Source organism: Taudactylus pleione, unplaced genomic scaffold (assembly GCF_031769625.1).
Source record: "Taudactylus pleione unplaced genomic scaffold, aTauple2 ptg000290l, whole genome shotgun sequence".
NCBI lineage: Eukaryota > Metazoa > Chordata > Amphibia > Anura > Myobatrachidae > Taudactylus > Taudactylus pleione.
The window spans coordinates 7,670,979-7,815,157 of record NW_028284692.1 but is presented as its reverse complement, the minus strand read 5'-3'; the positions used below and the strand labels follow the sequence as shown (position 1 = coordinate 7,815,157).

Genomic DNA, 144,179 nt, shown 5'->3' with positions numbered 1-144,179 from the left:
AGGCAGGGACCGTTTGTGGGCGTCAACAGGGCAGTGGCGACCCAAACGCAGGTGAGTCACAACCGTTTTAGTGGCATGTCTCTGCCTAGGACTGGAATCCTGTACACAGTAAAAATTACTCCGGCGTCTGAGTTCCCGCAGCCATTCTATGTGACCATAGGGTTACTCAGAAGGTCAATTATCATTGACTGATCTGTGACCGATGTTGCGTCTTTGTATGCAGTCACTTGGATTTGCAGAGTCTCTGGTGGGCGTCTCAATACAAATCCAGATGGCTGTGACATTTACATATTTTCGCACAGCCGCTGCATACAAATTGGCAGCTGTAGTGGCATTAGGGTACATCTCTGAATCAGGCACTATGATTGAAGCTAACCAGCTGGTGAAACGTACGTCATCGCACTTCCGGGTCTCCATCTCAGCGTTTACAGACCCACAGACAGAGCTCACCGCCGCTCACTCCTCACTGTGACTGCTGTTTGCCGACTTCCCTCCACTATACAAAAGTGAAGGTACTCTCACGCTCTCTCATTCCCCCTAGCCACAGTTTCCTCTGCCCTGTTTTAGAACATCGGAGGCACTGTATGGTGTTGGTAGGGGAAAAGTGGAAGTGTGCCTTTTCTTCTTTCTCCCTATCCCGGGCTAGCAACACTCTCATCCAGGAGTTTACTGTCCATACAGAGACACCCACCTGTAAAGTAGATGATGTTCAACCATCAGGACAAGGGATCTATTCTACATATCTCTGGTTCTAATTAGAAATATGGTTATATGTTAATGTGAGAAAAATTCCTGTTGCCAGGGTTTGATGGAAGAAACAAACATTGCAAATGCCATTGTGTGCTTCCCTCTGGAGACTTTGGGCAAAATTTACTAAGCGGCGGTTTGACTGTGGTTTCTATTCTATTCTAAACCCCGGCGGTTTGGTGGTGGTTTCTATTCTATTCTAAACCCTGGGATTGGTGGTAGTTTTACAGTGGTTTCTAAATGACAGCCCTGTTCTATTCTATTCTAAAATGTGTTTTGATGGCAGTTTTGCAGCGGTTTTGGCCTTAGTAAATCTGGAGAAAGCAAAACCGCCGCCAAACCACAGTCAAAACACATTTTAGAATAGAACAGGGCTGTCATTTAGAAACCGCTGCAAAACCGCCGCCAAACCCCTGGGCTTTAGAATAGAATAGAAACGGCCACCAAAATGCTGTCAAACCACCGCTTAGTAAATTTTGCCCTTTATGTTTAGTCTTACCCTAATGAGGGAATAATGAACATGTGACTATACCCTATAAGGTTGTTAATATATCTTTAGGACAAGGGAATTATCTGGCTTTGATTGCAAATATTGCTTTATTTGGTTGTGCTGAAATCTTTGCTGCTATTGTTTTATGAAAAGTGTCTAATGAATGTCCAGAGATTGTGACATCAATATTACACATACGTGCCTACTCTCCTGGGACAGCTGGGAGCCTCCCGAAAATCAGGTGCTGCTCCTGGCCCCCTACAAGAGTAGGCAAGTCTCCCAGAATGCCCGCCACTCCCCTGCACCTGGTAGCACCCATTTAGCAAGTGAAAGTGGGAGGTTCAGAGGGGCCGACGTCGCGATTGACACTGAATCACGTTATCACAGCCCAGCCCCTTGCTTTACAATGCTGGTAGTATCGACATTGTAAACGGGGGGCGGGGCGGCAATGACACGATTGCGCCGACACACCCAGCACTGCCCACACTAGCCGCCCCGTCCCGGAGGGGCTGCCAGAAGGTCGGTAAGCATATTACATATAAGTTGGTATATTAATTACCCCTTACCAATTGATAGAGATACTTGTGCAGGATCAATTATTCCTACTTTGCACAAGAAAACATACCTCCCAACTGTCTTTCATTGATGATTGGAATTATTCAAAAAAGTAGGAGTGACCTTGTGGCAAGAGGCATGGCTTCACTGGGAAATGCCTTGCTACGAGCTACGCCCACTGTTTTCATCACACTGGGCGCAGTCCCAGCGCTCCAGCAGTTGCTGGGCATGCTCCCAGTCCTTTGAATAGATGCCATGTGTCTGCTAAGCAGAGCAGCGGGTGAGAGGGGCCTCACAATCTTCCCCCCACGCGGGACACTGCCTGAAAAGTCAGATTGTCTCACCAAAATTGGGGTGTATGGAGAAAGGGAAGGACCAGTATTTCCTTCAGCATTACCTGCCAGATCTAGCAGCAAGATGAATAGAAATGTAGAGATTGTTTGTGCCTTGTAAGAGAAGCACGGTTACCACAGCTGCTGCACATATGGATAGATGACAGACTTGTTTTAACTAAACCAGGATGAATAACAGCAGAAAATGTGGACATGAGGGAAATGAAGTATTGCACTGATATATAGTGGTTAGAGAAATGGAGTTAATATAAAACAAAAATTCAGCTGGTAGCATTTTCATATATGCAGTTTAAGCAAGATAATGCGTGAGATTACTGTCCAGAGGTTTGGCACATAAGTGGAAGGTGAAGTATGTATAGGCATGATCGCTTCATTAGGAAACATATGTAAAGAAGAGATCTCAGGTACAGAAATGAATAAACCTCATATTAATGTGCAATGTGCCCAGGTGTCACATTCTCTTCACTTCCTGAATAATTTCTACTAATATATAAATGACTATCTGAGGAAAAACGTCACATTGCAAACAACTCTGCCCTAAAAGGCTCGGCCCTTGCTATGGGAATCTTATCATAGACACCTCCCTTAATAACCTCAGATTACACACTGCTGCCATAAAATTCTTAAACTAACCACAAGCATATGGATCAGCAGACCAGATGTATGAGAAAGATGCAGGTTACGTCAGTTATTTAGACCTGAGTACAGATATTTACCTGTGATTGAAAGTGGATAGAGGATGTGCAGGTTAGTCCATTACTCCAATCTGCCTAATATAGCAATAACTAGATTAGTTCTCCTGAACAGGGATGTGTGACCGATGCCGCTGCACAAATCGCAAGGACAAAAAGACGGCACCTCTACTCTGTTGCCCTGATGGCACCAGTCTCCGGCTTTTGTGGTGCCTGGAAGAGCCCCCTGCTGCATGGAGAGGTGCCCAGCACATCCTGTCCAATTTCCTGCCCTTGGCCGCCTATTCTGTGATGTCATGACATTACATAACATTACATGTGCGGGGTGGAAGCAGGAAAGGGCATGGATTGCCCTTCTATGGCACTGCTCCTGAATAACTACAATTCTATTAATGACTATATTTATGCATAGAATAGCCCAACACATTATACCAAACCTTCTTCAAAATATTATATTAGGTACAACAGTACCCACTTATTGTTTTCCCCTAAAAACCCCTCCATGGTTTGTCTGGATTTCCACCTGATAAAGCAGTGACTTCCATAACAGCACTCCTTTCTATATAGAACACTAGATGTTCTTTATGAAGTGTATCCAACGTACGCTGCAAGACACTTTGTTTTGCATCAAGGAACTAGGATGGTCCACCCAATAAAAATGTGCAGAGAGTTGGAAAAAGCATTATAAGGTGCACTGCGAAAGAGCGTGAAGTGTGAAAGTCACCTCAAAGTCCAACTTCCTATTTAATCTTATTGAACTCGCCACCTGCAATGAAATAGTCCCTTTGTACATTGTGCTCAACATAAAATAAGTAATTTAACAACAGGTAGTGTGCCGCTCACCAAATCCTCAACCAGTGCCAGGGCAGGTGCTTGTATGAGAGGGATCTCACAGCAATAAAATCATGCCCCCATATAGGTACTATTTCTGTGCTGACAAGTCAAGCTAGTTTTCACTATAGCAGGAGGATCCTAAGCTGTGTCTCCCTGCTATGGATGAAGCCAGCCCAGGTTGGTGGATGTTTTGGAGTGGTGTGAAAAGCTTACCAGTTTTGATTAAATAAAACATGTACACAGTTCACTGTACATGGGAACTGTCTTGCCTAATTGAAAGTATAAGAAAAGACCCGATATCCGCCAACCAGGTCCTTCCATAGGGATGACAAGGGGGATAATGTGGAGGTGGGCTCCTCTGATCCCTTAGACACCTGCTCTGTCTCCCGCCTTTCTGATCAGCATTTATATAAAAGGCATTCCTTGAGACCCCACTTAGCATCATACAGTTGTAAGTGGAGAAAGTGGCTCAGTGGTACCGGTATTGATGTTTTCTTTGTGTGTGAGCTGTGGACTGGTATGGTAACTGTGATCACAGTCACTGACAAATTATGCTAATGTTACAGCCAATGGGCTTTCTACTTACAGTCGATGGGCTTTCTACTGAGGCGCCTACTGGCTCCTATCTGCCAATGGTCACTTAGAATAACGGTGCATGGCCACCGATAGCAGTGGAACGGAGTCTTTCAATGAAGTCCTCAACACGCCCGCCGACGAAAGCCACTCCCCAGGAATGCCTACAGGAATTGCATGGATCCCCATGCAATGGCTCTCCATGCAACTGCAATCTGCGTCCCCTGGCAGTAAACATCGGGACACATGCGCAAAGCATCTCAGATGCATGTGCAGGAGCAAAACATGGGGCGATTGAATCAGACCGAATGTTACTGGTCTGATTTTGTCTGTACTTTTTGCTCTTGTATTTTCCCCTTTCTTTTTCCCCCTTCCAATTGCAGTAGAGTTCCCTCTTGTGGGCATTCTCGTATCTATCCCAGAGCTAGATCATCATTTGGGAAACCTAGGTTATATATACATAAAAACCTCAATTCCAAGTAACATTATATTTCGTAACCCACAGTCCATTATATATAATCCTTTGTTATTAGGAAACAGTTTTTGATCCATAATAAATGGAACCAAAGTTTAGAACATCAAGAAATACCTCTAATACATCTGACATGATCGACAGATGTGTATCATATCTAGTTATAATAGACATAGAAAGCAAAATCAACAATTATGTCGAGTATTAATTGGTCATAAAGAATGAATAAGATCCTATCACATACAGTGGAGGTATAACAATATATAATTATGAGTTCATTCCATCATGACAATTGATGGTTGTTTCAATTGTTGGGAACATCCAGAACACCTCTTGCCGGCAGAGAGTTTTAAACCTGTCTCCACCTCTTGAAGTAATTTGTATATGCTCAAGTCCTATAATGTTTAAGGATTGTGGACCACTGTTAGACAAACTGTGAGTGGTAACTTTATTAATAATATTACGACTGTGTTCCATGAATCGTCTCTTCAAAGGTCTTGTGGTGCGGCCTACATAATGCAGGCCGCACCCACAAGTAATCAAATAGATTACATATATAGAACACACGCGCACACAGGGGGGGTTTCTGAGTACCTAGAAACCCCCCTGCCAGCTGTTCCATCGCTGCGCAGCTGAACTATTTTATTTTTTTTTGTAAAGAGAGGCTCAGGCTCCTGCCGAAGCTCAGGCAACTGTGCCTGCTGTTATACTGTGCTGGCTGTAGGGGGACCTGCAATGGCAGCATGCAGCCCCTCCTAGGCAGTTCACATGGGAGCACCAGCATTGTGAGAGGCTGAGAGCTGCTACCGGGTGACAGAGATCGTACTGCCGGCAGTCTCTCCTGGAGCCGCACCCCAGGTCTGTGTATCACATCTGGGGTGCAGTATGTTGGCGAGGTGGACGGGGAAGGGGGTGCTGGTGAGGCGAGTGGGCAGAGGTGCTGGCAGGGTGGGGGTTGATACTTAATAAATGATTCCAGAGCTGTATTTATTTGTGTTCTTAAGTGAGAGGTGTGTATCAGTGTGTGCGTGTCTGTGTCAGTGTGTGTCTGTGTAGTCTTTGTCAGTGTGTGTGTCTGTGCCAGTGTGTGTATCCGTCAGTGTCTGTGTAGTCTGTGCCAGTGTGTGTGTCTGTCAGTGTGTCTGTGTAGTCGTTATCAGTGTGTGTGTCTGTGCCAGTGTGTGTGTCATTGTGTCTGTGTAGTCTTTGTCAGTGTGTGTGTCTGTGCCAGTGTGTGTGTGTGTCTGTTTCCAATGGAGGACTCAATGCCGCCTTTTTTTTCTTGGAGGGGCTGAAAAGCTCCACATGGTATTTTCCCTATAATTGAACTACGAGAGGGCACCCCGAAACGTATACAATTCATACATTTTTTTTTCTTTTGTTAAGGCATGGATGAAAGATGTAATAAATGGATTAGCAATCTTGGATTATTGAGTACCTGAGGAGTGCTGCCTGTATGTGTTTAGATTTTTTTGTCATTGGTTGTGTAACCTAGTATTTGGAAACCCCCCTTTGAAAATCCTGCGTTTGCCACTGTAGAATCACAATTCATAAAATTAGTGATTGTATATAGATCTTTAGCACCATTGAAGGTTATAGTAGTGGTCTTCTTATATGTATGAAGGCACATTGTGCATTTAGTTTTTCCACAACGGTGAAAACACGGGGGCCTATAACGTAACCACTGTTCAGAATTTTTAGTTATATTATCAATCTTTGAATTTGAATCATTACATGGTCTAAGATGACTTGGTGCCAAAATAGATTTTAGTGGCTTGTTTTTCCTATAGATTATAATAGGTTTTGGGGGTAAGATATCTCTCAAGATGTTATCTTGTCGAAGAATTCGGAAATTTCTATGGATGATATTCCTAATTTCCTAATGACAGGAGTTGTATTTACAAATAAATGAGATATCTATATTTTTAGTGGCTTCTTGATGTTTTATATCTTTCTTTTTTATCACACTTAGATTGGACCTATCCATAAGTAAAACTTCTTGAAAGGCTTTTTGTAGAATATCTTCAGTCTATTCCACGACGAAATGCGTTGGTCATCCCGTGGGCAATGACTACAGCACCAGTTGAGCCTCTTTTGGACCCCTTTCCGGACCAGCACCATCTTTCTTCTCCAGCCTTATATTCTTCATTCTCAACACGCCATTGCAGCAATTTCTGCATGTACATCGGGTCGCGATCAACCAATCTAAGTCTGGTAATTACTAACAAGCTGGATAACATCCTGGATTCACTCAATGAGGCTAGTGATTGCTATACCAATAATGTTGTTTGCCACTTGAACTGAGGGCCTGATTCAGACCCGCTCGCAAGCGGGTCGATGGTGGCCCAGTGCGCACACGCGGCATGTGCACTGCGCGTGCGCGAGCCCCGAAGCGAGCGCAAAATGCACTCGCTCCGGGACTCACTACAAAAGGAGCGGCTGTCGATGTTGATCGACAGCTCGCCCCATTTTGTAGGCGTGGCCGGGGGGTGGCTTCACAAACGGAGGCGTTCCCATGCGAATGCCTGCCGTTTGTGGGCGGCCCCACTGACATCACCAGTGATGTCAGTGGGAGAGCTTCCAGCTCTATTTAAGCCAAAAGCTCTCTGGGGCTTGCGGCCACGAGACCCTACCACAAGGGTCTCGTCGCAAGCCCGATGGTCGCGATGGTCTTGACCATCGCGACCATCATCATGGCCGCTCGCTATAGCTGTGGGTGGTCACCCACAGCTACGTGAGCGGCCGGGAGGCCTCTCCTAAAAAAACCAGCGCCCACCCTGATTCAGAGCGAGCGCTCGCTTTTTGCAAGCGCCTCTGAATCAGGCCCTGAGACTTTTAACAGACTCTTACTTTTCCAGTTATTAGCTTATTTTTTTCATCCTGCAATCATCTAATTTTTTATGCATACACCTGTTTTTTATATATTTGGATTTATAGCGACAACATATGCAATTGTGTTATATGTCCTATATATATTTTTATATATGAAATTACAGTAATAAATTGATTTGTAACCAAGCCGTATAGAGTCTCACATTATATGCTCATGTGTTTTCTTATTTTGCTAGTAATTTATATTTTATGATGTGTCTATTCAATTGCTATACAAATTTGAAATAATTAATTTATTGGTTGATTTATTTATGGTATAATTATCTAGGTCTATTACCGCTGTTCTACTTCTTGTTTTTTCACTGTTATGTATGAGTTTGCTACAATATCATGGATGTGAATGACTCATCCACATTACATTAAGTAAGTCTGTGCACATCACCCTATGAGCTGCTGTCTTACACGTTGACAAGTAGAATTTATACCTGGTAAGCTCTGCCACCAAGAGGTTTTGGGAAAAACCACATCCATATTAAGCACATATCCATATTTTTTAAAGTGTGCTCTCTTTTTATGTTATTTTTTTCTCTATAGGCTGATCCATTACTGAATGGGGATCATATTAAAAGGAGCAGGAACAACACTGAATAGAACTTTTAGGGACTGTCTCACGTGTTGATCACAGGCCTCTAATTAAATAGCTCCTGGCACTTTAACCGGGTGCAGAGACAAATATATAAAGAATTAGTCTGGCGTAAATGGACAAATACCCCAGATACTTATCATGTCAGTGTCAATATCATAAGCATGACAGCTTGCTACTTTTGGCCGTATTCAATTAGCGTTGAAAAGCCGTTTTTGGGGAAAAAGTTTAGTCGATGACGTCATTTCGCCTGCGGAAGCTTATACCCGTATTCAATTGTGGCGAATTTTCGCAGGTGCGAAAACGCAATGCAATGTCCCTGGCGGAAAAGTTTCGCCTATGATAAGCTATCAGAAAAAAGTGCAGAATTGAAATTTTGAGGGGCAAGGTGGGGAAACCACCCTACACCCTTAGAACAGGTCCGCAAAGGTAAACTGCGTCAAAAAAATCCTAAAAAATAAATAAAGAACACCCCAAAAATTTACTTTGAAAAAGGGCGGCGAAAAAGTACAAAGTTGGGGTACAAACTTAAAAACTAGTGAAATAGACTTTAGGGGGGGTCTGAAAGTATGGGGGAGGTGCGTTTTTCACGTTTTTTATACCTCACTTTTGTGATTTTTTAACCATGCTGGCACCCATTTTCATGTACCCCAAATTTGCTGGAACTAGTTATTTTATTGGGGGGGGTCCCCTCTGGCCTGGGCTGACTAGCGGTCAGGGGTAATGCTTTGGCTGGGGAAACCGGTGAAAGGTTTTCCCTGGCTGTGGCATTACCCCCTGCTAGAAAGAGCTTGGTGCTGGTTTTGGAATTTTCAGGGGACCCCTACTCGTTTTGTCCCCCGATTTTCCAAAACCAGGACCGGCTCTGCAAAGCCCTGTGCTGGTTCTTAATATAGAGGTGACCCCTAGGCATTTTGGCCCCTGTATTTTTAGAACCAGGACAGTCTTTAGAAAGCCCAGGGCTGGTAAGGCTTTGGGAGGGGGCTGCATGTCATTTTTTTATAAAAAAAAGAAAGAAAAGCTTTTACATAAGTACACACAGAAACATATATGTATCTTATGGATATGTGCATGTTTCTGTGTTAATCTGACCTGCTCAGGATATATTCGCTATCCTGAAGCAGGTCTATTATTTGGGGACTTTTGGTTATCCTTTTTTTGCGAGGCTAAAACAGACACCCCATTACATTGGGCGAGTTGATTATTTTCAATGTGAAAACATCTGGATGTGAGTTTGAAAATGGGTATTTTTAGTAACTCTGAAAAATACGAGTTTTAGTGAACTGACACCCTATTACATTGGAGAGTTGTGAAAAATTGGGAGTTTAGCACAAAACTTGCAATTTACCAAAACATATACCTATCACATTTGGCCCATAGGGTGGTATGTACTAAGGGTAGTAATGTGGTAAAACCCTCGAAAATGCAGTTTTTGTGGGTTTTACCACATTTCTTTTTTGTACTAACTACTGTAATGCAATGCATTCAGGTGGGTAACACAATTTTTAGATGACGTTACCCAATAGAAGTCTATGGGCTTCTTTTGAGGATGCCCCCTGAGATCCCTCCCAGCTCCCCCATGGTGCGTGCGTCCTTCTGTGGATGCACAGAAGGACGCCAGAGGCAGGGCCATAGCTAGGGTAGTGTGGCCGGTGCCATCGCACAGGGCACCACAGGTCAGGGGGCGCTGTTTGGGCCTGACAATTTTCTGTTTATTATCATTCTTGCTTGTAGCTTCCTCTTATTTCATCCCCAGCATCTCCTGGCCTCTCCTATCTCTTCCCTGGCCCTTTCCCAGAAACCATGGCCCTTTTTTGGGTGCATGTCCCTTTGAAAAATGAGGGGGGTGCCAATGCTCTTTCTGGCACAGGGCACCAAAAAGTCTAGTTTCGGCTCTGACCAGAGGTACTTCTGAGTCAAATCCAGAAGTCCCTCTAAGGGCAGCTCTCACTAGGAGAGCTGCCTTTTGCGATTTTCTAGGTACATACCAGCGACATTATCGCCAGTATGTACCCGATAATGGGTGGTATGTACGGCATCGTGGAAGCGATGCTTAGTACATCCAGGATATAGGGGCTGACTCAGAGGTGGAAGGAGACATGGCTGCATCAATTGGTGACTTAATGCAAATCCCACTATATAGCCCATCCGTAGGTGCTGAAATACAGAGTGGTGCGTCTTTAGATGCCACCATCGATTACACCATCAAAACTTGCACGAGTCCCATGGAAGGTGCAATTTCTCTGTCTGTGTATAGCCTCCTATGTGAGTCGTTGAGCATCTGTGTACATAACCTCTTTCACCGTCACGCCCATACAGAGCTGGATTATCCAAACAGCTGTGCAGGTGGCCGCCTAGAGCCTGTGGCTCTTAGGGGTCCCATCTGACACCCACCACCGGCATTACAATTAAATTTTTTTCAGTTTTTGTTTTTCATATTAAAGGGCCCACGGCATACTTTTTTCATCCCCTTTCTGGGAGAAACCAGGAAAAGGGATGCAGCTGGCTACTTCAGGGGCAGGGCCAGGGTCTCACGTCATATGGCCCTGCCCCTGTCTCGGCAAATTGCCATGATGGTTAACACGACTAATGACCAATTTCAGAAGCATTGCTACATATAAACCCAGCTTTTATTTTTATAGTGTTTGCAGCTGTGCATTATACAAGCATTACTTGTACTTCCCTGCAATCCGAGTTCTGTCCCTACAGCCTTATTGTCACCCTCCCAAACAGTATTGGGATCCTGTTAAGAGAAGATAGATTATATTACACAATTTTGAGATACAAACTATTATATAATTGTTTTATTTCACACCAGCCCTAACTGTGCCATATATAGTCAGTGTAAAATAGAAACAAAGGGGTAAATCTAATAGCCTGCACAATGCAGTCATTGGCAAGCTCCCGGCGAGTCTGCCCAATGTTTTAAAGGCAATCATTTAAAAGACAAAAGCAACCTTTAAAAGTGACATCACTATGGGTGATGACACCCTGTGTGGCTCACATGAAAAGGGATGTGACCTCATGCCCAGCGAGTCCACGACCCGAATGTGTGACATTTTGGGGGCCTGGTCAGCTGAACAGAACGTAGTGTACCTGTTTGGAGCATCCACAGGACACTGCACAAGCAATGGTGGTGTCACCTGGTACGGCCCACACCCTCCTAGTGACGCCACTGCCTTTAAAACAGGGCAAACTCAAGTATTATAGTGTCATTTTCTAGTCTCCTCATCTCTCCCAAATCCCTAGCCAGGGGGCCGCGACCTGCTCACTCGGTGCGGCGAAACCCACATACCAATTGGAGGGGGTCACTGGTGAAGACCACTGAGTGGGTTAGACTCTGCATCTCTAGCTAGGTCTAGCCAACACCTGGGTTTGACCTTTATTGAGGGAACTAGGACTGTCACTTCCCTAGCTGCCTTCTAGCCATCCGAACTCCCTGGCTCTCTGTCCTCCACAGAGGAACTCTTTGTAGCGGATCATGACACATGGCCATAAAGGAGACATGTTATAAAGTTTACACTAGATGGTAATTAGCAAGATCTAAATGCCATGCGATATTCGATCCTATGCCAAATTCCTGCTGGAGATTCTGTAGTGAGGAGGGAATGTTCTACCATACATGGTGGTCCTGTCCAGTTATTATCTCTTACTGGGACCAAGTTTGGGACCTGATATCCCAGATTATGGGTCTGTCCATAACTCGAAGTTTCTCTATAGTGCTCCTTTCTGCACCAGCTCAGCTTACTAGCAAATTCCAAGATAAGATAATAGTCCATATATGTAACACTGCAAAATCTTTGATAGCTAAAACTTGGAAATCTTCAGTAGTGCCCTCCTTAACAGTTCTTCCCACCCAGGTTCAATTTGTAGCTTCTATGGAGTATATTTCAAGTTTACAAAATGATACTGTGGCCACCTTTATGGTCTGATTGGTAACAGTTCCAATCCTCACCTCTTCCTGGTCTCTGCACACCTCCTTTTTTCTCTTACTTTTGTCCTTTCCCTTATTATTTTACATGAATTTTTTTGTTATATTGTCGAAGCTGGATAATTGGCTGAGACAAGATCAGTTTAAAATTAAATCGCGGCGATGCCATCTTGCGACTGGCCGCAAGACGCCTTCTTGGAAATGAGATCGCAAGACGCCATTTTGCGAATGGCCGCCCAAGCGCCATTTTAGATAAACTCACAATTAAGTACATATGGCGATATTACTATTAGCACCATGCGATTGCATCTTTCATCATTTCTCATATACACATTAATACGCACAATTGCGCTGTTAACTAGTCGCATATTAGCGAATGCATAAGACCCTATATGAAAACGCTGTTTAGTAGCTAAATGCGCACGCATCTGTCCCCAGTTAACTAGCGTTGTTATATCAAACCCAGCATACTCACACATTACATATCCACGTACAAGGTTCCATAAGTTTTAAGGTATAAGATTTAAGTTCGTTCAATTAGTATAAATGCTGTGAAATAAAGATTATTTGGTAACTAAGGTTTTATACATGCTAAGTAAGCCGTGTTTGGTTTTGTACTGATGCGTACTCTTTCCACAGTATTCCGGTATCGTCGGTGTGGAGATCGCATCATGCATTCTCAACTTATGGACCGCAGAGACTTCAAGCAACAAAATGTATATAATATGAACAACTGTTAGGATGTTGCATGTGGCGGGAATCCAGAGACCCCCAGTTGTTAGAGGCTAGGTTGGGTCTATTTGAATCAGCCTGTTAAACGCTCTGTAACAGATGAATCCCCCTTGGGAACCAATGGCATCAGCAACAAACGTCTCTATTGTTTTGTCTATTCCTGGGGGGTATAAATATGTGTGCTCCAGTGCTGGGTTTTTAGTCTTCGTGCTGAATGTTGATAGACGAGGGGTTTCTTGCTGATGCCTAACATCTGGTCCGGAAGCGCTGCGTATGTATACTGTACTTGGGTCTGTATAATTCCTTTGTGCCGAATTGTGTCTGGATCAATAGCGTGTAACTGACTGTACTTTTACTTGAATAATACTTTGTGCTTTGGAACCACATGTTCTAAGTCTGGAGTCTCTATTTACTGTATGACTGCGTACGCAAATTAGCGTCATCATTAGAGGTTTATAGGTAGGATATTAGAAGGTATAGGCAGGGGTATATAGAGGTTCTAATCCAGTATCGTTAGTTGGGGGCTCGTAGTGAAGTCACTTACCTACTCACATGGTACATACAACTATCGATATCTCAGCAAAGGGTGGAGTGGCCACATGCAGGGTTTACCTGCAACCACTTTGTAATGAAAGATCGCTATCCATTTTCGTGTGAGCCAAGGAAGCTGACTAGAATCCAGGGACAAGAGAGGAAAAAAGTATATTTTACTTTGTTGATAGAACATAACGTTTAAAGGGGTGCCGCAGTATTGAGTACGCGGCTGAGTTGCAGTTTTGCGCACAGCAAAGACGCACTTTTGCATACGCAGCTAAAAGAGGTTGTCATACAGTTGTGTGGTAGTCGCATTATTGTGTATGCGACTGGTCGCACAATAGCATATACGTACTTCCGGTTGTGCTGCCACGTGTTTAAATAAAGCCATTGAGGTTTACATTTTTCATTTGTTATCAATATCTGGGTTAACGTGTATTTTTTCTGCGCAGGAAAAAGTGGGTAACAGTGAGTATTTGTTGGTAGGGGTAACTTGTTCCCTACAGTTAAGGGTATTGTATGATCCTTAAGGGCTAGGTGCAAGGGTTAGTGTAGCCGCTCGGTAAGCAGCTTACCGTTCTATACACAGTAGCAGGTGTACATGTTGTCTTTGTTGTAGAGAGGTGCGTGGAAGCAGCTGACATACAAACTTCCGTAGGTGTGGAAGTTGCCTTACTAAATCTTATCCGGGTGTGGAAGTTGCCTTTTTCAAATCTTATCCAGGTGTGTGGGCGCCGCTGACTTAAATCGTCCACAGGTAAGTGAAAGTATCTTGATTGACTTTCACCAGTTTCAATCCTTATTGAAAGCGTAGGATTTTGTCTCAGAATGGGAGCCGCGCAAACAGTAGAGATGTTAGACAATGATGTGCTGCTAATGGAGACGCCGATCGGATCGGCTCGTCGTATTATGCATACTAAGTACGGTACTTATGCAATAAGGTATTGTGATGTATGGTTTAAAATGACGATGAAGAGTGTTAGACCGTTTCCCAGAATTGGTAGTTTTGATAAAGATGTTTTAGATAATGTCCGGGATCACATCAGTCTGATGCGCTCCCGAGAGAAAAAGGTTAAATATTATGAATGTTTAAAATTGTGGCAGCATGAAGGGGATGCGTGGCTTAAAAATGTGCAAGCGACGCAAACTAGCTTCGCGAGCCCATTGCCAGAGAATACATCCGCGACGCAAAATTGCAAAACGGGGCGAGCCGCAAAATGGCGTGCACGTGTGGAAAGGTAGCGTTGTGGAGAGTATTGCCAGCAGTTCACGCGCAGCTCCCCCACCTTATGTGGATGGAGGTGCAAGTACAGTTACCAAAAATACCCATAAAAATGTAACAAGCAATTTGTACCCTCTCTTAAGCAACCATAAAGAAAATGTTTATGATGTGGATGATGAGCCTATTGTAATGTCTGCCATTTCCCATGCTGTGCAAATGATAGATGCTGCATCACCACAATCACGGGTGGTGCCGCCATCTCCATCGGTAACAGCAAGGGAAGTGCTAACACCCTCTGCACCCGTAGAGGAAGTTGTTCATACCATACGTAGCAGCAGCAGATTAAACCCCCAGCCAGGTAACAAGGTCAAAGGTAGCAGCGCTGCCGGTCTGCATCCCATTCGGACAATAACCGTTCCGAATGGAAATGCAGATGCGAACGGTATAGTGCTTACGAGGGAAGTGGTAATGCATTGTCCTTGGACAAGAGCAGAACTAAATTCCATCATAAATGATTTCCCCGATCCCAAAAAGGAACTAGCCAAATGTTAAAGATTTTTGAGAAATTTGGGTAGTTCACATGAGCCCACTAATAAAGATTGGCATGTGCTGTTAAGGGCCTGTCTGCCACGCAATACCGACATGACAAAATGTATCACGGATTGTGTATTGGATGGTGACGTTCCCTTAACAGACCAAGTAAACCAAGGTAACATTTCCCGCATTGTAACTCAATTGGGTATATATTTTCCAGTAGTAGTTAACTGGAATAAAATTTTCACCATTAAGCAAAAAGAGAGTGAAACTGCAGAAGATTATTGCGATCAGGCTCTGCAGGCTATCACCCAGTACATAGAAGTTATTAAAGATAGCACTCACCACCGGGGAATGATAGTCACGGTACTAATGGACGGTCTGAAAGAGAATTTAAAGGCTCGGGTTTAGACCTCACAGCCTGGCTGGAGGGGACTCACAATAGATACCCTCATAGAATCTGCCATAGAACATGATAAAAACATCTCAAAAAAGAGAGAGACCCAGAGCGAAAAACTAATGGCTGTCAGTATCCAAGCTCTGGAGGGAATGACGGTAACATCACAGCCAACAGACACACTTGCATCTGCACACACACTTACACCTGAACAGTTATATGCCCTCACTAACCCCACGCAACAACAAACACAGTTCTATTCCACTAACCCAACACAACCACTGGTCCCATACTCATATCCCCCACAATATCATTACCCTCCCTATCCTTACCCATATCCACCACCTTTACCCTCTGCTCAAACCTCACAACAACACATATTACCTGATTCACGGACATGTTTTAATTGTAAGCAAACAGGACACTTAAGCAGAAACTGTACAGTAAAAAGAGTAGGAACCCCAAATCAGGGAAGACCTGGATATCCCCATAAGGGATATGCACAGAGACCAGCAAATGCTCAGCAGGCACCAGCTCCAATTGTGGCCGTAAATGCTTTATTGGAGAATGGTAGCCAACACTAGGGGTCAGGTCATACCTGTAGTCTACAGATAGTCAGGTTAACGGGAAGTACTAGGGAAGAACCGTTCATGATGGTTGATGTAGCTGGTACTGAATATCCTTTTCTTGTAGACACAGGGGCGACCAGGTCAGTGATGAAATCTCCCGTTAATTTACAGGTGACCAATGAGACAGTACCAACAATGGGTGTAACAGGTAAAGTGGAACATTATCCTTTAATAAAGTCCATGGAGGTTACTATTGGGCCATTGCATACCAGGCATTCTTTCCTTCTGGTTGCTGCGGCTCCTACTAACCTGCTGGGTAGAGACTTGTTATGCAAGATGGGATGTGTTATATATTGCAGCCCTGATGGTGTATTTTTAGATATCCCAGAGAAAGTTGCACACGAGGTGCGGGATATATTGGACACTCCCCAAAGGATAATGTATCACTCTACAAGTTTAAATGAAAATCCATCTCAGGTAGATGAAATGTTGTCCCAAATTCCAGATTCCCTTTGGACTAAGGATGGACAGGACACTGGATTAATGGCAAACGTAAGCCCTGTAATGGTAAATTTAAAAAGCGGTAGGCAAGCTCCAAAAATTCCCCACCACCCACTAAAACAGGAGGTAGAACTAGGGGTTTTTCCAATAATTGAGCGATTATTGCAACAGGGAATTTTAGTTCGTACAGCTAGTGCAGCCAACAGTCCCATCTTTCCAGTGAAGAAGAGTGGTGGGAGGGGTTATAGGCTGGTACAAGATCTTAGAGGTGTTAATAAGGTAGTAGAGAGCCAATTCCATGTAGTGCCAAATCCAGCTGTCATCCTGATTCAGATCCCACCAAATGCAACCCATTTCACTGTCATTGACCTCTGTTCTGCTTTCTTCTCTGTGCCTCTTCACCCTGACTGTCAGTATCTATTCGCATTTACATACAGAGGTGTACAATACACATGGACACGGTTACCCCAAGGTTTCATAGACAACCCCAGTATCTTCTCCCAGGCATTGCACGACTGTTTACAATCTTTCCAACCTGCCAATGGATCTGTTCTAATTCAATATGTGGACGATTTATTGCTATGTTCTGACTCGTTTATGTCATGTTTGAATGATACTAAACTTTTGTTACTTCATCTCTCGCATTCAGGAAACAAGGTGGCTAAGGACAAACTACAGCCATGCCAATCCAGAGTAAAATATTTGGGACACTGCCTAACCCAGGGGTTACGACATCTAACAAATGATAGAATCCAGGCCATACAAGACATGACACTGCCGCAGAATCAACAGCAAATTCGTACCTTCTTGGGAATGTGTGAATATTGTAGAATGTGGAACCCAGGTTTTTCTATTTTGGCCTTGCCTTTACAGGAATTAGTCTCTTCCTCAAAGCCCGATCATGTCATACACACAGAGGAAACAGAGCAGGCTTTTCTTAATCTTAAGGATAGTCTGACAAAAGCTCCTGCATTGGGAATACCTGATTATGAAAAACCTTTTGATTTGTATTGTACGGAAGCCGATGGTTGTGCTGCAGGTGTCCTTACACAAAAACATGGTGATGCCAGTAGGCCCGTAGCATACTACAGTGCCCAATTGGACACTGTAGCAAGATCACTCCCCACTTGTTTGAGAAGTGTAGCAGCTACCGCTCTATTGGTGAGTAAAAGTGAGGACGTAGTACTGGGTCATGATATGATTGTCTACACTCCCCATGCTGTATCTGCTCTGTTGAACTCAGCTCAAACCAGACACGTCTCTTCAGCTAGGTTTACCAAATGGGAACTAGCTCTAATCGCACCCACAAACATCACTGTTCAACGTTGCAGCACGCTGAATCCAGCAACATATTTACCATATGTACAACATGATGTACAAAGGGTGGAAGGAGATGAGTTGCTGGAGGGAGGTGAGTTCAGCGGACATAATGATATGCACGATTGTATGACATATCTGAATCAGACCTTTACTGCTAGACCTGACATACACGACACACCTTTAGACAATGTGGATGTGACTTTTTATACGGATGGGAGTTATAGACAAACAGACACAGGTGAATTATGTACAGGTTATGCTGTTGTAGATGACACAGACATCATAGAAGCTGAACCTCTTGGTCCTCCTCACTCAGCCCAGGTGGCAGAGTTAGTAGCACTAACTAGAGCATGTGAACTGGCAGCAGGCAAATCTGCTAACATTTACACTGACTTGAGGTACATGTTCAGGGTGGTGCACGATTTCGGGGCTCTATGGCGTCTGAGAAATTTTATGACAGCAGCAGGCACACCAGTTGCACATTCCCGACACATAAAACATCTTTTAGAAGCAATCCAACTGCCCAAAGCGGTCTCAGTAATTAAATGTAAAGCCCATACATGTGGAGATGATCCGGTGTCACTGGGCAACAACAGAGCCGATGAAGCTGCAAAATGGGCAGCAGGGTTAAAAATGTTTTCTCCAACTGAAAAAATTATGTCTTTCCAAACAATTGATATGCTGAAATTAATTGAGATGCAAAATTTGTGTTCAATTCAAGAAAAATCCATTTGGAAGTCCAAGGGATGTGGGCAAGAGTCCTCCGGGCTCTGGAGGGACAGACAAGGTAAGCCAGTAGCCCCCAAGGCATATTACCCCAGCCAGGCTGAGGCAGCACACGGTCTGACTCATCTAGGAAGACAAGGTATGTGCAAGTTGGTGAGAGCATACTGGTGTGCACCAGGTTTCTCTTCACAAGCAGAAAAGATAGCAATGTCTTGTCTGACCTGCTTGAGGAAGAACATAGGGAAAGCGATCCCTACCGAACCGTCCCACATTCCACCGACTGATGGACCTTTCCAGGTGATACAAATTGATTTAATCCAATTACCACCCTGCAGGAACCTTAAGTATGTATTAGTGTGCACAGATGTATTTTCTAATTGGGTTGAGGCCTACCCAGCGGCCACTAATACTGCTGCGTTTACTGCCAAGAAAATAGTTCAGGAATTTGTATGCAGGTACGGTATCCCTAAAATCATCGAGAGTGACAGGGCTACTCATTTCACAGGTGATGTTTTTCAAAATATGTGTAAGCTGATGGGTATTAATAGCCGACTTCACACCCCCTACCGACCACAAGCCAGTGCCAAGGTAGAGAGGATGAACGGGACTATTAAAAATAAGTTAAGCAAAATCATGGCAGAGACTGGACTAGGATGGCCAGAAGCGTTACCTTTGGTCCTACATAGCATAAGGACCACTCCTAGACCGCCTCTAAATCTGTCCCCATTTGAAATACTGTTCGGTAGACAACCTCATTTGATTATAAGTCAACAGGAAGACCTGAAGGGTAACAACGAGGTAACTGTAAAGTATCTTATATCAATGAGTAAGCAGTTAAAACAACAGCAGCAGAAACTGAAATTGTTGTCCCATGATATGCCTGAAACTAACTGTCATGATGTTGAACCAGGAGAATATGTTATGATCAGAAATTTCTTGCGTTCAGGTTGTTTGACTGATCGGTGGGAAGGTCCGTACCAGGTGCTGCTGACAAGTACTACATCTTTGAAGGTGGCCGAGAGAGATACCTGGGTCCATTCCACTCACTGCAAAAAGGTCAATCAACCGGTGGAGAAACAAGTCGGAGACAAGGCTGATAGCGTGGACCTGTCGCTCGCGAGTTTGTTCCGGGAGGATTGAAAAGGTCGTAGTGAGATACCTGAACTGAGAGAAATTTGCAGGTCTTGTTGTGACAATGGACGGGCCTGCTGTGTTCATTTTCTTATTCTCTTTAGAGTGTTCACCACCCTGGCCGGTTCGGGATTATCCAGTTTCTGTGATGGGAGACCGATTGAGGAAATGGGAGCTGATGGCAGTGCTGATGGAGTGGAGTCAGGAGGAGTGCAATGCCAATCAGGGGAGTGTCTGACCAATCTTAGTACTGTTATTATTAAGAGAGCTGTCATTCCGGATACTCACGGACGGTGTGGAGGTTTATCGTCTGAAGATTCCTGTATTTGTGAGCTATGTGGGTCCCTAGTTAATGAGAATTGTATCCAACGGTGCCAACCTAAATATAACCCGTACTGGGGTGGGTATCCTTTAGAGGATTAACATAGCATGGTAGGCAAAGTGTTAAACCAGACTGATTGCTGGGTGTGTTCACACGTGCCACAGGGACAACATAACGTAGGGTTAGTGCCATTTCCGCTGAATATCACGGAAATTTTAGAATTACAGAGAGGGAAAACATTGGATGGAAAGTTCCTCTCATCCAAACCACCTCATTTGAAACTCTATCAATTCCAAGTAGATAGATCACTTTTGTGTTTAAACATAACCAACCCCAATAAACCCGGGAGTTGGGAAGTGACGGGGAATAATCAGATGATGACCTTCTCACAAAGAGCTGATAATGAGTCCATAAATCATGATCTGTTACGCTCAATTAAATCTGGTGGGAAACATTTTAGGTACCGGTATACATTGAGTTCCACCAAAGAAATTATTGGTAAGGTGCCAGATGGTTATTGTGCTAAAATAATACAGCCAGAGACTTGCATGAACCAGATGGAAAACCCAGAAATAGGATTGTTTGCAAGAGAACTGTGCTTAATGATAATGATGCATACTATCCCTTATGTTCTCCCTGATAATGTATATTTTATATGTGGAAGAAAAGCGTATAAGTGGCTCTCCCCAAGTTCCGAAGGTTTGTGTTACTTGGGAAGAGTAGTCCCAGAAGTTATGACCCTCACACATGTTGAAATGATTGGTATACATAAAAACACACCGTCACCATATCTTCACACACAATATGAACACAGAGGCAAAAGAAATATGATACCTGGTGACATGCATAAAGCCACTCAGTTAATTAGTGAGACAACTGGCTTTCAAGTTTTAGTCGCACTGGATCCCACCAGGATTGCTCGGGGTACATTAAATTTTAGGTATATTCAGGAACTTGCTAAATTGATAGATAATATCACCGAGATGTACGATGACACATTCAGGTATACAGGGAGAGAATTGCAAGCGTACAAGAAGGAACTGGTGCAACACAGGCTAATGTTGAATTATTTAACTGCTGTTACTGGAGGGTATTGCGTAACGTTAGCCACCCAGTTTGGAGTAAAATGTTGCACCTACGTCACTAATGATACTAGCGACTCCAAGGAGGTGATAGCCCGAAAGATGGATGAAATTCTGCAGCTAAAATGGGAGTTTCGTAAGAACCATAACGCTTCAGTGGTTGAAGTAGGAGAAGAGATAGAAGGATGGGTTTCATGGCTGAACCCAGTAAAATGGTTCTCAGGTCTAGGGGAATGGGTCCAGGAAGTGATCGCTAGCATAGGCAAATTCTTGATCCTTATACTAATTGTCATCATAATGATTGGCATATGTGTCCGGTGTGTTCCTATTGTGTTGAATTGTGGAAAATGTAAAAATAGAGTAAAATGAAAGAACGAAACTATGATGGTGGTCAGAAATGACAATATGAATGCCGAGGTAAGTATAGAACTGCATTACAACCCTGAAGTAGGAAATACCATCATTTAATGTACCATATTTAGAAATACATAGAATGTATTATTGAAATGTTATTTTTAAAACACCTTAGATAATGTAAAGTCTCAATTCCCCTTCAAGACTGCCTTTATAAGACTGGTGCATCCCCACACCTTTCACATGATCTTCCAAGATCCGCGGTGTGCGTATAATAGTAGTTTTATGTCCCCACCCAGAGACACATTATTGATGGATTAAGAACCACCTTGTGCCATCCCATAATAACACTACATAATATGTAAATGTAAGCCTAAATTAAATGTTAAAATCAGATTGTGATAGCATGTTGTTCGCTATCAAAGGGTGGACTGTCGAAGCTGGATAATTGGCTGAGACAAGATCAGTTTAAAATGAAATTGCGCGATGCCATCTTGCTACTGGCTGCAAGACGCTATCTTGGAAATGAGATCGCAAGATGCCATTTTGCGAATGGCCGCCCAAGCGCCATTTTAGATAAACTCACAATTAAGTACATATGGCGATATTACTATTAGCACCATGTGATTGCATCTTTCATCATTTCTCATATACACATTAATACGCACAATTGCGCTGTTAACTAGTCGCATATTAGCGAATGCATAAGACCCTATATGAAAACGTTGTTTAGTAGCTAAATGCGCACGCATCTGTCCCCAGTTAACTAGCGTTGTTATATCAAACCCAGCATACTCACACATTACATATCCACGTACAAGGTTCCATAAGCTTTAAGGTATAAGATTTAAGTTTGTTCATTTGGGTCCGGAAGCGCTGCGTATGTATACTGTCTGTATAATTCCTTTGCGTCAAATTGTGTCTGGATCAATAGCGTGTAACTGACTGTACTTTTACTTGAATAATACTTTGTGCTTTGGAACCACATGTTCTAAGACTGGAGTCTCTATTTACTGTATGACTGCGTACACAAATTAGCGTCATCATTAGAGGTTTATATGTAGGATATTAGAAGGTATAGGCAGGGGTATATAGAGGTTCTAATCCAGTATCGTTAATATTTTACCCCCTATTTTGATTATTTGATAACTTTTGTTGTTATGTATTATTCGGCTTATTTAGTTGAATTGGTAATTGCTGGGCCCTCAGTTTCGCCCCTCCGTAGCCAGTTTTTGCTGCATGAGTTCTACTGATCTAAATTTGTTATAATTATATTTACTAAATTGCCTGGATTAAGTTGTCTATTACTGTGAAGCTTTATTATACAGCTACTATGTTTACCCATTCTACTGTTTATTTGCTTTGTGAAAATAAAAATAAAAACCTTTTTAAAAAAAAAAAAAAAAAAAAAAAAGGAGAGTGAATTCAAAATGGAAAGTTCAGTACTTGGTACAATATATAAAGAGACCCTGGGCCTTATTTAGAGATGTACGTAAACCTGTTGGTTTACATACACCTCCGATGTTTTTAAATCTGCACATGTGCAGGATCTGAACTGTGCCTGTGTAAATCTGTGTCAACAAGGGCGGTCACAGTGCCCCCTAAACTGCAGCATGATTGACATGCTATGGCCATTTGGGGGTGGGGAAGGGACGGCAATGGCCAGCGTTACAGAAAACAGGGGTATGTCGGCCCCGTTTTCTGGGTGTGCTGAAGCCAGTGGCTGCATCCATTGGCCCCGGCAGTGTGAATTCGCCATACACTCAGATGTCCGATGGTTACGCAGTTGATCCGATGCTGCGCCTTTGGATGCAGCATTGGAACACAGAAGCCTGCAGTTGGTGTCTTTTTACACAAGACGCCTCCTGCCGCTTTTACTTATTTTAGTACAGCCACTAGGTACTAAGATGCAGTAGCTGTGCAGAAGTGTCCATCTCTGAAACAGCTCAGGTTGTAGAGATATCCATGGTTGAGCACAGGTGGTTACATCAAATTGACTGAGGTAATTAAGTCACCTGTTGTCAACATGGATATCGTTAAAAACCTAGACTGTCAGGGTGCCTAGGGGATGGAGTTGGGGTGCCTCTGGTCTAATCAACAAAATGGGCTTTTCCTGTGCTTCAGTTGGTTCGCGAGAGATAATATAACATAGGGCACTATCAATGTAATAGAATGATTTGTAAGTTAAGTCAAGCTGGCAGTATCCTTATACTCTCTCCAGGACCAGATTCCTCTATAGCTCACAGATCTCCTGCATAGTGCACTTTGTTATATGCTCTCTCCTGTACCAGCTTCCTCTGTAGCTCACACCTGTACCACATAGTACATAGATACAGCACTTTATCATGTTTTTTTCACAGATGATTGGGAACAAAGGGTAGCCTGATATTTATTGTTATTATATTGTCTACAAGGCACAATGGGCCTGATTCAGACCCACTCGCGAGCGGCTGTCCGCTCGCAAGTGGGTCGATGGTGTGCACTGAGCATGCGCACGACGGAGGGAGCTCCGTCGTGCGCATGCGCGAGACGCGACGAGCGAAGGACTTTCCTTCGCTCGTTGTGTCTGATCAAAGGGGGCGTGCTGTCGATGTTGATTGACAGCACGCCCCCTTTGGTGGGCGTGCCGGGGGCGTGCCTCCCAGACGGGGGCGTTCCCAAGGGAACGCCTACCGTCAGAATCTGGCCCACTTACATCACTAGTGATGTCAGTGGGAGTGATTTTGGCTCCGGCTCGCAGTGGCGATGGTCGCGATGGTCAAGACCATCGCGACCATCAACCTGCACGCTCGTATAGGCTGTGGGTGGTGACCCACAGCTATACGAGCGTCCAGGAGGACGCTCCATAATTATGGAGGTGGGCCCTGATTCAGAGCGAGCGCTCTGGTCAGAGCGTCCGGCTCTGAATCAGGGCCAATGTTATAAGCAAATGGAAAGCCAGTCTCATACATGATGTCACATAAAATGATGTTACAGAGTAGTACACAGGCTGGAATAGGACAAAGAGGAGTGCAGTGTGGCAAATAGCTTAAGTGCTGTTACTTTTGCATGCATGGACAATACAGGGTGCTTCGTATGTAGTGTACAAATACTGGGAGTTTTTATACTGAATTTTAAACTGAGCTAGGACACTTCCCAATTTTCTCAGAGATCACTTATCCACCTATAGTATGATGTCTTATTCCACATTCAGCAGTAGCTAAATGCACCATTCCTGGCCTTTATAATAGCGCTTTTCTAGCACGTGAGATGGCACTAAGCTATTATAGTCACAGCGGTTATACGTATGTCTCCCTGCAGTTTAAGTGGCTCTCGTAATAGTGATCCGATGATCACTTGGAGAAAGACTATGGGCCTGATTCAGACACGTTTGCTATATGCGTGCACTCGCAAGTGGCCCGATGTTCTGTGTACGCGCATGCGCATGCTTCATTCTGAGCATGTGCGTACTACTCACTGCGATCGCATACCGCTCACTCGCCCTGCAAAGACAGCCCAGTGTAATGAGTGACAGGAGAGGCCGTTTGTGGGTGGTAAGGGGCAGTCCAGTAAAAACGGGGGTTGGCGATGCAAACGCAGGCCAACGCCATTTCAGAGGCATGCATAATCAACAGCCAGCATCATAGTACACATCACTTGGCTTTTTTTTTTACACTGAAATTCTCGCAGAGCTTGCGGTAGGGTCAGGGCCGGTTCTACCATTATGCATGGTACGCAGCTGAGTAGGGCGCCACATAGCGGAGAGCGCCTCAACTGCGTACCATGTGGGCCGCAGGCAGACTGTGTCTCTGTGACACAGCTGCACCGCGTGTGTAGCGCTGACCGGACGGAGTTCGGTCAGCACTACATAGTGCCAAACACACAGCCGCCGGCGCCGGCAGCTGTGTGTTTGTTTTGATTAGCAGCCAATGAGAGTCTGTCAGACTCTCATCGGCTGCTGCGCCCACTGCCGGAGCCATCTTCCTGCTCCCGCAGTGGGTAATGGGAGAGACGTCATGACGTCTCTCCCATAATGCAAAGCGGCCCGGGAGAACGGACGGAGGAGCTGACAGCGGCGGTGGGAGCAGGAGCAGGAGCGGGGTTTCAGGTAAGTGTTTTTTTTTTTTTTTTTATTACGTGTGTCTCTACTGGGGGGGGACTACTACTGGGGGCACTACGAGGGGGGGCTACTACTGGGGCACTATAAGGGGGGACTACTACTGGGGGTACTACAAGGGGGGACTACTACTGGGAGCACTACAAGGGGGGCTACTACTGGGGGCACTACAAGGGGGGCTACTACTGGGAGCACTACAAGGGGGGCTACTACTGGGGGCACTGCATAGGGGGGGATCCTCCACTGGGGGCACAACAATAGGGGGACTACAACAAGGGGGGACTACTACTAGGGGCACTACAAGAGGGAGGACTACTACTAGGGACACTACAAGGGGGGGACCACTACTGGGGCACTATATAAAGGCCAATACTGGGGGTACTGCATAGGGGGGGACTACAACTGGGGCCACTGTTTAAAGGGCACTGCATAAGGGGTACCACTAGTGGGGGCACTGCATGGGGGGGACTACTACTGGGGGCACTATAGAAGGGGCTTACTATTGGGGGCACAAGGGGCACTGCACAGGGGGGACCACTACCAGGGGCACTGTAAAAGGGGCACTGCATAGGGGGGCGCCAAAAAATATACTCGCTTGCCAAAAATTTGGGCTAGGGACGGCCCTGGGTAAGGCTACCACAAGCACTGCATTTGTATCCGATGGTCCTCGATGTACCAATGTTTTTTTATACACTTCCTGGAGATGACGTGTGCCAGTGGGCGTCTCTACATATGCTAAGGGGCGTCTCTACATACGCTAAGGGGTGTCTGCATACGCAGAGCGATCGCTCGCACAGCCAAAGTGGGTGTGCTTATGCCTTGGCGAGCGATCGCATCCACTGACGTCACTTTGGAAAATTTGCATACGCTCAGTGCGAGCGTACGCATGTAGCGACCGGGTCTCAATCAGGCCCTATGTCTATGTAGTCAGGGCCGTAACTATGGGGGTCTGACATGTGAAGCTGCTCAGGGCCCAAGGCCGAAGGGTGAGACCAGCAGTGTCTCTACGACTCCTGTTGCAAGATTCTTGAGTACCTGGCCACTGAGAGTAGGGACTGGCATGTCCTGAGGAACCACCCAATGCCCAGCTCTTGCTCGTGTCCTCTTTTCTGTTATATAATAATGTCACATGTGCAAGGGCATCATGAGCCAGCATAGAGAGCACCCTGCCTCGGCTTTACAAACTCGCTATATGGACCCCAAATATGAATTGTGCTGCTAAACTCCCAAGAGTACAAGTCAAAAGGCATGTACACCTGAAGGAATGTATGATATATTAGTACAGATGATAACCCTGCATTGTGTCATACATCAAACCAACATTACATACAAAGCACAATGCATCTCAGACAGGGCTAAATGATTTGTATGAGGTATGCAAGGGTAATATATACATGGCAATGTAGGGAAAGTAGAGCATAGAAATCAGCTTCATTTAACACCCAACATTTAAATATATTAATTAATTATTGAGTTTTACATAGTGATAAAATACAAGCCCCTATTTAACAATGAAGCATAACCCCTTTAATGCTCACTAAAGGGGTTAAGACACCCTTTCTGGATTTAACAAACAGCTGTAATCTAAGATTACCGATGTTTGTCAAGCATCGCTCTCACCATCTTTTAGATGGCGAGAGCGATGCGCTCCCCATTCCCAGCAATGGAGACCCGGCGGTTCCTTTCTGGCTTCAGCAAAGCTTTCCAGGCACTGCTGGGTCCCCGTGTCATGCCGGGTCCCCGTGTCGCACATGCGCATTACTCCGAGCCCCTTCGCTGGCAGCGTTAGGCTGCCAGCAGCCCAGTGGAGGACCTCACCGAAGACTTCGCAGGACATCACCGGAGGGGTAAGTATTGGTGAATACCAATTAATATTTTGTAAATATCACAGTGATACTGAACAAAAAATTCCGCCGGTATTTGCCTTCGTTGTTAAATGGGGGCCTAAAAGACATCCTAAAGGATTACAGAAAGTATCATAGAATGGTAACAAAGGCAGGCATAGGGTATCATCATAATATAATACACCAAGGTTGACAAGATACCTTGAGAAAAATAATTATACACAGCCAAGTATGCCCATAAGTAAGAAACCAAAAGGAAATGTCATCAGTATAATAATAATCACAGGGTACCAATTTAAAAGTTGTCAATATAAATGATTACTAAATAAGATTACTGATTGCATGTACAGTATACATAGTAAGTAGTTAATTTAAGAGGAAGGAGGATTGGAGGCAGATGTTTTTTTATGGTTCCAGGTTGTTTTACCCTGATACATGCATTAGCTCTCACTGGGCATCATCTAGAAAACTGCCACCTCCCAACAAAAAAAATTCTAATTTGAACTGCAGGGGGAGGGGCTAGGGAATAATATTGGAAGCACACAAATGTTTTTCTTTACCTTACACACCGTATTATCATTGGCATGATGTTTCTCCATCAGACTCTGATCTTTCACTGGAGCCTTGTCTGCATACTGTACCTCCTCCACCTTAGCCTGGTGGCTTGTACATATTCCAGTCCTCTTCTAGAATTTCCACCTTATCATCTTCAATATTGAAATGTTTGAGTATGACATGAAATAGGGTGTGCAGAGCCCTGCAATTAACCACCCCGATGTCTGGATTCTGAATGGCCAAATTCAAAAGGGTGGTAACTTACCCTTGCCATACTTGTATCCCCAATATATATCTTTATCAGGTGTTGTACAATTGTTTATTATTAGTCATATTATGACTTCTATGTAAAAGTAACAAACTTTATAGAAAATTAGAGCTTGTCCAAGAAATACCTCCTAGTACTCTCCTTGCTCAAACAGCTCTGGAACACAGGTCCCATTGGCTCAAAACCAGCCTCTAACCTCTACTTGTGACATCACAAACAGTTGTACAGTGGGGGAGTGGCCGTGCAGTTGCCAGGCAGCAGCGTGGTACACTAATAAAGAGACATTTACAGAATTTACTTAAAATTGTCCCTCGTTACAGTATAGAAAACATAATTTGTATTCTCTTTTAATGGGTTACACATTAAATGTTTCTGTTGTTACAATGCAAAAACAAATATTAATCGGTTTGTATTTGGTGGCTGCCATCTCCATCTTATAGTAAAATTAACTTTCCTTGTGAAAAGTAATAAAACTAAAGTAATATTGCCTAAAGGAGCTCTAAACTTAAAATGAATTGTAGACTATGAAATTAATTTTATTATTTCATAATTCATTTTAATATTTAATATTGATTATTAAATATTAAAATTAATTCCATGGTCTTCTCCCTTATTTCCCCCTCAAAGAAATTTTCATCTGAATTTCAAGACTCCACATTGTTAAGAACCCTTTGGGACGAACATTGGAATTCCTGATTTATTAGATACACTGTATATATTGTATATATTGCTTCAATGCAATGTATTCCTGATTTATACATGGCTTTTTTCTGTGTGACTTTAGCTCCCAAAAGAACCATTTACCAAGAGAATACTGAATAATATATTAATTAGATTTGATAAGATTAGATCTCTCCAGTATATGTTTATATTCTTTAATACTCCTTTGAAACAAAAATATTGATTTACAAGTTAAGATGTATAAAAATCTTGGTCAACACCATCTGAGACATTGTGAATAAGTTGCCTAAAGTATGAAAAACAATGGGAGAGATGTATCAAGCCATGGAGACAGATAAAGTGGAGAGAGATAAAGGGAGAGATTTATCAATGCTTGGAGAGAGATAAAGTCAGTACCAAACAATGAGATTCTGTCTTTTTTCAAACACAGCCTGTAAAATGACAGTTAAGCTCGGAACATACCATATAACTGTGTGACCCAGTCACAGGGCGACTGATGTACTGATACATGGCACGCCATACACGAAGCCCAATTCAGAATACGATGGCACAATGTATCATAACATGCTACATGTAACATCACCGCGTGGTTCATTGCATCATCCCACCTGGCTTGCAGGACAGCAGATGGGACCATTCAATGAACGATAGCCGGGAACACCGGATCGGGCATACACACTATGTGGGAGATGTATCAAGAATTTGGGGTCTATTTACTAAGGCTTGGGTGGAGATAAAGTGAACGGAGATAAAGTACCAGCCAATCAGCTCCTAACTGTCATGTCGCAGGCTGTGTTTAAAAAAATGACAGGAGCTGGTTGACTGGTACTGTATCTCCATTCAACGGTTAGTAAATAGACCCCTTGGAGAGAGATAAAGTGGAGAGAGTACCAACCAACCAGCTCCTGTTATTTTACAGTTTGAAAACTTACAGTTAAGAGCTGATTGGTTTGTACTTTATCTCTCTCCACTTTCTCTCTCCATGGTTTGATACATCTCCCCCTATATATTGTACAGTACATCGTATAGTGTGTACCCAACTTTAGGAGCTGATTGGTTGGTACTTTATCTCTCTCCAAGGCTTGATACATATCCCAATAAACTTTATTCATTTAAGTTTGAAGTCCTAATGAGAGAGTCTGAGAATACTAAATTACAATTCTACATTACAGTTCTATACTTCAAGATAATATCAGCTTACAATCTTGCTATCAGGGCCTGATTCAGCAAGGATTGCAATATAGCATACACATGCAGTTTTACTACGAATATATGCAAATCCATAGCGATCGCAATGCCGCCGCACCACACATAAGGATGTCCACTTCACCTACACACACATCCGTAATGTTTAGCAAGACTGCGAAAACATCAGTACAATCGAGTACCATCGAAGCCTCACGCACAGTTAAGGCTGGTCAGACCTTACTCAGGAATTGCTTACTTCAGCGCACGCTATGAGGCCTCAGGCTGCGTATGCCATTGCAGTGGGTAATTTATGCACGCCCCTGCAACTATGTATGAACGCAGTGGCACGCCTGCGTTCGGCCGACCACCCACAAATGGTGCTTCCTGTCAATCACTCTGCAAGGGTTCTGCATAGCCTCTGTGAGCGTAGTGCCGATCGCAATAGCTAGTTCGCATACACACATTGCATACGCATGAGCAACAATCGGATGATTGTGTGCGTATTAGTAACTGCGATCCTTGCTGAATCAGGCCCTAAGAGTCAGTTCCAATGTCTGTACAGCGGCATTCATGTCATGCCTTCTAAGCTCATGGTTAGATTCTCCACTTTAGATTTTTGAGAGATAGTGTTCGAATCCCAGCAACATTTATGGCTACATCTGAGTCTTTACGATTTCATATCTACTCCCCATTTTACTGTATAATCATTTAATATTTTGTTTACAAAGTGTGAAAAATAGTTATGATTTGCTTGTTTGATTTTATCATTTGTGTAATCTATCTGTAAGTAGGTTAATAATAATATTTATATCTTCGACTATATTGAAATATCAGGGCAAAATTAAGAAAAAGCTAAAAATTTATCCTATGAATATGATTTTGCTATGTGCCTAAATCAGAGGTTCCTGAACTCGGTCCCCAGAGCACCCTACCGGTCCAGATTTTGAGGATTACAATGCTTGGGCACAGGTGACTTAATTAGTACCTCAGTCTTTTGATTTAATCATCTGTGCTCAACCATTGATATCCTTAAAACCTGTACTGTCAGGGTGCCTTGAGGACCGAGCTTGGGAACCTCTGGCCTAAATAGTTATTTGGTCAAACAGAAAATGAATAAGATTAACTCATTTCTATACCAATTTTGCACCAAGCTTTGCTCACAAGGGGCCGATGCTTCGCTTTTTGGAGTTTAGTACATAAGGGTCAGATCGTAGTCCCCATTGATAATAAAGGGGACTGCTATCTGCAGTGCTAATTAGTACTTTGCCGAAGATTTCTGTGAAATCTCCTGCATTGTGCTATTAGTATAAAGGAACAATATATAAAATTATGCAGAAACTGCAGTTTCTGTGTCATTTTATGTAAAAAAAACCCCCCAGCTTGATACATAGGCCTCCCTAGTAACTATTGTGGAGTGTAGCCTATAGGTTACAACATACTTACCGACTTTTGATCTGTGAAGCCCGGGGAGAGGCAGTAATCGGGCAGTGATGGGGGTGGGGCCGGACAATTAGAGTCATCCGGGAGTGTAGACAAGTATGGGATACAATGGTTAATGCCCTCCAAAGACGGTGTTAGCTATCGGGGCCAAGCTGTAGAATGCTTTGCCTTCCGGACCTTGGTAAAATCAGCAATTAAATAGCCACCAAGAAACTTGTGTTTGCACTTGAAAACGGGGGAATTACATCCAGTTAATATGTGCAGAAATCCCCAGAAAATGTTTTCTATCTTGAGGATATCAGTTGATAAATAGGGCCCTATATTTATTAATCATACTACATATGATTACATTGTAATGGGTACAGATGGTTGGGTACAGGATGCCGGTGGTCAGAATACCAACAGTGGCATCCCAACAGTCAAAATCCTGGCACCCAAAGATAAGTACCCCTACACTAACCCTTAACCCTCCCTCCCCGCAGCCTAACCCTAAGTCTCCCCCTGGTGCTAAACCTAACCCTTATATTTACTGCTGGTGCCGGCATACTCACCCGTCGGTATTCCGGCTCTGGGATGCTGAGCGCCAGTGTTCTGTGCGCCGGGATCCCAACTACATACTGGTACAGATATATACATTTGTAAGTTGTTCTATTTGATGTCCCTAACTTTTGGTTAACAAGTCAGATCCGTTATTGCTCTTTTATTTTGAAGTGTTATTTTAACTTATTTTCACCTTTCTCTAATGAGATTTATTGTAAGACTATTATTATTCTATTTACCTCAATATCACATGGTTCTTAATCAATTTGTTAATGTTAGATATGCATTTCTCAGCACTCATTAATACTGGTAAAAGAGAAGTTGTTTAAAGACATAATCAGTATCTAATCCATACACTTGGAGCACCTACTCATTGATTGCCTAAAGTACAGTAAGTGTTTCACACTCTGGGCCTGATTCAGAGCCGGACGCTATTTGAGCTCGCTTATTCAGAAAAAGGGGCCGGATATTTAAATAGAGCGCTCGCTCTTTGCGGTCTGTTGACGCCTCTATGTCTGAACGAGCGAACAAAACATGCGCTCGCTATTTTGTAAAAAACGCCCCCTGGCCGCTCGCATCCTACGTCATCTCCGCTATTTATTAGATTAATCGAGTACATCGAAAGGCATATGAACTGCTCGCAGTGCTTGTGGTAGGATTTTCCTATCGCAATCATGCGAGCAGTTCAGGCTAAAAGAGAGCCAAGTGACATGGCCGATGACGCTGCTTTGTTAATTATGCACACCCTTAAAACGCCCGTTTTGACCGTTTGGCACGCCTGCGTTCGGATCACCACTCCCCATTTTCAAGCACCTTCCCCTGTTACCACCCACAAACGCCTCATTCTGTCACTCAAATTAGCAGGCATTTGCTATTTTGCGAGCACACAATTTCCGACCGCAATGACTGGTTCGCGCATGCATATTACAACCCATACGCATGCGCAGTTGTGCGAACATTGCTCGGAGCGAACGAGCGGCCGCTTACGAGCGGCTCTGAATCAGGCCCTCTGTCCATATACCAGATCAATACCGCTTTTATACATAATTCCGGGTCTGACCCAGAGGTTATAACAGGGTTCCAAACCGGATGAGACCCGGAATTTAGCTGGCGTCGACCCAGGAAATTCCCGAGTCGGCGCCATTCACACCGAAGCCGGGTCTGCAGTGACCGGGTCTGGCGTGGATGTTGATCAACAGCTCGCCCCGTTTTGTAGGCGTGGTGGGGGGGTGGTTTCACATACGGACAGCCGCCTGCCGTTTTGTGGGCGGCCGCACTGACATCAGCGGTGATGTCAATGGGGAGCTTCCTGCTCAATCAGAGCAGGAAGCTCCCTGGGGCTTGCGGTTGCCTAGACCCAACCTTAGGGTCTTGTTGCAAGCCCTGATGGTTGAGATGGTCTTGACCATCGCGACCATCAACCTGGTTGGTCACTAAAGCTGTGGGTGGTAACCCACAGCTTAGCTAGCGACCAGGAGGCCGCACTTCAAAATGCAAGCGGCCGCCCACATTCAGAACGAGCGCTCGCATTTTGCGAGCGCCTCTGAATGAGGGCCAGTGTCTGTCCCAGTTATCTCAGGATGTGGAATTAAGATCCAACAAAGGGGACCCTCTGTTTCTCTGAATACAAATAGGGACATATCCATAAACCCCGCGGCTAATTGTCGCGCTGGTGGGGATTCAATTAGCAGGGATTCCACGCGCGGGTGTCCCCAAGACCAAGCGCGCGAGTCCTTGCTGTTGGACTTTACCTCGCACCTCATATAGGTGCAAGGTAAAATCTGCGTGAGGCCGCCCTATTCGGCCTCGCGCAAACGGGTAAAACACACTGATTGCACAGTTCTCGCGGAATCAGTGTGTCTCGCACAGGAGTCCCGTTCTAATGACGTGGGGAAATAGTTATTTAATTGAATAACTAATCCCTGCGTCACGGGACTTTTGCCTGACAATTAGCCGCGGATGAAATCCCGCTAATTCACGCTGCTGTGTGCTGGGCTGTACTGGGAGACTGCTCATGGCTGCTAAGTAACAGCCACAGCAGTCTCCGGTATACGGTTAGCATGCCGCTAGTTTTAATACCGCTGGACAATTCCGACATTGGACCTGGAGCCCTGGTGATTGGGTCTCCAGGCTGTGGCATTACACCCTGGTCGGTTGGGTCTGCTGCTGGTCTTAAATATAGGGGGAACCCCACGTCTTTTTTTCCCCCTATATTTACAAACCAGGAGTGGTCCCTGCAGCCTGGTGTTAGTTTCTAAATTACGGTGGAACCCTACACATTTTGTTCCCCGTAATTTTAGAAACCAGGACAGGCTGGCAAGTCCGGGGCTGGTTAAGCTTTAGGGGGGGGGGGGGGGGCTATGTCATTTAAAAAAATAACTTTTTAACTTTTAACACAAGCCGCTTACACAAAGTATCGGGCGCGTGCCCGATTCATCCCCATATTCAATTAGAAATCAACGAAAAACGGGAATTTTTGGGAAATATTCCAGGGACCCCCTTAAAGATGTCTAGACATGGGGGATCACTATGGGTACCCCCATTTTAATCTCCTGTAGGAAGTCGGGGTTTCTAATAGCCGCATATTAGCGGCTATGAAGAAGTGATGAAGAATAGCACTTAATTTTTTTTTTTTAAATACCTATTCCTATCAAATTTGGGGTACATGAAAATGGGGGTAAGCATAATTTTAAGTCCCTAAAATTATATTTTAAAATTCTGCTAAAATGATAGTCGGCATTATAAGTTTGTCGGTATTACATGCAGCGGGATAATAAATAGCTTATTATCCCAAATTTTGTTTTGTCAGTATTGTACATAGTCGGCATTATAAGTTTGTCGGTATTGTACATAGTCAGCATTATAAGTTTGTCGGTATTGTATACAGTAGGCATATCAAACATCTGTATTTAACGAAAATCGGTATTTTATACTTACAGTTTTTTAAAGATTAAAGTATTATCATATGGAGGGATAACAGCCGTTTCGGGAATTTAACGTGTCGGTATAATATATTTCGGATTTTTACTATTATCGGGTTTTACATATGTTCGATAAATGAAATGTCTGTATACAGTGTGAAGGGATTTCATACACTTCGGGATTTCATACTTCAGCTTTTTCAGTAGACCGGTATTATACTGTCGGTATAACAATTGTAGGTCTGTAGTTTGTCGGTAAATCATACCGCACCCGCAGTCTCCTATGCCTGTGGGTGGAGCGATCAAGCTGATCGCGACCACCACTGGTTATGCTCTCAGCGCCCCCATTGCCAGCGCTCAGCAAAACTTTTTCTTTTAACCCAAGGGGGTGTGACCACGCCACCCACAATTAGGCCGCACACCCTTTTAGCCGGCGCGGCTCTTGGCGGGCCTGATTATGACACACAATACACTTTGTATGACACATATTAAAGCTGGATAAGTGCTAATATGCCCTCTTCATGGACTGGCCACACTCACTCTAAAATCAAGCATTTGGAACCCCCCTATAGAAATTATGCGTTTGCCACTATTCTGTTACCCATCAGTCTTTCTCCCTCAGTGTAAAGGTGTCCCTGTGTTCTAGACATCCTTTTATATCTGAGATTACTGACTTCCTGAACTCTGTTATTGCCTTTGGTATATTTGCAGGGGCAAATGCAGGATTTCTAGTGGGGGATTTCCATATGCTTAATTATAGAGTGTGGCCAACCCATGGAGGGGACATAAGTAGCACTTAAAAAAGATATAATCCGGTCTAGTGCACTAATGAAGTGGTCAGTTCCACAAAATTCCTTATAATGCATGCTGTGGCTGCAGCTCTACTACAATAATAATATATAACTGTTGTTCATTGCTCATGATTTTATCCACTGTCCTGAGGGAGGGGGTTGCGGGGGGAGGATGAGGTCCTACCAGATGGTAACCACCCAGCTCTTGCTTATGATTTGAATGTTTTTTTCATATCAAATCATTTCAGTTCTTGCAGTGTCTCCTAATGGTGCATGTGCTGCGTAATAACCGCTGGGGAAAGTGGACAAGTCTCTCGCATCCCATTGCTTTCTGGGTAAAGTGGGTGGAACAAGGGGCCTGCTGAGGCAATTTGCTATTCAGAGCCAATCTAGACTTCTTAAGAATGAGAGAGAATAAAGTTTCATGAAAATGCTCTAGATCGTACATCCGCAGTCTGTTTCCTTTGCACATCATTAAGACTTTCCAGATTAAATTAAGAAATAAGGGGGACACATTTTTCATTGCTATTTTGCGGGAAATACCCTGAAGAGTAAGACCACAGCAAATATCTTTGATAGAGATCAGTGCTTCTAAATGGTATGAGTGTACCAGATCTGACTACTAATGGGTCCTGTATGAGGTATTCGGAAACCTCCATCACTATATCTACAGGCTCATATGTGGATACGAGTTGGTAATTCTCCATTTTATTCCCTGTATCATCATTGTATCTGTAGTCCTTATTATTTGATTTTAACATTGAAGATTTGTCAGTGATATATTTATAAAAACTATCTGCACCATATTTTTATATGTGCTCTGTTTCCCCATGTTATGAAATAAACCATTTATGACATCGTACTGTTGAAGTGAGGAGTATTACAGAGCAGCATTTGAAATCGCTAAGGGTAGAACTTTTCTGATATTTCATTCTCTGCACATTTTACCTGCTTTATGAATACAGCGCACTTGATGGATCTATCTTTTATTGTGTTATATATGTTGGTTATTTGGGTGTAACCTTGATCCACCGCATGCTGCTGTTTGGTCTCTTCTGCGCCAAGGTATATTCCAGGCCATGATATATTGGTGCACTAGCCAGCGTCTGCCATCACAAACGCTGAGAACAAAGCTCCAGCGTCTCAGTTACCGTGGCCGTTCTTAGTGTCCTGTCCTATGGATACGCGGCATTGCTCTCTCCTACACAGTGCTCTCTGCTCATCTCTGCAGTGAGCGATTAAGCAGGCAGGCTCTTTTCACTTCAGTACTGCAGCAAGTCGCGCTGCTGAGTGCCAGGGACAATCTTCCTTCTCTGCTAGGTAAGGGCCAATGTGTTTTGTTTTGTTCTTTGGGGGCCACTGTGATTGTGGTTCTTCTGTGGGGGCCACGGCTATTGTTTAATTTTTTTCTGTGAGGGGCTATTGCTGTTGTGTTCTGTGGGGGCCACTGTGATTGTGGTTCTTCTGTGGGGGCCACGGCTATTGTGTGGGGGCCATTGTGATTGTTTCTTCTGTAGGAGCCACTGTTATTGTGTTTTTTGTTCTGTAGGTGCCATTGTGATTGTGTTTCTACTGCGGGGGCCACTGGTGTGTGTTTTTTCAGTGGGGGTCATTGTGATTTTTATTTCTAATGTGAACAGAAATAACACACAAATATCAACATATATTAAATATATGTTGATGTTTGTTTTTATATATTATAATTGAAAAAACTAAACAAAAACTAATGATGTGCCTTGGCAGTGTTTAGTGTGCCACGAGTTGAAAATCACTGGTTTAGCATATTTAACAATTACTAAGCAGCAAAATGTGTTTTCATTAGCGTACAACTCTGAATCAGGGCCAGTATCTGTCAACAGCAGTGGGACAATGGAGATTAAAGTTGTGAAACTCCCTAAAAGACTGTTTCTACTTCAGGGTCCATAGGGTATCCACAGGATACCTTGGGGGGTATAGGTGTGACGTCAGTCGCTGGGCACCATAGAGTTAAGCTTTTCAGCCTCCCAGGATGCACTAGGGTCCCCCTCCTATACCCCGCCCCCGAGCCAAGGCACCCCAGTTTAGTTTGGTGCCCGGCCGGCGTCGGGTGCACCTGTCGGAGTGGGGGGCTAGAAGAGCCCCTGAAGCTTTCTTCAGTGCAGCTGTGGCTGCACATCTGGATGTACAGCATGGACAGTCAGTCCTGACGTCCATGCTGTCTTCCCTACACCCCCGCCGGTACCAGAACGCCGGTACCGATCCGGGGATGCTGGTGAGCATCTGGGGTCACAGCTAGCGGTGACCCCAGATGTTCCGGACCATGGCCGGATCCAAGGGGGACAAAGGTAAGCAGCGGGGTCCCGCGGTGGGTCCCCGCTGGTCACATGGTCCTAAGTCCCCAGGCAGGGGGCTCCCTGGGTACTGGCTGCAGCGTGGAGCCAGGCGACCAACCTGCGCTTTCCACTACCCCCTGGGACAGCGGACCGCAGCAGAGCGGTAGCGCTGCGGCGTCCCAGGGGTTAAATGCATGCCAGGGGAGCGCGCCTTCCCTGTCTCACAGCCGGCGCCTCCCCCGCTGCACACAGCCCTCTCTGCATGCTGCCGACTGGTCCTGTGGCAGCGCTCCTCCCCCAGGCCAGCCTCCTCTCTGCTCCTCGGCGGCCATCTTCTCCAGAACGCATGGTGAACGCTGCTGGAAGCGCTGGACGGAAGCATCGTGGTCTGGGTCCCCCCGCATACCTCTCCTCCGCTGTGGCTCAGGTCTGTGTATGCAGCGCTGTGTCCTACCAGGCCCTGTGTCTGTGTAGTTGAGTGATCAGCGCTGTTAGTGCAGGAATTGTTATTTCTCTGCATTGTATGTGACTGTGCTAGCGCTGCCTGTAACTTTTCTTCTCTAAACTGTCAGCTTTATTACTGTCCCTGTTCTTTCTGCTAAAGCCCTTGCGGTGCGGTGCTGCAGGGTGGTCTCTCGCCTATTTAATACTTAATTGGTGAGAGAGGTCACATACGTGATGCCATCATGTCTGAAAGTGATTTTCCCCTCCGGCTACAGTGTACCACGTGCAAAGTACCGTTAGCGGAGGGGGAGGGTAGCGCGGAGGGCCTTTGCCGGCAGTGTTTGTCCATGGCGCGGCCTATTACGGTTACAGCACCGGTACAGGAGCCGCCCTGGGCTTGTTTCGCTCAGGCGTTAACAGCATTAGTGGGCCAGTTAGCTCCGCAGCCCGCGTTTACTCCGATGGGTTTGTCCCAGCAGTCTGTGGTGTCGTCACCCATGCAGGGGTTCCCACGACAATTGGTGGTACCCCACAGTCTCCCTATTTCCCCGCTCCCGGGTTCTCAGGAGCCAGCGTGGGTTAACTCCCTGACGAGTTCTGTACAGCACTTGTCGGATGTGTTGCAAGGGGAGTCTGTGATGCGGCCTCATAAAAGGCCGGTGGCGTCTCTGTCCGCTCCTTATGAGGATGACGAAGGGACGTCTGATGATAGGGAGATTCTGGATCCTTACGATCAGGAACCTCTCCATACTAAGGACGCTGATGCTAAGTCCAAAGTATATATTCCTAGATTTATTCGGGCGGTCCGCACAGCCTTGGTGATTGAGGACGAAGTTCCCCCAGCGGCTAAATCTAAGTATGCCTTTTTCAAAGATGTGAAGGGCGATGCCACAGTCTTTCCTCTTTCGGGTCAGTTGGTGGACCATTTAGAGGAGGCGTGGAAACAACCTGGCAAAAGATACCAGCCGCAGAGACGCCTGGCGGTGGCTTATCCGTTCGCGGATAATTATTTTGCTAAGTGGGAATCCCCTCCACAGGTGGATTCTCACGTGACCCGTCTTGTCCGTAGTGCCACATTGCCGATGCCATCCATGTCCTCCCTTAAGGATGCTACGGACCGCAAGGTAGAAATCTGCCTGAAGTCCGCTTATTCCCTTGCAGGGGGGGCAGCACGGCCGGCTATGGCCATTTGCTGGGTTGCCAGAGCGATGGAGCGCTGGGCGGATTCATTAGAGGCTTCTTTTGAATCCGACTGTCCGGCCGAACAGGCGGAGTTGATTGGCAATCTCCGTGATTCGGCCACCTACATCAACGAGGCGGCTCTAGACATTAGTACTCTGGTGTCTAGAATTTCTTCAGCAGCGGTAGCTGCTCGTCGCACCTTGTGGCTGCGATCCTGGAAGGCGGACGCAGATTCCAAGAAAGGTCTGGAAGCGTTGCCGTTTACCGGAGAAGTTCTCTTCGGTCCGGATCTGGATAAGATTGTGGCCACGCTGGCGGCAGCCAAATCTGCTTGTCTCCCGTCGGCCGCTGCTCCTTCTGGTTCTGGACCATCGTCCTTTCGGTCATCTAGGGCCCAGGGCAGGCCCAAACCACAGTCGTTTCCTCGACAGGCTGGCCCTAAGAAATCGGTCAAGCCCCGGAAGCAGGCATGGAGTACCAGACGTCCGGCCCCCAAGCCAGATGACAAGCCTGCGGCCTGATGGTCCGGGCCTCCCTTTGGGGGATCCCAGGGTGGGAGGCCGCCTGCTACAGTTCGCCCAGTGTTGGTCGACCACTACGACAGACACTTGGGTTCTGGAGGTGGTTTCCCACGGATACGCCCTCTCCTTCCGGCACAGACCCCCGGCTCGCTTCTTCACCACGGCTCTACCATCAGACCGGAACAAGGCTACGGAGCTGCGGAAGGTATTGCACACTATGCTCCAGGCTGGAGTTATAGTGCCTGTTCCATTCTCCCAGAGGGGCCAGGGTTTCTATTCAAATCTATTTTTGGTACAGAAACCCAATGGGTCATATCGTCCGATTCTCAACCTCAAAGCACTCAACAAGTCTTTGCGGGTCCCGAAGTTTCGGATGGAGACCCTACGGTCCATCATTCTGGCGCTGGAACCTGGGGACTACTTGGTGTCATTGGACATACAGGACGCTTACCTGCATGTCCCTATTCTTTTGCGCCATCAACAGTTCCTCAGGTTTGCAATCCGCAGCAACCACTTCCAGTTTCGGGCGTTACCTTTTGGCCTGGCAACAGCACCACGTGTTTTCACCAAGGTGATGGCGGTCATGGCGGCTTCTCTGCGGCTGCAGGGAGTCCGCATGTTGCCGTATTTGGACGACCTGTTATTGGTGGCAGGATCTCCAGAGCTCCTGTTACGCCACTTGGACCTGACCATTGCACTGCTGCAACAGCACGGCTGGCTAATCAACTGGCAGAAGTCCACTCTAATCCCGTCTCGGAGGATTCTGCATCTTGGAGCCTTATTGGACTCGGGACAGCAAAGGATCTTCGTGACGGAGGACAAGATCTCTGCTTTACAGTCAAGGGCGCGCAGTTGCCTGCACAGCCGCCGGGTGTCCTTACACTCGGCGATGAGGTTACTGGGCTCCATGGTGTCAGTGTTCGACATGGTGGAATATGCCCAGTTTCACTCCAGACCTCTGCAGCACCTGATCCTGTCCAAGTGGAATGGGCTGCCTCAGTCTCTGAAGTCCCAGACGATTGTGCTCACCCCGGAGGTTCGCCTGTCCCTTGCGTGGTGGTTACAGACGACCCACCTCAACAAGGGACGTCCGTTCTGGGTTCCAAATTGGGTCCTGTTGACAACGGACGCCAGTCTTCGGGGCTGGGGAGCAGTTTCGGGTCCACACTTGTTCCAGGGCAGGTGGACGCCGACAGAAGCGGAGCTTCCAATAAATATCTTGGAACTCCGTGCGGTCTTCAATGCTCTCCAGCAGGCACAGCGGTTTCTCCAGGGTCGCCCGGTGCAGGTCCAGTCGGACAACGCTACCACCGTGGCCTACATAAAACAGGCAAGGAGGAACTCGCAGTCGGGCGGCTCTCGTAGAGGTCTCTCGGATCCTGGTTTGGGCGGAGCGCAATCTTCCGGCCATATCAGCGGTCTTCATCCCGGGAGTGCTAAATTGGGAGGCGGACTTTCTAAGTCGCCAGGACGTTCATCCGGGGGAATGGTCCCTGCACCCGGACGTTTTTCAACTACTGGTGGACAGGTGGGGTCTTCCAGAAATCGACCTCATGGCGTCCCGGCACAACAAGTTGCCGGTGTACGGGTCTCGCACAAGAGACGAAGGGGCGTCTCTGGTGGATGCTCTGTCCGTCCGGTGGACGTTTCGGTTCGCATACCTGTTCCCTCCGGTCTCCCTTCTTCCACGGGTAATCCGGAAATTCAAACAGGAAGGAGGGACGCTCCTGTTGATAGCTCCCGCGTGGCCCAGACGGCACTGGTTCTCAGACCTTCGGGGTCTGTCCGTGGACAGTCCTCTGCAGTTGCCGCTACGACCGGACCTTCTGTCTCAGGGTCCTTGCCTTCACCCGGACCTGACTCGGCTGTCTTTGACGGCGTGAATGTTGAGACGGCCATGCTGAGGTCCCGGGGTTTTTCCAGCTCTGTGGTGCGTACCATGTTACGAGCTCGGAAACCGTCTTCCGCGAGGATATACCATCGCGTGTGGCATACGTTCTTCCAGTGGTGTCGACCGAGAGGTTATGCACCGTGGGAGTTTCGTCTGTCTCGGATTCTCGCCTTCCTGCAAGCGGGACTAGATCATGGGCTTCGCCTTGCTTCTTTGAAGGTACAGGTTTCGGCCCTATCTGTCTGGTTTCACCGTAGGATTGCTACAATCCCGGATGTGCGCACCTTTATGCAGGGTGTTCTCCGCATTCAGCCGCCCTTTGTTCCACCTGTGGCGCCTTGGGATTTGGCTGTGGTCCTGAGGGCTCTCCAAGGACCGCCGTTTGAACCACTGGGCTCAGTGGATCTTAAATGGCTAACAGCTAAGACTGTTTTCCTTCTGGCCATTGCTTCGGCCAGACGTGTTTCTGAGTTAGGGGCTCTTTCTTGTAGACCCCCTTTCTTGGTTTTTCATGGGAACAGGGCAGTGCTCCGCACTCGGCCCGAGTTTCTTCCCAAAGTTGTTTCCCAGTTTCATGTTAACGAGGAAATAGTTGTTCCGGCCTTTAACTCACCGGGTCTTTCCCTGGGTGAGGCCTCTTTGGATGTTGTGCGGGCCTTAAGGACTTATGTTGACCGCACTTCTTCGTTTAGGAAGTCGGACGCTTTGTTTGTCCTCTATGGCTTCCGTAAAAAGGGTTGGCCTGCTTCAAAGCAAACTTTGGCAGCCTGGATCCGTATGGCTATTTCTGAAGCTTATCTTCATGAAGGCCTACCGGTCCCTCCTTCTCTGAAGGCTCATTCCACTAGGTCTGTGGGTCCTTCGTGGGCAGCTCGACGTGGTGCCTCGGCAGTTCAGATCTGCAAGGCTGCTACGTGGTCCTCTGTCCATACCTTCGTGAGGTATTACAGGTTTGACACCTTCGCCTCTCAGGATGCTTCCTTCGGGCGGCGGATTTTCCTTTCTGCACAGGAGCGTCCCCACCCTTAAAGGATACTGCTTTGGGACATCCCCAAGGTATCCTGTGGATACCCTATGGACCCTGAAGTAGAAAATATGAGATATGGTAAGAACTTACCCTTGTTATCTCTATTTCTACGAAGTCCATAGGGTTCCACAGGACTCCCGCCCTGTCGCACCTGTGCTGCAGATGGGCTTTGCTCTGGTCACCGGTTTTCCGTCTCCCTCTGGTGAGAATGTGATTCTTGTATGTGTCCAGATCTTTTTTTCTCTCTCTTCCTTCTCCTCCTCCGGCCTATGGCTTGATAACTAACTGAGGTGCCTTGGCTCGGGGGCGGGGTATAGGAGGGGGACCCTAGTGCATCCTGGGAGGCTGAAAAGCTTAACTCTATGGTGCCCAGCGACTGACGTCACACCTATACCCCCCAAGGTATCCTGTGGAACCCTATGGACTTCGTAGAAATAGAGATAACAAGGGTAAGTTCTTACCATATCTCATATTGTTGCAAAAGTGGATGAGATACCTTGCAGGGGCATTCAGCTTCTCGTTATGTCTGAAGGAGTTAAGTCTTCCCAAAGGGTTACAGTTCCAGATAATAAAGCTGTGTCAAATGTTGGTGCTGTGGAGCTGCCGAATACAGAAGATGATAGTTTGTCCCATGAGGCAAAGGTACAACCTACAAAGATATTGATGGCTTCCAAGGATGAGGCTATGGTGATACTAAGGTGTCGCCATGTGATCAGTAATGTGAATGTGACCAGGTCACACAATTTTGCAGTGAAAAGCAGAGCTTTAAAGAAAGTTAATATTGATAGCCTTGTGAAGAGTCATACTCCTGTATGTGAAGCAGTGTCTTTATGCAACCACGATGGAACTTGCAATGCAGCTGAATATATCTGTGAGGATGTGAATTGGTCTCACACTACAAAGGCGCGAAGTAGGTAAAACAGCTAAACAGAAACTGAAATTAAAGACCTCTGTCGGGTGAATCTGTCTGTGCTTATGGAATATGTTGAAGTTATCACCATAGTTTCAATGCCCAACAAGCGGATGCCCAAGAAGATCTGAGAAGAAGATCTGAGAAATAGAAAGATTATTGAAGTGACCAACAGCCATCAAACCCATGAGATGAAGCCTGTGGGTCAATGGAATAAACATTTGAGTATGATACGTGGACAAGAGAATCTGAGAGTGGCAGTGCCAGTACTTCCTCTGACATAAAGCTAAGGTCTGAAGATTATGATGTTGGTGGCTCTTTTAAAGGAATTGAGTAATCAGTGAAGCATGCCAGTAGCCAATACTGTTCTTCAAGACTGAAGGTTAACATGGTTTCAAGCAGAAGTCGGACAATTTGTGTGCCTTGAAGAGGTTCAAGCAAAAAAAAAAACAACCTTGATTCTGTTAAGAAGAAACCAAGAAAAAGCTGTTCTTTGTCTGAACCTGAAGGGTCTAAGGAAAGGTATGCTTCTGACAACAGAAGTGTACAGGATGAAGGATCTAATCTCCTACCATCTGATGTGAGTAAAATTGGTGACGTTCTTAAATGTAGCCGAAAGAGATGAATGCCGCTATAGAGAATGTCAGGCTAGATGTTCAGTGGAAAAGTATTGGAATGGCAAAAGAAGTGTAAAATGCTTTATTTGAAAGGTGTTAAAATGGAGGAAATTGTTGCGAAAGTTGACAGTATTGTAGCACAACTGCTGGACAATTTACAGAAGCATATAAAATTCTATAAGACGAGACGACAAAGGAACCTGGATGATGAGACCATCAGATGACAGACAAGTCTGGATGATATTTGTGGATGTGGTGAAGGGCCCTGATGTGAAAAGTGACCTTAAAAATGCTTTGTCCCAAATCTCTTAACCCAGGGATTGTGAGCTGGGGAAGGGGATGTGTGGCAGTATCAGCATAGAGGGCGATAGTGATCCATAGATTCTGTGCGGGCTGGAATGATCCACCCACACCAGGAAGAAAAAGATGGTGTGACCACACCTAAGTTCTATTGAGTGGAGGCAGCCAAAGGAGGACTGCAGCAGACCAGTCAGGCTGCCTGTGGAGACCGTCCAAGTGGGACTGTGGCAGCCGTAGAGCCCAGTGTACCTGGAGGCCAGTGGGGGGCAGAAGGCCAGTGTCCAGACCTGTCTTACAGACCTGCTAAGGTAGGGAGGACCACAAATCTCTGAATGTGTTTATGTGAAGTTGTGGAAGCCAAGCCAGACCAGTGTCCATACTTGCATTGGGCAGGGAGGACCAAAAGAGACTTTTTGTGACTATACCTGTGAGAGACAGGACTACAAGAGACTATGGGCCTGATTCAGAGCCGCTCGTAAGCGGCCGCTCGTTCGTTCTGACCGATGTTCGCTCATTTGCGCATGCGTACGGATTGTAATACGCATGTGCGAACCAGTCAGTGCGGCCGAAAATAGTTTGTTCGCTATATAGCGAATGCCTGCTACATTGAGTGACAGGAGGAGGCGAAAATGGGGAGTGGAATTAAGAACGCAGGCGTGCTTAAAGGTCAAAACGGGCGTTTTATGGGTGTGCATAATTAAAACAGCAGCGTCATTGACCACGTCACCTGGTTGTTTTATAGTCAGAACTGCTCGCAATATAGTGGTAGGAAAAACCAACCACAAGAATAGCGAGCAGTTCATACGCTGATCGATGTACTCGATTAATCTAATAAATAGCGGACATGACGTAGGATGCGAGCGGCAAGGGGGCGTATTTTTAAAAATTTCGACCGCAAGTTTTGTTCGCTCGTTCAGACTTAGAGGCGTGAACAGACCACAAAGAGCGAACGGTTCATTTGAATAGCCACCCCTTTTTTTTGAACGAATGACCGCAAATAGCGAGCGGCTCTGAATGAGGTCCTATGTTACGTTTGCAGACTAGCTGCCCATTATAGTCCAGGTTGAAGAAGTGAGGTAGAACCCTGCATGGGGGTTCATTCATTTATTATTTTGTTCCTGAATGCTGACAGTAAAGCTCCATATTGTTTGTTTAAAACCGCAAAGTGTTTTTTTTTTTTTCTCTTTTCTGCTGGTATATGGTATACTCTGGGCTTTGGTAGCACCACCAAAAACACATTATGGTACAATATAAGTAACAGGATGTATTACTGTTAGTATGTATTAATTTATTTGACAATATTGGATACTGTGCGGTACCCCTCCTTTTTTGTTCCAACTGCAAAGTTTTGCAAACTGTATTTAAGCACCTAGACACTGCACCACTGACCCCTCTATCAAGCTATTTACCCCAGGTCGCCACAATCTATAAATAAGTGGTTCCAGTTGCCAGTGTAGAAGCCAGGTGGTGGCGTAGTACCTGCCCACTACGCAGTGAGAGAAGTCAGCAACAGGCGGTTATGATGGTGGGAGGGAATCCCTAGGAGTGGTGAAGTAAAACCTCTCAGGAATAAGTGATAAGAAAAGGATCTAAAACCTGTATTTTGGACATAAATATAGAGGTGGACTAAAACCGTACATGAAATAGCATCTGGGTCATGGATTTAAAAAGTGTACAGGAAGCACCTAATGGGTGGAATGCAGTTTGAGAATAAATGAAAATAAGTCGATGTCTGGACATATCTTACATAAGCATGTTAGTAAAAATGTTCATCCAGGGGTAGGCAACGTGTGGCACTGCAGCTGCTGTGGAACTACATATTCCAGTTTGCTCTGCCAGGGTTTTGATGTTAGAGCCTGCTAAAACCATGACAAGGCATGCTGGGATGCGTAGTTCCACAGCAGCTGGAGCACCAAACATTGCCTACCCCTGATCTATACAATTCTTCACTTCATGACAGGCTGCTATAAAATGCTATCTCCTTTAAGTAGCCAATAACAAGAGCATATATTAAAAATATGTTTAATAAAAATGAGGATGTCATCAGCTTTTCTGTGGTACATTCTAAACATTTAGGCAGATGAATCTGTGAAACCTCCAGTGATTCAGCCATCTCATTTATAAATAGTCAATAATAGCAGTTAATGGCAAAATGGAATTTGGATAAACATACAATCACATGTGTGAGAAAATCGTTTTATGTTGTAGTCAACGGAATATAACATCAGATAAATTCAATTCCTTCATATTTGATGTTCCCAATTTTCATCTCAGGCAAAAGAACTCGACCATCCAGAATAAAGACAGTGATGTATGTGGCCACCTGGCCTTTGTTTTCTTCAGACTTCAGAGCTATGATGATCTGATCATCTGTGCCAGGGATAAATTTAAAAGAGGAAAAGCCATGGGTGGTAATTTGTGTCCCCACATGAGAGAGTGCAATATCGGAGAAATCGGCAGAGGCACGTAGCAGTATATTAGTGCCACGCTGTTCATCCTCTACCTCACTGTATCTTTCTTTACTGGCTCGTCGTGGAAGGAAAAACCAGCTGTGCAGAGATTCACTCCATGCTGCAGACTCGTGGATCAGGTATCCTGCATGTTGGACAAAGAGGTATGAATACATTTCAGCAATCATGTGAATATAAAAAGACAGCAGCCTATATTCCCTTGGCAGCACACTTTAATTTTCATTTTGATGCAACAATATTACTGTATTCTGCAAAACAGTTATCCTATAGTGCTGCAGAGAAGCTGACAAGACTTGGTTTCCACTGTATAAATATAGATCAAATTTAGAAAAGGTTCAACTTGAAGAACTGGTCTCTGTTCAGCATTACTGAATGAGTAATATGTAGCTCGTTCTTGTCTTACACAATCATGAGTAACAGAAAAAAAAACAACACAACAACATTTGTAAGTCACTTTTCTTCAATCGGAGAATATGAAATGTTTAAAAAGTAGACATAGACCTCCAATAATATCAGCATTATACAGCAATAAAAGGCAGGAAGGCATGCAAGAATTGCAACCCCTAAAAAGGTAAATAAAATTTTAGTTATTTTACAATAATGTAATGAAAATGCTGTCAAGGGAATTACTGCTTTTATGCAATTTGTGACTTTACTGAGTGCATGTCAAGTCCCAATAGCATTCTTCCTCTATTCACTCATTTACCTGGAGGCTGTATTCCAGCAGCTTCTCGCAAAGTGTTGTAATTGGGTACCCAGTTGTGGTGCTGGACATCACCCCGAGAACCAATCACCTTTATCCACTCAGGGTTTTCATTCAGCACCTTGCCAGTCGTTGTCGTCCACTCCTTCCCTAGACCCCCTACATAAAGATGTTCATCCTTCACTGCAAGCCACTCTGCTTTAAAACCTACAGCAAGGAACAGAGAGAATATGAATAGGTTTCAAACAGACAGAAAGTGTGAGGTCACACGAAGTACAGAAGATTATATACAGGTCGATATGAAAACTTTTCACAGAGCTCATCTATCTTTGTTGTGAAACCTAGTGTTTATTCTAGCACCCTGCACCTATCACAACCTGTGCAGTTCCTCTTTTCTGCCGGTGGTGTCGCTCTCTGCTCTGGTGCTTCTAGCATACACTGGTCTGTATCTCAGCAGTTTGCTGCATCAGCTGAGTGTGCTAGAAGCACCAGAGCAGAGAGTGACACCCCAGGCAGGAAAGAGGAACTGCGCAAGTTGTGACAGGTGCAGGTTACTACAATGAACACTAAAAATCTATCACTTTTCCATGTCATTCAGGGACACTCAACTCTCCTGTCGATGTAGTATGAAAAGTGAGGTTCCCAGTGATGTGCTGACAGGGCGCAGAACGGTAAAGTAAAATGTGTTATACCCAAAATTTCTGATATTTGCCCTGACACATGCACTATGCCGCTGGAAATGGAGGTGACATTTTATTGGTTGGATCCTGCTCCAGAACGCTGTGGGCTCTAACATGTGTCTGTTCAGTTTCCATTCCCTGTCAGAGACTAATGCAGAGCAAGTGTTAAGGTAGTTCCTCATGCTCGGGTGAGCTGTAGAGACAAACAGCACACGGTTCACCAGCTAAAGTCTCGGGAGAGAAAATGTATTGAACGGAGGGACAGAAGTGTCTGGTGCTCACAGTGGGTTTTGGCAGCAGTATACGGTCGGAAAACTCAGACTGCTGTCAAATCCCCAGAAGTTTCTTTCCCAACACTGCCCTCCTCTTTCACTGGTGCCGAGCTTCTGGTCTGCCAGCCCTGCCATTGCTGGCACTCTGATCACTGTGCAGAGCCCAGTAAGTACCAGGATATGAGTAATGAGGGGAAGCGGGTGAAATATGGGATTAGGCAACGATGGGGAAGAGGCATTTCACCCCCAGCGAGGCTCATTACATCATCCACAGATGGCATCATTATTTCGTGGAAATTACCTTTCCGTTCTTTTCCGAATTACTTTGCCCATAATTATGGAGACCACTGGAGAAATCTGATATTTCTCCACCGTAACCCATTGTGTGAATAGATCAAAGCAGTGAAAAGCCCTGTTATCAAAGGGGACAAGAAAGGGCTTTTCAATGCTTTATAAATGAAGCCCACAGTATTAAAGCATAAAATATATATAATTGTCCCAGTAAGAAAACATCTTATTTAATAAAACATAATACAAATTATATTAGGTAGTAGAAACAAACAGGTTATAGGAATACCTCGAAGGATGGACTTTACAATCAGGTGCTGCTATCCCTTGACACCTTTTGGTAGGTGTGCAACGAAAAGGTCGGAAACATTAGTGTGTGCAGAAGCCGACACAGGGTATAGAGCAACAGGACACCCCCCTCCTGCAGGTCATGGACTACTACCCCCCCCACCCCCCCTCCGGGACATAGACTATACACTTGGGCAACCTGGGCGGTGAGTAGTGAATGTCCTGGAGGGCGGGGGAAAATGGGTAATCCATGACCCGGTGGGGACTTTAAATCATTTACCTTTATCCACTGTCCCATCTCCATCTGTTAGTATGACCCATGGCACAGCTTTGCTTCCCTCCAGTCTGTACACTATCCCTGTGCGATCATCCACAGAGTACAACTTTCCATTAAACACTATTAGCTCAGACAGCTCCATTCCTCGTCCTTTTTCTGCCAAGTGAGTCTCCAAAACTATATCCTCTTTATCCCATTCCACTGTGACGTGGTCTCCACTATTAAACAGGGTTAGGTGACCTTTTTTCAGGTAACTGAACCACGTGTTGTCTTTGGAGCTGCGAGAATCAGTATCTAAGTCAGCAATGATTGCAATTTGGTATCGAAGTCCCTCAGGGGTCCTCTGGGGAGGGGTAAGTGGGTAGGTGTCATTATAGAGTTGACCTGCCAGAAGCTGACCCATCCTCCAATTGTGAGCATTGGGGCCTGCAATTGGTGGGCTTGAAGATCGATGAAAACTGAGGAACAACAGGATCAGTGCTAAGCAAACTCCAGACAGCACAATGGCACGCCAGCGTGGCCGGAAACGGGGGTCTGCAGTCTTTGTCATGGAGGCCAGAACAGGGAGACCACCCACACTGATCCGCAGGGGGTTCATAGACTCTTTACATTCCAGAGGTGTGTAGGAATTCATAAGGCATCAATGTGGTTAGCCAGACCCTGATGAAAACAGACAGCTAGAATTAGGGGAATAATAATACAAATCCACTTTTTTTTTTCCACCCTTACCTTATTCGGTCAGTGCTATTTTTGATCTCACTTCCTACAGTATCTTGAATAACAGTTACTTAATAGAAGTCCCCTTTAGTGAAAGGCTTCACCATTTCATATGATTGCCACACACACTACAAAATTGCATACTGGGTGTGGATCATTAGGTCTACAGTAAAAAGGAAGACAATGTTTGGGTAGACAATGGAAGTTAGACAGGCAATAGGTCGACAGGGTCTAAAAGTTGACTAGTAAGAAGGTCGGCTAGTAAGAAGGTCGACAGGGTCATTAGGTTGACACACAAATGGTCAACATTTTTAATTTTTTTTAGCCCTATTCTTCACCCTAACCGTCGTCGGAGGTGTCTGACCCTAACTGTCCCTACTAGTGCCTAACCATCCCTCCTGGTGCCTAACCCTAACCGTCGGAGTAAGTGCCTAGCCCTAAAAAAAACACGTTGACTATTTGTGTATAGACCTTCTGTACCTGTCTACCTTCTCATGAGTCGACCTTTAGTGTGTCGAACCTTCAGACCTAGACGACCTATTACCTTTCTAACTTCCATTGTCTAACTTTTTACTGTAGACCTAATGTAGACTAGCCATTAGTTTTAAAGGGAATACCAGCATTTTAAAAATCTCCTAGTAATGAATGAAGTATTGACAGTAGAAAAGCAGTGTATACAGATTAGTGTATTTTTTTCTAACATCACCCATCTCACAAGTTTTGATGCAAAATAGGCTCTCTCAAATTAGGAAGTTTATTTTTGGCAATAGAATATTTGGCAATAGAATATAAGTGATGATTTCATTTTCTTTAATTTAAATATTACCCATAAATGTAATGAAACAAATAATGATATAGAGCAGGGCTCGACATCCCGGTCACCATACCAACTAAGATTTTACACCTGCCGCTCCTTTACCCACTCGTGTTACATCCACAGCTTATCTATTCTTTAATGCCCACTTAGCTTGAAAAAGACTATGAGATAGTTTGAAACGCGTTGGTTGAGTTGGTAAAGGAGTGCCACCTACTTTGGACAGTTTTTTGCAACATATACAATCATTTGTACCCGGGTTCCATCTAGAGTTAAATGTGTATGCTGCTTTTTTTCCACCTATGTCAAGTAGGAATGCTTCTCCTTTTTTATTTGCATATTTGACCTACAATATATGGTCTAATTAAATGTGTACTTTCTATGTAATCATATGTCCATATATTTTCCATGAGGTCAAGTCATCTATATTCGGAGATCTGTATCCAGTGGAAAAGATCCCTGCTACATGCTGCATCACAAGTTTATGTATAGTAAGCAGATGACCAGAGGGAAGGGGTTCCCAATATCCCTATTTTTATATGGATCTTTCTTACTGGTTACTTGTGTGATCACATTTTTCTACAATACTATTATTTTACAATTTATTTTTTGTTTATCTTCTAAGCCTCAATATCTTTCTGTACGTGTGAGGCGACACATTATTTTTACAGACTGTCCTATGATGTGTGTCTTTTGACCCCACATTGAGTTTATGAAGATTACTTTCATCTGTTGTATGCGAAGAAACAACAGAACATGAATATTTGGAGGACATGAAAGACTGTACGACGAGGACCAGTCCAACTTAACAGAGGATTCTGGACTTTTCAAGCAACCTACGGTGAATATTATTTTGGAGCGCCATACACCTGTTTTTTTGTTTTCCATATAAGATCACACAGTCTACGTAAATGCTACCGTTTCTATGCGGCATAAGGTGGCAGCAGTGAGAATAGACCCCAGGACTGTAGACACTAACATCACAGATGCTGCAGCACTGTAGCATTTGCTTAACTCTCGTCGCTGAAGACAGGCAGGAGCACCCTGGTTGTCATTACAGAGGTGAACTTACCTGTAAGTGCCACCCTTTATCTACAAATATGCCGAACACACTTGAGGGGCCTGCTATTAGCTACATAGTAGCATAAGGGACACATAGCAAGAGACAATTGGTCCAAGCTATACAAGTGAGGTAATCTCTACAGGAAACTACTAAATCCCCAGCAGCTGCTTCACTCCCCCATAGTGTTAATGTCTGCACATTGGGACACATTTAACACTTTGATTCAGTCCACATTTGCGTCAATATTTAAGGACATAAGAGCATTTATTAACATCTAATAAATCTACATTTACCATTATTAGTGTCTATTATTATATATACACATAGGACCTCATTCAGAGCCGCTCGCAAAAAGCGAGCGCTTGCTCTGAATGAGGGCAGCCGCTTTTTTTTTTTTTTTTTAAAGCCGGCCTCCTGGCCACTCGCTAAGCTGTGGGTGACCACCCACAGCTTTTGCGAGCAGCCAGGTGATGGTCGCGCCCTTCAGGCTTGCGACGAGACCATTGTGGTAGGGTCTCGTCTGCCGCAAGCCCCAAATAGAGCCAAAAGCTCACTACTGACATCACTGGTGATGTCAGTAGGGCCGTCCACAAATGGCAGGTGTTCCCTCACCCCGCCTACAAAATGGGGCGAGCTGTCGATCAACATCGACAGCCGCCCCGTTTGTAGCAAGCCCCGGAGCGAGTGAATTTCTCACTCGCTACGGGGTTTGTGCACACACATTGCGCACGCCGTGCATGCGCAATGCACAACCATCGACTCGCTTGCGAGCGGGTCTGAATGAGGTCCATAGTACACTAAGGTGACAGTGCTATAAATGATCCATCTACACTTAAAAGTATTACAGACACATTTTGGTTGCACTGTGGTGTGGCATACTATGTATTAGGGGCACTGTAGTAATGCACTGTGCTGTGGCATACTTTGTATATGGGGGCACAACGACATGATGCGCTGTGCACTGGGAGCACTAAGGTGTGGCACGCTGTACACTGGGGGCACTAAGGCATGGCACGCTGTACACTGGGGGCACTAAGGCATGGCACGCTGTGCACTGGGGGCACTAAGGCATGGCACGCTAAGCATTGGGGAGCACTATGCCATGGCACGCTACGCATTGGGGGGCACTAGGCCATGGCACGCTACGCATTGGGGGGCATTAAGATGTGGCATACTATGTATTGGAGGCACTAGACCGTGGCACGCTAAGCATTGGGGGGCATTAAGATGTGGCATACTATGTATTGGAGGCACTAAGGTGTGGCACACTATGAATTGGGCAGCGGACAGGCATGTATCTGGTCTGGCATGTGGGGAAGCCTGAGAGGCATTAAAGGGACATTAGTGGTGTTCTATAGAGGTTTTCATATATTTTAGTTGCGGATGATAATCTGGCTCCTAAATTTTAAGACAGCTTCTAGATTTTCAAAACACTTGTCGAGCCCTGATATAGGAGTACTTTTTTAAGAAAGTTATGCTACAGTAGTTTCCCCACTAAGTAGTCAACCTTTTGCCAGTCTGCACACTGTGGTATGCCATGTGTATATTATATATTTGCCAGTAAAAACTATACAATACATTAGGCACCTTGGTTTTTATCAAAAGGATAACAATAATAAATAAAAATTAATCTGGGATCACTAGTGTAGCTCGTATAACTATTTAATCTGTGACAGGCTGTACAACTCCCATGCTAGGAGAAACTAGTTTAATCAAGCAAACACGGATCTACATACCACGTAGAGAAGGGAGTGCCACCCTTTCAAGCGATTCTCTCAGTTACACCTACTGTACATTGTCCCCTTACACTATAACGCATATAGTGACAAAGCACTGCTTGTGATTATTCCATTGTCTTTATCATAGGAATAAACAAATGGGAATAAACAAATGATAATACCTCAGTGATCTTTCTCCTATCCCCACTAGACTTGTACAAGTAGCATAGCAGGCAAAAATAATAGAAACCTTTATAAAAGGCAGCCCCCCTGGCCCAGGTACAATGTAAATGTACTAAATCATTAGGTTGAACCGAAAGGGCAACTTTGTAGCAGGCTTGTGGGGTTACAGCTAGATCCCCTTCCGTTAATGTACCCTTACGAAAGCGCTGCTGTGTAATAGCTGCTGCAGGTACAGTATGATGAGGTTACCTGCACAAGGGGGTGATACAGGTGAGGGCTGCTCGGGTGACAACAGACATGGGGGGCATCTACACCTGAATGAATCATCCTCATGCAAGGCATTATACACCCCGTACACCTGGGAGAAAGCGGGATAGGTTACCGAGTAAACGGTTTCGAGTAAATATACCTGTCACCCGGATGAGCACTAGGTCGAGACCAGATCAGGTCGCTCATCGCTGAAATAACTCACCGACGATATGGTCCCGGGCTCCGGTAACCCAATGCAGTGCAGGAGATCACCGATCCATGGTGACTGTCCACTGCAAAAGCAGCACTGGTGGCTATTACTGCTACACTTCCGCCTCCAAGCGGCACACTACAAATCCCGGCATGCCTTGTGGACAGCCTACATCATCCGGCATGCCTTTTGGGCCGCTGCCTTATCAGTCGGACGCCGTCTTATTTGCGCTGTGTGCTGCTCCTTATCAACAACCCGCCTACAGCTCGTCTCAGACAATCTTCTAAAGTGCATGGAATGGATATCTGTCTCTGTGGTACCCTTTTATCATGCAGAATCCAGTGCAATCTGATCGCTTTCAACATGGATTAGTAGTACCTGTAAATCGTTAGTGTCTACATGCCCTTCATGGAGAGGACCCTGACATCAGTTACTGTTTAACGTCATTTCCTACTATCTACGTGGACATAGAGGGGGAATATAATCCTGTGGCGAGCAAAGTGACAATTTCTTCTTTAGGTGGACTTTATGGGCATGGAACTGCACTTCCAGGTCCTTACCATGAAGGGGATATAAACTCTACCCTATAAAATCCAGGTTGATGCTATTTCAGAGTGTGTAGAATGACCTGCGATGTCAGGGGGAGGAGCAAGGCCGGTGAGCTTGCAGTTTTACTATCCACGTGGACATAGAGTGGTCATAGTAACCTGTGGCGAGCAAAGCGAGCCACCATGCTTGAAGCGAGCCTCCAAGGGTACACTGGGTCCAATTCTGAGCCTTGCTCCTACCCCTACCGTCACGGGTCTCATCGTTGTGATGTCAGAAGTCCCTCGGGCCAGTTCACTTTAGACCTGAGGTAATGCCATCTTAAATTGGCTTTACTACCCCATAAAGTAGGAATGGATATCAGTAGCCTGGCATCGAATAGTTTCTGGACTTCCAGCATCAAATTGTTTCAAAACCATCTGATAATATAACCATTGATGGTTATACGATGGGCAGAAACAGCGTTGTGCATGTGCTCATTAGCTGAGCTGTGGACACCACTTCTGGATGTCTGCAGCTAGAAGCTTTCAGCCATTGGAAGGGCAACAGAAAGCAGCATCTGATGGCTGGCATCCATAGAATACTCACAATTTAATGGAAATAGTACTTCAAATTGGGAGCATTGATGGTTGCTAACCATCAACTTCCTATGACCATAGAGTCTTTGGGGACAACTGTTAAGTGCGGAAAGTAGAGTATGGCTTTCTCCAGAATAAGTCAACTGAAATCAGTTGGATTATTAATAGAAATGCTGGAACATGTGGCCATAAAATTACCCATTGCAGTGTGTGCAGCTACCTTCTAATAGTCCCCAGTGTATGCCATAAGTGATCCAATTGTCCATCTTGCAGGGTGCTAATTAATTGATTTCATTAGGAACACATCTGTGTTGAAGCTATCATTATATTTTGTATCCCTCATTCCCTTGTGTTTACTTGATTGTGATGGGTACAGGCTATGGTACTAGGGCAACTTTTAGGCCACATACCCAATAGCCTTTTTAATTATTCCTTTTTTAACCGCTAGTAAAAGTGCCTCTTAAAAGTGTTTGCATTTGATGTGTTCTTAATAGCATTAAGAAGATCACTATTCATTCCTTATACATTTAACTATGATAAATGCTAAAAAACAGTGCACGTTGCATTTTAAAAAAAATTCTAAAGGGTATGATAAATGCTTTTTGGTGCCATAGGTATTTAAAGTGGATTTTCAAATATATAGATTTTAGCAATATTCTGTAATTGGCATAAATTGTTCAAGGGGGAGCACAGAATTAACAATGTCCAAAAATTTTAAGTTGCTGGCCAAGTCCAGTGATGAAGGTCCAGATAAGTTCAGGCAAACCAGTCAACCCAAGAATCTTGATGCTTATTTGTCAGGTCAGAGGATGATCAGTTCAGTGATGAGCTGCACAGCATGGGGATCTGCAGTGCAGAAAACTGCAGTCCTGGAGCGAAAACCCACACTGCATGATCATGCAGCACTACAGATGTCTATAAGAGGCCAAGGTTGGCAGCACTCTCGGTGCAGAGCTATCACTTCTTAGGCTGCCAGTGTCTCACTGCTCCAGTTCTCTGCCCTGCTACCACAAAATGCCAGTGGCAATTTGAGCGGCAGGTTGGTATTTTAATGTTCTCGTCCATACTGGTCACTGGAGAGGTTGGGTACGCAATGCTAGCGGTCAAAATACTGACTCCGACATCCAGACAGGATTACGATACCGACCCCTGTTGGTCAGTATCCTAACCCTCCCCTTCTCCCTAACCGTATCCCCCCCCCCCCTTGCTGACTAAACCTACCCCCCAGTGCCTAAACCCAACCTTCCCCTTGTGCCTAACTCCAACCCTGTACCCTTAGTACCTACCCCTTCCCCTAGTGCAGGGGTCAGGGAACTTTTTTACCTTTTACCCAAAATATATTTAGATACGCCGACATTATCCCATTGATTTGAAAGGAAGGAAATCCTATAGCAGTGCCCCTGTAGTAGTGCCCCCATATAATACCCCTGTAGTAGTGCCCCTGTAGCAGTGCCCCCATAGTTATACCCCTGTAGCAGTGCCCCCATAGTTATGCCCCTGTAGCAGTGCCCCCATAGTTATGCCCCTGTAGTAGTGCCCTCATAGTTAATGAGATACGTGCATGTTTCAGTGGGTACTTATGCAAAATGTTTTTTTTTTCTTTTAAATGACGTGCAGCCCCCCCCAAAGCATAACCAGCCCCGGGCTTTATAAAGCCTGTCCTGGTTCTAAAAATACAGGGGCCAAAATGCGTAGGGGGCCCCTGTATATTAAGAACCAGCACAGGGCTTTGCTGAACCGGTTCTGGTTGTGGAAAAACAGGATAAAACGAGTAGGGGTCCCCTCTAAACTCCATAACCAGCACCGGACTCTTTCTAGTGGGGGGAAGGGGGGTTATTGCCACAGCCAAGGAAAACCTTACACCGGTTTCCCCGGCCAAAGCAGTACCCGGACCGCTAGTCAACCCAGGCCGGGGGATCCCTGGGAAGTTGGGGACCCCCCCAATAAAGGGGTCGCCCTATCCATGGCACCCCAGGCCTAGACTGATAGCTCGGGGCTATCTCCGGCACCCACCGACCACTTTGATACTGTCAAAGTGTAGTGTAAAATAGAGGTGTGAATATTGGCCCTGATTCAGAGCCGGACGCTCTGACCAGAGCTCTCGCTCTGAATCAGGGCCTTCCTCCATTAATATGGAGCGTCCTCCTGGACGCTCGTATAGCTGTGGGTCACCACCCACAGCATATACGAGCATGCAACAAGATGGTCGCGATGGTCTTGACCATCGCGACCATCGGACTTGCGAGTGAAACCCTGTGGTCGGGTTTCTCAACCACAAGCCCTGGAGTGATTTTGGCTCTATAAGAGCCAAAATCACTCCCACTGACATCACTAGTGATGTCAGTGGGGCCGGCTTGAGACGGTAGGCGTTCCCATGGGAACGCCTCCGTCTGGCAGGCAAACCCACCAAAGGGCGTGCTGTCAATCAACATCGACAGCACGCCCCCTTTGGTGCGAGAACCGGAGCGATGGAAAGTCCTTCGCTCGCCGGGTCTTGCGCATGCGCACGACGGAGCTCCCTCCGTCGTGCGCATGCGCAGTGAGGACCATCGACCCACTTGCGAGCGTACTTGCGCTCGCGAGTGGGTCTGAATGACCCCCATTGTCTTTAGCTGTGGTACTACACATCCCAGCAAGCGTACCCCGCATGCTGGTACTTGGAGAACCACAAGTACCAGCATGCGGGGCATTACGGGCCCGCTGGTACCTGTAGTTCCACAGCCAAATAAATACTTTAAAAAAACAACAACACATACCGTGTCAGTAAAAGTTTATTATAACATACATGCACACCCACACATACCTAGTATCCCTGATGACATCACGTCCCCTTGTCCAGTAGGATTCCACAGGGGTACCTATAATAAAAAATCCATACCTCTCCTATGCGTAGTTCAGGTTTTCTTCGTTCAGGGGGTTGAAAAAACAAACTGAAAGTTCCCTAAATCATGCCGGACAGGAGGAAAGGTATGTGTTTCCACATACCTTTCCTCCGTGCAAATGACCTTGGCCCACATGTACCCTGTCATTGCAGAAGGCGCCAGCCAATCAGTAGGCGTCTCCGTCGGAGCTGCTCGCTGATTGGCTATGTGCAGTCAGCCTGTCTCCTCCATAGACTTCAATGGTGAGAAATCTCCATTGAAGTCTATGGTGGGAACCGCAACATTGTTTACAATGATGTAACCACAAGGATACAAACCCAAACTTTCCAGAGGTTGTAACAAGATCAAGGAGCATATTTACTATTAATTGCAGCCACCCTACTAAAATATCAATATCACCCCAATTCTCAGCAATAAGGAATCATTATTTGCTCGAATGTATTTTTACTGAGTTGCCGAGACAGTGGCTCTGATAGAAGGCTGTTCTGGCAATCACATTACTTCTTGCTTTGCCCCCTTAGCTTGCATTCCGGACCTTGGTAAAACCGGCAGCACGGCAGCCCCCATAGAAAACATTGGGGGCTTCTGTTGCTATTGAAGATGTAGGGACCGTGGCATATACTTAATATTTGTAGGTATTTTAACAAATTTCTGTTTTTGAGGGATATGATGCAAATATACTTTAAAAAAATATGCCCCAGTATTATTTAAACAGAGAATGTATTGATTTTTTACCATAGAAACTTTGCACCCAAAGGTTATAGTAGAAACGGCTGAAATTGGAAACATGATAACAAATTATGTACATATTTACAAATGTATAAACAAACTAGGGATGTGCAGGCTCGGATAGGTTCAAGTTTGCACGTGGAGTTCGGATTTTTCCCTCCAAAAAAACGGAACTCAGAACGAGGCAAAACGTCATCTTACATGGACGAACATCATCATTCCTGGACAAAAGACCAGGAATGATGATGTTCGTCCATGTAAGATGACGTTTTGCCTCGTTCTGAGTTCCGTTTTTTTGGAGGGAAAAATCCGAACTCCACGTGCAAACTCGAACCTATCCGAGCCTGCACATCCCTAAAACAAACACATAATATTATGCTCAAAATCCGCTTTCAAAACCAACACATCTTTGCTGCAGTCATGCCAAACAGCCCCTCTCGGTGTGGCAGGTCCCGTGAGCCTCTGCTAGCGTCGGGTGTCTTTTTTGTGTTTGTTTATGCCGAAAATGCATCTAAGACGTAATACTACTAGGAGTGGGACACACCAGGAGACTGTGCTGATTCATTTGATATGCAACACTGGACTATTTGTGTGTGACTGAGGGCCTGATTCAGACCCGCTCGCGAGCGCACAACGCTCGCAAGCGGGTAGATGGCCAGGCAGTGCGCACGCACGGTGTGCGCACTGCGTGTGTGTGAGCCCCGGAGCGAGTGAGAACTTCATTTGCTCGGGGCTCGCAGCAAAACGGGGCAGCTGTCGATGTTGGTCAACAGCTCGCCCCGTTTTGTAGGCGTGTCAGGGGGCGTTCCAGAAGGAACGCTTGCCGTTTGGGGGCGGCCCTACTGACATCACCTGTGATGTCAGTAGTGAGCTTCCTGCTCTATTAGAGCAGGAAGTTCACTGGGGCTTTCTGCAGATGAGACCCTACCACAAGGGTCTCGCTGCAAGCCCGATGGTCGCAACCATCACCTGGACGCCCTCTAAAGCTGTGGGTGGTCACCCACAGCTTAGCAAGCGGCCTTGAGGCCGCATAAAAAAACAAAAGAGGCCGCCCTGATTCAGAGCGAGCGCTCACAAAGAGCGTCCGGCTCTGAATCAGGGCCTGAGTCTCTCAATCTGTATACGAAGTGCTACGATGCAGCAGCCACTGCTTTTCTCAAGGCTAAGTTCCATTGTGGTTCATTTACAAGCTTAGTTGCACACAGATATACAAGTGTTTCATATCAAATTAATCAGCGCATTACGATATCACACCGATTTGGACACATATAGCATATCGTGCAGTGTGTAAGCCCGATTTGCACGCTCCCGTGGTTGCATGCTATATCGTGTGATTGGCCGTGCTCCACGGCTAATCACACAATATTGCATGTGAGGCTGTATTAATGAAGAACGGAACAGTGATCATTCCGTCATTCATTAAATCTTTTAAGTGTATACCAGCAAATAAGCGATGTCCAGAATGAAGGCAAATCGCTCTGAAGATCGGCACTATTGCCGGTCGTTTAGGTGTATACCCACCCTTAGACACATTTTCTGTCAAAAAATACACCTGACACTAGCAGAGTTGCATGAGACCTGGAGGCTTACTCACGCCAGGCATCTTGTGCTGCATAGCATTTTGAGGCTGGATGTATGAGGACACATCTGTACGTTCCAATATAAAATAAAGCCAAATCTTAACACATTTTCCACTGTGCCATCAAGCATACAAAAGAAAACCCAGCAATGCAGTTTCCTATGATAATTAAATAAAACAGGCTTTGACACAGTCAAAGCCTGCTAAGATCAGTAATCTTAACAAGTCTCGTACAGTCAGAGGTTCTACCAGTCTACCTAGCTTTATACATGCCCTTAGAACATACCATTTTACTGAAGCCTGCCAGCCCTACTCCAACTCAGCACTCAGGGTGTGATTCAGCGCTGATCGCAGATTCCCGATGTTTGGGAATTTGCACAAGCGCAGGATCCAGTCTGCACATGTGCAGAATGGGCCTGTGATCACACATGCATTCCGGCAGCAGACTGTCAGTGATTGACAGTCTGCTGCCATTTCTATGTAGGGAGGGGGGCAGTGACGGAGAGGCTTATCACCGCCATTGGAGATTTCCTGGCCTCATTTACTCATCTGCGGCGGCCGGCTTGCTTGACTCCATGGTCACTCAGCCAGATGATGGTAGCGCAGATGATTTGATGCTGCATCCAAGGACACAGCTCGGATCATTAGTGCATGCAGGAGGCATGGTGCCTCGTGTGCATTACCGTATTAATGCTATCGAAGCTGCTGCCATGGTAGCAGCTAAGATAGCCTCTGCATCCTCTGCTGAATCAGGCCCACAGTTACGCCATCCATCTCTTTTAACCATCTTCCAAGTTCACCGTCCAACTGATCACCCTTTCCCTTTAGATTGTAAGGTCTGGGGCAGACCCTCTTGTTCACCCTCTAGCACTCAGAGTTGGATTAAGGTTTGTGAGGGCCCAGGGCAACTAATTTGTGGGCCCCTACCAATAAAATTACATTATGTCACACCAGAGGCGTAACTAGACTTTTTAGTGCCCTGTGCCAGAGAGAGCATTGGCGCCCCTCCCCCCATTTTTTAAATAGGGGCATAAGATAGTCCACCTGAAAAAGGGCCATGCCCTTATGGGGAAGGGACAGGGAAGAGATAGGGGAAGCCAGGAGATGCTGGGGATAAAAGAAGAGGAAGCTACAAGTGAGAATGATAATAAACAGGAAAATCGACAGGCCCAAACATTACTCCCTGCCCTGCAGTGCCCTGTGCCACAGCACTGGTCGGACTACCCTAATTACGGCCCTGTGCCACACAGTCCCCATTATGCCAGAGTGCCTAGTATAAACATTAAACAAAACAGTATATCACACAGTTCCCACAGTATGCCACACAATGCCCTCAGTATTAATATTATACCCCACTATGCCACACAATGCCCCCAATATTAATATTATACCCCACAGTGCCCCAGTATTAATATTATACCCCACAGTGCCACCACTATGCCACACAATACCCCCAGTATTAATATTATGTGAAACAGTGCCCCCACTATGCCTCACAATGCCCTCAGTATTATTATGCCCCCCAGTGCCCCCTCCAGAATAAATACTATGACCCCCAGTATTAAATATTAAGCTCCGCAATGCCCCCAGTATTAATGTTATGCCCTACACTGCCTTTTCTAGTATTAATATTATGCCCCAGTATTAAATATTATTCCCCACAGTGTTTCATCAAGAATATTATGCCCACAAGTGCCCCATATTGAATATTATACCCCAGTGTCCCCTCCAGAATTATTATTATGATCTGCAGTGCCCCAATATTAAATATTATGCCTGACAGTGCCCCCTCCAGAATATTATACCAAGTAATATTATTCCCCACAGTACCCCAGTATTAATATGTCCCACAGTGCCCTTCCCAGAAATTATTTCATGCCCCCCAGTAATAAATATTATTCCTCATCCTATCTGCAGACACATCTGTCCATCGGCAAGTGTGTATGAGCGGTCTGCAGACCGTTTGTACACATGCAGCGGCAGCCGCGTGGAGGAGTCAGGACACTCCCCCGGCCAACGGGACCTGCCCCCTCCTACACACTGAACACAGATGATGGTTGTTCAGTGTGTACGATATATCTGTATAGTGTGTACCCAGCATTAGATTGAGAAACCAATTTAGTGTACTGTATGCATTTTGATATCAATAGATAAAATGAATCCCTTTTTGATAAAGACAGTAATCATGTTGAAAAACAGTGAGGGGTCTCTTTATTTTGTGAAAGGTTTAGGTGAAGGGCACGATTAGAAGGAATTGTTTGCAAAAGACACTTGAACAATGAGAGTAGTTAATTAGAGAAAAGTCAACAGTGCTAGACAATGAAACCTTGCAATGTTATCACATTTTTCAAGTAATGCTGGGTATACACTGGGCTTGATTCACACCCGGTCGCTCTGACAGAGTGCTCGCTCTGAATCAGGGCCGGGCTTTTTTTTTTTTGTGACCACCCACAGCTATAGCGAGCGCCCATGATGATGGTCAAGACCATCGTGACCATCGGGCTTGCGACGAGACCCTTGTGGTAGGGTCTCGTTCATCGCAAGCCAGCCCCAGAGAGCTTTCGGCTCTAACAGAGCCGGAAGCTCTCCACTGACATCACAAGTGATGTCAATGGGGCCGCCCCCAAACGGCAGGCGTTCTCATGGGAACACCTTCGTTTGGGCAGCCACTCCCCCGGCCCGCCCACCAAAGGGGGCGTGCTGTCACTCAACATCGACAGCTCGCCCCCTTTGGTGTGAGACCTGGAGTGACGGGAGTGCCCGTCGCTAGCCGGGTCTCGCGCATGCGTACTACGGAGCCGGCTCCGTCGTGCGCATACGCTGTGGGCCACAATCAACCCGGTTGCGAGCGCTCAGCGCTTGCGATCGGGTCTGAATCAGGCCCACTGGCCAATATATTGACCGATCAATTGATCAGACAATATATCTGTTGGCCATCGGCCAGTGTGTACAGACGTCGTTCACAGACATATAGCATTGGCTGTGCTGCACAGGCGATGGACAGATATGTCTGCAGACACATACAGCGGCAGCCGCGGGGAGGGGGGCGGCCCCGACCCGCCTCCCTGCCAGCGGGACCTGCGGCTGCCGGAAAGATGATGGCCGTTCAATGTGTATAAACGACCATTATCTAACGATATATCTGCAGATCACTCGATCTGCAGATATATCTTTCAGGGGTGTACCCACCTTAAAAGTGGATACACACCTAGCAGATATTCTGCAGATTGAGTGATCTGCAGATATATCTGTAGATGGTGGTTCATATACACTGAACGGTCATCATCTTCCAGGCAGCCGCGGATTCCGCTGCATGATCGCCCATACACACTTGCCGATGGACAGATGTGTCTGCAGATATATCTGTCCATCGGCTGTGCAGCACAGCCAAGGCGATGTCTGTGAACAACATCGTTCACAGGCATATCACTGGTAGACACTAGCCACAGTGTCTGCGCACTGGGCCACCATCGACCCGCTTGCAAGGGCATAGCGCTTGCGAGCGGGTCTGAATCAGGCCCTGAGGTCATTGTGACTGATGGTAGATAGGACCTGATTCACCAAGGATCGCTATTCTGCTTATATGTACGCAGTTGCTAATATCAGCGGTGATATGTAAATGTTTGCATTCGCATTGCCATCGCAGCCTAACATAAGGACGCCCACTTCCCCTTACTCACATCCGTATACTTTGGCAACATAGCGAAAAAATCTGTAACATCGGACTCAGGGCCTGATTCAGCAAGGAATGCAAAGGAAAGAACACATGCACTTGGCCAATGTTTTCGCACTGCGCATGCATCGCACTGCGCATGTGCGAACTAGCCGGTGTGATTGGGTTAGGGTACACAGACCACGCGCAGTGTGTATGCAGACCCTTCCGATATTGGTTGACAGGAAGTGCCATTTGTGGGTGGTAGTCTGTCGAACACAGGCGTGCCTGTGCGATGGGATGCCATTATAGGGGCGTACATAACTAAGGCACTGCGGCGGCATTCCCAGCCATACCGGAAGCTGTACACAGGGAGCGGCCAAAATCCTGCGGCAGGACAGGTCAACCACTATTGTGTGTATGGGTCCGATGGTTCTCGATGTTACCGATGTTTATGCTATCTTGTGTACTGATCAGGCTGTGAGTAAAGGGAGATGGGTGGCTTAATATCGGGCTGGGCGTCTGCATATTGTGCTGCAGTCTCCGTGCGTATGCATTGATTAGCATAATCTTGCAGCGGCCAGGTGCGTGCGCCTGCTAGCGTGCCTTCCTTGCTGATTCAGGCCCCTAGACGCACAGTGAAGGCAGGTCAGACCTCACTCAGGAATTGCTTACTTCAGCGTACGCTATGAGGCCTCAGGCTGCATCTGTTATCGCAGTGGATAATTTACTGCACGCCCATGCAATGGACTTGAAGTGCACCATCACCACCCACAAACGGCACTTCCTGTCACTCACTCTCCGAAGGGTCTGTGTGGTAACTGCGATCGCAGCTTTTGGATTGCTCACACTCAGTGAGAAATAATCGGTCGATTGCGTGCAAATAAGCAACTGCGATCCTTGCTGAATCAGGCCCATAGTCCGCTAAAATTACCAGTTTCTTAGCCCTTACATGCATTATGTTTTCTATGCCTTATATTGATGGACAGTGTTGTGTGATGGCCTTTAGGTATATTACTTTGAAATTACTAGTTATGTATCCACTGAATCACCTTTTTCATTTATATTGTTTCCAATGCCATATATTACCAAGTCTGTTTGGAGTGATGAGATTTAGCCAGTTTACAGTAAAAAAAATAGTTCTTCAGCCCTTCAATGAAATTAAAAAGCTTATTGAAGTGGTTGTGTCGAGAACATGAATTACAAACTGTGGAGCTCATTCAGACCCGCTCACAAGATGCGATCGCTGGCAAAAAGGGGCCGGATATTGTAATGAAGTGCTCGCACTGCGTCTCGTAAGGATGCGCACTGTGTGTTAGCAAGCTACGGCAAAGTGCGCTTGCAAGTGTCTAAAGACGCCCCCTTATCACTCGCAACAGACGTCATCTCCGGGAAATGAAGGATTAATCGGGACCATCGAGAGCCATCGGAGCTGGTCGCAGCCCTTGGGGGTGCCTTAGCCTGCCACGAGCACTGCGATTAGTGCTAGTTGAAATACATTCAGGTGACGTGTACCATGATGCTACTTTGTAAATTATTCACACCCTTTAAACAGCGTTTTGGCAGCCTGACACGCCTGCGTTCGCATATCCACTCCCCCGTTCATAAGCACCTTCCCCTGTTACTACCCACAAACGGCACTATCTGTCACTCAAAGCAGCAACCTGATAGTGGCTTGCGAGCTACCAAAATCAGATTGCAACGAATCACTTGCGCACGCGCACTGCGAATTATACGCATTCGCAGATGTGCGAAATCTCTCCCAGCGAGCGTGCCTTAGCAAACGGGTCTGAATGAGCTCTGAATGTGTGTGATAATATAGGACAATATATCCAGGGGCGGATTGGGCCACCGGGACAGCGGGAAAGTCCCCGCTGGGCCGGTCCCATCTCCCCTCTGATGGGCCGCTTTACACTGACCGCTGGCCGGCCGCTCTGAAGGCCGCTACCACGATCGGAGCTCATCTCAGCTCCGATCGGGCAGCTGTCATGAATGAGCTTCTGCACAAGCGCAGAAGCTCATTCAGTAGTAATATGTGAAATGGCCGCGGGAGGGCTGCTGTAGCACTGCACACCCTGCACCCATAATAATACTTACCTCTCCGGAGTCCCACATTGGTGCGGGTGTCCGGTGCTGTAAACGACTGAAAAATGGCCGCGGCGGCCATTTTCCCGTCATTTGCGCATGCGCAGTACAGGGAAAATAGCTGCGGCGGCCATTTTCCCGGTGACCTGTGCATATACTATAGACTCTGGGCACACTGTAGTGCCCAGAGTCTATAACTCCGGCCTTGGCGGCGCACAGCTCAGTGCGCAGCCGACCGCCGGACAGAGAGGAGGGGGCCAGTGTCGGGGACTGCACAGGGGCTCCCTCCTTTCTAGAAACGCCCCTGTGTATGTATGTATATATATTATATATATATATATATATACACACACACACACACACACACACACACACACACACACACACACACACACTCTCTCTCTCTCTCTCTCTCTCTCTCTCTCTCTCTCTCTCTCTCTCTCTCTCTCTCTCTCTCTCTCTCTCTCTCTCTCTCTCTCTCTCTCTCTCTCTCTCTCTCTCTCTCTCTCTCTCACTCACTCGGGGAATGGGCGGCACTCAAGTCTTGTACAGAATAAAACACCACCCTGTTACAGCATTTCAGTTTTAATAAAGTGAGGTCTTAGCTAAAGGATGATGTACTCTACATATTAAACAAAGCTAGTCATGGAGAGAATATTGGGAATATGAGCAAGCTGGTTCTGTCTGGTAATGCCTAGAACATAGGGGGTCATTCAGACCCGCTCGTGAGCGGCAGTACGCTCGCAAGCGGGTCGATGTTCCCCCACTGCGCATGCGCACGACGGAGGGAGCTCCGCCATGCGCATGCGCGAGACACGGCGAGCAACGGGCTCTCCATCGCTCCGGGTCTCGCACCAAAGGGGGCGTGCTGTCGATGTTGATTGACAGCATGCCCCCTTTGGTGGGCATGCCGGGTGCGTGCCTGCCAGACGGAGGCGTTCCCATGGGAACGCCTACCGTCTCAAGCCGGCCCCACCGACATCACTTGTGATGTCAGTAGGAGTGATTTTGGCTCTGATAGAGCCAAAATCACTCCAGGGCTTGCGGCAGCGAGACCCTACCGCAGGGTCTCCGTCGCAAGCCCGATGGTCGCGATGGTCAAGACCATCACGACCATCATCATGAGGACGCTCCAAAAAAAGGTAGGAGGGCCCTGATTCAGAGCGAGCGCTCTGGTCAGAGCGTTCAGCTCTGAATCAGGCCCATAGTTTATTCCACAGACGGAACTGCAGGAAGGCCGCAACTGAGTCAACTCAGAATCAGGCCCTATGGGGAGGGACCCCGCCCCCTCATCAGACCACGCCCCTATTAGGCTGCTCCCATAAATTTCCCGGGCTGGTTTTCCATCCCAATCCACCCCTGAATATATCCATATGATAGTGATAAAAGGTATGGATGGATATCCAGCCTGCTGCATGCCAGAGCTCCACCACTGAAGCCTGAACCTGTTTCACTCAAGATTTTACTTACTTTATATTTGGATGAAAGACTGATCCCCGAAGCAATAAATCTAGACAAAGAGAAGCCACTGATCTACTTGAACGGAACGGGTTACCTGGGACAACGTGGCCGCCGGTCTCTATGCCAACGCTGAAATCCCGACAAGGGAGTTAAGATAGGTGTCGAAATACCGACGCCTATGTTAATACCGACGCCGGAATACAGGAGGACGCGTGCCTGAACCAAGTAAGTCCGGGGCGCCCTTCCTGTTAGCCGCAGGGGGGTAAGGTTTAGGGCAGTAAGCGGGGTTAGCGTTAGGCTATCACACATCAATGCATTAACACGCCCAGTATTTCTTAGAGAGCAATCACATAGTGTATGCAGACACCCACCAGCGTGTTTTAAGACGCCCACTTATGCAGGAAGTGCATGCAACCATCGGTACATCGGGTAGCGTTGGATGCTATTGCAGCGCTTGAGGTTGACCATACCCTTCCGCAAGCACTGCGAGCACTTCAGTGTAAAAACAAGCCAGGTGACGTGTTCTATGATGCTGTCTTTTAATTATGCACACCTCTAAAACGCAGTTGAGCTGCTCAGGCACGCCTGTGTTTGCACTTCCACTCCCCCGTTTTAATGGGCAGCCCCTGTTACCACCTACAAACGGCTTCCCCTGTCACTCACTCTGCTGGGCTGTCTACGTACAGCGAGTGAGTGCATTGTGAACTTTTGCTAAGGTATGCACATGCGCACTATGATGCATACGCATGCGCACAATGCACACACACTGCAAACCATCGATAGCAGCGAGAGTATGCATCTTAGCGAGCATGTCTGAATGAGCTCCTGAGATCACTAGAAGGTAAAGAACCACATTCTTCCTACAATGTGCTGGTCTCAGGTACAGGCTTAAATAGGGCGCTCTTGTCAGAGATAAGAAGAGGCAGTCATGTGAGCGCAGCAGCAGGTTGAGACTGGATGATAGTGCTCACTTGATCAGAGACAACATGGCTGCGACCATGAACTCAGGGAATGGATTGGTAGAGCACTGGGGGCCTGATTCAGACCCGCTCGCAAACGCATAGCGCTCGCAAGCGGGTCGATGGTGGGCCAGTGCGCATGCACGGCATGCATGTCAGGCTGCCAAAACGCTGTTTATCAATTATCACATTTGCAATGCGATCTGGGCGCAATATTAGCGTCCATGATCACATTGCAGTATGCGATCATACGGATGTATTAAATTGCATCCACATGGATAGGGATAGGGGCACCGACAAGGAGCCCATCCCTGTGATGTGCTTGGAGTGAAGTGACCGCGGTTTACTGAGCGCGCATGCGCCGCTGCCATTGCCGGGGGTGGGGGTAATTTTTGCAATGTCTAACCCTCAGGGGACATGGGCTCCGAAAGCAGCCATCAATGTTTTTGTTCCGATGGGATTCTTTTTACTATTCACTGGTGGCCTTGCGATGTGTGTCAGCATCTAATGGTAATCATTTGATGGTGTTCCGATGGTGGCTTGTTTTCTTTAATTCCTAATAGCTATGCGTCCCCTGGCTCCTTGCTGGCTGCTGTGGGTAGCGGTGTATCTAGGGGTCCGAGCGCCCCTGGCAAACTAACCGAGTGGCGCCCCGTCCAATGATTCATTGCCCCCACAGCCAGAAAATACATAAAAACAAACATTAATTCCCCCCAGCCCCCTACAGAAGACTGAGTGACCTCACTTGCTGGACTGTCACAGATAGCTGCAGAGCTAATTGCAGGAGACCAGCCTCCAGTCACTTCAGAAAGTCCAGACCAGTGAGTATCTCCCTCCAGAGAGTCCAGACCAGGCCAGCAGGTTGGAACTTTGTCCCACTGCCTCCCTCAGCACCTCATCACCGACCTCAGCCCCTCATCCCCGTCTTCATCCCCTCATCACCATCCTCAGACCCTCAATATCTCCCTCAGCCACTCATTACCCCCATCAGCCTCTCATCATCATGCTAAGTCCCCATTACCTTCCCCAGTCCCTATCACCTACCTCAGTCAGCCCACACCCCCATCACCCTCCTCATCCAGCCCCTATCTCCTTCCTCATCCAGCACCATCCTCAGCCGTCACCTTCCTCAGCCCCCATCACCTACCTCATCCCTCATCATCCCATCACAGACAGAGCCACATCACCTTCCTCAGGTAGCCCCAATCACCTTCCTCATCACCCCATCACAGACAAATCCGAACTTTCCCGTCCCGAGACCTCATGCTGCTGTACACTCCTCCTGTCTGCCTGTTCGTCCTCATCCCCGCAGGTCCCAGCTGTCAGAGCCAGCATTGCAGCATGTGCCCTGACCGCTCCCTGACCCCTGCTATGAAGGGCATCTAGATGCTGCCATTAGCCGTGTGTCCTATCAAAGCACGCACGGTGTGTGACATCCCACATCACTAAGGGGTCACGCGGCAACCCAGTGCTGCCAGATCCAGACTGAGTCTGTCACTCTGTAGTGATTGTGACAGACTCAGTGTGTATACTAAGCGCTGGGTAGCCGGAAAATCACTGGGGCTGGCAGCAGGGAATCGGTGTGCCCACAAAGGGATAGAACTGGCTGCGGGTAGCACCACCGGGCGGCAATGGCGCCCTCCGCTTGGTCGGTGCCCCTGGCGAGTGCCATCCTGGCCAATAGGAAGATATGCCCCTGGCTGTGGGCCTGATTCAGCAAGGAACGCACAGGAGAGAACGTACGAACTCGGCAGATGGTTTAGCTCTGCGCATGCATCGCAGTGCGCGAACTAGCTATTGCGATGGGTATTGCAGAGGCTACGTAGACCCAGAGCACAGTGATTGACAGGAAGTGCAGCTTGTGGGTGGTGATGGGTGGGTGGTCAGGCGAACGCAGGCGTGCCTGTGCATTCGGATGCCATTGCAGGGGCGTGCATAAATTATCCACTACAATACCATATGCAGCCTGAGGCCTCATAACGTGTGCTGAAGTTAGCAATTCCTGAGTGAGGTCTGACCTGCCTTAACTGTGCGTATGGGTCCGATGTTACAGATTATTTTGCTATATTGCCCAAGTATACGGATGTGTGTAAAGGGAAGTGGGCGTCCTTATGTTAGGATGTGATCGCATTGCGATTGCAAACATTTGCATAACACCGCTGATATTACCAACTGCAGTACGTGCGTATTGGCAGAATAGCAATCCCTGCTGAATCAGGCCCTGTGTGCATCAGAGAATCTTCATGCTGGGTTCGTTGGAGGCTGTCTCTCACTGCCTGAGAGACGTGACCCTCAGTCCTTCCCCTCTCTAGGCTGCTGCTAGGCAACTGGGCATATTCCTAGCTCTGATTGGCTTTCACTGTCTTAGAGAGCCAATCAGTGTGCAGCCTTCACCCTGCGAGGTCCTTCGCTGGGCTACTAACGCCTAACGCTGCCATCGACCGGGCTCCAGTATTATGTGAATGCGCGATGGTCCATCTGCGGATGTGCATGACACGGGGACCCAGCAGTGTCTGGAAGGTGTCAAAGTCAAATAAATGGCTATGATTGTAATTATTGTCTGACGATAATCGTCTGTGGGCTGATTAAGAGTAGATCGGACGCTACTCTGCATGGGCGAAATCCGATTCACACAAATGCGTATATGTATATTTATATCTATGCAAGGTTTAGTCAGTGATGAGAAACAGGTTCTGTATACATGTCTGTGACTAGTAATTAAAATACATAAAGATACTGTGAAGTGTTTAGGAATATTTTAATTGCAAAGTTAGAAACAATTGTCAGAGGTTTCACTATCGTTAGCAATTGTATGTCTTGTGTTCAGTGCTAATGTGGTTAAGAAGAACTGACAATTATATTCCAAATAAGAATAGGGAAGCCTTTGTTGAGTTATCAGACTTCTTGACTCCTGCAAAAGCTTGCTATGTCACCTGTGAGCAGAACAACTTAATTGTGTATAACTCATTGGCATAAGATACAGACAGATATTATATAAAAAATGCCAGTTAATGGATAAAGATATATATATATATAAAAAAAAACGAATGGAACCGAGTAGAACCGAGCCTGCACATCCCTAATATATATATATTAATCAGTGGGTTAAATAGTTAATTTCTACATAGGCATATAAGTTATAAACACATATACCCCTTGCTAGGCCTCTTGAGGTTTGAAATGAGATTGTCTTAATACAGTTTCTGTTTTTCCATAGAATGGTCAAATGACCTTTTGGGGTCAAAGAAGATATAAATTGAGGCCTAGCTCTACCTGTCATTTCTATTGCAACTAGAAGTATAATGAGCCATTCATAGCTTCTATGTTCTTATCTGTTAGCTACATTCCAATGTAATGACCAACATAAGCTGTGTAGAGATGCTAAGCATTATGGGTACTTAGCAGTGATGTCCAGACTCTACACAATGGAGTTTTGAAATAGAGTTCATCTCCAGACATTAGGATACGTCATTACTGTATGTCTTTGTCTGGTAATATCTTAGTGCTTACAAAGCATGTGCGAGAGATAGGTTTGGTCAATGCTATGCTGGACCAATGAGTGCATGATACCTAGCACTGTATGTAATTAATATGGGCTTAATATCCGGAAAGCCAACACCCCAGACTAGGGTATATAAACCAGAGGTACACAAAGGACCCTTTAGCTCATGCAACGGATCTCAAAGTCTGCAGAAGATGTGCCTGCAATGTATATTGATTATCTGGGCGTTGGAAACGATGGGCTCCCCAGAGAGAAGATAACATGAAGTACATCTTATGCTGAAGATGATGATTTACCGGTGTCATCTGAATACATAGACAAAAGTTGAGTATACAGTATACTTTTTATGTTGTTTGTTTATTGTTTGTTAATTTGTACTCACTCATATTGGTCACATGTGTGTACTAATTCATTTCGATCAGAACGAAACCCACCGTTTTATATATATATATATATATATATATAGTCCCAAAATCCGCCGGCACTCAAATGATTCAATCACAACTGGCCTTGGTGTCCATATCCATAGAACGTACATACAATCCAAAAAAGAAAGATAGGCACTCAAGGCACAATATGAATGCAAAAAAAGAAGTGTATTGAAGCACAGCCCCTTCGTCAGGACACACTGTAAAGACAATCCAATTGTGTGCCTATCTTTCTTTTTTAGATTGTATATATATATATATATATATATATATATGTATATATATATATATATATTAATCCATGACACATACAATGATGCACATTTGCACACACATATACATGCATACACAGACGTTTACATGCATACTCACATACATATACATAGTTGCTATTTCAATATACAGACGCTAAACGAATACTGATGAATTCCTGTAAATATCTCACATTCACTTATGCAAGTACATAGATAAAAGGTTCCCTAGCATTGAGCATAATATTAGAGGATTTGCTAATCATTATGGTGTAAAATGTACATATATGATTTTTAAGGTATATAACTTAGTATACATGTAATGTTTGGTATCATACTGACACCCTGTTTAATTCCAGATATCCGAATCTATCGGCGAAGGAGTCGCATCTTGCGTTCGGTGGTTATGGATTATGGGGAATTATTGGTTAGAATGTGTACTCTGTATGTAGTGTCTTAACCAGTTTTAACTCGTTTGGAGGGATGGACCATATCCCTGTTGTCACCATATGAACTGTCCTATGACCTGCATCGTACCAGAATGACAAGAATCAAGAACCAAGGAAATCACGTATGCTTGTCTCTATTGTTGGTGTAACACTCTGGAAGGTATATAGGCTTGTGCTTTTGGGGCTAGATTTCAGTCATACCCATTTGATGACCACAGACGTCAAAATTGATGACTGGGACCCGGATACGGGGCACATGCGTATGTATTGGCTGTACCTTTTGTATTTAATTGTCTTTGCGCTAATTGTGATAGATCAAAGCATGTAACTTACTTTTTGTTGCAATAAGAACTTTTTGTGCTTTGGAACCACAATCAAAGTCTGGAAAGCAATTATTTCATGTTGAAGGTATTCATAAAGGCTTCGCTGAATATGCAATATGGACTACATTGCTCTTGCCATCTAAAAGATGGCTAGAACGATGCTTGCCAAACAGCTGTAATTTTAGATTACCACTGTTTGTTAAATCCAGAAAGGGTGGCATAACCCCTTTAGCGAGCGCTAAAGGGGTTATGCTTTGTTGATAAATGGGAGCCTATAAATGATGTTTTTGTTGCTGAGCTCTGTGTTGTTGATGTCCTCGCTCCGTCCTCTGAGTCCTGGGTGCTGCATTGTCAGTGTCAGTTGTGACCCAGCAGCAGTGGCAGTGTCTCTCGCTGTCTGGCTGTAACACAGACACTGACTGGACTCGGTTCAGCAGCAAGCAGCCTCCCAGTTCCCGTCACCTGTGCTGGGCATGCTGTACTGGAGCCGGACTGTCATTGGCCGGGATGTACTAAGGTTGCGGTGACCATTCCGCCAGTCACCACAACCTTACTAATCGCATATGCATTTAGTATCGCAAAGGACAGCTCTTGCGATAAGAGCTGCCCTTTGCAAAGCTGCCGAAGCTGGATGACGGGGTCTCCATGGGACCCTGCCCCCTCCGAGCCCCGGGGATTCCTGCTGGTGACCTGTGCAGGAAGCCCGGGGATCCTCCTCCTCCTCCCTGCACCCGGAAGAAGATTAGGAGGAGGTGGAGGAACCAGGAGGAGCGCGGGCTGGCGACCATGGACAGCAGGTGAGTGGGGGCCGGCGATGGCGGGGCGGCAAGGCGTGGGGAGCCGGGTGCAGTAAGAAGCCCATAGGCTTCTATAGGGTAAGCAATTAAAAATAAGATAAAGAGAGCGCTGATAGATAAAAGTAAATCTCTTTAGTAAATATAAAATGGCAATTTTAATAACAGATTATAAAAATGGCCAATAAAACATATATCAATGATTATAGATGATACCATAAACCAGCTGGATGCCGATTTTAATGATAGTCAATGTAAGAAGGTGGATATAATCCAAATTCTTGTAAATGGATTTAATTCCAAAAGGAGTATATAGAACCCACTCCTTACTGGTTAGATTATAGTCCCATATATCAATAATCCAATTGGAGGAAAAATATGGTAGACATCCATATGGTAGACATCCATATAGAAGTGCCGGGCTTCACCAGGGGAGGGGAATTTCTAAGTAGACAAATATGCATACCTCCCGTTTTTGTGGGACTGTCCCGCTGTCCCACCCACGCAGGGCCGGCTCTAGGGGTGTTCGACCTATGCGGTCGCACAGGGACGCCACCCATAGAGGGCGCACCTCTCCCCAACATCCCGATCTCAGCGGGAGAGTACTGTCCCGCTGTTCCACCCATGGACTGAAGTGGCCCGCAGGTGGTCAAATCGGCAGGTTGGGGACCCCCACCGCTGCAGCTGTGCGGCAGTGCCGGAGACTGTGAATGGATGCTGCGCGCATGTGCACGACATCCATTCAGTGACGGGAGAGGGACTGGGGGAAGCCCAGCTAGTGAGGTTCCCCCAGCGGGCACGCCTCCTAATAACGTCACATAGGGGGCGTGACCTATGGTAATTAAACCACGCCCCCATTTTAAGTTGAGCGTGGCTTTGATGCATGTGAAGATAGGGTGCACTGGAGAGGGCCGGCACAGGGTGCTCCCACCCCTGGAGCCGGCCCTGCACCCGCGTACTGCAATGTCCTGTGGTGGGGAGGAAGCTTACGGCAGCGTTTATGCAGAGTGAGAATAGATGCTGTGCTCATGGAAGCCCGGGGTCATCCCAGCATCTCGGAGATGCTGGGCATGCCCCCTAGTGATGCAAATGGGGGCGTGTCATCAGGCCACACCCACTTTGCTCTCAGGTCACGCCCCATTTTCGAAGGCGCACGCCTTCGGCTCGTGGAAGTCCTGAATTCTCTGGGACAAATGTTGGGAAGTATGTGTATTCATATAAATAGTTTTTACCTTTGAATTCTTTGATGGGATGGTTAGTTACCATTGCATCAAAAGTTTCAATGTTGGAAGCCCAACCATCATTTGATTGTGGGCTTCCGATGTTCTTCCCTTTCAAGCTTTGATAAATCTCCCCCATACATAGTTTTCAGAATACCGCTATCCACGATGGTGATGGCTTTAAGAGGCGGGACACTAATGCTGCTGCATGACGAGCGCAGGGCGGCAGCATGATGCGATGACAGCGGGGAAGGAGGAGGCGGAAGTGTGACTGTCCTGTGTGTGTGTGTGGCTGGAGGAACGTGTATGGCTAGTAGTAGTAGCAGGAATGATATTAGCGATACAGGTTACAGGAATGAGAGAGGATACGGAGAGCAGCGCTGCTTGTTCCATCCCCTGACACCCGCGCCGGTGTTATTTGGCTCCAAGCTAGATTCATCTGTCGTAGCCGGTGTGGCGGGCACCTAGTCTGTGTGGTCTACTGTGATCTGTCTTCCACACCGTTCTGCTTCATTCCATCCTCAGAATAGTAGATTCATAACCCAGCTCACGTTATTGCGCTGGTAGCGGGGCGTACTACTGCGCTAAGCAGAAAGTAAGTTACTTCTCCTTTTCTCCTCCCGTATAATTAGTGTAAGTGGTTTCCTTAAAAACTGTGTTTATTATAGATTGTGGGATGCTATGAGTTATTGCGCCCAGTATAACTGCGCTTTATCATGCATATCCCCAGGTTTTCATGATCCCCCTCTGCAATGTGTTACCTCTTATATCTTCATTTGTTCTCTCCCACGTTGTTTCCCTCCTTCATTCCTCCCACGCTTTTACTGTCAGATGGAAACAAAACTAGCTGAGAGCTTAACGGAACCATAATGGAAAGGGCTGTGTCTTGCAGAGAGAAGACCCAGATTTGCAGGGGCAGTCGACAAGAGCAAAGGCAACCCCCCACCACAAAGTGAGACTGGTCTATATTCTGTTTTCATCTATATTTATTTATTTGTATGTTAATGTTTTGCCTCCAGTTCAGAAACCGATTTTGTGTGCATATATATGTGTGCTGTTTTTTTTCTTTAGTAATGTGTCCTACCAATATTTCAAAATGTAAAATATGCCTAATCTTTGTGCTGCAGGTGTAGCGTGTGTAGCCAGGGCGCCCGGAGCACGTGCGTGCTATGGCGCCCCCCCTCAAGTGTTCCAGGGAGGAGGAGGATCCATATGGGATTAAAGTAAAGAGCAGTAAAAATAAAGATTAGGGGCAGCATCAAAGTGGGGCATGGAGGGCTAAATATATTCCGCCTTCTTCCCCCTGTCTCTCCATCCTCCTGCCCCAGGTTTCCAGCCTCCTTCCGTATACTCCAGTCATCAGCTCCTGTAGTAGTACCCCTTATGCCGTGCCCCCTGTAGATAAGCCCATCTGCAGTCCCCCCTGTAGATGAGCCCATCTGCAGTGCCCCTTAAGGTAGTGCCGCTGTAGTCCGTCCCCCCCCCCCCCCCCCCCGAGTACTTACCTGATCCATCACGGCCGTCATTTGAGCTGTTGTTCCTGCTGCCACGCTGATTGGATCTCACTAGATCCAGCAGACGCGGCCGCACAGGCTCCTCAGCGCGCAGGTTACGTCATGTCATCACCTGCGCACTGCATCACTGGGAATGCTGGACTCTGAAGCGATCGGAGGCTTCCTTAGCCTCCAATCACTTCAGAGGCCAGCAGTCACATTGCAGTGGGGAAGCAACAGCCTTCGGTGCCTGGAGCTTGCGCTCCATTGGAACTGCCCTCCCTACGCCCCTGCTCACAAACCAAAATGCCCATTATTTGTGTTTTCCTTAGGCAGGGTACAAACTTGGCAATATGTTGCTCGTTCTGTCACCAAGCGATATATCGCCAGTGCATCGGTGGGTGTGTACACCAGATATGTCTGAATGACATTGTTCACAAACATATCATGTCGGTCCTGCAGCACAGCTGACGCCGAAATAGCTGAAAGATATATCTGTGCATCTGGCTGTGTGTAATGGCAACCCACCGACCACCTGTACACTTGCTGCTGGGACCTGCTGACACTGAAATCACAACTGGGTGGGAAAATTTAAATGCCCGCCCAGTTGTGATGTCAGCACAAACCCACACTGAGCTGCAGATTGGTAAATGTGTACAGCTTACCAATTGGCCGCTAGGATGGTGGATTGGTCTGCTGATTTGCTGACCGGTTCGTTGTCCTAGGGTGTACCTAGCATTACACTAGACCAGTTAGCAATGAAAGGGGACAGCAGTGCACTTGCCCAGGCTCCCAAAACCACTTTTATTTCAAACTAGCTGAAGTACCTGGTGTTGCCTGCTTGTAAATCTTCAAGTTAAGTTATCAATGATTTGGATGTAACTGTCAATTTTTTTTTTTTATTTAGCCATTAATTCTAGATCACCAAACCGTTTTGTTTTTGTAGCATGTTTAATAAATGTCACAACAAAAATATGCATGAAATTTTAGTAAAAAAAAACAACCTAGAATTAAATCTACTGGCACAACTTTCTTGGACACAGTCCCAAATTCTTCACTTGGCAGCTGGGTTGTGATCAAAAATAAGCGTCATACCACTTTTGGCTGGCACAGATAAGGAATAAGATCTATGGACATTCAGAAGTAGCAGCAGCATTTCTCTGGGTTGACTCTTCAATAATGATCGTTTCCAATGGAAACTGTAATCCCAGCCAATCCTGTCATATGCACTTTGCTGAGCCTTGATTATAGGCCCTTTTCTCACAGGGTGTTCTCCAAGGTCCTGACCCTTGCTACTGCTAGCTCTCTAAGGTTTGGAGAAAAGGGCTGCAGCATATAATGTTTTTTTGTCCTCAAATGGGAGTAATCATTCCAGATAGTGTTGATTGTAGGCTCCGTACCCAAATGAACTTTTATTAGTCGTTTGCTTATGGCTATTCTGAACTACAGGACGGTTAGTGTTTTTAGTTAATAGTGACCAAACGCTAGTTACACAAAGTCTAGGTTACTATGAAAATGGATGTCGGGAAGGTTTGAAGAAAGTCTTTAAAGCTAACAGTTCCAGGCTATCTATAGCTCTGTTAAAGATGGACTACCGTTAGTTACAATGCCTAAAAATACAACTATACATCCAATAGCGACACTTAATACCGAGGGAATGCCATCTTCGTTCTTCACAACAGGAGTATGTCTTTAACATTTATTAAATAGTGCCCGGTACCCTGCTCATGTCACACTGTATATGCCAGCTAGGGTAATTACAGAGGAATTGTTCATGGAAACCTAATTTTTTTAATTTATTTTTTTTCATAGTTTTTGAACAGGATAATGTGCATGTGTAAGGAAATTCTTTAGTGAACTAGAATAGTATTGTCATATGGTGCTACTATAAAGGTCGATTCTACCCAAAAACTGTCTGGAACGCCATGAATAACATGTTAATGTAGATTTTATTTAGATGGAGTCTTGTGTATGATTTCAGCAGGTCCTCTAATGTTTGTTTTAGACAACACACGTTCTATATTTGAGAAAAGATGCCTCTGTAGCATTTTGGTGCCGCTTTCCAGGAATCCTCGCCTGAGGGTAGATTGACAGTGACCATTCTAGTGAGTTGTAGGGAAAAAACCCCCCATGATATCGATCCCTTGTTTAGAGTTTCCTCTGTTCAGTTTTCTTTTCAACCCCTGAAGCAAAATTCAATCTCAAATTCTAAATAAGCGGCTAGCATTAAAAGTTGGTAACATATGACTGCAGTTAGTTTGGATTATTATATAACACAGCCCAACAAAATCAAAATTCTGTAGTTGCCAAGGATAATTGAACGTATTTTGGGGTTGAATTAAAAAATGCAAGTAGTTTTTTTCGGATTGGCTATAGTTCTTAAGACAATGGATACCCTCAAATAATTGGGAACGCGTTCCTATGGGAATCTATCGAATCAATCTAGAAGTTGAGACATGCTAATATTCTAGGTGTTCACTCCATTATCATTCCAGACTAATTCCCCTCCATATATGTGATCGGCCACCCAACCAGCAGTCAGTAGATAGTTGTCTATTGTGTTTTTCTTGTTTCTCGTCCGTGTATCTAAAAATTAGAGCCAATCTAACAAAACCGATGTCATATTCGGAATCTGCTTCACAAAGTTACCCCAAAATCACCTCATTTGATTGGCAATAAAATGAGTGTTGATCAGTGTAATCAATTGCATTAAGATTTTTGTCTTTAACTGTTTGTTTTTTAGACTGTAGCAAAACTGTTTTAACAAGGAGGAAAATGTTTTGTAGTTGTATCTGCCTCCTGAGATCTATTCTACTTCCTAGGAAAGCAAAGTGGAAATTATTACGTTTTTTTTTTTCATTCGAATGCAGCAGTATATTTACTATTGTTCAAATGACGTTCTCAAATAGAGGATAAGAGTTTATGTATTAAATACATTTATACCACAGGTTCTTGGTCCTCAGGACCCCAAACAATGCATGTTTTCCAGGTGTCCTCACATAATCGCAAGTGAAATAATTATCTCCACCTGTGGATCTTTTAAAATGTGTCAGTGAGTAATGAATACACCTGTGCACCTGCGAGGTAACTTGCAAAATGTGAACTGTGTGGGGTCCTGAGGACCACGGGCCTGATTCAGAGCAGCTGGCGAGCGCTCGCTCTGAATCAGGGCGGGGATTTATTTATTTTTAATTTTTTTTTCTTCAGGCCGCTCGCTAAGCTGTGGGTGACAACCCACAGCTTTTGCGAGCGGCCTGGAGCCCATCGCGATTATCGCTACCATCGGGATTGCAAGGAGACCCTGTGGTAGGGTGTCAGCTCTCGCAAGCCCGAGTGGACTCCCTGCTCTAATAGAGCAGGAAGTCCACTACTGACATCATTAGTGATGTCAGTAGGGCCGCCCTCAGGCGTTCCTAAGGGAATGCCTGCGTTTGTGCAGCCACCCCCCCTCCCCGCCTACAAAACGGGGCGAGCTGTCAATCAACAGCAGCCCCGTCTTGTAGCGAGACCCGTAGCGATGGAGCTGCCGTCGCTGGACTGGTCTCGCACATTCGCAGTGGGGGAGCGGGTCTGAATCAGGCCCAAGGTTTGAGAACCACTGCTTTATACTATCATTTCAGACTTGGTCACATAATGGGTGTTGTGGTAAAGGTAATGGTGGCATCCAAAAAAAAGAACAGTACATATAGGCCATTCGTTTTCCTCCTTATTGTCTTTAGGCTGGTTGATTTGACATTGTATTAAGTTCTGCTCATTGCTATAAGTTGTGTTTGGTGTTGAACATGTCTAACTTTAAAAACTTACCCTTTGCTGTTCTCTCTCTCAGCCCAACCCAGCTTCCAGATATGAAAGTCTATAAAGAGATCATTAGATATGAATATGTGCCGCTGTCAGGTAAAAAGCTGCCATATTTACTATAAGATCAGACTCCTATTAAAGGAGCTTGATGAAGAAGGCATTGTATAACTGGCAAATACAGTAATATAGATTTCTGCATTAATTCATGTAACATTAATCTCTGTACATCATAAATTGCTCTTTCTAACTTAGCAAGGCATCATGACAGAGGAACCACTGAACCAATCAGCTTCTTTTTCTCAAGCCTGGAAGAGCTACTCTCGTGGAAGCCAACCAGCCAAGACATGTTTAATGTTGCTGTGACGCCTCTTGCCAAAAGGCATCCACCTATTGAGACCCAGAGACCCAAGTCCCTTGTCTGCCATGACATGATGGGCGGGTACCTAGAAGACAGGTAGGGAGTAGGGCTTTGTACACTTCCATACTACATTTTTATATCTATAAAGAATATCTAATTTTTTATCTTCCGTTTTATATTTTTTTACTGCTTGGTTAGATATTAACGGTGTGCCAGATGAAAGGCAGGGTTGATTTTAAAGAGGATGTCTGCTAGGTAATCATATATAATATTGATCTCTCCTGCAGGTTTATCCAGGGATCTGACTCTAAGGACCCATATGTGTTTTACCATTGGCAGTACATTGATATATTTGTATACTTTAGCCATCGAATGTTCACCCTACCTCCTGTGTGCTGGACCAATGCTGCACACAAACATGGGGTGTGTATCCTAGGTAAGATCTGTACAATCATGAATAATGTGTTACACCACTTGTCAACGACGTCTCTCGCGGGTAATATCACATAATCTTTAGAAGAGCAGCATTTTGTAGTTCAGAGAAATGGAGCATTAAATCTCTGCACATGCGTGTTTTCTCTGGGTGGTCCTTTTCTGCTCACAATAATATACTGGGAGGTTAATTGGCTTCTGACAATAAATGTCTTCTAGTATGTGTGTGTCCATGTAATAGGAAATATAGGGATTCAATTCAGTGGAGGGAGCTCCTGGATATATTCAATTCACCACAATGTTTCACTCTGACGGACAGGAAGCAGCTAAGTTGGAGAATGGCAGTTCCCGTGACTAAACCTCGCTGTTTAGGTGCGAGAGCGTCTTTCCCTGACTAAAGTGTTGGCTGTTAGCGTTGCGCTAAGCAGGAAAACAGCCTTGCAGCCGGCACTTTAGTCAGATCTCTCCTCGCACCCTCCTCTATTCCCGATAAATTTAATCACCCCATAGATTGTAAGTTCCACTAGGGCAGTGACTTCCTAACTAAAATATTTTCTGTAAAGCACTGTGTAATATATGTGCATTATATGAATAACTGTTAATCATAGCGCACAATGCTGTGAAAACAATTGTAAAGGTTTCAACTTTCTCTCTGTGTTACATAAACATTACACAGCAAACTGACATAAATCCACACAGTACATAGCGAAGGTCATGCATGCAGTCGTCCAAAATATTTTTTATTAAACTGCTAACATTGTCCGGCTGCCATCAAGGAATTTGCACGTGTGTGTGTGTGTGTGTGTGTGTGTGAGATGGGTCTTGGTATGGGAGTTGGGCATAGAACTGTTTTGTATATTTAATCTGTACATAGGGCTATACTTCATATGCTAGACGTTGTGCTCTATATGTTGAACAGTTGGATGTGAAGTACATAATGGGCCTTAGTGGTGAACAATTGTTTTCACCGGCAGCTGTCAGTGATGGGATCCAGACGGAGCAATTTAATTGTTGCTCCGTTTGGGTGCGAATAGCCTCCGGCGCAGGGATTTCTGCTCGCCCCCTCCTGAGGCGGCGACTGGAAATGTACGAAAAGTCCTGGTTTTGGGCGCCCAAACAATCTGGGCACCCTAACCAGGACTTTAGATAAATCCTGTCTATTTGGGTGCGACAACTAAAACTATTTTGAATCGCTCCGATGGGGGCCCAATAATTATCGCGTCACCCAAAACAAGTGGATTTCCCCCTTTTGGAATTTCGTCCATCCTCTTTTGAAAGGAGGCAGTTGTCCCATGTAACCCAAATGGCAACATATATATTGGAACAAACCCGCTGGTGCAGAAAAGCTGTCATTTATTTTGCCGTGTCTGTCAGTGGCAGACAAGGCAAAAGAAAATACACTATTGTACTATATAGTGCTGGTTGTCTTTCATGTAACGTGTTTCATGTGTAATTCTATGCATTTGTAATTCTAGGCGCTAGCCGGGTCTCGCGCATGCGTATGACGGAGCCAGCTCCGTCGTGTGCATGCCCAGTGGGCAAACATCGACCCGGTTGCGAACGCTCATCGCTTGTGACCGGGTTTGAATCAGGCCCTTAGTGTAAACTGGTAACCCGGGTCATCCGACCTGGGACCCGTTTACAGCACGGGGAGAGCCGCATTCTGGCGTAAGGATATGTCCTCTCCAAGTGACAACACTGCACCCCTGTGCAGTATGAACAGCGCCAATTCGGTAATGGCGCGTATCGGCGCCGCAGTGGTAAAGACATCTGTCCCAGGCCAGACCCGGTTTGGAACTGTGGGCTCAATTCAGACCCGGTCGCTAAGAAGCGTTCGCTCGTAGCTGGCCAATTTTCGCATTCTGTGTATGCATCGCAGTGCACAAATCAGTGCGAGAGATCGGGAAGCGTACGCTCGCTGCGCATAGACTGCCCAGCAGAGTGAGTGACAGGAGAAGCTGTTTGTGGGTGGTGACGGGCAGGTCACTAGAAACGGGGGGGAGTGGAGGTGCGAACGCAGGCGTGCCTGAGCGTCCTAACGCCGTTGCAGAGGCGTTCATAATTAACAGGCAGCGTCATAGTACACGTCCCTTGGCTGTATTTCACACTGAAGTGCTCGTAGTGCTTGCAGTTGGGTATGGTCTGCCTCAAGCGCTGTGATCGCATCCGATGGTACCCGATGTACCGATGGTTGCATACACTTCCTGGAGATGACGTGTGCAAGTGGGCGTCTTAAGATAGGCTTGTGGGCGTCTACATACACAAAGTGATCGCACACTGAGACATAGTGGGCGTGCTTATACCTTGCCGTGCGATCGCCTGCCATGGCTTCATTTTGGAAGTGAGCGTATCCATATAGCGAGCGGGTCTGAATGAGCTCCTGTGTTCTAAATCTCAGGTAAGACTCGGGACTTATGTGGATTTAATAATATCCCTTTTCCACCTAAGTTATAATCAACCTCTAATAACTGCGGCACTGTTTTTTGTGTTTTTTAAATGATTTTATTGGATTTTTCAGGGTACAGTAAGTAAGGCACAACTGCATATAAAATGGCAAGTCAAGACACAAATTGGCAAAATATTCCCAGCCACATGAAATATAACAAGAACATAAATGGGCTTCGCTCATATAAAATGAAACAAACCCCCATTATTTTATAGGTGATAAGAAATATCACTATCAGAAGAGAAGGAAAGAAAGACAAAGGGAAACCAAGAGGAGGGGAAGTGAGGAACAATAAGGGGGGTAAGGGAAGAGTTGGCATGGGGAGTCACCCCAGAGAGGCCATATTAGGCTAGGGATGCGTCTCCTGATAGGCTAGTCAAGGAGCCCAAGTCTCTGAAACCTTAGCAACATTTTCATGGAGTTGGCTAGTGATATATTCTAGATTATATGTATGCCAGATCGAGCCCTGCAGGGCAGCCATGGACGGAGGGTCCATAGAGGCACTGTTTTTCAACTCTCATTTAACAGTGATGTTTTGTATATGGCCTAAACAATGAGTATACTGTATATAAAATATATAGTTTCCTATTTTGCATATAATTTTCTGTAATGTGTACCTTAATCACTGTTTTAATAGCAGTTCTATTCCTGTTTTATACAGACATTTGTGCCCTTGTTTCACACTCCATTAGTTATGCTGACCGGTATGTACCCACAATCCCAATATATAAAAACAAATGTCCTGACTCATCAATGCCCAGCCCAATCCCCTGGAGCTAGTAACATGAAATTCAGGGAGTATATTCTTCCATGACCTAAGCACCCACTAATACTCCTTTCACACACAAAGCAAAAATACAGGTTTTTGCACTTGAACGCGCATTGGCCCAGCTTTTTGCTATGTGTGAATGTTGACAACTCGGGACAAAGTTGATAAACCCGGCAATTTCCTGGATCTTAAGGGGGGAATTCAATTAGCTGCAATAAGCCATTTTTTCACAAAAAAGTGGCTTATCGTGCAAATTTATACTTAACGCGAAATCCAATTAACCATGGTATTCGCAGCTGTGACTTTTGACGAGCAGTTTTCGCAACTTCCTCAGCAGGTGAAAAGTTGAGGAAAATCCCTGTTTCCCTATAAGGTAAAAATGTTGGGACTTGGTTCAGAACCACTTGGACACCCTCCTTAATGACTAATTGGGCAGAAATTTTTTTTAGCTTAATTTGGCCAATAGTGACATGCCCTTTTTTTTGAGGTGAAAGAGTGCAGGAAAAATGGGTTAATTGATGTGGGACAGGTATATGGGGGTGCTCTTTGAATGGGACAGGAATTTTTAAGATTTCAGGTGGGTGTTAGAGGAGTATTTTAAAATGTTTTATTAAAAGTGTCTTTAATTGAGACAAATACTTCTACTTGCTGAAAAGGGGTAAAATGTTTAATCTCGGCCAAGGTGATTGGGTGACAAAGTACATGACCCGAGTGCTGCGGGACTGTAAGCTCATTGTCTGGGACGAGTGGCGGCTCCAGAGGTGTGGCTACAGCGTAGTCCAAAATTCAAGTGGGAGATCCACACCAACTGCCAGTGTTCACCAGCTGTGCTCGGGGAGGGAGTGGGTGTTCATACCATCAGAGGACCCCTTTAAGCTCAAGAAGTTGCAGTTCCCTCTTAAGGATTGCTTTACAATGACCAACAAGTCGCTGAAGATGGCAGGAATTGACTTGATAGAAGACTGCTTCTCACATGGGCAGTTATATGTGGCCTGCTCCAGAGTGAGCTCCCCTAGCAGGCTGGCGATCCTAGCACCTGAAGAGAGAACCACCAATGTGGTTTACAAAGAAATCCTTAAGTAGAGAAAAAAAAATGGTTTACATACGACTTAAAACACACCTTTTTTTTTTAATTTTTGTATTAAAAAATCAATTTATTTAAATGGATACTACCATGCTTCTTTACCCCAGACGCGTAAAATTCATATGCTTAGTTCAAGTTAAAATGGGATGAAGGAAATGGAAATAGTAAATATCTAAGGTCTACCCCGGTGAAACCGGGCACATCAGCTAGTGCTAATCTATAAACCATACTCCATTAACCATTTTGTTAATTAAAGCATTTACTGTCGCCTAGGGACCTTTATCACAGAGTGGGAAGATGGAGCCAAGGCCTGCGAGTCATTTCTGGGAGGTGATGAATCTACATACAAATCTGTAGCGGATCAGATGGTTTCCCTTGCACAATTTTATCACTTTGATGGATGGTTGGTGAACATTGAAAATGTACTAAGTGTGAGTAACAGATCTTTCCTGTTTTCCTTACTCTCCTCATCTCATGTCTTGTGTGTTAAGTTACCACATATTACATGCCCCTAATGCTTTGTCATGCATTTTTCACATCTAGCCGCTTGCAGTGTCCCGCGTCCCCTTGTTCCTCTCCTATTTAACAGAAAAGTTGCATTCACAAGTCCCGGGTGGCCAGATCCTTTGGTATGACAGTGTGGTCCACAATGGAGAGTTGCGGTGGCAGAATGAACTTAATGATGAGAATAGGTAATATTCATCCTGTTCAATTAAGTTTAAGTCTTTTAAAATACCTTCAGATTATCTTTACATGTCTCTGCCACCATGATGAGTTGATACTTCTATTTAATCCCAGACACAATAGTGTACACGCTGAATGATGTAACAAACGATGCAATGGTCTTTCTTTCACTAATCCCAGAACACACGATATTGAGCATACACACTATGCAATCTTCTTAACGATGGCACAATCTATCTTGTCAGATGATCATTTCCAATTAATCGTTGCTCCTCTACACTATGGGCCAGAATCCATTAACTGCATCTTGGTAAAACCATGCTGCACTGCAGGTGGGGCAGATGTAAAATGTGCAGAGAGATCTAGATTCGGGTCGGGGGTGTCCTAGCGCAAATCTAAATTGCAGTGTAAACATAATGCTGTCCAGCATTTGTGGGCTATATTCAGAAACAGCCAGTATTTATCACACATGCAAAAAAATGGTGTATTTGTGTATTTGAACCTCCTTTCATTGCAACATGGTTTGTCCAGATAGAGCAAGTAACTATCTTACTCTATTGCCAAATCAGAAGCAGGTCCTTATGTGTGGTCATGCGTACACTACACAATGTGCACCACATCATACATTGCATTGTTCCATATGACGTGCAGCACATCAGATGGGACAATATGATTAATGTGTGTAAACGACAGATTGAGTGTACACACTATACGATGGTAATCTTATAATGCACATAAGAAAGTGGACCACATCATATTCCTGCATTATTGCACAAATTGCGTAGCTGTCATTCTACAAAGTTCAACCCATTTATTTATTTTTATTATTGTATTTAGTCTACTAAAAACCTGCTTTTTTCCCCGAATTGTTATTTCTCACTGGTATAAACTCTTTTTTTTTTTAGCCAGATTTTTTTGTTAATGCATAATCGCTGCTATGCATGTACAGTACCACTTACAATATACAGCTCTGTTGTATGTTGGTGCTTAGATAATGCAGAAGTACCCAAACGCAGTCCTCAAGGCTTCCCAACAGTTCAGACTTTAGAGAGATCCATGGTTGAGCAAAGGTGGATAAATAAAATTGACTGAGGTACTAATTAAGTCACCTGTGGTCAAGCATTGATATTGTTAAAACCTTGACTGTTAGCATGCCTTCAGGACCGAGTTTTGAAAACTTCTTTAATGTTTTTATTCAATAGTGTCTGCATGAGTTTAAGGAATGGAGTTGTAGGGGACGTAGGTTTTACAGTGCCGCGAGCAGCCCCGAGGCAGCAGTTGATGCTTATTTCTCTTCAATGCTGGGGAACACTGGACCATGGGGCTGTAGATGGGACTGCAGGAGCTGGCACCTAACTAAACCTGTAGCTTTAACACTAGCTCCGCCCCTCTGCAACCCCATCACGTCAGTGTGATATAAGTGCCTGGGGAGTATGGCATGAATTGGGGTAATTTTGTAGAGACCTCCTGGGCTCGGGGGCTAAGCGCGCCCTCTCCCTTCTAGAGGTTGCTGGGTGACCGCGAAGTCCTGGATGGCGGATGACATCTTGACGACTTGGCAGTGACTGACCCTTTGTTAGCCACAGGCAGCCCACGGTGGAGCATTCCAAGTGCTTTCCCCACAAGGGGGCAGAGGAGAGTAGCACTTGTAGGACAGAGGGGTAGCACATAGACCGTGGAGGACGGAGCCTGTCAGAGCTGGTCTCCCCCCTGCATTGTGGCTGCCTGGTTCAGCCTAATTGTCTGCGTAGTTTGAGAAAACTTCACCTATCCCACGGCATCTGCCTCTGAGGGCTCAGCATTTATGCAGCATTTTATTATTATCTTAGTGTTTTGGGGTGCAGTTGCTCAGTGACTTTGTTTATTTTTATTGCCTGCCTGCGTCCGCTAGTCAGTGGTCTTCGTGGAGACAATGATGGATAAACTGAAGCGCATGTGAAATTGCCATGTAGACAGTTGGGCCCCCGGGCCTGTGCGCAGTCTGTCAGGCGGGGCATAGTTGCAAGCAGGCGTCAGGAGGCACCGCGGACAAGCCGCTGTGGGCACAGGCTATGAGTTGGTCACTCTCCAACTTGGTGCAGCTCATGTCGCTTCAGCGGGAGGAACAGGCTCGCGTGGTTGCTGCTCCTGTTTCTGCCATACTCCAGCTGCGGCCGGTGTGATCCCTCAGCCGGGGCCCAACCCACCTTGGCTTCGTACCATGGAGCGCACTGCGGCGTGATTCAAGAAAGTTTTCTCTTCTAGGGAGCGGTTCTTTAAGGATCCTAAGATGCGCATAAGCTTCTTACCCTTTTCCCCTTCCTCTTTGGGCCAAGGTGTGGAAGACCTCATTACTGCGGTGCTGCAGTCCCTGGACTGCCTGGATTTGAATGCACAAGCAGTAGGACTGTTCATGCGTAGGCGCAAGAGGTTTGTTGCTTTCTTTGCTTCCTCGGATCTTGTGGAAGACCCCAGACAAAAAGTTCTGTTCCTTGCAAGTTTGCATCCTTTTATTCGCTTCCACAAAACACCAAATGGGGCAGGCTCCCAAGGTTGATGCAGCAGTAGCACGTCTACCACAAAATCTTCTTTTATCCTCCTAATCCTCTGGAGATGAAAGCAGAAATAAGCGTTAAGCTAGGCACGCACTGAGCAATGTGTACCCAGCAGATATGTCGGCCCGACTTCATTACTATGTGTTTATTAAACTAAAGAGGATTGCATATGCATGAAAAGCCATTAATGGGACTAGTTCGTTGTGCAGCAATCAGTACATGCTAGCTGATCTACAATCAACTGATTGGAACGGTTTACATAATATGCTGTGCCTTGCTAGGTGCAATGGGCTGTTCCTCGTCTGGTGCCAGGATTGGCTTGGAACCAAGACGAGTTGCCCTGTTATGATACCCCCAAGTGTTGGCCCTGTGAATGCTTGAGGGTACCATGTGCTCATTCTTTATAGGGATAATTGATCCAACAACAGATTAAAATGAATTACATGTTTACTGACCAGATCACACACAAAGTTTATATAATCAATTCTACAGTCTAATGGCTTCTCCAGATGTAAAAAAAAAAAAAAAAAAAGATCTGTTAGTGTCAATTAATGTCTTCTATCACCATAGACAGTTTTTTAATGCATGTGATGGAATTTTCACAAACTACAATTGGAAAGAAGAGCACTTACAGCGAATGTCAGTAGAGCCGCGCAGGACAGATGTTTATGTTGGAGTGGACATCTTCGCTCGGGGAGAAGTTGTAGGGGGAAAGTTCGAAACTTTCAAGGTATAATTATGTGTGTCCTTGTCTTATTGGTATACCTGCTGCCTCTGTCCTACTTTAACTAGTGTAGCCATTCTCCTGATCTGACATTGTATTTTACTGTAGTCGTTGCAGATGATCCGGCAGTATGGCTTCTCTGCCGCTCTATTTGCTACTGGCTGGGTGTATGAGTGTTTCAACAAGGAGCAGTTCCTGGAGAACCAACACAGGTAAGAGCCCAATAAACAACCATTGTTTATTTGAGATAATTTTCTTTTAATTGTGTGGGTGTGTGGTGTATACAGCCATGGGCAAAAGTTTTGAGAATGACACAAGTATTGGGTTTCACTGCTTCAGTGTTTTTAGACCTTTTTGTCAGATGTTACTATGGTATACTGAAGTAAAATTACAAGCATTTCGTAAGTGTCAAAGGCTTTTATTGACAATTACATTAAGTTTATGCAAAGAGTCCATGTTTGCAGTGTTGACCCTTCTTTTTCATGACCTCTAGAATTCGCCCTGGCATGCTGTCAATTAACTTCTGGGCCACATTCTGACTGATGGCCGCCCATTCTTGCCAAATCAATGCTTTGAGTTTGTCAGAATTTGTGGGTTTTTGTTTGTCCACCCGCCTCTTGAGGATTGACCAGAAGTTCTCCATGGGATTAAGGTCTGGGGAGTTTCCTGGCCATGGACCCAACATTTCAATGTTTTGTTCCCCAAGCCACAGAGTTATCACTTTAGCCTTATGGGAAGTTGCTCCATCGTGTTGGAAAAGGCAGTGTTTGTCACCAAACTGTTCTTGGATGGTTGGGAGAAGTTGGTCTTGGAGGATGTTTTGGTACCATTCTTTATTCATGGCTGTGTTCTTAGGCAAAATTGTGAGTGATCCCACTCCCTTGGCTGAGAAGCAACCCCACACATGAATGGTCTCAGGATGCTTTACTGTTGGCATGACACAGGACTGATGGTAACGCTCACCTTTCCTTCTCTGGACAAGCATTTCTCCAGATGCCCCAAACAATTTGAAAGGGGATTCATGAGAGAAAATATCTTACCTCAGTCCAATCCCTGTACCTTTTGCAGAATATCACGTCTGTCCACGATTCTGCCCCTCTTGACACCAGGCCATCCTCCAAAAGTCTTCATCCTGTGTCATGCCAACAGTATGCATGGAAGCTACGCGTTGTCAGCAAAAGGCAGAATCTGCCTGTAATAGGTGGATAATTGCACAACACTTATTACAGGTGTGGGCATTTGAATCCGTCCTTTTAGAATTTTACAACAAGAAAAACAGGAGAGGGACAAAAATTCCCAGTGATTGCACACAAAACTCCAACGAATGAACAACACAAGAAGGCTTTAAAGCATAAAATTATACACCTTTTGACTGAAAAGTTTTTTAAAGCTTGTTTTAATGCAGGAGTATAGCCAAGCCTGGTCCTCGAGAGCTACCAACCGTGCATGTTTTCTATGTCTCTTCACAGAATCACAAGTGAGAATTAATTGACTCCACCTGTGGATCTTTTCAAATGTGTTAGTGAGTAATGGCTACACCTGTGCACTAGCTAGTTGGTCTAGAAAACAGGAACTGTTAGTAGCTCTCGAGGACTGAGGTTGGGTATCCTTGTTGTAATGCATTAAACCTGAAAATTGTTATTTACTGGTAATGATATTCATTGCCTTATTCACCCTATATGAAAATGTAATTGTTGCATTATTAAATGACGACTATTAAAAAACAGATATTTGGGGCGTGGCCTGGCTATAGAGCAGAGTGGCAGCATTTTATGGGAGCTCTACATACCCTTCTATATTTCCCCTGGTTGGAAGCTACAGTAAGGGGGCAGAAACCCGCTGACCAATAGTCCCTAACCCTGTGGACACAGCGACCCTGTTTCCAGTGGCCGTCGCCTTTTTCGAGACTGATCGGGGGACCCGCACGTTCTGAGGCCTTCCCAGCAAACTGCAAGCCGCGGCTTGATTTTGGAGACAGCCACCTACCTGCCGCAATTTACGGAGGTCCGTGAAGGGAATCGCCAGTCACTACTAGCTTACGGTGGTGTTACTAACCTCCTGCTCCTACATCGGGGGTTGAGCGCTGACGCCGGGTGACGGTGGACGGTTCAGTGTCTTGCAGCCCCAGACGCGAGCGTGGTGCGTGGACCGGAGCGGCCGCAGCTGGAGACTGCTGCGCTCCCCTGAGACACCCTTTCTGCCGGTGTGCCTGGTCAGGCTTGTTAGCCATGGCAGCCTAAAACACCTGAGTCCTCGGGTAAGGCCCAATTCAGAGAACTTGACAGCGGGAGGCCGCCATTTTAGTTCCTCTCACTGCCCACTGCAGCACTACCACAGTCCTCAGATTACAATACAGTGGAGGATATGGGCAGCGGTATTTCTCACTGGTCTCCCAAGCCCCATTTCACATCTAAAGGGGCTGCACAATAGGAGGACCTCCCTCTGACCGGGACTCCCAATTACTACTGATACTTGGCCTTCCCTGGCAGCTAGATTTCGCTAGATATCATTATCAGCCTCCGGCCTTGCCTGCATCTTGTGAATTAGGGGCTCCCAACTGCTCAGGATATTTGGCACACTGTCAAAAGCTAATCCATTACTGCCAAAGCTGCGTTTATGAAGCTGATAGGCTACCTTTCAAGTAATAAATACCATTGTTGCTACGAAATGTTGGCTCATCCCCACTAATCCCAATTTGACCCTCTGTCGCCCGTCTATATATTGAGTAACAGTACAGGCTCCCGTATCTAGTATCTGATATCTAATACATAACAGCGGACCTCCAGCTCTTTTATGATGGCGCCTAAACGCCCAAAGTCTTCGACTGTTCCACCAGTATCTTTCTTCAAAGCGTCTCCTTCCTCACAAATTGATAAAGCAGGCCCATCGAATAATAAAAGCAGTAAACACTTGTCTGCTTTAGGTGCCCCGTCTGACGACCCCCCACAAGCTCCCTCCAAACAACTGGAAGTTGCAGATGATGCCCCACATACAATGGGCTCTATGAGGATGCTCTTGGCTTCCTTTTAAGGACGATATTACTTCCGAATTTAAATCAGCTTTGCAATCCTGTCAACGCTCGGTGGACAAGTTGGGGTCCCGCACAGACCATCTGGAGAACAAGTTAGAAGAAGTAGTAAAATCACATAATGAACTGATCAATCTTCATGAAGAGTTACAGTCAGAGGTCACATCCCTGAGGATCAAGACCGCAGACCTGGAAGATAGGTCTAGGCGAAATAATCTCAAGCTTCGTGGGATTCCGGAGACAATCCCAAGTTCAGAGTTGACAGAACATGTGACGGAAATATTTACGAAACTTCTACCAACTACACAGATATCGGACTTTCTACTCGACCGTGTGCATAGACTGCCTAAAGCCCGTAATGCTCCTAACTTATGCTCCTAGGGATGTTCTGATGCGAGTGCACTTTTTCCATACTAAAGAGGCAATCCTTCGTGCAGCAAGGTCAGCAGACGCTTCCATCCTGGGAAAAATCCAAATCTTTGGTGACCTCTCTGCTGCAACACTAGCATCAAGAAGATCATTTCTGCCAGTCACCAGAGCCCTACAAAAGGCATCCATCAATTATAGATGGGGCTTCCCCACTAAGCTGATAATCAATAGAAATGGCTCTACCACAGTCATATCGGATCCAGCGGCCGGTATCCAGCTTCTTGTGTCTTGGAATCTAGAAGACCTCACAGAAGTTACCAAGCAATCTACATATAAACCAGGAATAGTCTTAACTGTTCTCAGAATTTCTGTATCCTTTCTCACAGCAATGTGCCCACCTAGTGTTGCTAGATTTAACTGACTATCTGTTGTATGATGCTCCTTTTCTGTGACACTTTATAATTAGTGTGATTAGCATAGAGGTAGTAAATTATAGAATAGAGCTGCCTTTTCTGTTTAGGTCACAAAATTGAGCGTCATGTTTATGTAACGTTTATTTCACAGTTTGGAGCACTGGGTGTGTACTTATATTTATATACATTTGAGATTTTTTTTCTGTGTTCTCTCTTTAAACGATAGATATAGGTTGTTATATATGTTCTTTATTTTTTACAAAGAATACTCAAGTTTAAAGCAACGTATTCTGACCCCGGGCGACGGGGGTTAAATGTCCTTTTGGTCACTCACCCCAATGTACCACCTAAGAAGGTGGTCCCTGATAGTTTCTTTACGGAACTATTTACTTTTTCTTATTATTCTGCTTTCCTATTTTTTTTTCTTATTTCACCATTTTAACTAGTTTTCAGGTACTTTACATATCCAACAATCCGTTCTTATCTTTGGTACACTTAGGTTCAGAACAATTAATGCTAAGCAATGTTATCCTATTTCCAAATGGTTAAGAGGGACTCAACTCTCCCAATAAAAGAAGACACACTGAGATATTTTGCTAAATGTCAAGAGACCCATTTCCAACAATCCGCCCCCCCCTCAATTCTCTAATTTGAAATTTCCCATTTGCTATACCTCCAACGGCCCTTGCAAAAAAGCAGGAGTGGCAATCCTATTTTCTAATACAAATCATTTATTTGTTTATCCAAAATAAAATTACAAGGAGGGCCGATATCTTATACTTGTAGGTAAGCTGGATAATGTTCCAGTGACACTTGCATCAATTTATGCCCCAAACATGAAACAAATATCCTTTTATTAGGAAATTTTGCACGGCTCTTCAAACATATAAAAAAGGGATTTTACTATTATTGGGAGATTTCAATATAGCTCCTGATCCGCTATGGGATAAATCCTCATCCAAATCAAAAATGAGTCCCCAATCCTCTCAAAACCATTCTCAGAGCTTCAGACGAATCCTTAGTGAATATGAGCTTTACGATGTATGGAGGGCAGGGCATCCAGGTGAGAGGGACTACACCTATTATTCTCAGGTGCACAAATCCTATTCCCGCATTGATTTGGCCTTGGCAGATAAATGGTCCTTACCTTATATTAAACAATCATCAATCCTACCAGTAGCTTGGTCAGACCATGCGGCACTGTCTATAGATTGGGATATCAATAGATTGAGGCCTCCCCCGGGCCCCTGGCGTTTGGGAGAATATCTTCTGGTCCATACGGAATCTAAACAATTAATATCCAACGCCCTATCCATGTTTCTGGAAACCAACAAACCAGAGGATACCTCCTCATTTACCTTTTTGGTGTTCGCTAAAAGCAGTTCTTAGGGGTTCAGCTATTCAGGCAGCGGCTCGCCTACATAAGGCGTCTATCCTCCAACAAGCAAGTATCGAATGTCGACTAGCAGATTTAGATGCTAAACATTAAACTTAATCCGAATGACGACACAATTTATAGGGAACTACTTAATGTCAGAACAGAATGGAACACATTGGCTCTTAAAAAAGTCCATCAGACAATGTTTAAACTACGCCAAAAGTTCTATACTCAAGGAGACAGGGCGGGTCGATTGCTAGCACGAAAGTTAAGGGGGAAAAGAGCAAAAGAAAGTATAAGAATGATTTCCAATATCAAAGGTACCAAAATGACGGATCCCTATGCTATAGCAGAATCCTTCGCGCAGTATTATTCCTCCCTTTACAATTTGAAAGATGACCCTATGACTCCCCAACACTCACTAACCCAGATAGATGATTTTCTTAGTACAGTGGATCTACCATCCCTGGATGCTGACGCTTTGAATGCACTAGCTGATTCCCTGTCCGAGGAAGAGATTTTATCAGTTATTACTTCCCTTAGATAAGGCATCGGGACCAGACTGTTATATAAATAAATTCTTCAAATGCTTTCAAGATACTTTGTCTCCCATTTTAGCACACATGTTTAATGATGTTTCGTCAGGGGGCTCCTTCCCGAGAGAAATGCTAGAGGCAAGAATAGTAGCATTTCCCAAACCTGGTAAGAATTTGACGTCCATGGCTAATTACAGGCCAATTGCACTTCTCAATACGGATATTAAAATATTCACCAAACTCTTAGCAAACAGACTTAATTCATTGCTACCAACTTTAATACATCAAGACCAGGTAGGATTTGTGACAGGGAGGCAGGGACCTGATAATACGAGAAAGGTGATCAATATTATTGAATCCTTTTCCAGTTTTGACCAACCTCTCCTACTTCTATCATTAGACGCAGAAAAAGCGTTTGATAGATTGAATTGGAAATATTTAGAAGCAGTATTGGTTAAATTTGGAATTAAGGGCAGTTTTCTTACGTCAATACTTGCATTATATTCCTCCCCTTCGGCCAGAGTCTTTGTCAATGGCATACTATCCACCCCATTTCGGATTACAAATGGTACGAGACAAGGGTGCCCCCTATATTCCACTGGTGTTTGCTCTGGCGATCAAACCATTAGCAGAAGCCATCAGAATGGACTGTAACATTGCAGGCCCCATCCTCTTTGGCAAAATGTACAAAACAAGCCTGTTTGTCGACGACATCCTGCTGACACTCACAGATCCGATTAACTCCTTAGCAGCTCTACATAGTTTGTTGGGAGAATTCTCTGGGGTCTCTTATTATAAGTTGATCTGTTCCAAAACGGAGGCACTCCCTATTAACTTCCCACATCACTTATTGGCATCCCTTAAAGCAATTTATACATATGTTTGGCAGGATCGTTCTATTAAATATTTAGGAATTCACTTAACGGCCACTACCAATAGTCTAATAGCAGCTAATTACCTACCATTGATACAATTGTCGTTATTATTCAATGATTGGATGATGTCCGATATATAATGGATGGGCAGACTCTCTGCCTTAAAGATGGTTGTATTACCAAAGTTATTGTATTTTTTTCGAACATTGCCCATATTAATCCCTCAATATGTTCTCATTAAGATCCAAAAACTCTTTACTTCCTATATTTGGAAGGGTAAGAAACCTAGTCTTTACCTAAGACTGAGGGAGGCCTGGGATTCCCGGATCTACACTGGTACCAAATAGCGTCTCTATTAGCACAAGTGAACCCTTGGTTCTCAAAAGGGAAATTGATGCCATGGGTCAAGCTGAATGGGATATGGCTTCTACATTCCCTCTTACAGACAGTCTGGTTACAAATGGTTAATGCGACACCAGAGGTTAGTCTTCCTTCCACGGGTTTTTCACTGGAGAGAATGGCCGCTTTAATACCTAATTTAAGTTTTGAGACCTGGAGATCCCAGGGTATTTTCTCCCTTAAAGAAATTACATCATCCGGCACTCTTCAGCCATTCACCAAAATTAATGCACAATTCCACACCTCCTTTAGAGAGTTTTATAAATACTTACAAATCAGACATTGGCTACAAAGTATAACTCCACCCCCATACATCATCAATGATCTTCCTAAACTTCTAGTTAATCAATTAAATAAAGTTAATAACAAAGGAGGCATTACATGGTGGTACTCTCAATTAATGACCCCCACAGAATTCAACAAACCTGTAACAATTTTGAAATGGGAGGCAGATCTCTCTTGTGTCTTCTCTGAAGAGGACTGCCGTCTAATATTTAAAACTAGTTTTAAAGTATCAAAATGTATGTCGCATATGGAACAATATTATCGGTTGCTTCACCGACAATATTTCACGCCTAAACTAATGCATATTATCTCACCATCCCACTCCAATTTATGTTGGCGGAACTGTGGCTATGTAGGCTCTCTACTCCACATATTTTGGACTTGCCCTCTTATCACTACGCTATGGAAAGGGGTGTTTTATCTTAATATCAAAAATTTTAAAGATCACTATTCATCCACATCCGGTGGGAGGCATGTGGGGGGGTCTACTTCTGGGTCTATAGGGTATCCACAGGAAACCTTGGGGTATTGGTGATGATGTCAGGCATTGGGCACCACAGAGTTAATTTTCAGCCTCCAAGGATGCACTGGGGTCCCTCTCCTATACCCCGCCCCCTAGCCAAGGCAATCCGTTTCATCGGTACCCGGTCAGGAGTCGGTTCACCTTCTACAGAGTGGGGCTGTTAACAGCCACTGAAGATTTTTAACGGTAGCTGTGGCTGCACATCTAGAGCAGTACAGCATGGACTGTCGGTACAGACGTCCATGCTGTCGCTCCTTCACCCCGCCGCACCAGAACGCCGGTACCGATCCGGGATGCTGGTGGGGTTCTGGGGTCACGGCTAGTGGTGACCCCGGACCACCTGGACTGTGGCCGGATCCAAGGGGAACAGGTAAGCGGCGGGTACCCTCAGCGGAGGGTACCCGCTGGAGAACACAGTCCTGAGTCCCCAGGAAGGGGGCTCCCTGGGGACTGGCTTGCGAGTGGAGCCAGGTATTAACCTGCGCTTCCACAAGCCCCAGGGACAGCGGGCTGCAGCAGAAGCGGAAAGCTCCAGTGTCCCGGGGGTTAAATGCATGCCTGGGGAGCGCGCCTTCCCTGTTTACAGCCGGCGACTCCCCCGCTGCACAGTGCCTCTCCACTGCGGTTTGGCGGGCTGTGTCAGGGCTCCTCCCCGAGCCTGCCTCCTCTCTGCTCCTCAGCAGCCATTTTCTCCATGGAGGTGATGGACGCTGATACAGGTGGCATAGTGGTCTGGGTCCCCCAGCATACCTCTCCTCCTAATAATAAGGTCAGAGTATGCAGCACTGTTTCCTACCAGGCTCTGTGTCTGAGTAGTTGATCAGTGCTGATAGTGCAGGGATTTATTTCTGCGTTGTATGTGACTTAATGCTAGCGCTGTCTGCCTGTACTTTCACTTCTGACTGTCAGCCATTTTACTATGCCTGTTCTTCTTCTGCTAAAGCCCTTGCGGTGGGGGTTGCACGGTGCTTATTGTCTCACAGTAAAATGTATTTGTCTGTGAGGGGAGTCGCATACACTCCCATTACACTCATCATGTCTGAGAGTGAGCGTGATTTTCCTCTCCAGCTAAAGTTTACCACATGTAATGTAACAGTAGCGGAGGGTGATGGAAACACTGAAGGTTTATGTAGGGCGTGTTATCTAATGTCGTTCCCGATTTCTGTCACTGCACCTGTACAGGAACCGCCCTGGGCTTGTTTTGCTAAGGCACTTATAAACCTTGTGGGCCAGCTGGCGACGCCCCCTGCGTTTCCCCAAATGGGGTTATCACAGCAGTCAGTAGTATCACCCCTGCAGGGGTTCCCCAGGCAGCTGATGGTACCCCATTGTCTCCCGCTTTCGCCCCCCAGGTCTCGCAGGAGCCTGCGTGGGTGAATTCACTGTCCAATACAGTACAGCACCTGATGGACGTTTTGCAGGGGTAGTCATCATTGCGGCCTTTAGTGTCTCAGACGGCTCAGTATGATGAGGATGACATGACGTCTGATGATGGGGAGATTTTTGACTTTTCAGACCAGGAGCCCCCCGTACTAAGGAGGCGGAGTCTAAGTCTAAAATATATATACCAGGCCTTATACGGGCAGTCCATGCGGTCTTGGTTATTGAGGATGATGATGGCCAAATCCAAATATACCTTCTTTAAGGATATTAAAGGTGATGCCACTGTATTTCCTCTATCTGGTCAGTTAGTGGATCATTTTAGAGGAGGCATGGAAAAACCCGGGTAAGCGGTACCAATCTAAAACGCTTGGCCTTTGCATACCCCTTTGCAGACAATTATTTTTCAAAATGGGAAATTCCTCCACAGGTGGATTCTCATGTCACACGCCTTGTGGGGAGTGCTACATTGCCCATGCCCTCCATGTCCTCAAAGGATGCTACGGATCGCAAGGTTGAAATATGCCTGAAATCCATTTATTCCCTTGCGGGGTGGGCGTCCAGACCGGCTATGGCTGGGTGGCCAGAGCTATGGAGTGCGGGGCTGATAGCTGGGAGATGTCTCTAGACACTGGCTCGTCACCTGAGCAGGTGGAGTTAGTGGGTAATCTCAGAGACTCAGCCACGTACATTAATGAGGCAGCCTTGGATATAGGGCTCCTCGCTTCCAGGATCTCCTCAGCAGCAGTGGCGGCTCGCCGCACCCTATGGTTGCGTTCCTGGAAAGCAGACGCGAGTTCCAAAAAGGGATTGGAATGCTTTGCCCTTTTAATGGACAGGTCCTGTCTGGCCCTGATCTGGACAAAATTGTGGCCACTCTGGCAGCAGCCAAGTCTGCGTGTCTGCCATCGGCTACAGCCCCATCAGGATCTGGTACTTTGTCCTTTCGGCCCTATAGGGCCCAGGGTAAGTCCAAAGTGCAGTCCATTCCGAGGCAGGCAGGGGCCAAGAAATCGGCCAAGCCAAAGAAGCAGACTTGGCGTGCAAGACGTCCTACTCCCAAGTCTGATGATAAGCCTTCAGCCTGACTGGACAGGACTCACCTTGGGGGACCCCAAAGTGGGAGGCCGGCTTCTTCAGTTCGCCCAGTGCTGGTGTCTCGCAACTGTGGACACTTGGGTAAGAGAAGTGGTCTCTCAGGGATACGCCCTCTCCTTCCGGCGGAGGCCGCCCAGCCGGTTTTTCAACACGGGCCTTCAGTCGGATCTAGACAAGGCCCTGGAATTCCGGAAGGTGGTCCACTCTATGCTCCAGGCTGGAGTTATAGTGCCGGTTCCATTGTCCCAGAGGGGATCGGGGTATTACTCCAATCTGTTTCTGGTACCTCAACCTCAAATAACTCAACACATTTTTGAGGGTTCCTTGATTCAGGATGGAGACTCATTTTGGCGATGGAGCCTGGGGATTTTATGGTGTCGCTAGATATTCAGGATGCCTACCTGCATATCCCCATTGTCTTGGCACACCAGCGTTTCCTCAGGTTTGTAGTAGTCGACCAACACTTCAAATTTCAGGCACTGCCCTTTTGGTCTGCCCACAGCGCCTCAAGTGTTTACCAAAGTCATGGCAGTTATGGCAGCCCACCTGCAGTTGCCGGGGGTTCGCTTGTTGCCCTATCTGGACGACCTCCTGTTGTTGGCAAGGTCTCCAGAGATCCTTCAGTACCATCTGCAACTGACAGTCTCTGTGTTGCAGGCTCACGGCTGGCTGATAAACTTTAAGAAGTCCTCTCTGGTTCCCTCACAGAGTCCTGTTGGACTCCCAACATCAGAGGATCTTTGTGACGGAAGAAAAGATCTCTGCATAGCAGACGAAAGTACACAGTTGCCTGCAGAGTCGCCGGGTGTCTATTCCCTTGGCAATGAGGTTACTGGGATCCATGGTGTCGATGGTCGACATAGTGGAGTACGCCCAGTTTCGCTCCAGACCTCTGCAGAAGTTGATCCTCTCCAGATGGAATGAGTTGCCCCACCGGATAAAGACCCAGACAATGGTGCTTTCACCGGAGGTACGTCTGTCTCTGGCCTGGTGGCTGCAGACTACTCACCTAAACAGGGGGCGCCCCTTTTGGATTGCGGACTGGGTCCTTATGACGACGGATGCTAGTCCCTTGGTTGGGGAACAGTGACGGGTCCACAATTCTTCCAGGGAAGGTGGACGCCAGCAGAATCTGCGCTTCCAATAAACATCTTGGAACTTCGGGCAGTATTCAAAGCTCTCCAACAAGCAAGACCTGTCCTCCACGAAAAATCTGTGCAGGTACAGTCTGACAACACCACCACGGTGGCTTACATAAACCGCCAAGGAGGAACCCGCAGTCAGGCGGCCCTGACAGGGAGATTGCCTTCCCGCCCATGCTAGAATGCGGGACTCCTCTGTCATCTCGGTGTTCATACCAGGAGTCCTCAACTGGGAAGCAGACTTTCTCAGCTGTGAAGACGTGCATCCAGGAGAATGGTCTCTTCACCAGGAGGTGTTTCAGCAACTGGTGAACAAGTGGGGCCTTCCAGAGATAGACCTCATGGCCTCCCGACACAACAACAAGCTTCCTGTGTACGGGTCAAGAACAAGAGACACAGAGGCACTTCTGGTAGACGCTCTGTTCGTCCGGTGGCATTTCCAGTCTGCGTACCTCTTCCCTCCGTTCTCCCTTCTTCCTCGAGTGATTCGCAAATTCAAGCAAGAAGGCGGCACGCTCCTACTGATAGCTCCACCGTGGCCCAGACAGCACTGGTACTCAGATCTCCGGAGTCTATCCATAGATGCTCCAATGCTGTAGCCTCTACGTCCGGACCTGTTGTCTCAAAGTCCTTGCCATCACCCGGACCTGGATCGTCTGTCTTTGACGGCGTGGCTGTTGAGACTGCCCTCTTCAGGTCCAGGGTTTTTTTCAGCTCTGTAGTTAACACCATGCTCAGAGCTCGGAAGCTGGCTTCTGCAAGAATTTACCACAGAGTGTGGCATACTTTCTTTGAATGGTGTCGACCTAGAGGCTATGATCCTCAGGATATCCAGGGTTTTGGCTTTCCTACAGGCGGACTTAGATCACTGTCTTCACCTTGCTTCCCCGAAGGTGCAGGTGTCTGCCCTCTCAGTGTGGTTTCAGCAGGGGCAGAACTATGGGAGACAATGGAGGCACCTGCCGCCGGGCTCCAGCTCTAAAGGGGCACCCCCTCCATTGTCCACAACATATTCACTCCATTTAGGGCTGTAACTACAGTATGTACCCAGAGTGTACCATCACAGCCGTCCAATACATGGCACCCCCTATCGGCAGCTGAGGAGACACAATACACTAGTGGAGAGCTCCATGTCAGACCATAAGCTGCTGTCTTCATCTATCTATAGCCTATCTGCATGCGAATTGCTACATTAGTGTCAGCGGCTGTGAAGGGTGGGGGGGGGGGGGGGTATGAACAAATTATAAACTTGCCTCCCTCCCTTTCTGATTTTCCATAGGGACAGGGCAATGCTTTGCACTCGCTCTGGGTTCCTACCTAAGGTGGTATCTAGTTTCCACATCAATGAGGAAATCATCGTACTGGCCTTTAATTCCCCAGACCTCTCTGCTGGTGAGGCCTACTTGGATGTGGTACGGGCTTTACAGATTTATGTTAACCATACCAGTTCATTTAGGAAATCGGACTCTGTTTGTCCTCTATGGTTTCCATAAGAAGGGTTGGCCTGCCACTAAGCAAACTTTGGCAGGATGGATTCGCATGGCGTTTTCTGAGGCTTACATTCATGAGGGCCTTACATTCATGTACCATCCTCTCTTAAAGCTCATTCTACTCGGTCTGTGGTCCTTCGTGGGCAGCTCGCCGTTGTGCCTCTGCAGTTCAGCTTTGCAAGGCAGCCACCTGGTCTTCTGTCCATACCTTTTGTGAGGTATTATGCATTTGATACCTTCGCCTCGCAGGATGCTTCCTTCGTGCGGCGGATTCTCCTTCCAGCACAGGAGCATCTTCGTCCCAAAGCAGTATACTTTAAGGGTATCCACAGGATACCCTATGTAGAAAAAAGGACAATTCACCTCACGCTAGAAGTGACACCTGTTTATAGTATTAATCAGGTATCTTTAGCTGCCACCAGCACAAACCACGTGGAGACTGCCAATCTCCACACAATTAAAGAAATACAAAGAATATGTGCAGTGCTTAGTGGCGCTCAAAAAAAATAGATATATATAATACAAAAATGAGTGTTTTATTACACACAAAATATTCACCTATTGAATAGCTCTCCGAAGTATATAAATAATTGTTATAAAAAAACAAATACAAAATATTAGATAATAAAGATAAACAGTACTAAAAATGAAAAATAAAACTTAAAAATGAAATATAGTAAATAAATGATAACAAACAAGAAAAATACACAATGGAATCCTTCAGATAATGCACTTGTTGCTAATTAAATTAATATTCTTAAAAGAGCTCAGGTTAGACCAGAATAGACAGGATGGTAGAATTGGTCCTATCGATCTGGAAGCTACCCAAATTTAGCATATATGGAAAGAAATGTTCCAAAGAGTTATATTGGTAAATGTGACACAATGTTGTTTTCTCTTTATAAAAATAGAACAAAATATCAAAAGCTCTAAAAATAGTCTCGGTTGTGTATAGCTCAAACTAGCTTTGGCTAGTGTTACAATTAGCATGAATACAGATGCACCTGCTTCTTGAAAAAGCCGTGGTCATACGGAGAAACGCGTTGAAGGCATCGGTGCTTTCCTGCTGCTCTGTTACACTTGCTGTGACTACTTTGCCCACATATTGGATCACTATATCCGGGACACCACCAGCGTGGAACCCCCTGCCTCCTTGGCTATTTACTCAGCCCAGCTCACGGCATCTTTGGATGCAGTGCTGGTTGGCTACCTAAGAGTGAGGTGTTTATACACAGTGGGAGGATTAGCTGGCATCCACCTCTGCAGTCAGCGGCATCAACGGTCCCGGCTCTCACCTGCACAGTCAGCCATCAGAACAGCACGCTGACCGTCTCCTACACTGGTTGCGAATCTGCAGCTCCCCAGTGAGATCAGCTTGCAACGTGAGCTATTTGGATTGGCTCCCGCAAGTTGCCGATTCACCCATACTTGATCCCTGGCAGCCTTGGATTAGTTTGACTTTTGGACACTCTCACCTATTTCTCACCTATAAGTATATTTCAATATTTTCAAGGTGGACAAGAGTCCAGAGATTGCTATAACATTACAACACTGTCATCTGTATTCAAGCTAATTGGAACACTAGCCAAGGCTAGATTGAACTATACGCTCCGAGACTATTTTTACAGCTTTTGATATTTTGTTCTATTTTTATAAGAGAAGACAACGTTGTGTCACATTTACCAATATAACTGGAACATTTCTTTCCATATATGCTAAATTTGAGTATGCTTCCAGATCGATAGGACCAATTCTACCATCCTGTCTATTCTGTTCTAACCTGAGCTCTTTTAAGAATATTAATTTAATTAGCAACAAGTGCATTATCTGAAGGATTCCATCGTGTATTTTTCTTGTTTATTATCATTATCAACATTTATTTACTATATTTAATTTTTAAGTTTTTTATTTTTCATTTTTAGTACTGTTTATCTTTATCTAATATTTTGTATGTGTTTTTTATAACAATTATTTATATACTTCGGAGAGCTATTCAATATGTGAATGATATTTTATGTGTAATAAAACACTCATAATTTGTATTATATTTATCTTGTATTTTTGAGCGCCACTAAGCACTGCACATATTCTTTGGATAACCCTATGGACCCTGAAGTAGAAAATAACAGATATTGTAAGAACTTACCCTTGTTATCTATTTCTACGAAGTCCGTAGGGTTCCACAGGACTCCCGCCCTGTCGCACCTGTACTGCAGATGGGCTTTGATCTGGTCACCGGTTTTTCCGTCTCCTTCTGTGATTCTTGGGTGTTCCAGACTTTCTTCTCTCTTTATTCTCCTCCTCCGGCCTATGGCTTGTTACGAAACTGATTGCCTTGGCTAGGGGGCGGGGTATAGGAGAGGGACCCCTGTGCATCCTCGGAGGCTGAAAATTAACTCTGTGGTGCCCGATGCCTGACGTCATCACCAACACCCCAAGGTATCCTGTGGAACCCTATGGACTTGGTAGAAATAGAGATAACAAGGTTAAGTTCTTAAAATATCTCATTATTTTCACCATTGCCAAAGACTGGGAGGTTATGCATTGCACCATCATAGATCGGATTCAGTATGAATTACCGCCGGCCGCATGGCAGTGGCAGCCCGACAGAGGAGGAAATCCTGATCGTCCTCAAGGTAAGTATAACTAACTTAATTCTACCCCCTAACCCTCCTTTAGGGGTGCCTAACACTAAGTCCCCAACCCCCCGCCGGGAGCCCCTAACCCTCGATCACCGGCTTCCCGACTGCCACCCCATACATCTGTGTGATACTGCATTGCATTTAAAGTGCTCTGTTTATATATGGATAATTACAATTTTTCTTGTATCATAGAGAAGTCACTAGTACAGGTTCTCCACTGACTGTTTAAGCACAGTGACATGAGAAAATCACTGGCATGGTTTTGAGCACAGCTCTGGCTTAGTGTATGTGTGGGGCCGGGGTCCAGTATGTTTTGTTGACGATCAGAATGTCGACATTAATTATGTAGACCCCACAATGTTCAGAATATTGACCTCCACAAGGTAGACTTGCAAAATGTAGAATGGTTTACACAGTTTTCAGCCCTACCCTAACGCTAACATTTCTAGTATGGACATGAGTCACTGTTTTAACCATGTAGACATTCTGCCGGTTGGCATTTTGGTGTCGACCTTTTCACTGTAGACAACTTGACTGCATCCCTGGGGGCCTGCAGTGATTTGTATATTTAACTTGCACACATTGAACATGTGTGGGTCCTTACAGGAAATCTTTTACAGATTACTTTTGAGTAGATTTACAGCCATGTAAACCTGTGCTGCAATTTTTTTTTTTTATATTATGTAAATTATTTGCAGGGTGCATTTGTATTAATTGCAGTGCAGTTATGCAGCATGTGTTTTTATTTAAATTATTAGACTTGCGCAGAGGTTTCCAAACTCTGTCCTCAAAGCACCCTAACATTCCAGGTTTTAAGGATATCCATGGCTGAGCACAGATGGTTAAATCAAGACACAAGTACTAATTAAGTCACCTACCCAAGCATGGTTATCCTTAAAACCTGGACTAATAGGGTGGCTAGAGAACTGAGTTTACAAACCTCTGGTCTAGAGCTACAAATCTGCTAAACTAGCTGCAAGCAAGTTGAATAGGAATTAACTGTAGTTTTAGATGTTGATTGCCAACTTACACCAGTCCTGCTGACATATTTACTGGTGCTTTTTAGTAGAAAAGCTTACAACCAATCTATAGTAAAGATATTAAAATATAACCCCCATGCTTACTGCTAATACAGTGCTGCCACTGTTTATGTATATGTAATTTTGTTTTTTTATTGAACTATCATTGTGGGGTAGCTTGGAGTGAGATAAGTACCAACCAATCAGCTCATAAACACAGCCTGTAATGTGACAGAAGCTGATTGGTGCTTTGGGGTCTATGTACTAATGCTTGGGGGTAAATTTACTAAGAGTTGATTTTGGTTCCCTTTAAAATCTATCAAAACAGAGTCAACATCCCCACAAAATCCGACCAGTGTTTATATTCAAAATAGATCATTTACTAACAGTAGATTTTGGGTTCTATTTTGATGGGGCATTGGTTTCTATTTAAAGTTCTAAATGTGTTCTAATCACCCTCAATACAACCCAAAATCCTACAAAAGCATTTCTAGTGTCCAAACATGTCACATGCACTGTATTACCCACAAACACCTTCATCCCAGTGCTAAGTTGCAGATCGACAATTTTTAAAAAGTCAATTAAATGCCTATTTTATACAGCCAAAAGTACCCCACATGCTTCTCTCCAATGTTTTTTTTTTTCTTCCATCATATATTTATTTTTTAGTCCATTCTACATAATTTTAAATCAAATAGAACTTTCTCATTGTTCTATTGAAAATGGCGATTTTTTTGGATCGATTTTTGTGTCTATTTTCAAATTGACTGTTGGGGAAATAAGCTTTTTTTTTTCCTGATGGATATGGGGAAGTACAGATGGTCTAGTTGACGTTCTATTTGTGTGCAAGGTCGAATGAGTTTTGAAGGGATTTTGAGTCGGTTTTGTGTTTAGTAACTTCCTGATTGTCTACGGAAAACCGACCCTTAGTAAATTTACCACTTGTTGAGAGAGAAAGTGGAGATAAAATACCAACCAATCAGCTCTGGTCACTTTACAGGCTGTGTTTGAAAAAATACAGGAGCTGATTGGTTGGTACTTTATCTCCATACATTTCATTTATCTCCAAGGACTCCTTTGTTTTTTTTTAATCTTTATCCACTTTATCTTGCTCCAAGCTTCCCCAATATGTCTGAGGAAAATTGGAATTTTAGAAAGACAAATAAGCTATTGCTGGTTTTACTCACTCTATGTGGAAGTTTTGAGAATATGTGATTTGGGCAAGAGTTCGACATTAATCTAATCTAGTTTATCCTTCTTCTTTCATGGTGTCTGTTTCCTACTGTGTCTTGCTGCAGGTTCTGGTCTCTCTTGGAGAATCACATGTTCATTCATAGCCTCTGCACTCTTCCTATATGCACCTCTTTCTGTCTAGGTCGTGGGGAAAAGCGATTTTCCTATGGAAAGGTGAGACTGATTCTGTCATTGATTACATTCAATATTCTCCTTCCACAAGTTTCACTTCTCTGGCTAGAGTTGTACTTAGTGAGCACTTTAACCTGTTGAGTCATTATACAGTCCGTCAGAAAATACATTAATATGATTGTTATTCTATTGTCTATTTTACAGTTCCTCAAAAATGGTCTTTACGTAATCCACACGGTTTGCTTACTATAGTTTTTTTATCAAAACATATCTACATGTATTACTTATTAGTAAGGTCTTACTCGACAGCAGAGTCGGGGAACCTTTCTTCTGCCGAGGACCATTTTGATATATATAACATTATTTGCGGGCCCAGTACAGGCAACGCCCCCACCACATAATGTCACATGGGGTGAAGTCACAATCGCCGGTGATTACAGCAATGCCCGGAGCATCCCGAGGATGCTCCGGGGAGCTGTAAGGGCAGCAATGTGACCATCTGAAGCGTCCTAAGGATGCTTCAGGCGGCACTGCTGCATAGATTCTGGCTGCAGGGTGCCATTCTAGGCACCCTGCTAGCCAGATGAGGCTAGCGGAAAAAAGCTCCAAGGGCCAGACCAAATGATTCTGCGGGCCTTATACAGGCCCCCGGGGAAGTGGTTCCCCATCCCTGCTCTACATTGTTTAAATCTGGCCATGAACAGGTTCAGTCTAGTTGCTCAGTCTGATTGCTGAATGGGTAGATGTATAAACAGTTTGCAGATCTAGTTAAATTGCACAGACCTGATTGTGGAGGCTGTGCTGAGTGATCAGATTGCATTGTACATATGGAGCATGATTCAGAGATGGAAACTTTTGCACATCCGCTTCGTCTTTTGGCAAAAATATGCCAATGTCTGCAGGTGTTGTCTGAGGAAAAAGAAGCAACCTGCCGGCATCTCACAATCAACATTGTGACCTTCGGTTTTTGCAGCATCGGCCATCTGAGTAAGCCTAAGCTTAGTCAGAATGGCCACCTCCTGCCCGCTTGCGAGACCAATATTTCTGCATTGGAAGCTGCAAACACTGGCCTCAGTACTCCTAGAAAACTGGGCCGACACCCCCCCTGTTTTCTGGAAACGCAGGCAGTACTGGCCCCAAACAGCTGCAGACTGTCAAACTGGCTCCGGCTTATGGGGCACTGCGTGTGACTACACAGGACCCGTTCTGCACATGTGCAGAATGGGTAACGTGCTGGTGCAGTACCCCCTCCATCGAAGATGTACGCAAACCAATGGGTCTGCATGCATCTCTGAATCAGGCCCATGGCCGATCTATGCTGCCACATGTTGCCTAAATGTATTGATGTAACATTTGGAGCAAAAGAATATGTCTGGGTTTTAGTAGTTACCATCAGAAAATGCAAATGGTGGTGCCTGCTATAGCCACATATACGCATGTATTGGCTGACTGCCATAATCTAGCTCTATGAGATCAGCCCTTTTAACCTGATCACCAAGTGGTTGGATCTTTCTTCCAATGTTTGTTAAGTTGGTTATGATATATAGACAGTCATAACTCAAGAAATTTCGACATGTTGTCCCTGGTCGCCCATCGGAGACTAAACTGCTCCTGGCGGCACCAGTGGCGTTTTCCAGGTCCCTGCATGTGTGACTGTGACTTCTTGGTCAGACCTCTGGTGTTTATTTGTTCCTGTTCCTAATTTCTGACCCTATCCATACTCTTTTTGAATACATCCCTGTGTATCACCAAATTGGATCATAACATTGATGGTTACTTAACAGATCTGTTGGGGTGGTGCCACTCAAAATTACAAATTTGTCTGTGCTAATCAGTACATATGTGATTAACGCAACAGTTAATAAAAAATATAAGAATTTATACACAGACAAGTAACATTATTATGGCCACCATCTACATTTGATGTTGGCAGCGAGTAGCCCATAAAGTACATCACGTGCCGTGCTCTGGCTTGGTGGGTATATAAGGTGTGCAATAGGTTGTCTGCACACATCACTCCGTTGCTGTCATGGGTAAAAGCGGCGGTTTTATCAGAGTTGCAAAAAGTGATGATTATTGGCTTTCGGGCTAAGGGTGGCAGTATTTGTGAACTGTTGCTGTGGTGAAGGTGTATAGTGACTGGACAAATGGCAACATTGAGAATAACTGATGTGGAAACTGCAGAACACCACGTGCCATTGATGTGAGAGGTGAACATCTGCTACGAAGGTGCGTGAGGGCCGACCGACACGCTACTGTGAAGCAGCTCACCGTCAAAATAACCCTGGGGTCCACCAGACGTGTGTCTAAAATGACAGTTTAGTGAACTCTGCTGTGTATGGGGCTTCTAAGCAAATGGATGGTCACTGCACCTATGCTAATGAAGGTACATCGGCGGAAAAGGCTGCAATTTTCATGCCTGTATCTGAATAGGACCTCCGCTGATTGGTGAAGGGTTGCCTTCTCCGATGAGTCGCGTTTCCAGCTTCATCGAACGGATGGACGTTGGCATATCCGACGTGAAACATCGGGGAAGAACACAAGCTGGTGGTGGCAGTGTTATGGTCTGGGGAATGTTTTTATGGCATTCTCTGGGCCCACTCATCCATGTGGAAGACACCCTCAACCGATTTGGTTATGAATCCATGCTTGCAGAGCACATACACCCATACATGCAGATTTGTCATTCCTGAGGCGGATGGGATCTTCCAGCAAGACAGTGCGACATGTCACATGGCTAGAAATGTCCAACTGAAGTCTTTGTCGTGCTCATACAACCACTAAGTACTTCCCTGGCCCCCAAATTCCCTGGACTTGAACCCAGCTGAGCATCTGTGGGACCACCTCAATTGTGTTCGCTCTGTGGATATTCCACCATGCACCCTCCAGCAGATGTGGGATGCACTGCAGTCAGCATGTCTCCAGATACCTGTGCTAATCTACCAGCACCTTATTGAGTTACTCCCAGCCCGTCTAGCTGCTGTCTGTGCTGCACACTGGGGGGGGGGGGGGGGGGTGTGTGTGTGTGTGTGTGTGTGTGTATAGAGGGATTCTCTCACCTGAATTACCCACATTCTGGTGGAATCGGCTCCCTCCAAGGGAGGCTGGAGTGAAACCTGTGGGTTCTGCATTGGCAGTGGAGGTGTGGCATTCCAGGTTTTCACATTTTCCCTGACCCAGCTGGAATAAGCACTGGAGCACAGGAAGGGTTTAAAACTCCCACACACCGGATGCTCCCTGATCCTGATGCTGGACAATCTGGCCAGGCGATAGGCTGGGGGTGGTGGTTAGCATTAGGGTGCCCGGACCTGGAGGGTCCACAGACATTAGCACAAGGAGTGCTGAGACATATACTTTTATGTTGTTTGCTTATTTTCTGTTATGTGCCTATGTGTGTGTGTCCAGGACTAAACTCATGTATGCTAAGGTGCAGTATTTGCTGCTACCAAAAAGCCACTGCTTTACCAAAAATACCAGCCTGCCTGGAATCCTCATTTCAATACGCTGTTACATGTGGTTGCCCATACGGGGACCCTCTGCACTGCTTTGTAGCAACACATACGCCAGCCGCTTCCACGAACTGACAAGGCAGAACATTCGGTAAACGTGAGCATGGTTGGCGAACCAGAAAAAACGCAGTGTTATTAAGGACACTGTAACTTGCTATGCATTGTGCAATAACTGATCTATGTGTACTGAGAAAATTTTTTACTTTACTTTGTTTTTACTAAGGTGCTTAAGATATTAATCAGCATTTGTTATATCTTCACCTGCTAGTATGCTGTCTAATTTAAGTTCACCTGTTGACTGAACAGGAGCAAGACACGCATATTACTGAGGTCTCATTAAACACTGCAGTGCTGGAAGAGAGAAGCCAGTTTTTTCTCTTGTGTTCTGTTTAACCCCTGCATTGCTGGAGAAGAATAAAAGCAGTTTTCTTTTTCTGTGTTAAACATGAATTGCAATTGCTTTGCTGAAAGATATATTTATTTGTGTAAACTGGCTTGTCATTGCTCTTATATAAAAGCTGCTAAGTACCCTGTCTTTTTCATGATGGTACTCCTGGATTCTAGCCCCCCCCCCCCCCCTGTTAATGTGGGAAACTGTGTTGCTGAACTCCCAGCTATTATAGACTCAGGGAGTTGGCTAATCCTGATCTCAGAGGCTGTCCTGCCCAGGGCAGTAGAAAAGGTGCCAGGGTTAGTTGAAGTACTCTGCGTTCATGGATCCACAGAAAAGTTTTCCCGAGTGCGAGTGAGCGTCACCATAAGGGGACGTACTTAAGAGGTGGTCGCCGCGGTTGGTCCTAAGTTCCCCTATCCTATCCTATTGGGACGCAATTTCCCAGGATTTGTTGAGCTTGTGAAGGAACCACAGAGACAACACCGATGTAAAGTCTCCCAAGGCCCTACCTCGGAAAAGGGAAAAGAGTGGAAAAGCACAGCCAGTCCTCTTTGGAGAAGGAACGTCTGACTCACTAATATTAAGTGACAATAGCCCCAGGCCGGATTTGGATACACTGTTGCCTGACACAGACCTGCAAAGTTTTGCCTGATATCAACAAAACTATGCTGCCTTCGGAAATGTCATGGCTAGTGTCATAGAAGTTAATGGCATCGTATATGCCTACCCACCGGAGGACACTCCATATTTTGTTCCTTTTGTCATCACTTAAAGCCAATCTACTTTTATAGAGTCAAAGTGGAGCAAGGGAAGAAGATTGAGCAGTTGTTGTTGCCCAGGGTATAGAGTATATACCACTAGTGTTGCGAGCCGCTCAAACCCATTTTTGGGCAGGTCCTATCGGAGAAGAGAAAACACTGGAATGTATTCTGCTCCAATTCTTTTGGCCAGGAATCACGGCTGAAGTAAAAAGATACTGCCAACGGTGTCCCATGTACCAGTAGACCAGCCCAGGGCCTCATTTGAGAGCACCACTAGTGCCAATTCCTATTGTTGGGGTATCATTTGACCACATTGCAATGTACCTCGTTGGTCCACTGTAAAAATCAAAGTGGGGTAACCAATATGTTCTGGTGATCTTGGATTACGCCACCCGCTATCCAGAAGCTATACTCTTGCAGAATACCAAAACAACTACTATTGCAAGAGAGTTGAGTGCCAGGGAGTTTATGATCCTCTTTTTTCGTCGTGAGTTCGCTAAGGAAATCCTTACAGATCAGGGGACTCCATTTATGTCCCAAGTAATGGCAGAACTGTGTAAGAAGTTGGGAATAGTACGACTGCATACCACCCACAGATGGATGGGTTGGTGGAAAGATTTAACAGCACCTTTAAAGTCCTATGCTACTCCGGGCTGTCCTGGATAATAAACGGGAGTGAGATGAGTTACTTCCTTACCTCATGTTTGCCATACGTGAGGTACCCCAATCCTCAACCGGATTTAGTCCTTTTTGAGCTCCTCCTTTGAAAGGCAACCAAGAGCCGTCCTAGACATCTCGAAGGAAGGATGGGAACAGCAGAAAATAGAGAAACTGAACATTGTGGAGTAGGAACCATTGTTCGAGAAAACCTTATAGAGGTGATGCCACAGCTCAGGTGAGAAAGTTTCATCCAGGGACAAAGTTCTAGTATTGGTGCTGACACAAGAAAGTAAGTTGTTTGCCCATTGGCACGGGCTCTATGAAGTGGTGGAACCTTTAGGAACGGTAAATTACTGTGTCAGGCAGCCAGGAAGGAGACATGCAGAGCAGATATACCACGTCAACTTGCTCAAACCCTGGCAAGAAGAAAGTCCGGACCCTGTACTTCTCGCTAGACAACACGGATGTCGCACTGAGACAACATGGATGTCTCTGACAGATGCGTTGTCCAATGAGTGGCAGGGAAAAGTACAACTCAGCATCCGCAAGAAGAAGACTGAAGGGTGTCGGCCGTTGCCAAGGAATACGTGCACTGCCCCAAGCTTGGAAAAGCGAAAGGGGGGGGGGGGGGGGTGTGGTGAGAGGGATTCTCTCACCTGAATCACCCACATTATGGTGGAATCTGCTCCCTCCAAGGGTGGCTGGAGTGAAACCTGTGCGTTCTGCATTAGCAGTGGGGGTGTGGAATTCCAGGTTTTCGCATTTACACAGACCAAGCTGGATTAATCACAGGAGCACAGGAAGGGTTTAAAACTCCCACACACCTGATGCTCCTTGCTCCTGATGCTGGACAATCTTGCCAGGCGATAGGCTGGGGGTGGTGGTTCGCATTAGGATGCCAAGACCTGGAGGATCCACAGACATTAGCACAAGGAGATCTGAGACCTATATTTACGTTTATGTTGTTTGCTTATTTTCTGTTATGTGCCTGTGTGTGTGTGTGTCCAGGCCTAAACTCACATATGCTAAGGTGCAGTGTTTTGATGCTATTAAAAAGCCACTGCTTTACCAAATATATCGGCCTGTCTGGAATCCTCATTTCAATACCCCGTGTTGAAAAAAAAAAAAAAATAATAATAAATATATAGTGTGTGTGTGTGTGTGTGTGTGTGTGTGTGTGTGTATAATATTTATATTCTCTCTTTCCCTCTCTCTTTCCCCCCCCCCCCCCCCATCTGGAAAGTATTCCCTATGCTTCACTTTTTCCACATTTTGTTATGTTACAACTTATTCCAAAATGGAATAAATTCATTTCTTTCTTAAAATTCTACACACAATACCCCATAATGACCACGTGTAAAAAGTTTTTTGAGAGAATTTTGCAAATTGAATAAAAACGCTAAGATATCACATGTACATAAGTATTCACGGCCTTTGCCATGAAGCTCAAAATTGAGCTCAGGTGCATCCTGTTTCCACTGATCATCCTTGAGATGTTCCTACAGCTTAATTGGAGTCCACCTGTGGTAAAATTAAGTTGATTGGACATGATTTTGAAAGGCATACACCTGTCTATATAAAGTCCCACACTTGACAGTGCATGTCCAAACATTAAGTCCAAGGAATTGTCTGTAGACCTCTGAGACAGGGTTGTCTCGAGGCACAAATCTGGGGAAGGGTACAGAAAAATATCTGCTGCTTTGAAGGTCCCAATGAGCACAGTGGCCTCCATCAGCCGTAAATGGAAGAAGTTCAGTGCCACCAGGACTCTTCCTAGAGTTGGCCGGCCGTCTAAACTGAGCGGAGAAGAGCCCTAGTCAGGGAGGTGACCGAGAACCCGATGGTCACTCTGTGAGAGCTACAGCATTCCTCTGTGGAGAGAGGAGAACCTTCCAGAAGGACAACCATCTCTGCAGCAATCCACCAATCAGGACTGTATGGTAGAGTGGCCAGACGGAAGCCACTCCTTTAGTAAAAAGCACATGGCAACCCACCTGGAGTTTGCCAAAATGCACCTGAAGGACTCTCTGGTCTGATGAGACAAAGATTGAACTCTTTGGCGTGAATGCCAGGTGTTATGTTTGGAGGAAACCAGGCACCGCTCATCACCAGGCCAATACCGTCCCTACAGTGAAGCATGGTGGTAGCAGCATCATGCTGTGGGGATGGTTTTCGGCGACAGGAACTGGGAGACTAGTCAGGATAGAGGGAAAGATGAATGTAGCAGTGTACATCCTGGATGAAAACCTGCTCCACAGCTCTCTTGACCTCAGACTGGGGCAACTGTTCATCTTTCAGCAGGACAACGACCCTAAGCACACAGCCAATACATCAAAGGAGTGCTTCAGGACAACTCTGAATGTTCTTGAGTGGCCCAGCCAGAGCCCAGACTTGTATCTGATTGAACGTCTCTGGAGAGATCTGAAAATGGCTGTGCACCGACTCTCCCCATCCAATCTGATGGTGAAATTGCCCAAAGATAGGTGTGCCAAGCTTCTGGCATAATATTCAAAAAGACTTGAGGCTGTACTTGCTGCCAAAGGTGCATCAACACCTTTGTAAAAATCTCAAAACTTTTTACACATTGTCATTATGGGGTATTGTGTGTAGAATTTTTGATTACAAAAATGAATTTATTCCATTTTGGAACAAGGCTGTAACATAAAATATGGAAAAAAAGTGAAGCGTTGTGAATACTTTCAGGTTTCTGTGTGTCTGTATGTATGTATGTGTGTGTGTGTATATGTATATATGTATGTATATGTGTGTATATATATGTGTATGTATATGTGTGTGTATATATATATATATATATTATCTCTATATCACATACAGTCAGGTGCATAAATATTGGGACATTCACAGAATTTTCATATTTTGGCCTCTCTTCACCACCACAATGGCTTTGAAATGAAACAAAAAAAGATGTGCTTTAACTGCAGACTTTCAGATTTAATTGGAGGGTACTTACATCAAATCAGGTGAACGGTGTAGGAATTACAACGGTTTCTATATGTGCCTCCCGCTTATTAAGGGGCCAAAAGTAATGGGACAAACTAAGCAATCCTGAATCTACTTTCACTTTTTAATAGTTGCAAATCCTTTGCAGGCAATTATAACCTGAAGTCTGGAATGCATAGACATCACCAGACGCTGGGTTTCATCCCTGGAGATGCTCTGCCAGGCCTCTACTGCAAAAGTCTTCAGTTCCTGCTTGTTCTTCGGGCATTTTCCCTTCAGTTTTGTCTTCATCAAGTGAAATGCATGCTCAATCGGATTCAGGTCAGGGGATTGACTTGGCCATTGCATAACATTCCACTTTTTAGCCTTAAAAAACTCTTTGGTTGCTTTTGCAGTATGCTTCGGGTCATTGTCCATCTGCACTGTGAAGCGCCGTCCAATGAGTTCTGAAGCATTTGACTGAATATGAGCATATAATATTGCCCGAAACACTACAGAATTCATTCTGCTTGTTTTGTCAGCAGTCACATCATCAATAAATACAAGGGAACCAGTTCCATTGGCAGCCATACATGCCCATGCCATGACACTACCACCACCATGCTTCACTGATGAGGTGGTATGTTTTGGATCATGAGCAGTATCTTTCCTTCTCCATATTCTTCTCTTCCCATCACTCTGATACATGTTGATCTTTGTCTCATCTGTCTATAGGATGTTGTTCCAGAACTGTAATGGCTTTTTTAGATGTTGTTTGGCAAACTCTAATCTGGTCTTCCTGTTTTTGAGGCTCACCAATGGTTTACATCTTGTGGTGAACCCTCTATATTCACTCTTGTGAAGTCTTCTTTTGATTGTTGACTTTGCAGGAGGTAGGTGTATATGTGTCAGAGTGTTCTTGATTTGGCCAACTGTTGTGAAGGGGTTTTTGTTCCCCAGGGAAATAATTCTTCTGTCATCCACCACAGTTGTTTTCCGTGGTCTTCCAGGTCTTTTTGTGTTGCTGAGCTCTCCAGTGCATTCTTTCTTTTTAAGAATGTTCCAAACAGTTGATTTGGCCACACCTAATGTTTTTGCTATCTCTCTGATGGGTTTGTTTTGATTTTTCAGCCTAATGATGGCTTGCTTCACTGATAGTGACAGCTCTTTGGATCTCATATTGAGAGTCGACAGCAACTGATTCCAAATGCAAATGTCACACCTAGAATCAACTCCAGACCTTTTACCTGCTTAATTGATAATGAAATAACAAGGGAATAGCCCGCACCTGTCCATGAAATAGCTTTTGAGTTGATAGTCCCATTACTTTTGGCCCCTTAAAAAGTGGGAGGCACATATAGAAACCGTTGTAATTCCTACACCGTTCACCTGATTTGGATGTAATTACTCTCAAATGAAATCTGAAAGTCTGCAGTTAAAGCACATCTTGTTTGTTTCATTTCAAATCCATTGTGGTGGTGAACAGAGGCCAAAATATGAAAATTCTGTCAATGTCCCAATATTTATGCACCTGACTGTATATATAATCTATATAATATATACGTCGAGTTACGGCACTTGTAGCTTCATTCATCCAAAATAAAGGCTGCGGATAGCGTATTAGCTTACAACGTTTCAATATCTTATTTCATATTGTCATCAGGATAAATACAAGACAATAAAACATATCTTTTTTTTATACATATGTCCACCTCGTGAATGCCAGTGTGCAGGAGGGTACCACTCACCTGCTCTGCTGCCGCGCCTTGGACTGACGACATACACAGAGGACGTTCAGTCACGTTAGTTCATAGTATACAGTCCCCATAGCTACCACCAAAGCAAGGAGGGGGATACAATGTAACAAGTATAAGCTAGCATGAGTAACAAAAAGGAATGTTACAAAAACTTGTTGCAGATAAAACTTAGAAACCACATTCGATACACTTATCAATAGTACCATATAAGAAAGGTATAAATATGGAAATGTTTAAAGTTATATATCAAATATAAAAGACAACATCGTACTATAAAGTAAGTACTCTAAATCAGATTAACTAACACAAAATCGAAATCAAATACATATTAAACTTTAGCAGATATAGAATTACCTAAAATTCGAATATGAGATGCGATCATTCAGACGCCTAGGATGGATTACATCCAATCGATGGATCCATCGGACTTCACATTGAAGTAACTTGTGTGCACGATTACCACCTCTAATAGAAGAAGGGATGTAGTCAATCATCCTATATCGTAAGCTATGAAGGGGATGGTTACACTCACTGAAATGCCTTGCAACAGGCTGATCACTAGTTTTAGATAATAAAGCTGCACGAATGGCTGGCTGATGGTGCACCATCTGCTCCTTAAGTTTTCGTTCGGTTTTACCGATATAATTTAACCCACAGGGGCATATAATTTGATAGACTACGAAAGAGGAATTACAGTTAAAATAATGTTTTATTTTGTAAATGTCTAAAAGTGTCACAAGTTAATAAAAACTGACATGTGACACATGTACATTTTAAAGCATCCTAATCTGCTATTACTCAAAAAAGAAGAGATTTCATTATTTTTCTTATCACAAGAATTGGTTATAACTAGCAAATCGCGGAGGTTACAACCTCTGGAATAAAAAGTCATAAATTGATAATCTTTAAGTGTTAATGTTTCATCACCTTGCACAATTGGCCATAAACTTTTAGCAGTGCTATTGATCAATGGTGATGCTACATTAAAACTATTAACCAATGGAAATCCAATATCAGTCTTTATCTGACTTGTTGTTACATAGCAGATCCTTTCTGTCCAAAGCAAAGTGCTCTCCTTTTTTTTTTTTTAGAGTATCCTCTCTAGAACTTTCTCTATAAGAGAATCAATTTGAGATACTGCTGTATGGTAATCACTATTTATACGGAAAATACGGATCATTGAGAATACGGAACCATTAATTAAAGATTTAGGGTGGAAGCTTTGGGCTTTTAATAACTTATTTCTATCAGTTGGTTTAGTAAAAACTGTAGTCCTAAGATGGTTATCATGTATGGAAATACAGTATTTGCATCCAACAAATTTTATGGTTTGTTTACTAGATGTAAAGGTAAATTTAATTGGGCAATCCGTCTTATTATGATCTTCAAGTAATTTAATCAAGAGTGAAATATCATTCTGCCAAATAAGAAACAAATCTTCTATATACCTAGTAAATAAATCGTATTACTAGAAATTAAAGGATCCGAAAAAAACAAAACAGATTCGATAGAAAACATAAGGATATTGGCATAGGCTGTGCCACTGAACTGCCCATGGCACAGCCCCTTATCTGGAGAAAAAAATCATCATTATACAGAAAGAAAATTATTATTCAACAGCAAAACAAACAATAACAGAATAATTTCAATCTTGACATAATCAAAGTCGCTCCCATTTTCCAAAAACTCTTTTACAGCTCTCAAGCCAAAGTGTGGGGAATAGAGGTGTATATAGATTAATCACATCAGTAGTCACCAACCAACTGTTAATAGGTATATTCTCAAGACTCTGTAATTTGTTCAACAAAAAAGTAGTGTCCAGTAAAAAAGTGTTCTCTTTCTGAACTAATGGTTGCAATAATGAGTCTAAAAAAGTGGCCACTGGTTGAAATAGGGAGCCGTTCGCTGACACAGTGGGCGGAATTCAATTGATTTCGCGGCCCGCATCTCCCGTCTAAAGTGACAGGAGATCGCGGGCCGCTATTCAATTGTGCCAGAATTTCACGCAGATCGCGCCCATAGAGGTCAGGTTTAGCCGCGTAAAGCAGCTAAACCCGACCAAAGTGCTGGGTGCGATCGCGAAAAGTGATGTTTGGGGGCCCAAACATGTCACACTTCTCACATTTCAGCTCTCATCCCCCAGGGGCTGCGAGCTGAAGTGTAGCACTGGGCAGCTGATCGCGCCCGACAGGAGCAAGAATAGAATAGCTCCGTCGGGCGCGATAGGGGCTGGAGAGAATTGAATTCCGCCCAATAGGTCTAATTGGTGGAGGGTCTAGGCCTTTATGAATTATTGCTTTTGTACATCCCCCTCTCCCTAACTATAATATGATGAACAGCCAAGGAATAATGGAGAACATGTGGCAATGATAGATGCAGTAATAGTATACGTATGTCAGTAATGGAGTATGCATTATTGCACGTATCTGGGGCTACTTATACAAGAAAAAAAAACACATTATGGATACTAGTGATGGATATAAATACATACATTAAGGAATCTAGTGCATCTCAGAGCACACTACATAAAGTTGCACATTCACTTCTTCAGCAAGAAGAAACCTTATGGATTACTGGATACTAAAGTACTGTCAGAATTTAAAAGCAGATGAAAGCTGAAAATGCGTATTCACATTGAAGCCTATTAGCAAGGTGTCGGAGAAGGTAATGTTGTGCCCGACATAGCTTTTTCTTGTATTTGTATCTGCTTTTCCTTCTGTAATTAGATTTTATTACAGAATTGTCCATCATCTCTCCCAAAGTGCAGGTTTGTTTTTTTTTTTTTTAAACCTTTTTCTGTCTTTTCTTTAGATCCATTTTAAACCTCAATTTTTACACCCATTGTCTGTGGCAACAAGCATTGGGCTAAATTGGGACATTCTTATAATGAAAGTATATTTTAGTGTACATACACTAGCGACTTTATTAGATTTCACTACTCAACATTAATATGTATATTACAGTAGTCTGTCACCAATTCATGCAGATCATTGCATGTATTTTAATGTACATCTTGCACCCATGCAGCTGCTTCTCTAATTTATTAGAGCAATACATTACTACTACTACTAATTACTTGCTCTGTCTGTACATTTTAGGTAGAAGATAATGGTCCTTGGTTTAACTTAAGTGCTCAGGAGCTACAGCCCCTCTTATCTGATATAGCCTATGGTGAAGATGTCAGTTATGTGCGATCCCGGATATGCCCACAGAATGCCTGGCATGGAGGCAATTCCCTCCTCATTGAAGGAACCTTATCGTCAGAAACCAATGGGGTATCTTTAAGGTAAGTGCTTTGGTGGAGATATACTGAATACTTTTTGTATACTCCAGACATAGCATTTACTAGAAGAAATGGGGAACCTCTTTACAATAATTCCTATCTCTCAATAATATTTAAAAGCCCTGATAGGGACAAAAGTGATGTGATGTGCTGCCAGAGGGACCTGTTACCATGCTATGTTGTAGGCATGATTACATTACCTAGAGGAAGTTATGTCACTTTTTTCACTCATAGCCTCCCTCACCCATGTCTTAATACCTTCCCTCCCCTCTCACCCGTGTCGTAATACCTTCCCTCCCCTCTCACCCGTGTCGTATTATTTATTAGTTATTTATATAGCGCATGCATATTCTGTAGTTCTCTACAGAGAATATTTGACCATTCACTGAACACACAGTTAGGGCCATAGTGCTGTGAGGCAGTAATGCTAACCATTACACCATCCGTGTCGTAGTAGTAAAACATTTCCTCTCCCTCACCTATGTAGTACTGAATGTCCTCCCCTTAACTTGAGTAGTACTGCATTACCTCCCCTAGTCACCCATGTAGTATTGCATTTCCTCCCCCTCACTTGCGTAGTACTGCATTTCCCCTCCCCTCACCTGAGTAGGACGATAATTTACCCCCCCCTCCTCACCTGCCCAGTACTGCATTACTCCCCCACCTGCTTAGAACTGCATTACCCCCCCACCACCACCTGCCTAGTACTGCATTACCTCCCCTCGTCACCCATGTAGTATTGCATTTCCTCCCCTTCACTTGCGTAGTAAGTGAGGAGGAAGTAAATGCAGTATCACGCAAGTGAGGGTGGAGGAAAGGCAGTACTACACAAATGAGGGGAGAGGAAATGCAATACTACATGGGTGACTAGGGGAGGTATTGCAGTACTAGGCAGGTTAGGGGGTGAGGTAATGCAGTACTAGGCAGGTGAGGGGGTGAGGTAATGCAGTACTAGGCAGCTGAGGGGGGTAATGATCGTCCCAATCAGGTGTGGGAGGAGGAAAGGCATTACTACGCAAGTGAAGGGGAGGAAATGCATTTCCTCCTCCCTCACCTGAGTAGGACGATCATTACCCCCCCTCACCTGCCTAGTACTGCATTACCTCACCTGCCTAGTACTGCATTACTTCTCCTAGTCACCCATGTAGTATTGCATTTCCTCCCCCCTCACTTGCGTGATACTGCATTTACTTCCTCCTCACTTGCGTGATACTGCATTCACTTCCTCCTCACTTGCGTGATACTGCATTTACTTCCTCCTCACTTGCGTGATACTGCATTCACTTCCTCCTCACTTGCGTGATACTGCAGTCCCCCCTCTCCCCTCCAGTGGGTGGCACTTGTGTAGTAATACATTTTCCTCCATCCACAGGGCTGATGAAAGCACATACTGAAACATGTATATATAAATACTGTAGTATGGTTTGCCTTTCAGTATGAAAAAATGTAAATACTCCTTTGCTGCACTCACTTTTCACTTGTAATTAAATGAAAACATATATTTTTTTTCAAGCTTCTGTAAATTGTTTTCTGTGCGTCATAGAACGGACTTGATGATAACGTGCTTTTACACTATTGCCTAAATTAGTATTTTTATGTGTACTGTAACATTTAGATGAGTAATTACAGGTTAACCTGTTGCTAAATGTACTCTAGTGTTAGTGTTAAGGCAGTTTATTTTTAGCTATGCGTTATGTGATATTATTTATGTTTCCTTCTTACACTTCAATGTTGGGGGGGCTGGGATGGCTAGGTTGTTTCCTCTACGTGTTCCAGCTCCGGAAAAACTCGTGCTGTCCATGGTTTATAAGTTGGAAGGTTCATCCAATGTTGCGGTGTCACTGGAGCTCTCTACACAAGATTCCCCATTCTGTAACGTGGAGAGTGTCACCGAATTAACTGGTGAGTGAAGATCACCAAATGTCTTTACTGTATGTCAGGGCCCACTAACTGTATCACCCTGTCTGCTACCAAATAGGGTCAGAACTGCAGTCATGCAGACTCACAAGTCCTGACGTAGTGAGGGCAGAGTTTAATATTAAACTCAATTTAATATCTTATCGTTATGCAATACATCCCTCTAAGTATGCATTTATAATAGTCTGCCACAGGTCACCAGATCGCTTTAGTACAATTGCACTGTCTCTGCAACACAAACAGTTAGGGGTAAATGTACTAAAGTGAGAGTTTTTAGAAGTAGAGATGTTGCCCATAGCAACCAATCAGACTCCAGCTATTATTTTCTAGAATCTGCTAGTTAAATGTTATGTAGAGTCTGGTTGCTGTGGGCAACATCTCCACTTCTAAAATCTCTCACTTTAGTAAATTTATCCCTTAGTGTCCCAATACATAATAGTTCTAGTGTAGTCTAAAGGCCCCCATACACTGCAAGATATACGTGCCGATACGACGGATCGGCACGATATAGGTGCTATATCATGCCGTGTATGGGCACGATATCGTACCTGATATCGTGCTGCGTGCTCCCGTGGGGTCTTCCTGCAAAACCATCTGATCTGGGTTGCGATGTGCAATCCCATTCAGATGAATGAGGGGGAAGCCGGCATATGATTGCCGGTGGAGACAGCACGATCCGTCTGCTGACGGATCGGCAGTCGCCCTACACGGTGCATCGCACAGTGTATGGCCACCATAAGTCATCAATAGCTTCTTCAAAGACTAACTAGTTGGTTGGAATGAAAATCTGGTATTGTATGAAAGCAAATGACAATTAGCAATTTGCTCCCAAACGCCGCACTTTAATTGACATTTTTATATGTTTAGTATGGGGAAGAGGAATTACAGAATCAAAGGTACATCTCTTGCAGTATGCCCTGAGAGCCCATAACCTTACTCTGTATGACTAAAGGGGCCTATCCATTACCCGACTTTGTGAACAATCCGACCAAAACCAGGAGGTTTTTGTCGCATTGTTCACAAAGTCGTGTAATGGATAGCCGGCAAGGACCAGCGATGCGTGTGCACGCAGGGTCCTTGCCGACCCCGACTATCTACTGAACATGCCCGTCAACCTGACGACGCTCATCAGGTTTGGCATGTTCAGAGATAGGAGGTCGGGCCGCTTCACTGAATGACGTTCAGTGAATGCTGTTCAGTTCGGTGCCCGCACCTCGGCGACCTGAAGGTCTGAACGCTAGACTTTCAGACTTTCAGGTCGTCGAATGGATAGGCCCCTTAAGAATAGCTGGAATATTGCAGTGAACAAAGGTTCAAACAGTGTAATTAAAATACTTATTTTAAAGAAAAGTAGGAGTGTGCGACTGAGTTTATATATGAAGCACAACAGACCTTGGTGTTGAAAAAAGCAGAGCCGGAAACTGTCGCACACCGATATACAAGTGTTGCATATCAAATTAATCCTCACAGTCTCCTGGTGCATCCTAGTCTAATTATCTTGCAACAAAGATAAATTTTGGGGCAAAAGATGCCCGGCGCTATAAGAGTTGCTTGGGACCTGGTGCACCAAGAGGGGCTGTTTGGTACGACTGCAGCAAAGCTGTACGTATGAGGACACATTTGTATGTGCAAGATTTCCATTTTTATCTCCCTCGAAGGTTTGCTACATCACCTACTTGGGGAGAGATTTATTAAATATTGGGGAGAGAGAGCGAGTGTAGATACCAACCAATCAGCTTCCAAATGTCATTTTACAGGCTCTGCTTAAAAAAAAAAAAAAAAGTCGTAAAGTGGAGAGATTGTCAATGCCAACCAATCAGTTTCTCTCTCTCTCTCCAAGGCTTGATAAATGTAGCTTCTTAAAGCTGATAAAGGTAGATTTTCATGTGGCATTTGCTTGTATAAAAACCGTGCAGTGCTATCTATACACAGTCTGATCCTGCTTTTCTGATTGTCTAATTAATCTCTCTCAAGCTTGGCCATACACAGACTAAATTACAGTGATACTGGGTAGTCAGCAGAATCACACAGGACCCAAACTGCATGGTAATGGCTGCAGAGTAGATATTCCAGATGGACCGAAGCAGAGTAGATCTTGCAGCATGTGTGGCCAGCTTAAGTTGTACAATTTACTATTTAATAATTTAATATTGGATAATTTTGTTATATATTTATATATTTCTACTTCAGGGTCCATAGGGGTCCACAGGGTGACCTTGGGGTATAGCTGGATCCTGGATCTTCGGGCACCACGGAGTTAAAGCTTTTAGCTGCTCCCAGGATGCACTTGGGTCCAACCTCCCCTATACCCCGCCCCCGAGCCACAGGCACCTCAGTTTTAGATGGTGCCCGGCCGGAGTCGGGTCACCCTGCGGGGTGGGCTGCAGGAGCAGCCCCCTAAAGCTTTTAATTTTTTATTTAACTTAGTTAAATTTATTTATTTTTTACTATAAGTTTTTTCTCTAGAGCAGCAGCGCTGGGCTGTCTGTACAGACGCCCACGCTGCCGCTCCTTCTCCCTGCTGGCGCCGCGACGCCAGCACTGAACTGGGGATCGCGGCGGGGGAAGCCAGAGTCTGTACTAGCCGGACTCTGGTTTCCCCCGGGACTGCTGCCGGAAGACGCCGGGGAGATCAGGTAAGCCGCGCACCGCTGATTAGCGGCGGTGCGCGGGTTCCTTTCAAATGCAGTCCCATGCCCCCGGTCTAGGGGACAGACCGGGGGCGCTAGCGGTGGCGGCGGGCCCCCCCTCCAGCGGAGGCATACCCCGCCAGACCACTAGACCACCAGGGTTAATATCGCGGCAAGCGGGATGCCGGCAACCCGGGGGTTAATATGCTAGCCAGGGGAGGAAGCCTTCCCTGTCAGCGGCTCCTCCCCTCAGCTCAGCGCGCCTTTCAGCTCGTAGTCTGGCGTCGCTGAGCTGCAGCTACTCGGCCACTCCTCCTCTGAGGTCTCCAGCGGCCATTTTCTCTGTGGCAGCGTGGATACTCTCAGGGAGCACGCGGACCGGTCCCCCTGTGTACCTCTCCCCTGCAGAAGGACAGTGTACACAGCACTATAGCCCTCCCAGACACTGAATCTGGGAGGTTGATTGTAGTGGAAAGGTGCAGTGAGTATATCTTCCTGCATGGTATGTGACTTTTGCTAGTGCTGCCTGTCTGTGTCTTTTTTCTACTTACTGTCAGCCTGTACCTATCCCTTTCCTTCTCCTACAAGCCCTACAGGTGTGCGGGGGAAGGGTGTTTCTACTGACCTCACCTATATAGATCACGTATTTGTGAGGTCCGTCACATACAGTTGTGTGCTACACGGTGCCATATTGTGGGCTGTTGTTCAGCACACTGGTGAGTGCGCACGTTTTCTTCCTAAGTCATGTCTGAGGAGGAGATTGAGCACTCCGGGGCTCCAGCATTGTTCTCCTGCAGGCGCTGTTCTGCAGGAGTGGATAGGGAGGATTTGTCACAGGACGGCCTGTGCGGACGGTGCCAGGCGGTCCCTGGTACGTCTAAACCTCCCATTTCGCAGGAGCCACCATGGGCGATGTTTTCCCAGGTGCTGGTGTCCATCGCGGACCGTCTGTCGGTCCCGACTGCCGCCCCTACTAGGGCGTTGCCCCAGCCTGCCATCCCCCATTCCCCGGGTGTCCCACAATTATTGCAGACTCCCCCGGGGTCTCAGCCTGTTGGTCCCTATGCGGGGTTGCCAATGTATATTCAGTCCACCCCTGTGGCACAGCCGGCTGTGGTGCCGTTTCAGGCTCCTGTGACAGCTCCTCCACCCTGGGTGGATGCGCTTTCCCACACTGTCCAAGATTTGGCGGCAGCATCTTCGGCTTTTCAGTCGATGTTGCGCAGTGACGTGCCCTCCAGGGCGTCTAAACGCTCAGTCATGGCACAGGCTGCGCATCTTTCGGATTCTGAGGGGTTCTCGGATGATGGTGAGGTACAGGATGACTCAGCCTCAGATGCCTCAGTCCAGGAGGTAGACACTAAGTCTTCCATCAATGTGCGGGCTCTGGTTAAGGCGGTGCGGGCTATTCTTCTGATTGAGGATGAGGCACCCGCTCCCAAGTCAAGGTATCCTAGTTTTAAAAAAGCTAAGGTTACTTCTACAGCGTTCCCCTTGTCTGATCAGTTGACTGATCACATGGCGGTGGCCTGGCAGACGCCCAGTAAGCGTTTCCTGCCACAGAAACGCTTGGCGTCCAATTATCCATTCCCGGAAGCGCATTGTAAGAAATGGGAAACTCCGCCTGCAGTCGATTCCCATGTAACACGCCTCATCAGGAGTGCTACTTTGCCATTGCCGTCTATATCCTCGCTGAAGGATCCTACGGACAGGAAGGTGGAGACTTGTCTAAAGTCTATTTAGTCTCTCTCAGGGGCTGTAGCCCGGCCGTCCATGGCCATCTCCTGGGTGGCCAAGGCCATTGAGGGGTGGGCCAACGCCTTGGAGGACACGTTTACGGATGAATCTCCGGACGTCCAGAGGGCGTTGTTAGGACAGATGAGAGATGCCGCCTCCTACATTGGAGAAGCATCTTTGGATGCTAGCCTGTTGACCTCTAGGGTTTCGGCGGCAGCAGTGTCTGCTCGTAGATCCTTGTGGTTGCGGTCTTGGAGAGCAGACGCGGATTCAAAGAAAGGCTTGGAGGCCTTACCTTTTAATGGGGAATTACTATTTGGTCCGGACCTGGACAAAATAGTAGATACCCTGGCAAAATCCAAGTCAGCCTTCCTCCCTTCAGCTACTACACCTGCTAAGGTCCGGAGCTCGGCGTTTCGTTCCTTTCGGGTTCAGGGCAAGGCAAAGGGTCAGTCCTTCCCGAGGCAGTCCGCACCCAAGACCGCCTCAAAGCCAAAGAAGCAAGCCTGGAGTGCTAGGCGCCCTTCTTCCAAGCCAGAAGATAAGCCTTCTGCGTGATGGGACGGGCCTCCCTCTGGGGGACCCCAGAGTGGGAGGCCGACTTCTTCAATTCGCCCAGTGCTGGCACAATACCACCACGGATGCCTGGGTGCGAGAAGTGGTCTCCCAGGGGTACGCCCTGTCTTTTCGGCACAGGCCGCCTTGCCAGTTTTTTTGCACAAGTCCTTCTCAGGACAAAACCAAGGCCTTGCAGGTTCAGGAAGCCATAGAGGCCTTGCTGACGGCGGGGGTCATTATACCCGTACCACAGTCTCAACGTGGGATGGGGTATTACTCTACGCTGTTTCTGGTGCAGAAACCCAATGGCTCTCATCGCCCCATCCTCAATTTGAAGTCCCTGAACAGGTTTCTCAGGGTTCCCAAATTCAGGATGGAAACTTTGCGTTCCATCATACTGGCGATGGAACCGGGGGACTATATGGTCTCCCTGGATATCCAGGACGCCTACCTCCATGTGCCTATAGCAACATCGCACCAACGGTTTCTGCGGTTTGCTATTCTCCACAACCACTACCAATTCAGGGCTCTACCCTTTGGTCTCTCCACGGCACCAAGGGTATTTACCAAGGTGATGGCGGTCATGGCGGCTCACCTTCGGAGCCAGGGGATACGGTTGCTACCGTATCTAGACGACCTCCTCTTGCTTGCAAGCTCCCCGGAGGTACTGATCCAGCATCTCCACCTGACGGTCGCTTGTCTACAGGCGCACGGCTGGTTGATCAACTGGAAGAAATCCTCCCTCATCCCATCACAACGGATGGTTCATTTGGGGGCCCTGCTGGACTCTCGTCAGCAACGGATTTTTCTGACTCCAGAGAAGGTCTCCTCCTTACAGCTGCGGATTCACAGTTGTCTGAGCAGTGGCAGAGTGTCGGTGCACTCAGCGATGAGAGTTTTGGGGTCCATGGTGTCGGCATTCGACATGGTGGAGTTTGCCCAGTTCCATTCCAGGCCCCTGCAGGGGCTGATTCTTTCAGAATGGAACGGATTGCCACACAGGATCCGCTCTCAGATGCTGGTGTTGTCCTCGGAGGTGCGTCTGTCCCTAGCCTGGTGGCTGCAGACAGCGCATCTCCTGGAGGGGCGCCCCTTTTGGATCCCGGAATGGGTTCTGCTCACGACAGATGCCAGTCTCCGGGGTTGGGGGGCGGTGACAGGCTCCTTGTCACTTCAGGGTCGTTGGTCGGCGGAGGAAGCGATTCTTCCCATCAACATCCTGGAACTGCGGGCAGTATACAGAGCCCTGCAGTCGTCCGGCACCGCTCTTCACGGAAGGGCCGTTCAGGTGCAGTCGGACAACGCCACCACGGTGGCGTACATCAATCACCAGGGAGGGACTCGCAGTCGAGCTGCGATGTCGGAGGTGTCCCGCGTCCTGGCTTGGGCGGAGCGCTATCTTCCAGCTCTCTCGGCAGTTTTCATCCCAGGAGTCCTCAATTGGGAGGCAGACTTCCTCAGCCGTTACGATGTGCATCCCGGGGAATGGTCGCTTCATCCAGAGGTATTCCAACTACTCGTGGACAAGTGGGGGCTGCCAGAGCTGGACCTGATGGCGTCCCGTTACAATCACAAGCTGCCTGTGTACGGGTCAAGGACAAGGGACGCAGGCGCAAGTCTGATAGACGCGCTGTCGGTGAAATGGCTGTTTCAACTGGCTTACTTGTTCCCTCCGATATCTCTGCTGCCTCGGGTCCTGCGCAAGTTCAAACAGGACGGAGGCACACTGATCCTGGTGGCCCCAGCGTGGCCCAGAAGGCCGTGGTACTCCGATCTGCGGAGCCTGTCCATCGACGCTCCGTACCTCCTACCTCAACGGCGGGACCTGTTGTCTCAGGGGCCCTGTCTTCACCCGGATCTGGGTCGACTATCTTTGACGGCGTGGCTCTTGAGACAGCCGTCCTGAGGTCTCGGGGCTTTTCTAGCTCCGTTATTACCACCATGCTGAGGGCGCGCAAGCCTGCTTCCGCGAGGATCTATCACAGAGTGTGGCACACTTACTTTCAGTGGTGCGAGGCCAGAAACTATGATCCCCAGGTGTTCCATGTTTCGCGTATTCTGGCATTCCTTCAGTCCGGTTTGGACTTAGGATTACGTCTTTCTTCACTGAAGGTACACGTGTCTGGTCTGTCGGTGTGGTTCCAGCGCAGGATCGCTGCTATGCCGGACGTACACACCTTTTTCCAGGGTGTTTTGAGAATCCAGCCTCCCTTTGTGCCACCTGTGGCCCCGTGGGATTTGGCGGTGGTTCTTAGGGCCTTACAGGGTCCTCCTTTTGAGCCCTTGGAGTCAGTGGAGCTCAAGTGGCTAACTTTTAAAACTGTTTTCCTCTTGGCAATTGCTTCTGCCAGGAGGGTTTCAGATTTGGGGGCGCTTTCTTGTCGTCCCCCTTTTCTGATTTTTCATCAGGACAGAGCGGTGCTTCGCACTCGTCCTGATTTCCTGCCTAAGGTGGTTTCCAGGTTCCACATTAATCAGGAAATTGTTGTACCAGCCTTTCAGTCACCTGATCTTTCGGCTGGGGAGACTTCCTTAGACGTTGTAAGGGCACTCCAGGTTTATGTGGACCGGACTAGTTCTGTGAGGAAGTCGGATTCTTTGTTTATCCTCTTTGGTTTTCACAAGAGGGGTTGGCCTGCCAACAAACAGACTCTAGCCCGTTGGCTTCGTTCTGTTATTATTGAGGCTTATATGCAGGAGGGTTTACCTGTTCCAGCCTCTGTTAAGGCTCATTCCACTCGGTCCGTGGGCCCTTCTTGGGCTGCTAGCCGTGGCGCCTCTGCTGTTCAGCTCTGTAAGGCGGCCACCTGGTCTTCCATTCAGACCTTTTTGAGGTTCTATGCGTTTGACACCTTTGCCTCTCAGGATGCATCCTTTGGGCGCCGGGTTCTCCTATCAGCACAGGAGCGTCCCCGCCCTTAGTTGGACTGCTTTGGGACATCCCCAAGGTCACCCTGTGGACCCCTATGGACCCTGAAGTAGAAAACAAGAGATATGGTAAGAACTTACCTTTGTTATCTCTGTTTCTACGAAGTCCATAGGGTCCACAGGGCACCCGCCCTGACGCACCTGGCTTCATATGGGCTCTGTGACTGGTCACCGGTTTTCCGTCTCCCATTTCTGTGAGTATGGTTCTTGTGTGTTCCAGTCTTCCTTCTCTCTGTTTCGTCTCCTCCTCCGGCCTGGGCTGCTTACCAACTGAGGTGCCTGTGGCTCGGGGGCGGGGTATAGGGGAGGTTGGACCCAAGTGCATCCTGGGAGCAGCTAAAAGCTTTAACTCCGTGGTGCCCGAGGATCCAGGATCCAGCTATACCCCAAGGTCACCCTGTGGACCCTATGGACTTCGTAGAAACAGAGATAACAAAGGTAAGTTCTTACCATATCTCTTGTTATATATATATATATATATATATATATATATAATTATATATTTATTTAAAGAGTCTGTATCCAGTGGCCAACATTTCTTGTTCTCCAGTTCTAATTTCTGAGGGATAATGGCATTAAACTGTTATATCTAAGTTACTTTACCATGTTCAGCAAAATGTATATGTGGCCTATGCACCTTAACCATCTGTTGGTTAGTTCTGGTTACAGGTGCTCTCTTCTGTCCAGCAGAGCCGGGTCAGATACACTTTCTAGAGTCCCTTGCAGAACCCCCAGCCCCGTATCTTGCAGACCAGCAGCATGACAATTCCCTTGGATGGGTAAAACGGTTAGTGTTCTAACTATGTAGGGTTTTTATGAATGTTTATTTGAGGTAATTGACGTTTGCTAATCCTTCCTTGTGAATATTAAATTGTAATGTATAGGGCAGTGGTTCCCAACCACAGTCCTCAAGGCATTCTAACAGTCCAGGTTTTAAGGATAGCTACAGTTGAGCACAGGTGACTTAATTAGTACATTAGTTATTTTGATTTAACCATCTGTGCTTAAGCATGGATATCACTAAAACCAGGACTGTTAGTGTGCCTTGAGGACCAAGGTTGGGAATCACTGGTATAGGGTATTAAGACAATGCATCAACTTTCCATCTTGAAAGATTTTCTTACAATCTTATTCGCACTACAGGACCTATTATTAAATATTTGTGGCATTTTCCTCAACAATAAAAATCCCCCGGAGCCCTGGGAATGGCCGCCGTGCATGAGTGGTCTGTAGACTGTGCATGCGCCGGAGTCCGACGCAGAAGTAATGAGACGTTCTCTTCACTCTGATCACGTCGCAGGGATGGCCACTGTCCCTGCATGTGTAATTTGATACATGTCGGCACTATCTTGCGATTATGGGCGCTAATATCACGCCCAGATCACATTGCAAATGTGATTACTGATAAATGGACCCCTAAGTGTATAGAAGGGATATTGTAAGTGTTCAGCCTCATATTTGCAGCCTAGTGGATACTGCTGTTCAAGCTGTATAACTAACTAGTGACACACAGAGGGCCTGATTCAGAGCCACTCGTAAGCGGCCGCTCGTTTGCTCCGAGCGATGTTCGCACAACTGCGTATGGGTCGTAATGCGCATGCGCCAACCAGTCAGTGCGGTCGGAAATCGAGCGCTCGCCAAATAGCAAGTGCCTGCTAATTTGAGTGACAGGATGAGGCGTTTGTGGGTGGTAACAGGGGAAGGTGCTTGAAAACGGGGGAGTGGTGATCCGAACTCAGGCGTGCCAAACGGTCAAAATGGGCGTTTTAAGGGTGTGCATAATTAACAAAGCAGCGTCATCGACCACGTCACTTGGTTGTCTCTTAGCCTGAACTGTTCGCGTGATTGCGGTAGGATAAACCTACCACAAGCACTGCGAGCAGTTCAGATGCCTTTCGATGTACTCGATTAATCAAATAAATAGCGGAGATGACGTATGATGCGAGCGGCCAGGGGGCGTCTTTACAAAATAGCGAGCGCATGTTTCGTTCGCTCGCTCAGACATAGAGGCGTCAACAGACCGCAAAGAGTGAGCGCTCAATTTAAATAGCCGGCCCCTTTTTTCTGACCGAGCGCAAATAGCGTCCGGCTCTGAATCAGGCCCACAGTCCTCTATAATAACACCAGTGCACTTATATACACTCGCTGCATTGTAGTTTCTCCTGTACTGCAGATAGTTAACATGTAGCCTACTAGAGTAGCAATAATGATATATAGGATCCATTTATCTGGTGTCCGTTTTAAACTTGTGCCCTAAAGGTTGGCCTGTTAGCAACTACAGTACCTGTCTGCTCTTTCCCATTAGCTCTCCTCTTCTAGAGGAGGGGCCAGGCTAGATATTACACTTTGTGGTAATGGAATTCATATCTTCTCAACATTAACTCAGTTATGTCAGCAATGCTTATATTCCCAAGTATCGAAGGGCTCCCTTTTTTTACATTAACCTGACCCAGAGGAACCAAAAAATACACAAGGTTGTACAGTAGTGGCTTGGAACAAACTTCCAAAATTATACCTGACTTATGTTGGGTACATACTAGGACAATGGAATGGTCAGTAGACCGATCCGCCCTCAGAGTGGAAGATTGGTGAGCTATACATACTTGGCAATCGGCTTCTCGATATGTCTGGGGTGACATCACAACTGGGCAGGCATTAAATGCAGTCAGTGTCAGCGGTCCCTGCAACAAGTGTACTGGAGGTGGCGGGTCACCCATAGAGGCATGAAGATGCACTGATATATCGCCATCGGCTGTCCTACAGGGCCGACCTGATTATGTGTTTGTTTACAAACATTTCTACTTCAGGATCCATAGAAGGTCCACAGGGTGACCTTGGGGTACAGGTGATGCAGAGTCATCCGGGCACCTTACGCAGTCAATTTCTCTCCTAGGATGCAACGGGTCCCCCTCTATACCCGCCCCTGGGCCAGAGGCTCCTCAGTTTTGTTGGGTGCCCGGCAGGAGTCTGGTCGCTGAACACGCAGTTTAGTTTTACAAACAGCCCCTGAAGTATGAAAGATTAGAAGAATACTTTTCTTCTAGTGCGGACAGTCCAGTGGAAGTTCACACTGCCACGTCATCACCTTGCTGGTGCCAGTACTGATCCGGGGATCCCAGCAGGCCTCTGTGGTCTTGGCTAGCAGGGACCCTGGAGGATCCTTAGACTGCTGCCGGACGCTACGGGGCAGCAGGTAAACGGCGCGCACCGCGGAGCGCCGAATCGCAGTCTTTTTCCTCCAGGGCTGGGGACTCCCTGGGGTTGACAGTGTGTGGAGCCAGGCACTGAGTTCTGCGCTTCCACAAAGCCGCCTGAGACGCAGGACTCCTCCCCGCTGCACAATGCGCCTTTTCACCACGGTCTGGCTGGACTGTGACAGCTTCCTTCTTCCGGCTCCACCCCCCCTGAGTTCTTCGGCGGCTATTTCTCCTGGCTGCGTGTCGCAGATCTCGACGGGCAGTGCGGAGTCCGGGTCCCCCTATATACCTCTCCTCCTGGTGGTGGTGGTCAGTGTATGTAGCGCTTTGTCCTACTAGACGCTAAGTCTGTGTAGTTGACCAGTAAGTGCCATTAAGTGCAGGTATTGTTTTTATTCTGCATTGTCTGCGACTGTATGCTAGCACTGTCTGTCTGAGTTTCTTTCTGTACTGTCAGCTATTTTGCTATCCCTGTACCTATTCTGCTTTTCTAAGCCTTAGCACTGGTGGTGTGCGGGTGCAGCTAAAGTCGCAGTCTGTTACATTACTACGCAGTCACATCTAAAGAGTGCATCCTCTTCACTATGTCTGGCAGTGAGAATGATATGCCTAATTTGACTCCTACTAAACTGTTCTGTAAAAAAGGTACAGCGGTGTTAGGGGCGGGGACTCTGAGGAGTCATGTTTGCGGTGTTATACCCCTCCAGGTCCCTCTGCTGCTCAGCAGGAGCCACCATGGGAGCGTTTTGCAAAAGCACTGACTAACATTGTGGGGCAATTGGCAGGCCTTCCTGTGTTTTTCCACAGTTTGGTTTTCAACAGCAGCACCTTTTGCCAGCACAGAACCTGCTGCAACCATCTGCACCCACGCAGGTGTTGCCCCCCCAGTGGGTCAATACATTTCCAGCTGTGTTACAAAATGCGACTGAGGTACGGCAGAGTGACGCACCAGTCAGCAGACCGGCTAAAAGGGTCTTGCTGTCGTCGCAAACTACTGTGTGGGATGAAGATGTGTCATCTGATAAGGGACTGCTCCCCGATGAGTCTGACTCTGAGCCCGGGGTTGAGTCAAAAATATATATTCCAGGTCTGATACAGACTGTGAAGGCAGCCCTGATCATTGAGGAGGATGAGCCTCCTGCGCCTAAGTCTAGGCATGCATATTTCATGGAAGAAAAGGTGACTGAGGCTACATTCCCGTTGTCTGACCAACTGGTGAATCACTTGGAGGTAGCATGGAAAACGCCAGGGAAGCGATATCAGCCGCAGAAGCGTCTAGCCTCTGCTTATCCTTTTGCTGATAATTATTATTCTAAGTGGGAGACTCCACCGGCGGTGGATTCCCAGGTCACGCGCTTGGTAAAAAGCACGACGCTACCGATACCTTCCATGTCGTCCCTGAAGAATTCTACAGATAGGAAGGTTAGAGGTATGCCTTAAATCTGTTTATTCCCTTTCGGGGGCTACGTGCAGACCAGCTATGGCCATTTGCTGGGTGGCTCGGGCCATGGAATGTTGGGCAAACAGCCTGGAAATATCCTTTGCCCCAAATGCTATCAAGGAACAGCTGAATCTTCTGGGAATCCTCAGAGATTCTGCTACCTACATGAATGAGGCAGCGTTGGATGTTCGCTTACTAGATGCCAGTATTTCCTCAGCGGCCATTGCGGCTCGCCGCTCTCTATGGGTCCGTTCTTGGAGGGCTGATGCAGAATCCAAGAAGGGGTTGGAGTGTTTGCCTTATGACGGTAAACTCTTGTTTTGGCCCCGATTTGGACAAGATTGTGACTACCTTAGCATCAGCTAAGTCTGCTTGTCTGCCTTCTGCTCCAGCTTCTTCGGGGGCTCAGACTCCGTCCTTTCCGACCTATCGCGCCCCAGGTAAGGCTAGAACTCAGTCCTTTCCCAGGCCATCCACTGCCAAGAAATATGTCAGGCCTTAGAAGCAGCCTTGGAGTAACAGTGTCTGTAAGGTGTCTGGCTGCCAAGCCTGATGACAAGCTCTCCGTTTGACGGGACGGGCCTCCTCCTGGGGGACCCCAGGGTGGGAGGACGACTTCTTCAGGAGGCTCTGTACTGGTGTCAGACTACCTCTTGAGGGAAGTGGTCTCTCTGGGGTAGGCCCCCTCCTTCCGCAGAAGGCCTCCCCATCAGTTCTTTTGCACAGGGCTTCCAAAAAGCACGGACAAGGCCTTGGCTATTCAAGAGGTGGTACAATCCATGCTGCAGTTTTGGGCTCTGCCGTTTGGACTTTCAACTGCACCTCGGGTGTTTACAAAGGTCATGGCAGTAATGGCAGAGCATAAGCGGCTGCAGGGGATCCGCTGTTACCATACTTGGGATTCTCCATCTGGGAGCTCTGTTGGATTCCCAACAGCAAAGGAATTTTCTGACAGCAGATGCCTTCTCAGTCGCTGAGTGTCAGTCCTCTCAGCAATGCAGTTACTGGGATCTATGGTGTCTACGTTCAACATGGTGGAGTATGCCCAGTTTAATTCCCGGCCTCTACAGAAATCGATCCTCTCCAAGTAGGACGGATTACCCCATCATATATACGGACTCAAATAATGTTGCTCTCTCCGGAGGTGCGCCTGTCTCTGACTTGGTGGCTACAGACGGTCCACCTCACCAGGGGGTATCCCTTTCTGATCTCGGACTGGGTCCTTCTGATGACGGATGCCAGTCTTCGGGGTTGGGGCGCAGTGACAAGTCCACACTCCTTTCAGGGAAGGTGGACCGCAGAGGAATCTGAGCTACCAACCAACATATTGGAACGTTTTTGCAGTTTTCAGGGTCCTGCAAAAAGCCAGGCTGCTGATTCACGGAAAGCCCATGCAAGTGCAGTCAGACAACGCCACGACGGTGGCTTACCTAAACCGTCAAGGAGGAACTCCAAAGTCAGGGGGCAATGACAGAGGTGTCACGCATTCTTCAATAGAACGATATTTTGACAAGGGTGTACCGTGCATTCGTTAGAAACAATCAGGAAAGTGAAGTGACCATGGTCATTAAGTCTATTCCTCCATTTCATTCTTGACAGGTGACTGTAGGGAACAAAAGACTACACATGGCTCAGCTGTCTTTATGGAAGGACTTGGGTGCAGTATTAAGCGGGTGTTGGGGTGGGTAACCGTACTCATTATTCACTTTCCTAAAATGGCTTTTGAAAATGTAATTTTGGATTTGGTTTCAATTTATAAAGTAACTTAATTTTTTGGTGGGTAATACAATTGTTTTCTCACCATAGAGGCATCTGACCAGTAGTCTAACATAGCTAGTTTCCAAACAAGCACAGTATAAAAGAAAACCTTCTCTGGAAAGGACAATTGTAATAAATAAAATGTGTAGAGTATATTATATTACACTATTACCTTTTATCTGTCATATTTTCTGTTTCTGTAGCTAGAGCTCCTTTAAAATGATCAATAAGAATAATTAAAAACCACAAAGAGAATATCAAAACCTAAATCCAGGACTATGTGCCAGGAATAAAGATGAGTGAAACTTTTCAAAACCGCTCTGCAGAACAATCTCCGTCTGTTGCTTTTGGCTACAAAACTTTGCATGTTTGTATTGTAGCTTCCAGTGTTCCCGGTCCTACCTCAGCCCCAGCACAAAGTCTCACATGAATTTCCAGTTGCCACAATTTAATTCATTCCGATTATGGGCCAGTGACACAATTTCCTAATGAGCCACAGCCCTGGAGACTGATGTGACAATTTTGATCTTCAGTGCTTGCTACATTATTATTAGTGTGATGGGGAAACATTCGGAGTGTGTGTAATTAGTAGGGTCATCGGCAAGGGAAGCGCTTCATGTTCTAACATCACTGTTATTTCAGGTATTATGAGGTACATCTTAGCGGGTGTCTCCTGACCAGTCTGTCTGTACACTTTTCCAACACCTTGACCAACAAAGAAGAGGAGAGCTTTGTATGCCGCATCGGAGAAATAAGGGTATCTTGTTTATAAGCTATTTTCTCACAGAGCTCTTCTTTCCACACCTGACACATTTACTTCACATAATGAACTTTGTATTGTAAATGATGTGTATCATTAATTGTAATGAATGCATTTCCTCTTAGATCGTAGATGTTTCCCTACCTCCATCCAATCCCGAACAGCCGTCTGACCTCTCTCTGTCTCATATCCACTGGCGCAGAGATCCACAGAGCAATCAGTTGTTTGTCAGCCTGACCCTTCGCTGGAGTCATACTATGGAGCATATTAGACACTTTCGTATATACTGCCGTGGTGTAACTTGCCATAAAGCTCCTGCTTCCCAGCCGCACCTTCTTGGACTGGCACATACACGCATTTACCGTGTGGTTGACCTGGCTGTGCCAGATCCATGCAAACCTGCCCCAGGCAGGCTGGAATTTGCAGTTCAGCCGGTTAATAAGGATGTTGTTGAAATGTTTCCTACTGTGTGGGGGAACCTGGTGCTGGAATTCGTGGAGCAGACCCACACTGAGGTGTGAGAATGGTGTATTTGGCTGTACTATGGTAATAGGCAGGGTGGTGGGCTGCCTGATGAATTGGAGTTTATGTACTTTACACTCAGCCAACCGTATTCTACGGTTTTTAACAGAAATGATCATAAATAACAGGAAGTTATTTCTAAACCAAGCAAGCTAAATGGGGAATATTCTAGAGAATACATATACTGTATATAAATTCTAACAATGAATTATGAATAATCCAATACAGAAGAAATGTAAACTAACCTTAATGAGAACATCTGAGTAAAGTGCTCCGATGTCAATCATTTTGTCATGGACCGTTCTACAGATCTTTTTCAATAAATTGCAGCTGACCTCTCACCTTTGAAGTATAACAATATGGTAAATCTCTATATAATGTTGGCGTTCTATTACATGTATGACTGATGAACGAAAAACCTCTATGTACAGTATCATGTACCATTATCGTGTGATTACAGGAGATGTAAACTAGTAATGTCACTTACCTAACAGAAGCTATGAGACTGTTCATTCCTAGTGCGTGCAAAGCAAAAAAAGGAGAAAAAACTTAAGGAAATTAGAAGTAATCTAGATTAAATGTATATTTTTCTGTTTTTCTAACTATATGATGTGCAGGTGACCAGTTCATTTCTGTAAGGTAAAAAGTCAATTTGAAAAACTACAGCTGAGATATTTCAATTGTTTTGGTAGTGATGCAATGTACTATATCCTTTTTTAAGTGTTATATTAGATCTGTGACCATTATTATTAAAGTTGTGCATTTTAGTTTGGTAACATTTGTTTTTAGAAAGGCTTTTTTATATAGACTTTTGCTATTTGTCGCTAACCATAATATACTGCAAATCTGGACATATCTATTATAAAAAGTATGGGGATTTTGGCCCTCATTCAGAGCCACTCGCTAGCGGCAGTACGCTCGTTCCGAGCGATGTTCGCACATCTGCGCATGCGTACAGTTTTTAGTACGCATGCGCGAACCAGTCAGTGCGGCCGAAAATCGTTGGTACGCAATATAGCGAGGGCCTGCTATTTTGAGTGACAGAATGAGGCGTATGTGGGTGGTAACAGGGGAAGGTGCTTGAAAACGGGGAGTGGAGATCCGAACGCAGGCGTGCTTAAAGGTCAAAACGGGCGTTTTAAGGGAGTGCATATTTAATACAGCAGCGTCATAGACCACGTCACTTGGTTTTTTTTAACTCAGAACTGCTCGCAAAATAGCGGTTGAAAACACCAACCACAAGAATAGCGAGCAGTTCATATGCTGTACGATGTACTCGATTAATCTAATAAATAGCGGACATGACGTATGGTGCGTGCGGCCAGGGGGCGTTTTTATAAAAAAAACGAGCGTATGTTTTGCTCGCTCGTTCAGACTTAGAGGTGGGAACAGACTGCAATTTGCGAACGGATCATTTGAATAGCCACCCCTTGTTTTTGAACGAACGACCACAAATAGCGAACGGCTCTGAATCAGGCCCTTTGTTCATATTTTGATAAAAACATTTAAGCTTGCAGCCCGTCGTCAAGTAACCCTAATTCTCTGCAAGTTCTTACACTATATATGCCCAACACACCATTACATTGCACTCACCTCTCGGGTACAGAGGGTAACATCTAGCTGGTACTATGTACAATATGAGTAAAACCAAGTACGGGCATATTTATTTCCTGTTTTCATTTCAAAACTTTGCCTAATGTTATCATGGCTGCTTCCAATTAAGGCTATAAAAGGCCTACTTGGGTCCAGCTCACAAGCCAATCATGGTCGTGATGATACCCTCTGTAGCCGAGAGGTGATGGCATTTTACCTCAATTTATTGGTGTGTTGGGCATATTTGCTATGCTATTTGCTGATATTCTGCCTATTTCTCATGAAGTACTTGGTACGGAACATTGGGGGTCATTCAGACTCGGTCGTTAGCGCCGATGCGCTCGGACAGGGTCGATGGCCCCCCACAGAGCATGCACATGACGGTGCCGGCGCCGTCGTGCGCATGCGTGAGACCCGCTACGACCGACAGCGCTGGTCGTAGCGGGTCTCGATCCAAAGGGGGCGAGCTGTCAATGTTGATTGACAGCTCGCCCCGTTTGGAAGGTGGGCCGGGGGGGGTGGCAGCCCAAGCGGAGGCGTTCCCATGGGAACGCCTACCGTTTGGGGGCGGCCCCACTGACATCACTAGTGATGTCAGTGGAGAGCTTCCGGCTCTGACAGAGCCAGAAGCTCTCCAGGGCTTACGACAAGGGAGACCCTACCCTAGGGTCTCGTCGTAAGCCCCGATGGTCGCGATGGTCTCTGACCATCGCGACCATCACCGGAGCGGTCGTTAGAGCTGTGGGTGTTAACCCACAGCCTAACGACCGCAACAGAGGTGGGCGGTCAGGATGCAAGTGGCCGCCCAGTTTCTGAGCGACCGCTTGCATCCTCCAACCGCCTCTGAATGAGGCCCATTATCCCTGGGTCCTCTTAGTCAGACCTAGTATATTCAGAACATGCTGTAGCCTGATTCTGCTTCTTGAGATCAGATTTCAGCTAAACAGGTGGTGGGTAACAGCACCTGTCTTTTCTCTTCTCTTTTATCCACCAAGGGACACTGGAGAAAAAAACACTGGGGTATAGGCGACTGAATGAGAGGCGCTGGCACTTTAAATTTATAAGTGTGAGTGACTCCTCCCCCTCTATCCCCCAGAAGCCCCAGTTTTAGAATTGTGCCCGAGAGAGCTGGTCACTTGGGGCTGAGCTCAGCCCACACTTATAATAAAGTTAAAATAAACTTAAGATATACTATTTCATAGCTTCTCAAGCATTGAAGACAGGCTGATAGCGAACTGCATCTGTCAGCCTGCTACATGGAGCCTTCAGGAGGGTGCCGCTGTTCAAGAGTGGGTGCCCGGGTCCCTGGCACCCTGACATTAGCTCAGGGGGGTTATGCCACTGCTTAATAAAGAAGCTGTGTCCATGCCGCCCATCACCACTGCAGACATCCTGAAGCCAGCAACGGTAAGTATTGTCTCTCCCCTGCCTTGCAGGAAATGAGACATGTCTATGGTGCCACTTGGCCCCCAGCGTAGCGTGGACTTAGTGTCCGTTAGTGTAGGACTGTGCGTTCATGCCCTGATCCTGCATAGCAAGCAGAATGTCTGCAGTAGTTCAGAAATACGCCCGCCATAACGAGGCTGAAGTTAATGTTACAATTGAAACCCACAGAGGGTGGTCTGGTACATATGATCCACATGTCATTTGCCTTGACCAACAAGGATTTTTTCATGAATAGGGCAGTAAAGCGGGCACAGGCACCAGATTATCTCATTTTGAATAAGAAGCTGTAGTTGTGCAGAGGTTAACTAGCTTCGGTCATCAAATGTTACACTTTAAACCCACAGAGGGTGGTCTGGTACATATGACCCACTTGTCATTTGCCTTGACCAACAAGGATTTTGGCATGAATAGGGCAGTAAAGCGGGCACAGGCTCCATAATTTGTCATTTTGAATAAGAAGCTGTAGTTGTGCAGGGGTTAACGAGCTTCGGTCATCAAATGTTACACTTTAAACCCACAGAGGGTGGTCTGGTACATATGACCCACTTGCCATTTACCTTGACCAACAATGATTTTGGCATGAATATGGCAGTAAAGCGGGCATAGGCACCAGATTTCTAAATTTTGAATAATTACCTGTAGTTTTTCAAGGGTTAAATAGCGTTGGTCAACCAATTTGACAATTGGGGTCTTTCCCTAAATTAGTAAAAACCCCACACCTCTGAGCATGGTCTGGTATTGGAATACAGGAAAAAAAATCTGTGTGGGGTTCACCTTTTCTTCCGATAACCAGCACTAGGCTGGTTATAGGGAGGAAGGGGGTAACACTATTGCAGGGAGACACACTTAGCGTGGTGTCCTCCTGCCATCACATTATCCAGCACTAGGCTGGTTATAGGGAGAAAGGGGGTAACATATAGCAGGGAGACACACTTAGCGTGGTGTCCTCCTGCCATCACATTAATCAGCCCCAGACTATTCAGCACGTTTCTGGAATCTCTCAGAAAGCTGGTACACCGGCAGTGGCGTAATAAGGGGGTGCGTGTGGGGCACCATCTGACAGGCCCGGCAGAGGGGGGAGCTGATGTCCAGGGCGATGTCCAGTGCTCAGTGGCGTAACTAGGGCAGGGTCGCCGCGGCTGATGACGCCCCCGCAGCGCCGGCCACGGTACTGGCCCATCCTAGTTAAACAGTGTAGTGTCGACCGCAGTGAGGAGCTCATTCAGAGTCGGTCGCTGCTGGCGGCCGCTCCCTCTGCATGTGGGCAGGTGTTTTTTTTCTCCGGCCGATCGCAAAGCTGTGGGTGACCATCCACAGCTTGTGCGAGTGGGCTGGAGACAGTCATAATTATCATAACCATCGGGCTTGCGACGAGACCCTGGGGTAAGGTCTAGCTGTCGCAAGCCCGAGTGTACTTCCTGCTCTAATAGAGCAGGAAGTCCACTACTGACATCACTAGTGATGTCAGTAACCCCTCCTAAAAACGCCAGACGTTCCTAAGGGAATGCATGTGTTTGTCCGTCCCGTCTTATTGTGAGCCCCGTAGCGACTGACCTTCAGTCGTTCAGCTGGTCTCGCATATGCACCTGCTGGACGCGGTGCATACGCAAACATCGAGCCGCTTGCAAGCGCTGTGCACTCGCGAGTGGCTTTGAGTGAGCTCCTGAGTGCGGTCAGC

At 45.8% G+C, this 144,179-nt stretch overlaps 2 protein-coding genes across 5 annotated transcripts; one reads left to right on the top strand and one right to left on the bottom strand.

Moving 5' to 3' along the window:
- Nucleotides 1-47,082: 47,082 nt before the first annotated feature.
- CANT1 (calcium activated nucleotidase 1) lies at nt 47,083-55,262 on the bottom strand. Of its 2 annotated transcripts, none has more exons than XM_088482715.1 (4): nt 54,958-55,262; nt 50,057-50,713; nt 48,252-48,455; nt 47,083-47,669 (listed from the first exon to the last, which is right to left on the bottom strand). In XM_088482715.1, the coding sequence occupies exons 2-4, from the start codon at nt 50,685-50,687 to the stop codon at nt 47,299-47,301; spliced, it is 1,206 nt and encodes a 401-aa protein (XP_088338841.1). In that variant the 5' UTR covers nt 50,688-50,713; nt 54,958-55,262; the 3' UTR covers nt 47,083-47,298. The 2 variants fall into 2 exon arrangements, with proteins under 2 accessions (XP_088338841.1, XP_088338840.1); XM_088482714.1 differs by having other exon boundaries at nt 55,021-55,261.
- A 21,230-nt stretch (nt 55,263-76,492) lies between these two features.
- ENGASE (endo-beta-N-acetylglucosaminidase) lies at nt 76,493-140,238 on the top strand. 3 transcript variants are annotated; one of them, XM_088482627.1, is made up of 15 exons: nt 76,493-77,041; nt 77,278-77,398; nt 81,766-81,833; nt 81,990-82,191; nt 82,383-82,531; nt 87,100-87,257; nt 87,370-87,518; nt 90,615-90,774; nt 90,877-90,980; nt 108,644-108,752; nt 121,830-122,017; nt 123,768-123,916; nt 132,442-132,571; nt 138,823-138,937; nt 139,066-140,238. In XM_088482627.1, the coding sequence occupies exons 2-15, from the start codon at nt 77,316-77,318 to the stop codon at nt 139,459-139,461; spliced, it is 2,160 nt and encodes a 719-aa protein (XP_088338753.1). In that variant the 5' UTR covers nt 76,493-77,041; nt 77,278-77,315; the 3' UTR covers nt 139,462-140,238. The 3 variants fall into 3 exon arrangements, with proteins under 3 accessions (XP_088338753.1, XP_088338755.1, XP_088338754.1); XM_088482629.1 differs by having other exon boundaries at nt 76,494-77,041; nt 77,339-77,398; nt 81,994-82,191; XM_088482628.1 differs by having other exon boundaries at nt 76,495-77,041; nt 132,475-132,571.
- The last annotated feature ends 3,941 nt before the right edge of the window (nt 140,239-144,179 follow it).

Coding starts and splice junctions, on each gene's coding strand:
- CANT1 (XM_088482715.1), bottom strand. CDS start 50,687: ATGAATTCCTACACACCTCTGGAATGTAAAGAGTCTATGAACCCCCTG. Junction 48,456..50,056: donor AGATGGGACAGTGGATAAAG/GTAAATGATTTA, acceptor TCCTTGCTGTAG/GTTTTAAAGCAGAGTGGCTT. Junction 47,670..48,251: donor TGCTGGAATACAGCCTCCAG/GTAAATGAGTGA, acceptor TCCAACATGCAG/GATACCTGATCCACGAGTCT.
- ENGASE (XM_088482627.1), top strand. CDS start 77,316: ATGGAAAGGGCTGTGTCTTGCAGAGAGAAGACCCAGATTTGCAGGGGC. Junction 82,192..82,382: donor GGCGGGTACCTAGAAGACAG/GTAGGGAGTAGG, acceptor TCTCTCCTGCAG/GTTTATCCAGGGATCTGACT. Junction 108,753..121,829: donor AGCGATTTTCCTATGGAAAG/GTGAGACTGATT, acceptor TGTACATTTTAG/GTAGAAGATAATGGTCCTTG.